General features: G+C 44.8%; 2 protein-coding genes and 1 non-coding gene across 5 annotated transcripts; 1 reads left to right on the top strand and 2 right to left on the bottom strand.

The window, feature by feature from the left end:
* Positions 1 to 53489: 53489 nt before the first annotated feature.
* Positions 53490 to 68238, bottom strand: LOC120910443 (protein ALP1-like). 3 transcript variants are annotated; one of them, XM_040322202.1, is made up of 3 exons: positions 68062 to 68238; positions 62100 to 62492; positions 53490 to 54386 (listed from the first exon to the last, which is right to left on the bottom strand). In XM_040322202.1, exons 2-3 carry the CDS (start codon positions 62432 to 62434, stop codon positions 53510 to 53512), a joined length of 1212 nt encoding a protein of 403 aa, XP_040178136.1. In that variant the 5' UTR covers positions 62435 to 62492; positions 68062 to 68238; the 3' UTR covers positions 53490 to 53509. The 3 variants fall into 3 exon arrangements, with proteins under 3 accessions (XP_040178136.1, XP_040178134.1, XP_040178139.1); XM_040322200.1 differs by having other exon boundaries at positions 68078 to 68238; XM_040322205.1 differs by lacking the exon at positions 68062 to 68238 and adding an exon at positions 62651 to 62671.
* A 99-nt stretch (positions 68239 to 68337) lies between these two features.
* TMEM259 (transmembrane protein 259) lies at positions 68338 to 121315 on the top strand. The gene is made up of 12 exons (XM_040322194.1): positions 68338 to 68521; positions 68674 to 68882; positions 84726 to 84995; positions 95183 to 95294; positions 95978 to 96088; positions 99963 to 100085; positions 100173 to 100273; positions 108320 to 108377; positions 108461 to 108544; positions 108627 to 108759; positions 119655 to 119754; positions 120456 to 121315. Exons 2-12 carry the CDS (start codon positions 68685 to 68687, stop codon positions 121059 to 121061), a joined length of 1896 nt encoding a protein of 631 aa, XP_040178128.1. The 5' UTR covers positions 68338 to 68521; positions 68674 to 68684; the 3' UTR covers positions 121062 to 121315.
* Positions 121316 to 133903: 12588 nt separating this feature from the next.
* On the bottom strand, positions 133904 to 134010 carry LOC120925362. The gene has a single exon (XR_005746644.1). It is a non-coding gene; the product is annotated as a U6 spliceosomal RNA (small nuclear RNA).
* Positions 134011 to 144179: the final 10169 nt, after the last annotated feature.

The raw sequence follows: 144179 nt of genomic DNA, 5'->3' as shown, positions 1-144179 counted from the left end.
GAGTTACGGCGCAGGGGAATTTCCCACCCGGCTTCAGCTCGCAAAGCTGAGCTGTTCAGACTTTTGTTCCCCTCCCCGGCCAGTACAGACAGTGCGGAACAGGTCACTCTGCGGGCCATGGCCGCATCCCTGACGCAAATCCATTCCACCCTCAACTCCCTAGCGGGCTCTTTTCAGGACCTGAGGGCCAGGGTAGAAGTGCTGGAGGCCAGCCCAGTTCCTGCCCCTGTGGTCCCGGCTGTTCCGGAAGTCTTGGTAGTCCCCGAGGCTCCCATGATTCCTGGGCCCCCGCTATCAGGTACTAGTCCCGGTGTCCCTTCTGTCACCCCTGCGCATTTTATCCCGACAGGCATCAGGAAGGACATCCTTGATGGGAAGGACGTCAACCTGGCGTCCTTGTTGATAGCCACCCATGACTTGGCTGACAACAAGTCCTACGCCTGTGGGGACGTTTCTGTGATCATCAAAGCCAGGGATCATAGACTGAACCGGAAGCTTTCCATCCCCGAGTTCGTGCTAGCGTTCAGCTTGTTTAGGGATGTGGTCTGCTCTGCGAACCCCCTCAGAAGAGAAGAGTTGGACCACTATCTCTACGCTGTCGTGGAGTTGGGTCACAAATTCGGAGGCTCGGCGTTCTATGACTACCACCGTTCATTTTCCGCCAAAGCAGCCGCTTTGTGGGCCCAGCACCAGGTGGTGGCAGTTTGGAGCCGTGTGGATACGGAACTGTTCTGCCGCCATTTTGCGGGGTTAAGGTCACCAGTTTGCGCTACCTGCCAGTCGTCTTCCCACACGGCTTATTGGTGCCCCAACTCGGAAGCTTCGGCCCTTCCAGGCACTTCCAGAGCCTTCCCCGGGTCACTCCCAGCACCAGCACAGGCACCCACTGTGGACAAGTTGGGCCGGCCTATTCAGTATTTGGGGAAATCCCCTATTTGCAACAACTTTAACCACGGGGTTTGCAACTACGGTCAGTGCCGGTTGCTACACATCTGTTCAGGATGTTTCAGGGCCCATCCGAAGTCTACCTGTTCTCTGAGGTTGTCAAAAAATCGCTGACTAAGCCACATCAACGTTGGGTTGCTGCAGGACTGGCTGTCCTCCCACCCATCCGCAGAGCTAGGCCCCTTTTTGGTGAAGGGTTTTACTCAGGGCTTTCACACCGGGTTCATTACCTTACCACTGCAGACCTTCGAATGTCCCAATCTCAGGTCATGTTGCGGGGACTTGAGGGCGGTGGACACCTTACTGCAGTCCGAACTGGACAAGGGTTTTGTCATTGGCCCTTTCGCTGTATCTCCTTTCCAGGCTTGGAGGGTCAACCCGTTGGGTCTGGTCAAGGGGAAATTCTCAAATAAACAAAGATTAATTTATGACTTGTCCGCCCCTCATTGCTCCGCTGTTCCCAGCCTCAATTCTTTAATTCCATCAGAGGAGTTTTCCCTCAAGTATGCGTCAATAGATCAGGCCATCCAGCGAGTCATTGAGGTAGGGCCGGGCGCCTCGCTGTCCAAGGCAGACATAGCGGACGCCTTCAAACTCCTCCCGATCACGCCGTCACTTTGGCAGTGGCACGGGATCAAGTGGAGAGAGTTGTATTATTTTGCCACCAGACTCACCTTCCGGTCCAAAAGTAGTCCTTGGCTTTTTGATGTGTTTGCCCAAGCGCTTGAATGGATTCTGGTACACAAGGAGCGATGTCAGGCGGCCATCCATTACCTGGATGACTTCCTCCTCATCGAGAGTCCCCAGCGCACCCCTTTGGATTTGCAGAAACTAGTGGCTGTTTTTTCTGCGCTAAACGTGCCCCTGGCTACCAAAAAACTTGAAGGCCCAGCGTGGACTTTTTGGGGGTCATCTTGGACACTAAAGCCATGCAAGCCAGGCTCCCGGCTGACAAACTCGCCAGGATCAGAGAATGTATTCATACCTTCTCGGTCTCTCGGGTTTGTACCAGGGTGGAGTTGTTGTCTCTTCTGGGCATGTTAAACTTCGCCATGCGCGTCATCCCACAGGGTAGATCTTTCATTTCCAGGTTGTTAGCCTTGCTGCCGTCAGCACCAGATTCAGACTCACGGGTCAAACTAGACGCAGCCGCGTTGGCTGACCTCCGCATGTGGGACGATTTCCTCCGACATTGGAATGGGGTCGCCATGTTTATTCCTGGGGAGTCTTGCTCCTCTCCCCAGGTAGGAACTGACGCGGCGGCCACGGTGGGTTACGCTGCTATTTTTGGCACTCATTGGTTGGCAGGTCCCTGGCCGGAGGAGGTTTTGGCCATTCCGGGGTTCACGGAATCATCTGCCTTGTTTGAGATCTACCCCATAGTGGCCGCAGCCTGGGTGTGGGGCGGTTCGTGGGCAGGGCAGACAGTGGTGTTCTCCACGGACAACCAGGCGGCCGTAGAGATCATCACCAAGGGTAGGTCCCGGTCCTTGGTCATTATGTCCTTGGTACGCAGGTTAATTTGGTTGTCCCTGCGTCACAAGTTCCATTTCCTGTGCAGGTTCATCAGTGGGGCGGAGAATGGTGCGGCTGATGCCCTTTCTCGGCTCAATTTCCCGTCTTTTTTCCTACAGGTCCCGCAGGCCGATGCACAGGCCACACCATCCCCGCGGGCTTCCCTGCTGATGCTGGACTAGACACCCTCTTGCGCGAAGCGGCAGATTTAGTTGGGGCGTCTCTGGCAAGCAACACCAGGAAGGCTTACGCCACGGCCTGGAAGGCCTTCCTGGTCTTTCAGTCTTTGCACCCCTGCGGCAACAGCATCGATGTCAGTTTCTTGTTGGCATTTGTCACTCACTGCCACACTCGGCTGAGGTTGTCTCATGGCACCATCAGGACATACCTCGCCGGGGTGCAGCACCACCTGTCCCTGCAGGATCCCAATCGTACTTCTCCTTTTTCAGCCCACATCATCAAGGCTGCGTTAAGGGGTGTACAGAGGAGGTGCCCTCCAGTTACCACTTGCCGTCTCCCAGTCACAGGGCACATTTTCCGTGGCATGTCCGGGTTGCTGGATGGGCTACCGTTCGGGAGGTTCCTCAGTGGGGTACTTAAAGCGGCCATTTACTTAGCCTTTTTTGGGTTCCTCAGGCCAGGCGAATTTTGCCGTTCCGGTCCTGGTTCCCGAGTCCTCACGATCGGTCAGTTGGCCAGACATCCACACTGTTATAATTTACTTTTGACAGCCTGCAAGACCCAGCAGGTGGGGGCTGGCACCAACGTGACGTACTTCGAGACTGGTGGGTCGTGGTGTCCTGTGATGGTGCTAGATCAGCTCAGGGTGTTGATTGGCAACAAACCCATGGACAGTCCCTTGCTCCCTTTCCCGGTGGCTCCTCTCACGACGGCCCAGTTCACCAGCCATTGCCGCACGTTGTGGGCTAGGTTGGGGTTGAACCCAGCAAACTGGTCGGGTCATTCATTCAGGATTGGGGCAGCCTCGGCAGCATCCCGTCAAGGAATCCCGGCCCACATCATCAGGAAGTTGGGGAGGTGGAATTCGGGTTGCTATGCCAGATATATTCCAGATCCGCAGGTTGAGATGGCTCGGGCCTTTTTGCACCTTACTGATTAGGTTGTCTTTTCATTTGCATTAAACATTTTCATCATGTACCCCTGTGTCCTTTGCTTTTTGGCCCCTTTTAGGCATACTGACCACGTGACCATTCGGCACACTCTCAGGTCTTGTTCAGGTTATCTTTCCATATTCGCATCCTCAGTCCATGTGGAGACTCCAAGTACAAATGGGAAGGCCGGCCGTAGGCGGGCCTGAATTTGTAGGAGGAGTCGGGGGGTTCATAAACCCGCCCTCCTTTCTCCTTCCCCACGGCCGGACCTTCTCGTTTGTCCCCACCCTCCCTTTCCCCTTTTTTCTTTTCATTTATTCATTTCATACTTGGGTATGCCCCCTTTTAGGCATACTGACCACGTGACCATTCGGCACACTCTCAGGTCTTGTTCAGGTTATCTTTCCATATTCGCATCCTCAGTCCATGTGGAGACTCCAAGTACAAACTGCTTGATGCCAAGCCTGCCTGTGAAGTGGACCAATGACTCATCCACGGAAATATTTTGGTCTGGGACAAATAACTGGGGAAATTTCTCTGAGAAAAAGTTTAGAAGTGGCTGAATTTTAAATAATTTGTCCTGTGATGGGTCATTTCGGGGAGGGCACTGGTCGTTGTCATTGTAATGGAGGAAACGCATTATCCTGTGGTATCTGGTTCTTGACATAATGGATGAAAAGACTGGCATGTGGTGGATGGGTTTTTTGGACCAATATGAGTATGATTCATTTTTTTTTGAGAGCCCCATGTTGAACGTTAGGCCTAAAAATAATTTAAATTCCTCCACTGTCAATGCTTTCCATTGATAGGGACGGGCGTAACTTGAATCAGGGTTGTCTCTTATGAATTGCTGTGCATAGAGGTTGCACTGGGCCACGATGGAGGATAATAGGTCTGGGGTAAAAACTAAATTAAAAAAATCAATAGGGGCAAAGTTCTCTGTGTTCACCTGAACACCTGGCTGGGCGGTGAAAGGGGGGATGTTTGCTGCTCCGGAATTGGGGGGAAGCCACGTAGGGTTTTCAAGGGCATAGGGAAGGCTGGCATGGGTCCTAACCCTTTGGGGCTGAGATGACACTCTGCTGGTTATTGGCCTTTGCTGCAGTGGTACTTCATTTCTCCTGTATGGTACTGAGCTGCTAGTTGATGCCACTGTATTTCTGGTGGATGGCTGCGAGCTGCTGGTTGATGCCACAGCGCTACTTGTGGTAGCCTGCTGCCCCATGTCAGAACGCCTTCGTTTCATGGGCACACTTTGCTCTTCCTCTGAATCTGTAGAAGACCCAGTGCTTCCAACCGGTTCATATTCTGAATCAGAATCAGAGAGCTCCCCGCTGCTCTCGTCGGTCAAGCACATATGTTCGTATGCCTGCTGAGTGGTAAAAAACCTTTTTGCCATACTGGTGACTGTGGGCTGTGGTGACAAACTATGGTAGGGAAACTGGAACAGATATGGCTGCACTGATGGGTGCTGATGAGATGAGGCTGGTCTAATGAGTGTGCACTGATGGGTACTGAGGGTGCACTGATGGGAACTGATGAGGGTGCACTGATTATCTGCCACTGATATGCACTGATAAGGCGGCGGTGATGAGGATCCACTGATGAGCACTCACTTATGGGCACTATTGGGCACTCTAGTGGCACTGATGAGCGCTGTAGTGGTGCAGATGAGCACTATAGTGGCGCTGATGTGGTACTGATGGCACTAATGTGGCACTGGGCACTGATGGCACCGATGGGCACTGTAGTGACACTGGGCACGGTAGTGGCACTGACGGAGCACTGGTGGCACTGATGGAGCACTGGTGGCACAAATGGGCACTGTAGTGGCACTGATGGTGCACTGACGGACACTGGTGGCACAGATGAGCACTGGTGTAGCACTGATGAGCACTGACAGACACTGGCGGCACAGATGAGCACTGTAGTGGCACTGATGGAGCACTGACGGCACTGAGCACTGTAGTGGCACTGGTGGTGCACTGATTGGCACTGATGAGTACTGTAGTGGCACTGGGCACTGGTGTGGCACTGATGGATACTGGCAGCACCGATAAGCACTGTAGTGGCACTGGGCACGGTAGTGGCACTGACGGACACTGGCAGCACTGTAGTGGCACTGGTGTGGCACTTATGGACACTAGCAGCACCAATGGGCACTGAAGTGGCAGAGGTGGCACTGAAGTGGCAGAGGTGGCACTGAAGTGGCAGAGGTGGCACTGAAGTGGCAGAGGTGGCACTGGTGGGGACTGTATTGGCACTGGTGGGGACTGTATTGGCACTGGTGGGGACTGAAGTGGCACTGTAGGGGCACAGATGGGTACTGTAAGGGCACAGATGGGTACTGTGTGGCACAGATGGGTACTGTGTGGCACAGATGAGCACTGCTAGGCACTGCTGGTCACTGCTGGGCACAAGAAAAAACGACACTCACTTTTAAAATGTCTTCTCTCCTCACACTCTGTAACAGGGTGAGGAGAGAAGAGAAGGAGACCTTTGAATGACCTGTTATTGTTTACATTTTGATCGCTCCCTCATTGGAGGGAGCGATCAGGTGGTGAAGAGCCGCTTTCATTGGCTCTTCACCGCGATCTGTGTTGCGCCGGGTCTCCTGGACCCGGCAAGCACACACACTCCCGCGAGCACGCCGCAGGACGCGCGCGAATCACGGAGGTGCATGAGGACGTCCCAGGGACGTCCTGTCACAATAACTCGACCGCGCTGTAGCAGTATTTCTGCTATGGCGCGGTCGGCAAAAGGTTAAGGAAAAAAATGTTTAGGAGGGAAGTTTAAGGAAACAAAACTTACAGCTGGATCTCTCCTTCGTCCCTCTGCTAACACCTGGTAGACTCTGGTAGTTCTTTTTTCCTACAGGTCCCGCAGGCCGATGCACAGGCCACACCATCCCCGCGGGCTTCCCTGCTGATGCTGGACTAGACACCCTCTTGCGCGAAGCGGCAGATTTAGTTGGGGCGTCTCTGGCAAGCAACACCAGGAAGGCTTACGCCACGGCCTGGAAGGCCTTCCTGGTCTTTCAGTCTTTGCACCCCTGCGGCAACAGCATCGATGTCAGTTTCTTGTTGGCATTTGTCACTCACTGCCACACTCGGCTGAGGTTGTCTCATGGCACCATCAGGACATACCTCGCCGGGGTGCAGCACCACCTGTCCCTGCAGGATCCCAATCGTACTTCTCCTTTTTCAGCCCACATCATCAAGGCTGCGTTAAGGGGTGTACAGAGGAGGTGCCCTCCAGTTACCACTTGCCGTCTCCCAGTCACAGGGCACATTTTCCGTGGCATGTCCGGGTTGCTGGATGGGCTACCGTTCGGGAGGTTCCTCAGTGGGGTACTTAAAGCGGCCATTTACTTAGCCTTTTTTGGGTTCCTCAGGCCAGGCGAATTTTGCCGTTCCGGTCCTGGTTCCCGAGTCCTCACGATCGGTCAGTTGGCCAGACATCCACACTGTTATAATTTACTTTTGACAGCCTGCAAGACCCAGCAGGTGGGGGCTGGCACCAACGTGACGTACTTCGAGACTGGTGGGTCGTGGTGTCCTGTGATGGTGCTAGATCAGCTCAGGGTGTTGATTGGCAACAAACCCATGGACAGTCCCTTGCTCCCTTTCCCGGTGGCTCCTCTCACGACGGCCCAGTTCACCAGCCATTGCCGCACGTTGTGGGCTAGGTTGGGGTTGAACCCAGCAAACTGGTCGGGTCATTCATTCAGGATTGGGGCAGCCTCGGCAGCATCCCGTCAAGGAATCCCGGCCCACATCATCAGGAAGTTGGGGAGGTGGAATTCGGGTTGCTATGCCAGATATATTCCAGATCCGCAGGTTGAGATGGCTCGGGCCTTTTTGCACCTTACTGATTAGGTTGTCTTTTCATTTGCATTAAACATTTTCATCATGTACCCCTGTGTCCTTTGCTTTTTGGCCCCTTTTAGGCATACTGACCACGTGACCATTCGGCACACTCTCAGGTCTTGTTCAGGTTATCTTTCCATATTCGCATCCTCAGTCCATGTGGAGACTCCAAGTACAAATGGGAAGGCCGGCCGTAGGCGGGCCTGAATTTGTAGGAGGAGTCGGGGGGTTCATAAACCCGCCCTCCTTTCTCCTTCCCCACGGCCGGACCTTCTCGTTTGTCCCCACCCTCCCTTTCCCCTTTTTTCTTTTCATTTATTCATTTCATACTTGGGTATGCCCCCTTTTAGGCATACTGACCACGTGACCATTCGGCACACTCTCAGGTCTTGTTCAGGTTATCTTTCCATATTCGCATCCTCAGTCCATGTGGAGACTCCAAGTACAAACTGCTTGATGCCAAGCCTGCCTGTGAAGTGGACCAATGACTCATCCACGGAAATATTTTGGTCTGGGACAAATAACTGGGGAAATTTCTCTGAGAAAAAGTTTAGAAGTGGCTGAATTTTAAATAATTTGTCCTGTGATGGGTCATTTCGGGGAGGGCACTGGTCGTTGTCATTGTAATGGAGGAAACGCATTATCCTGTGGTATCTGGTTCTTGACATAATGGATGAAAAGACTGGCATGTGGTGGATGGGTTTTTTGGACCAATATGAGTATGATTCATTTTTTTTTGAGAGCCCCATGTTGAACGTTAGGCCTAAAAATAATTTAAATTCCTCCACTGTCAATGCTTTCCATTGATAGGGACGGGCGTAACTTGAATCAGGGTTGTCTCTTATGAATTGCTGTGCATAGAGGTTGCACTGGGCCACGATGGAGGATAATAGGTCTGGGGTAAAAACTAAATTAAAAAAATCAATAGGGGCAAAGTTCTCTGTGTTCACCTGAACACCTGGCTGGGCGGTGAAAGGGGGGATGTTTGCTGCTCCGGAATTGGGGGGAAGCCACGTAGGGTTTTCAAGGGCATAGGGAAGGCTGGCATGGGTCCTAACCCTTTGGGGCTGAGATGACACTCTGCTGGTTATTGGCCTTTGCTGCAGTGGTACTTCATTTCTCCTGTATGGTACTGAGCTGCTAGTTGATGCCACTGTATTTCTGGTGGATGGCTGCGAGCTGCTGGTTGATGCCACAGCGCTACTTGTGGTAGCCTGCTGCCCCATGTCAGAACGCCTTCGTTTCATGGGCACACTTTGCTCTTCCTCTGAATCTGTAGAAGACCCAGTGCTTCCAACCGGTTCATATTCTGAATCAGAATCAGAGAGCTCCCCGCTGCTCTCGTCGGTCAAGCACATATGTTCGTATGCCTGCTGAGTGGTAAAAAACCTTTTTGCCATACTGGTGACTGTGGGCTGTGGTGACAAACTATGGTAGGGAAACTGGAACAGATATGGCTGCACTGATGGGTGCTGATGAGATGAGGCTGGTCTAATGAGTGTGCACTGATGGGTACTGAGGGTGCACTGATGGGAACTGATGAGGGTGCACTGATTATCTGCCACTGATATGCACTGATAAGGCGGCGGTGATGAGGATCCACTGATGAGCACTCACTTATGGGCACTATTGGGCACTCTAGTGGCACTGATGAGCGCTGTAGTGGTGCAGATGAGCACTATAGTGGCGCTGATGTGGTACTGATGGCACTAATGTGGCACTGGGCACTGATGGCACCGATGGGCACTGTAGTGACACTGGGCACGGTAGTGGCACTGACGGAGCACTGGTGGCACTGATGGAGCACTGGTGGCACAAATGGGCACTGTAGTGGCACTGATGGTGCACTGACGGACACTGGTGGCACAGATGAGCACTGGTGTAGCACTGATGAGCACTGACAGACACTGGCGGCACAGATGAGCACTGTAGTGGCACTGATGGAGCACTGACGGCACTGAGCACTGTAGTGGCACTGGTGGTGCACTGATTGGCACTGATGAGTACTGTAGTGGCACTGGGCACTGGTGTGGCACTGATGGACACTGGCAGCACCGATAAGCACTGTAGTGGCACTGGGCACGGTAGTGGCACTGACGGACACTGGCAGCACTGTAGTGGCACTGGTGTGGCACTTATGGACACTAGCAGCACCAATGGGCACTGAAGTGGCAGAGGTGGCACTGAAGTGGCAGAGGTGGCACTGAAGTGGCAGAGGTGGCACTGGTGGGGACTGTATTGGCACTGGTGGGGACTGTATTGGCACTGGTGGGGACTGAAGTGGCACTGTAGGGGCACAGATGGGTACTGTAAGGGCACAGATGGGTACTGTGTGGCACAGATGGGTACTGTGTGGCACAGATGAGCACTGCTAGGCACTGCTGGTCACTGCTGGGCACAAGAAAAAACGACACTCACTTTTAAAATGTCTTCTCTCCTCACTCTCTGTAACAGGGTGAGGAGAGAAGAGAAGGAGACCTTTGAATGACCTGTTATTGTTTACATTTTGATCGCTCCCTCATTGGAGGGAGCGATCAGGTGGTGAAGAGCCGCTTTCATTGGCTCTTCACCGCGATCTGTGTTGCGCCGGGTCTCCTGGACCCGGCAAGCACACACACTCCCGCGAGCACGCCGCAGGACGCGCGCGAATCACGGAGGTGCATGAGGACGTCCCAGGGACGTCCTGTCACAATAACTCGACCGCGCTGTAGCAGTATTTCTGCTATGGCGCGGTCGGCAAAAGGTTAAGGAAAAAAATGTTTAGGAGGGAAGTTTAAGGAAACAAAACTTACAGCTGGATCTCTCCTTCGTCCCTCTGCTAACACCTGGTAGACTCTGGTAGTTCTCAAATGGATGCGGTCAAGAATAAAATTTAAAAAATGGCGCTTGTCACAATCTGGATCATGAGCGGCTCTCACTAGTTCAGCTGCCTAGGGGATTCCTGCTCCTAACGCCGTGAGTCCGGGGATCCCGCTCACCATATTGGACGCCCTCTGAAGACGTGTAAACCAATCACGAAGCGCGTCAGTGCGTCCAATCCAACCTTACGATTATAAATAAGCTGATTGAAGTCTTTTGTTTATGGTCTCTCGTAAACATGTGCACAGAAAAAAAATGTGTTTTTTTTTGTTTCGTTTCGTATCGTTCCGTAGGTTCGTTTCCGTTCGTTTTTCGTAAGACGCCCGTTTTCCTGTTTGTTCCCGTTCGTTTTTCTTACGACGAGATTTTTTCGTATTCCGATTGTTTCGTATTTTCGTTACCGTTTTATTTTCGTACATGCGGGATGGTTCGTTATTCTGTTTAATTCATGTTCGTTACTTGTTAGACAATAATTTTCGTGAATTTTCGTCAATGATTTGCATTCTGTGTTTTGGATTCCTTTTTCTGTTCGTGTTTTCGGTCGTGTGTTCGTGTGACATCGATGACAATTTGTTGTGGATGTCATGTGGGCATGCGACTGAAGATACGAACAGAAAAAGGATTTTCGTCATTTTGTACTTTCGTAAATATATCGCGGGATTCGCGGCACTTTCAACACGCGGCTCATTCATATTAACGATTGTTAAGACTTTTTTAACAACAAACATAAAAACGATCGTTTTCCGTTCGTTCTCAGAAAATTTGTTCGTTTTTAAACTCCATCAGAAAACCATTTTTGGGTTCAAAAGTCTGGCCAACTGATCTCCCTTTAGATGAAAATCCACAGAAAAGTTTATTTGGCTTTACTGTACTACTCAGCACAAAAGAGAAGCTGCTTCACTAACTACACTCACTGCCCATTCAAAAAAATGACATCTGTGGCAAGGGATTTGCATTCTGTGTTTTGGTGTTTTCGGTCGTGTGTTCATGTGACATCTGTGGCAAAAGATTTGCATTCTGTTGAATCCAAAATACGAACAGAAAAAAGAAATTCAAAATACAGGGTGCGGGTCTTTTGTTGTGGATGTCGTGTGAACATACGACTGAGGATACGAGTAGAGAGGGGATTCAAACAGGATACAGAATGCAAATCTTTTGTTATAATGTCATTTTCGTTCTTTTGACGTTTTCGTTTAGTCGTATTTTCGTCAGATCGTTCGTTCGTATTTGCAGTTGTTCGTTATGCGGCTCATTCGTAATCCCGTAGTTTTCGTATTTTGGTGCTTTAATTTTTTCGTATGTACACATTATTCTGCGGGTACGAAAATGAACTTTTTCGTACGAAAATAACATTCGTGCGAATGGGAATGCACATATCTAGTCTCTCGCACTACACCTGGGAACCTACCTACATATGGAAAAAAAGCAAATGACCTAGTGGACCCTTAAATACCACATCCATACCTCCATCCCTGGATATGGAGAAAAAAGGAAAGGGTTTGTGGGACTTTAAATGAGGCAAGGATGTGTGTCTGAAAAGGTCTAGGATGACAAAAAATAATAGGTAGACTGTCACGCTTCCAACTGGGGAATCTCTGTAGCTATGGGAGACTGCTGTGTAATGAATCCACTAAATGAAATACCAATAATGGATATGAAATTATATAGTATGTATCATATTAAATAATACAAGGATCATGCAGACAACGGCATAACACAAATCGTAATAATAACATATTTATTATTCATTTGGGATTTACATGATTAGTAAAGCAATCACAATCAATATATAGCACTACCTCCGAAAGAAGCTGCTGGTTTAGATTTGGGCCTGCCTTTACCCTACTGTTCCATGCACTTGTCTCAGGGGTTCTCCTTGAAGAGTTATCCATAAGAAATGTCTGCACCAACACGAAGTGTCGTTCAAGGGTTTTGGTGAACAACAGTTCTCCAACAGAGGGGTAGAGTGATGGGGAGACTCAGGTACCTTTGCTTTGCGGATCACGAGTACAAACTTAGATTCAGAGGATTAACTTTGTTCTACGCTGTATTCCAGCAACCACCAGATAGGCCTACTCTCACTGGCCTAGCAGCTGGTGCGAAGCTCGCTAAAGTCTCTGTCACAGACTCGATAAGTTTGTCGGGCCGTCCCATAATCTTCTGCCACAAGATCGTGCGACTACTCACGCACTTTGTGGAAAGTTCAGTAGAGTACACGATTTACACTGGTAGAGCGGGGGCGTGGTTAGGATATGGCAGAGTAGGGAGTAACAGGTTCACAGCTCTCCGACCCTCCACTTAGCCGCCCAGCTAGGAATAAAGTTTCCTTAGCTCCTCGAGCCCAGCAAGTGTAAGCCTACCTGGGATTAAGAAAAAGGAGAAAGCGGTGAAAAAAATCGGGTACACAGCCGGAGATTGAACATTACTTCCCCTGCACACGAGCCAAGCTGTCTAGGAAGCTGACGTGGTGTGGCGGCGGGCGGGGAGGAACAACACAGGAGCGGGGGGGCCCATGTGAGCGAAGGGAGAGACACACCTGAAGCATCGGAGGAGTGAGCACATCCACCTCACAAGCGCAGGTGGCTATGGAAGGGGAGATGCAGAGTGTGCTAGGAGGGCAGGAGAGTAGCCGGGAGCAGCAATGAGGGGCTCTGGAGACATTGACCTCAGAGCTCTTATACAAGCGCTGCCAACTAGAGCTGATATAGAATCCATGATATCACGCTTGGAGAAAATACACCGTAGGGAGTGGAAACAGGTTCAAACAGGGGTCAAAGTGCTCTCTGACAGACTGGAGGGAGATGAGGATCGGATTGCTACCCTGGAGAAGCGTGTCCAACACCTGGAACAGGTACAGAACTCGCATATAGCACATGCTAATATTATGCAATTGCAGTTGGAGGAACTTGAGGACCGTAGCCACCGCCAAAATCTACAGTTCAGGGGGATCCCTGAAACTATAGAAAGGGAGGCATTACAGACTGCAGTTCTAGCAATATGTCAGCAGGTAGCCATTCCTGTTCTTCCCCCAAGCACTGGAATTTGAGAGAGTGCACAGAGCTCTGGGCCCCCCTCAGTAAATGTAGACAGACCAAGAGATGTTATATGCCGTTTCCATCGGTATGCACACAAAGCACTAATAAGCCGCAAGGCTTGGGGAAAAAGGTGACATAGAACAAGATGGAGTCAGGGTAAAAATGTTACCAGATCTATCACGTGCCATGCTGCAGCGTAGGGCAATGTTACGCCCACTCTTGGATAAAATCAAAGAACTGGGGGGAACCTATCGGTGGGGGTACCCTATAGCATTGACAGTAAAGAAAAACTCCCTTACATTCACTCTGCAGGACACCCGGGGGAATTACCCGACTTGTTTACCTTTATGGGGGTGGACGCTATAGAGATCCTGAATTGGCTACAAGAAATTCCTGTTCCCCTGAGAAATAAGGCCCCAGATTCACATACAAACGCCTATCTTTAGGCGGGCGTAGCGTATCTCAGATACACTACGCCGCTGTAACTTAGAGCGTCGTGTCCTGTATTCAGAAACAACTTGCGCTCTAAGTTACGGTGGCGTAGTGTATCTGACACGGCGTAAGCCCGCCTAATTCAAACTAGTCTGTTAGGGGGCGTGTTGTATGTAAATGTGTTGTGACCCCACGTAAATGACACTTTTTACGAACGGCGCATTCTCAGTATCACGTCGAATTTTCAGAGTAAATTACGCCCGCTCAATGCTTAGTCTACGTGAACGTAACCTACGCACAGCCCCATTCACGGACGACTTACGCAAACGATGTAAAATACGACGCTGTTCGTACGCTTCCGACATCCATACCTAACATGACTTACCCCTGCTTTATGAGAGGTAACTTTACGCCGGCGTATATCTTGCGTAAACAACGTATCTTGATACGCCGGGCGCACGTACGTTCGTGAATCGGCGTATCTAGCTAATTAGCCTATTCAACGCGGAAATATACGGAAGCGCCACCTAGCGGCCAGTGTAAATATACACCCTAAGATATGACGGCGTAGGAGACTTACGCCGCTCGTATCTAGGCAACTATGAGGACGTATCTGATTCTATGAATCAGGCGCCGAGTTGCGACGGCCCGCACTCAGAGTTACGACGGCGTATCTGAACGCTCCCACAAAAACAGAGATATGGATATTTGTTTTTTAGATGATCACTAATACACTTGAGATGGTTATGGTTGGGATTTTCCCTCCCCCCTCCTTTTTTTTCCCGGGGGGAGCACGGAGGGAGTCCCCCCCCCTTTTTTTTCCCTTGGTTTGGGGGTAAATGGTAGCACATAAAATGGTGAAGGAAATTGTAATATGATGTAATATGATTTTTTTTTATTAGTAATTATATGTACACATGCTGGTCCCCCAGAGTGGAAGGGTATTTTTCCTCTTTCCCCCCCATTTAATAACTCATTACATTTAGAAACTATTGTGTTCTTCTTTTGGGGGAGGGGGGGGGGGGTAGACTGAATAACGTATGACAAAGTGAGGGGCCTATGTGGGAAAGGAAATGATTGTGGACTTGAGGGGGGGGGGGTACGATAATGATGAGGGTGGGTTATAAAATAAGAAGACGTAGATAGAATATAGCTATTTAATAGGGCTCCCTTGAATGAGTGGTATATATTTGAAAGGATAGTGGCCTGAATAAAAGAGAGGAAAGAAATCTCCAAGTGTGTGGGATACCTTCAATATACACTCACCTGGGATAGATTTAGGGATTTATACACATATTATTTAATGAGGGGGAGAGAGAGGTATTGGGTAAGAGGAGAGAATTTAAGAAGAGGGAGTAGAAGGAAGGAAGGAACATGTCTTAAAAGATAAAAAATAATTGGCGGAAGACCTCTTAGGCCTAGTACACACGAGAGGATTTATCCGCGGATACGGTCCACCGGACCGTATCCGCAGATAAATCCTCTCGAGGATTTCCACGGATTTGGATCCGATGGAGTGTACTCACCATCGGATCGAAATCCGCGCCGAAATCCCCTCGCGATGACGTGTCGCGCCGTCGCCGCGATGATGACGCGGCGACGTGCGTGACGCTGTCATAAAAGGAATTCCACGCATGCGTCAAATCATTACGACGCATGCGGGGGATCCCTTCGGACGGATCGATCCGGTGAGTCTGTACAGACCACCGGATCGATCCGCGGGAGCAAATTCAAGCGGATAGATTTGTAGACATGTCTACAAATTTTTATCTGCTGGAATTGGGAAATTTCCGCGGATAAATATCCGCAGGAATGTACACACCATAGAATCTATCCGCTGAAACCGATCCGCTGAGATTTTTCAGCGGATGGATTCTATTGTGTGTACGGGGCCTTAGACTGAATGCCCTCGCATGGAAAAAGATGGGGGTTTGGAAAGAGGAGCTGGGGAGAGGAGAAAGGGAGAGGTGAAATAGGAGGAGCGTCTGGGGTGGAGGGGAGGGGAGTACCTCCTTTGTATCAAACCAAATCCCCAATTAGGCCTGCACCCACGATAACTGTAAGATTAGAGGTTCAGAAGTGGGTGCCTCCCTTGGGGGTGGGGGGTAAGGGGGAGGGGGTTAGGGAAATATTTAGGGGTAAGGGAATTTAAAGGGGGGTTTTTTTCTCGTTTTTTTTCTCTCTCTCCTCTCATTCTCTGTATATCCATCCCAAGATCGGGGGAATAAGGATAACCACTATTAATGCTAAAGGACTCAATGCCCCAGAAAAAAGGAGAAATGCTCTTGAGCGAGCTAAAATGAACTCGCTCGGATGTAGCATTTGTACAGGAGACACATTTTAAGACGGGGGGGGGGGGACTCCCGTATTTGAAGAATAGATTCTATCCATGTTCTTAGCATGCATGTAATCAGACATCAAAGTCAAAAGGGGTGCCCATTTTAATTCCTAATCCAATACCCTGTCATTATTGGACAAACGGGTGGATGTAGATGGCCGTTATATTCTTAAAGGGACATATTGGAGGCGTAAAGGTGACATTGGCCACCGTTTATGTACCAAATACGCACCAAGATGTATTTTTGAGTAAAATTTAGAATACATTGGCGGGGTTTGCAGTGGGGAAGTTGATCTTAGGGGGAGACCTCAATATACCATTGGACCCTAAAGTGGATACATCAACTGGGATCTCCTCTATATCAGGGGGCACCAGGAGAGGTATCTTGCGGAAGTTGCAGGAGATGCAGTTGGTAGATGTGTGGAGGTTATTACACGCAGGAGAAAAAGACTACACATTTTTCTCCAACCCACATCAACTGTACTCCCGCATAGACCGCTTTCTGGTGCCACACTACCTACTGATGGTAGTAAACAATGTAAATATTGGAAGTATAATATGGTCAGACCATGCGCCAGTGATGCTTCATATTGCTTTGCCTGGACCCTCTTCCTCCCCGGAGTGGCGATGGCGTCTGAACGAAAGTTTGCTGCAGATCCCTGAAATTCGGGAAGATGTAGCAAAAGAAATGGTAGCATACTTTCGGACAAACGACATTCCGGGGAGTGACCCTGGCATGATATGGGAAGCGCATAAGTTAGTAATGAGAGGGGTGTTGATCAAGCACGGTTCCCGATTAAAGAAAACATGAGAAGGGCAGATAGCAAATTTGGTAAGATAAATTCAGATATTTCATTGTGTATGCTAATGACACTGTTTTGTGTGAAGATACTATTGATAATAGAAGTGGAATGTGACTTGTCAGCTGTAGTAATTAACTCCTCTAGATTCGGTGCCAGAAAGTCTGATCTTTCAGGGGTAGGGAATTAGCATGTCAATTATGTTTAGTAAAGGAATGTGTTTTGTGTAACAGGTGAGGATAACTTTCGCAGAGCCAGACCGTCTGGGTAATGAGTAGTAATTAACTCACCTGAGCCTAGGTTCACACTGCCGCGATTTTGCCGCGATTTTGCCGCGATTTTGCCGCGATTTCGGCCGCAATTTAATGTAAATCGCGGCCCGAAATCGCAAAAAGTAGTACAGGAACTACTTTTTGAAATCGCAGATGCGGCGTCGCACTGATTAGGACAGTGCCATTGCCGACAATTGCCGCCGATTTGAGATGCGATTTGACATGTCAAATCGCATCTCAAATCGTTCCAAATCGTACCCAGTGTGAACCAGGGCTGAATGTCATTATCTAAAAGAATGTGTAAAGTGGTGGATGGAGTTGAGTCATTGTCCACTCTTAGTTTCAACTGTATATAACAAGGCTGAGTTACCATCAAAGTATTCATTCGTTTGAACCAGAGACAGAGCGTGTGTCTCGTCCTTCTGGGGAATGGAATGGGTCCTGTCTGCTGGATTGTGGATTGTCGGATAAGCTGTCGTGGGTTTGTGGAATGGAATATCGTGAACGGTGTTAACCCCTGACCGTTACAACACCTATATCAGTAGAGGAACTAGAGACAGTGATGAAAACAGTCAAACAAGGGAAGGTCCAGATGGATTCACTATCCAATACTATAAGCATTTTTTCCCATTGTTAGGGGTACATATGACAAAGGCATTCAATGAGATTGGCCGGGCTCCCGCTCTGCCGCCGGATGCACTTATAGCATACATCTCGGTCATCCCGAAAAAAGGGAAGGATCCGGCAGAGTGCGGGAGCTATCGCTCGATCTCATTGTTGAATACAGACTTAAAACTTTTTACTAAATTGCTCGCCTCCCGCCTCCAGCCGCTGTTAAATCAAATGGTACATCGGGACCAGGTAGGGTTTATTCCCACTTAGTGGGTTAGTTAGCGCTTTATGTTTGAGGTACTGAGGCAAATGGGAATGGGAGAGCATATGCGAAGTTGGATAGCGGGGGTGTATGCTGCACCCCAGGCCTTGGTTAAAGTTAATGGTATATATTCAGAGTTGTTTAAAATTTCAAACGGAACGCGTCAGTGGTGTCCACTCTCCCCAATGCTGTTTGCCCTCTCTCTGGAACCCCTACTGAACAGAATTCGACAAAATCCAGATGTTCAGGGACTCCAAATAGGTGACCAGGAGTACAAATCGCCTTGAGGCGATTCAGTTTGCACGTGTAACGATATACAAGTTTTTCACTCACTTACTCACAAGATCTCTGCTTATGCAGCCGATCTGCTGTTCTCCCTATCTTGCCCTCATGTCTCAGGCCCCATACACACGATAGAATCCATCCGCTGAAAAATCCCAGCGAATGGGTTTCAGCGGATAGATCCTATGGTGTGTACACTCCAGTGGATCTGTTTCCGCGGATATTTCTCCCCTGGGATGGATTCCAGCAGATCGAATATTCGCTGACATGCTAAACAAATCTATCTGCTGGAATCCATCCCAACGGATGGATCCGCTGGTCTGTATAGACTCACCGGATCCATCCGTCCGAAGGGATCCCCCGCATGCGTCGTAATGATTCGACGCATGCGTGGAATTCCTTATATGACAGCGTCGCGCACGTCGCCGCGTCATAATCGCGGCGACGGCGCGACACGTCATCGCCAGAGGATTTTGGCGCGGATTTCAATGCGATGGTGAGTGCACTCCATCGCAGAGAAATCCGCTGAAATCCTCGAGAGGATTTATCCGCGGAAACGTTCCGCTGGAACGTATTCGCGGATAAATCCTCTCGTGTGTATGGGGCCTAAGTCCATTACACCTATCGGATCTTCTGCCTATCTATGCGTAACTGATTCTATGAATCAGTCGCATAGATAGAAACAGGGATACGACGGCATATCAGCAGATATGCAGTCGTATCCCTTTTGTGAATCTGGCCCTATGTTCTTTACTTGACAAAAATGGCAATGGATTTCATTCATGGTTTGGTCGCTGTAATACTATCAAAATGAGTATCCTGCCAAAATCTCTGTGCTTATTTCAAGCCGTACCAGTAAAAATCCCTGGTGCCTATTTTCGTCAAGTAAACACACTTTTTACCAAATTCATCTGGGCCAATAGGCCACAAAGGATCAGTAGAAGCCAAATGACCCTCCCCAAGTGCCATGGGGGCTTAGCAGTCCCAGACGTCTCTAAATACCATCAAGCAGTGCACTTGGGGAGGGTCATAGATTGGTGCAATGGCTTGCTAGCTTCGAAACATGTCGCATGTGTGCAATGTCATTGCCGGGCGCCGTGCTGTGATGCTCCTCTAGTCTCACTCTCACTCTGAATACACGGCCGTGTTTACTTTTCAATCTATAGAGACAGAGTGCACACCAAAGCCACAGCGCGGCTTGCCATAACCACTGACTCTTGTCACTCTCCACTACACCTTTTACCTAGAACCCATATTCTTATCAGATGGATTTTTCCTGATAGACTAAGATATGCCCAAACCTGGATCACTGAAGAAAACCACGCTGTGCTTAGCCATCCCACTCCATCCTGCACGGATCTGATGTGGTGCCAGCTTTACAGGACTTGCTGTGACTTGCAGTCCCACTTTCATCCCTTCAGCCCAGCAACCGGATTTGAATGAAACTTACCTGTTCTCCATGTGAGTGGATTTTGTTGTTTATTAACCACTTCCCGACCGCCGCATGTATATGTACGTCCACAGAATGGCACGTACAGGCAAATGGGCGTACATGTACGCCCTTGCCTTCTAGCGGGTGGGGGGTCCGATCGGGACCCCCCCCCCCCGCTACATGCGGCGGTCGGGTTCCCTCGGGGAGCGATCCGGGACGACGGCGCGGCTATTTGTTTATAGCCGCTCCGTCGCGATCGCTCCCTGGAGCTGAAGAACGGGGAGAGCCGTGTGTAAACACAGCTTCCCCGTGCTTCACTGTGGCGGCGTATTGATCGAGTGATCCCTTTTATAAGGGAGACTCGATCGATGACGTTAGTCCTACAGCCACACCCCCCTACAGTTGTAAACACACACTAGATGTACCCTAACTCCTACAGCGCCCCCTGTGGTTAACTCCCAAACTGCAACTGTCATTTTCACAATAAACAATGCAATTTAAATGCATTTGTTGCTGTGAAAATGACAACGGTCCCAAAAATGTGTCAAAATTGTCCGAAGTGTCCGCCATAATGTCGCAGTCATGAAAAAAATCACTGATCGCTGATTAGTAGTAAAAAAAAAATAATAATAAAAAGGCAATAAAACTATCCCCTATTTTGAAAACGCTATAAATTTTGCGCAAACCAATCGATAAACGCTTATTGCGATTTTTTTTTACTAAAAATAGGTCGAAGAATACATATCGGTCTAAACTGAGGAAAACATTTTTTTTTAGATATGTTTTTGGGCGATATTTATTATAACAAAAAGTAAAAAATATTGCATTTTTTTAAAAATTGACGCTCTATTTTTGTTTATAGCGCAAAAAATAAAAACCGCAGAGGTGATCAAATACCACCAAAAGAAAGCTCTGTTTGTGGGGAAAAAAGGACGCCAATTTTGTTTGGGAGCCACGTCGCACGACCGCACAATTGTCTGTTAAAGCGACGCAGTGCCGAATCGCAAAACCTGGCCTGGGCATTTAGCTGCCTAAAGGTCCGGGGCTTAAGTGGTTAAATTATTCTTATGATACATACTCAGAGGCGCCCCTCTTCTTGTTTTTTTTTCCTAGTATACCAGAACCGGCTTTTGGTTTTCTTGGTGGCTGCCCTGACTGATACCCTGCCATATAGTTCTATGTGTGCATATATACTGTATGTGTATATACACACCTTCTTACCTTTGCCCTTGGACTATTGGGTACCACTACTTGAGGTACCTGTGCTTTGAGACTTTTTTACTTGTTTAGTGTCTTATAGATTCAACATTGTCTATAAGCTTTAAAATCTGTCATAATTTGAAATATTCGTCAATGCATTCCCCGTTATACCCAGTACTTGGTAATCCAAGTTTTGAGCCAGGGATGGAGGCGGGGCTTTTCAGAAACTCCGAAAGAGGGGCTACACACAGGTATCACATTTTTTGCAATTAGATACATGGCCCACAATTGTGGACTTGACGCAACTGGGAGGTTGATTTGAAATAAAACATTGGCAGCATTACAACTGCGACACTTCCTTGAGTCACTGGGGCCAGGGAGTAGTTTTAGGCGGAAATTTACTACGTTTGAAACATACTGTGAAGAGAAGGAGCCCCTCACTCGAACAATAGCAAAGATATATAGGTTGCTTAGTGCACCATCAGAGTACTATGAGATTCCAGCAATTTGAAAGTGGGAAAGGGATCTTAATAAGACCTCAATATCAGAAGATAATATATCTTGCGCTAAACTCATCAATATGTACCAGAACTCAGGAATCAAACTATAAATTATTGACTAGGTGGTATTATACGCCATCAAAATTGGGTAGGTTTTTTCCAGAAGTTTCTGATCAGTGCTGGCGATGTAATAGGGAACGGTGAACTTTGTTTCATATATATTGGACATGCCCCAAGATCAGACAGTACTGGTTAGAGGTGCGAAAGATTTCTCAAAAATTCGTATACAATCTGTTATATCCTCTGTGTTGTCTCTTGCCCATATCAGTGCAAGAGCCTCTTTGTCAATGTGTGAGTAATTGCTTTCTGCTTTTGTCAAAGACCTGGAGGCAAATGCCACTGGTTTTTCTGACCCATCTGGTAAGATGTGGGATAGTACCGCCCCCAGATCATAGGGTGAGGCATCACAAGCCAAGGTGAGAGGCTTCTGGAGGTCATAGTGCACGAGCATGCGTGACGCCAACAGCTTTCACTTAGAAACTTCAAAAGCACGTTGGCATGCAGCCGACCAGTCCCATCTGGAGTGTTTCTCCAAAAGCTTGTTCAATGGAAACAAGGTGTGTGCCAGATCTGGCAGGAAATTGTGGTAATAGTTTAGCAAGCCAAGGTATGATCGCAGCTGCTGGACGTTGGTTGGGGCTGGAGCTTTGACTAAAGCATCAACCTTGGCTTCCGTGGTGTGTATACCCTCTGCATCCACAAGGTGGCCACAAAACTCCAATTTAGGCACCATGAATTGGCATTTTGCCAAGTTCACTTTCAGACCCTGTTCTTGGAGTCTCGCCAACACAAGCTCCACATTCTGCTTGTGTTCCAGGTCGGTCCGTCCCGTGATGAGCATGTCATCTAGCAGGCACTGTGTGAAAGGAATGTCTGCCAAAATCTTGTCCAATTTTCGTTGCCAAATGGCTGGGGCAGAGGCTACCCCAAACACCATCCGATTATATTCATACAGTCCCTTGTGGGTGTTGATGGTCAGAAACTTGCGGGAAGAAGGATGGACCTCAAACTGTAAATATGCTTGTTTGAGATCAAGCTTGGTGAACTTTTGACCCCCTGCAAGAGAGGCAAAAATGTAATCTACTCTGGGTAGGGGATACTGGTCTATTTCCAGTTGGGAATTCAGTGCCATGCGGAAATCGCCACAAATGCGCAAGTCCCCATTCGTTTTATTTACCGGTACAACTGGTGATGCCCACTGGCTGGGCTCTACCTTTGAGATGACACCTTGTTCCTCCAGCCGACTTAGTTCTGCTTCCACACCTGCTCGGAGTGCGAAAGGTACTGTCCGAGCTTTGAAGAACTTAGGCTGAGCTTTGGGTTTCAGCTTGAGTCTCACACAGTCATGCTTTATTTTTCCCAACTGGTCATCAAAAATCTTTGGGAACCGCTGGCCTCAGGGACACCACCCATCCCTCATTATCTCCTAATGGAATGGTAACGGTGTTACAGGGACTTATGGCGATGTCTGGCATACCAAAGTGAGCAATCCAGTCTCTCCCAAAGAGAGGGGGTCCCCCATTTTCTAGGATATATAATGGCAGTCTCTTTGTCTGACCCTTGTACAATAACTTTACTTTTGCGTAACCCAGTGGGTGGAGTATCTGCTTTGAGTATGTCTGCAGTTTGATTGGTGTTGGGCGGACAGTTTTTCGGGTCTGAAGTTGTCTCCATTGTTTCTGGGTGATAACTGAAACTGCTGCTCCTGTGTCTACATCCATCTTGAGTTTCTTTCCCTCAACGGTTACATCTACAGTCATTGCGGAGGGTGCTGAATGCATATGATGTATGTCTAATCTGTGGAGCACTTCCTCATCCTCTGACTGAGATGATAATGTATATCTTCCCACCATATATGTCTTTGTCTTGGGGTTCAGAGGTTGTTTATCTCGCACCTTCTTGCTACGGCAAACTCGTTTCAGATGGCCGTCCTACCGCAATTATGACAGGTCTGATCCTTAAATCGGCAGACTTTGTGATCATGGTCTTTATTCCCACAACGGTAGGTCTGTATTTCCAGTTTGCAGTAGTTGGCTTGACTGCTGTTCTGAAAACTTCCTGCTTCACCTCTTCCCTTCTGCTCTGGGGGTTCAATTCCTCTGTATCTTTCACAGCCATTCCCATCACTGAAGCTATCTCAATTGCCTTTGTAAGGGTAAGGACTTTCTCTGTTAACAGTCTCTTTTGGGTCGACTCACAATTCAGTCCAATAACAAACTTATCTCTCAGTGCAGTAGGTAGGTACTCCCCAAAAGAACAGGTAGAGGATAGTTTGCGAAGGGCGAGCACATAAGCTTTAATCTCTTCACCTGTCTGCTGCTGCCTCTGATAGAAGCAAAATCTTTCTGCAATCTCTAATGGTTTTGTCTGGAAGTGATTCTCTAGCAGTGTCAGCAGCTCTGCCAATGTCTAAGGCCCCGTACACACCATCGGATCTATCCACTGAAAACGGTCCGCCGGACCGTTTTCAGCGGACAGATCCGCTCCGTCCGCTGCCGGATTTCTGTCTGATGGTTGTACACACCATCAGACAGAAATCCGCGCGTAAACAATACACGGGGCGTGGCCGCGCCGTTGCCGCGACGATGACGCGGCGACGTGGGCGGCCCTGGAAGGTCAAAGCTTCCACGCATGCGTCGAATCAGTACGACGCATGCGAGGGATGGCGGTCGGTCGGACGTGTCCGGTGAGTCTGTACAGACGACCGAACACGTCCGACGGACAGGTTTCCAGCGAACAGATTTCTTAGCATGCTAAGAAATTTTTATCCGCTGGAAACTGTCCAATCCGCTGGACAATTGGCCGCTCGGGCCTACACACAACCGGATCTGTCCCCTGAAACTGGTCCGTCGGACCAGTTTCAGCGGATAGATCCGGTCGTGTGAACGGGGCCTAAGTTGCTGGTTTTACAGGGGAAAGCAGATTCCTAAGAGTGTCATATGTTTTGGCACCAACCACTGTCACAAATGTTGCTACTTGCCTGTTGTCTGGTATGGCATTTGCACTGAAATACTGTTCCAGTCTCTCAACCCAAACTCACTTAATGTCCCGATTAATGCAATTTTCCTGCTGGTATCTGTGATTGCTTTTATCCAGGTGACAATCCACAATGTCTTTGGCTCTCTCTATCTCTCAGACTGATAGACACTTTGTAAATCCCATTCTCGTCGCCACTGTTATATCCTCTGTGTTGTGAGAGACACAAGACTCTGGTCTGGAACAATGGATGTTTATTTCAGTACAGGCTGTACACTGCAACATGCATCTCAGGACAGTACAGGTTATCTGCTCTCTCTAAGATGGCTACTATGCCCCTTGACCCTTGTCATCACTGCTGGGTGGAGCCAGCCTTAAAGTGCCAGTACATGTGAAACCCTTTAGGTATAACACCATCCAGTGCCGGGGGTTCTTCCTGTTACATCTTTCACACATACCAATAGAGACATACAAAAATTCAGTACTATGCCACCTTAACGAGGCCAAGTCGTGCATAGCTCAATGTTGGAAAAGCCCCAGGCCTCCATCGATTGCAGAATGGCTTAACAGGTTAAGAAATGTGGGGGCTATAGAGGATTTTGTGTTCTCGGCCCAGGACAGAAAAGAGCAATATACTAAAATTTGGTCAATATGGAACACATTTGTATACTCAGAAGAGAAGAAACTGTTGGGGAACACAGTAGGGGATTTTGAATGACAATTGCGCGGTCATACAACACTGAACCCAATTTATATTTTTATCATTTTTTCTCACAAATAGAGCTTTCTTTTGGTGGTATTTGATCACCTCAGCGTTTTTTATTTTTTGCGCTTTAAACAAAAAAAGACAGAAAAATTTGAGAAAAACACATTTTTTTTTACTTTTTGTTATAATAATATCCGATACGTATTCTTCGACATATTTTTGGTAAAAAAAAAATCGCAATAAGCGTATATTGATTGGTTTGCACAAAAGTTATAGCGCCTACAAAATAGGGGATAGATTTATGAATTATTATTTTTTTTACTAGTTATGGCGGCGATCTGCGATTTTTGCCAGGCCTGCGATATTGCAGCGGACACTTTTGACACTATTTTGGGACCATTCACATTTGTACAGCAAACAGTGCTATAAATATGCACTGATACTGTATAAATGTGACTGGCAGGGAAGGGGTTAACACTAGGGGGCGAGGAAGGGGTTAAATGTATTCCCTGTGAGTGATTCTTACTGTGGGGGGAGGGGACTGACTGGGGGAGGTGACCGAGCTGTGTCCCTATGTACAAGGGACACAGCATCGGTCTCCTCTCTCCCTGACAGGACGTGAAGCTCTGTGTTTACACACAGAGCTCCACGTCCTTGCTCTGTCACTGCCGTTCGCGGGGAACCTGGCGGATATCGCGGCCGCCAGGCACGCGCTTCAGCATCACGTGACATGCCGGGCACATCGTTTTTCCCCGCTGCGTGCCCCGCAGCGGCACGCGTGGGGCATGTAAATAACAGGACCTTCAGGGACGTCCAGCAACTTGAGAGCCGCGTTATGGACGTCTTTCGTCTACAGCGTGGGTCTCAGGTGGTTAGTTGATAATACAAAAACTAGGAAAATAGAAAAAAGGACAGAGTAATAGTAAAAGGAAAAGGATGAAGGTAAGAAAGAGAGAAAAGAGTCTTGGGTAAGAAAATTCTCCGGAGCATCTATATCAGTGGTTCTCAACCTTCTAGTGCCGTGACCCCTTAATAAAATTTCCCAAGTTGTGGGGACCCCTAACAGTAAAATCAGGGCTCAAAATCTCAAGTCCTGAGCTACTAGCCAGGCCTCAAAGGTTACTCGCCACCAGTTGCCCCACCCAACCCCTACCACATCCCACCCCTAGACACACCCTCATAAATTATCTCATGAAATGACACTTAAATGTTTTATGCAGAATTAAGTTATAAAAATAAATATTAACAACTTTATCCGTGCCCAAAAATGCAGCCTGCCCATGTCTACCAGTGCAGCTATGTGTCCCCAGTGCAACCACGTGTCCCCAGTGCAGCCTCCCTGTGCTGGGTAAGAGAGAGGAGAGGAGGAGGAGCCGCCGCCACTGCCTGGTTGTTCAAAGCGCGGGGAACATAACAGCTGTCAATTCAATAGCTGTGTTCCCCACCTCGAGCCGTCATATAAAGCCCCTCTCCCCCTTGTCTGGGAAACTTTGATAGACAGATCACTTGTTCAATCCTGGGATGGGTGATCTGTCTATCAAAGTGCCCGGACAAGGGGGAGGGGCTGTATATGACAGCTTGTGGCGGGGAACACAGCTATTGAATTGAAAGCTGTTATGTTCCCCACGCTCTGAACAACCAGGCGGTTGCAATGCTCCTCTCCTCTTTCTTCCCCTAAGATCACTCCTTGCTTGCCCCCCCTGCTCCCAGACAGCCCACACTTGCCAGCCCTCAAAATCCACTCGCAAAATGCGAGCAGGCGAGTGGAAATTTTGAGGGCTGGTAAAATCATTTTCGTAGTGTGGGTTGTCAGCACCCAAGGCAAGACAAGTAATTTGCACCCCTAACCCATGGACGTTTAGCGCTCCCTGAGTCCCTTCCACTCGTACAATATTAAAACCACTTATGGTACAGTTTAGGATGCAACTCTCTCTCTTTGTTCTCCTTTCTTTCCCTTTTATCTCTCTCTATCCTAATTTCTTGTTTTTTTTCCCCCCAATCCCTCTCTCTAGTGTCTACAGTCCCTCTGACCTCTAGTCTCTGCCCCCCACCCATGCTATGAACTGAATGGGCGGCTGTGAAGAGGCTGAGTGGGCGGCCGCGGGCTCCAGGAACAGCCCAGCTGGGCTTCCACAGGCTCCAGGGACAGCCCTGCTGGGCAGCCGCAAAAAGGCTGGGAAAGTGGTTCAGGCTTCAGGAAGAGCCCAGGATTTGAGGACCCCTGGTAAATCGTCATTTGACCCCCACGGGGGTCCCGACCCCTAGGTTGAGAATCACTGATCTATATTGTAAGAATATTATTAAGTTAATACAGAAGATAAATGTACTTGTTTCCACTTATTATATTGTTGTTTAATATTATAGTATTATAGTATATCAAGGTCTTAATAGGGAATTGTCAGGAATCGTAGGAAGAAAATATGTCATCCAAGGATTCCATACTTTTTTCAAAGTTTTGTATAGTATCGTTGGTTATGGCTTCTGATTTGGAAAGGATCATTGCTTGGTTTATTCTGTCTTTAGCTTCAGAGATCATTAATGTATTGGTTTTACAAGCTTTGGCAATGGTTTGCTTTGCGGCTGTGGTGATCTGGAGAAAGAGTCTAAATTGAGTATAAGAGATATGAACTGGTTTTATATTTAAAAGCGCAATAGTCGTGTCTGCAATGATAGCTACCACAAGGAAAATTTCATTCCAGAACTATTTTGCAAGCGGACAATCCCAGAATGTATGTAAGTGCGTTCCCAGACCACCACAGCCACGAAAACAGAATGGGGAGCATTGAGGAGCATATTTTGCAATTTTAACAGGAACCAGTGCATGATTATTTTATAGTTTGTTTCCAAAGAAAATATATTTTGAGAAGACATTTTTGTATTGGTCCAGACTTTATTCCAGTCGGAAATGTCGAATTTAGTTCCAAGCTCTTTTTCCCCATTTTTCCACATATGAAGGTAGCTTTGAGTCAGAAGTAGTGATCAGATGATTATATAACATTGAAATAAGACCTTTGGTATGAGGGTCTTGTTTACATATACGTTCGAATTGCGACATATTACTTAATTGATTAGTATCATGCAAATAAGGCTCAAATTTTTTTTTGATTTGTAAGTAGCGAAAGAGTTCAGTTTCAGAGGACTTACCGAGCCAGCTGCTGTGCTACGTGCATGCGCGGTGGAACTGCGCTTTGGCGCATGCGCGGGCCAGTGAAACGGCGCGCGCTTGCGCACTACTGTTCCAATCGGAGCTCTGGTGCGCCTATATAAAGGCAGTCCAGGTACCCTGACAGGTTTCTGGTTTGTTGTCGGCTTCCTGTTGTACCTTGTTTCCTGTTTACCTGTATCTGAACTTCTGTTGTGACCCGGATCGGCTTGACTACTCTACTGCTCTTCTCTCCTGGACCTGACCCTTGGCTTGTTTTACGGATCTGCCTCTCTACCTGTGTTTGTGATCTGCTACTTATCTCCAGCCCCTGACTTTCTGCCTGCACCTTGGATCTGCTACTTATCTCCAGCCCCTGAACTGCTGCTTGTACTTCTTGGACTTGTTACTTGTTCCTTGTACTAGACCCTCAGCCTGCACCTGCAGCACCGAACCCTCAGTCTGCACCCAGACTCAGTCTGCTGCCTGCTTGCTCTAACCCCTGCTGTGCTCTGGACTTGTGTCTTCAGCTGAAATCTCGCAAAGAACCGCACCTGCCAGGTGTTTGACCCTCAGCTCGCTCTTGGTGACTTACCTTCTGCCTTGCTCTACGGTTCAGCTCTACCAGATCATCTAGCAAGATCTACCCTTCCTGCTGGTAGCCAGTGCCTGTTCGCAACCATCCTCTCCCTGTCTCACCTCCAGGGGGCGGAGTGCGTCAAGTCACAAGGGTGAACCGCTCTCGGCATTTTTGCCTTGGTAAGTACACACCTGACAGTACAAACCAGCCAGATGTCAGAGGCTGAGCGCGTTCCCCTTTTGAGACCCTCTGCCAGCAGGTGTCTGCACTCACTGATGCAGTTCAAAAGTTGCAGGAGGGTTACACCCAGATTGATGGCCGCCCTCAGCAACACACCGGATCACCCGGGCCAACAGCCCCAGCTGCTGCATCGTCTAGTGGGGCTTCCACCTCTCAAACTTCAGCAAGCCCAGCAGTGGTGATGGCTCTTCCCAAACCTAGGGTCCCCACACCTGAGCGATTCTCGGGCGATCGCAAGAAATACCGGTTTTAAGAACGCTTGCTCTTTATACCTTGCTCTCCAGCTTTTTCTTCAGAAGTAGTGAAGGTGGGTTTCATCATATCTCTCCTTACTGATGAGCCACAAGCCTGGGCCCATGGTTTAATGGAACAAAGGAGTCCTGTATTAAATTCTGTTGACACCTTCTTCGAAATCATGGCGCAGTTGTAGGACAACCACCAGCGCACGGCTACGGCTGAGGCCGTCCTTCACAGCTTATCCCAGGGGAGAAGGCCAATCGAGGACTTTACGGCAGAGTTTTGGAAATGGTCAGCCGATACTGGCTGGAACGAGGCGGCTTTAAAATACCAATACCGCCAAGGACTATCTGAAGCTCTCAAAGACAAGCTAGCGAGGGTAGAAACCCCTACTTCTCTGGAAAGTTTAATTCAGTCTGCCACCCAGCTCGACAGGCACCTGCGGAAGCGGCGCTTACAAACTGCTCGCCCTAGTTGGACTCTTCCCAGATCAGCTCCTGCCCATCCGCCTCTCCCAGTTCCTGCAGCTACTTCCATCTCTGAACCCAAGCTCATGCAACTCGGACTTGTCCGGGCTCCTTTCACCTGTCATGGATATGCAATAATAATATCCATGTGTTCATTAGAGGCCTGACTCTCTTCCTGGCTGTCTTTTATCACCTTTCTCCCTGTATGGCTCCACCCCAGGCCATCACAAGAAGCCTATATTAACTGTTGCACTGCAGGTCTGCAGTGCTGTTCAACTTTGTTTGTAGCTTGAGTTCATGTCTGCCGTGTGATACGTTAACCTTTCTGTGTACCGATTTGGCTCATCCCTGACTACTCTTGTTTGCCTGTGACCCTGATCTTTTGGTCTGTCCCGTGGTTACCCTAGTCTGCCTGTTGCCCCGACCTCGGCTTACCCATCACTATCGCTTGTCCTGGTTGCTGCTTCCCCTCTCTCCCTGCGGAGCATGACCTAGGGGATCCCAGGGGTCGCGACCTGGATCCAGCTGCAGCGAAGGCCATTCTCACCACTAGAGGCTCTGGTGAACACAAAGCTGGGTCTTAGACTCCGCGCCCTGGGGAATCTTGGGCTCATGCTTCCTCTCTGATTGCAGCAGTCGGCTATAGGTTTCACTACCCCGTGGTGCATCCCTGACCCCAACGGGGTGCACTTGTCACCTGGCCACAGGTGACCTGACAGTTTGAACAGCCATGAACCCGGCCGACGTGCCGTGCCCCGCAGACGATCCCTTACAGGGCATTGTTCACAGACTCGAGATGCATGAAGTTAATCAGACTCAGGTGATGCGTTTCCTACAGGATCTGGCTTCCCGCTTTGATCAGCTTCAGACCTCTTTGGGAACCCCGGATCAGCAACCCCAAGTACAACCAGCGGCTGCGCCTATGCACCAGTCGCAGAGTCGCATTCACTACAACTGCCAGCTCCGTCCCGTTTCTCTGGGGACTCCAAGTCCTGCAGGGCATTCCTTAGCCAATGCACTATTCATTTTGACCTCCTGCCCCAACACTTTCTGTCTGATCGGGCTAAGATAGCCTATATCATTTTTCTCCTCTCTGGTGAAGCTTTAGCCTGGGCAGCCCCTCTGTGGGAATCAAAGATCCAGTGGTTTCTAGCCTGCCTGTTTTCTTGAAACTTTTTCGGAATATCTTCAAAGAACCGACTTGTGTCACTTCAGCGGCCATCGCCCTTTCACGTCTCCACCAAGAATACCGTTCAGTGGGACAATATGCTCTTCAGTTCCGTATCCTCTCAGCTGAATTGAGCTGGAACAATGAGGCCTTAGTCACAACCTTTTTGCATGGCCTTTCTGATAGAGTGAAGGATGAATTAGCAGGAAGAACCATCCCCACTGATCTGGACGGAGTGATCTCCTTGTGTAACCAGATCGATATTCGCTTTCAGGAAAGGACCCTAGAAAAGCGACGCCAGCATTCCTTGGTCCTTACTCAGCCTGAGCTTCCCTCTCTTCGACCCGTGGAGCATCCCCTGCCAGCTTAGGAACCCATGCAGCTGGGTCAGACCAGGCTATCCCCTGAGGAATGTGCTAGGCGCAGAACTCTAGGCCTGTGTCTCTACTGTGGGGGCAAAGGTCATTTTCGTGACACTTGCTCTCTTTGTCCAGGAAAACGTTCTGGTCCAATACATCTGGAAAGTGGAGTTTTGGACCCAGAAATATCACCTTCACCTTCTCGTCTTCTTCTTGCTGTGTCCCTTCATCTTGCTGCTTCTTCTCATTCGGTCTTGGCATATCTGGATTGCGGAGCCGCTGGCAATTTCATGGACTGGAAAATCGCATCGTCTATGAGACTTACCCTTTTGCCCCTCACCACGCCATTGGTGGTCTTGACGATTGATGGCACTGTTCTTCCGGGGGGTCCTATTCGCTTCCAGACACTCCCTGTTAAGATGTCGGTAGGGACACTTCACCAGGAGTGAATATCCTTCCTTGTCTTACCTAAGGCCTCAACCCCTATTGTTCTGGGACTCCCTTGGTTACGGCTCCATTCTCCACACGTTGACTGGACTACTGGACAGATATAGGAGAACTGGAGAAAGTGCAGAGAAGAGCAACCAAACTGATAAGAGGCATGGAGGAGCTCAGCTATGAGGAAAGATTAGAGGAACTACATTTATTCACTCTTGAGAAGAGGAGAATAAGGGGGGATATGATCAACATGTACAAATATATAAGAGGTCCATACAGTGAACTTGGTGTTGAGTTATTCACTTTACGGTCATCACTGAGGACAAGGGGGCACTCTTTACGTCTAGAGGAAAAGAGATTTCACCTCCAAATACGGAAAGGTTTTTTCACAGTAAGAGCTGTGAAAATGTGGAACAGACTCCCTCCAGAGGTGGTTCTGGCCAGCTCAGTAGATTGCTTTAAGAAAGGTCTGGATTCTTTCCTAAATGTACAGAATATAACTGAGTACTAAGATTTGTAGGTATAGTTGATCCAGGGTAAATCCGATTGCCTCTCGGGGGATCAGGAAGGAATTTTTTCCCCTGCTGTAGCAAATTGGATCATGCTCCGCTGGGGTTTTTTGCCTTCCTCTGGATCAACTGTGGGTATGGAGTTGGGTGTATAGGATTTTACTGTGTTTTTTATTTTGTTTTTTTGTTTTTTGTGGTTGAACTGGATGGACTTGTGTCTTTTTTCAACCTGACTAACTATGTAACTATGTAACTATCCTGGCTTGGGGTTCCTCCTGTTCCTCGTCCTGCCTACCCAAGGGTGCCCCAAAATAGAAACTTCCTGTTGCCACCATCCAAGTATCTTTTGCTCATCCCACTGTATGTAGTGATTTCCAGGATGTGTCCTGCAATAGTCGGGTTGCACTCTCTAGCTCATGTGGCACTCTGGATGAGGAGCCCACCTGTGAACCTGAGCCGATCATTCACTCCAGTTTGCATAACAGGTTACCTTTGTCTGTCCCAAAAATGCACAGCCAAGCTAACTGGTCTGCAAGTTCTGCAGTCGCTACGCCTTGTGATGCGATTCGGTTAGTCGCTACACCTGACTATGCTATTCACTCGGCCTCTGCATCAGTTATGCCAGTCCAGCCCATGCCTAGTGAGCCTCCTACTTTTTCTTATTCAAGACCTTCGGTAACCTTGTCCCACCTTAATACTGTTACGTCCATTCAAACCTATCTAGGGGGTTCAATCCATCCTCATTCTGCTTGTCTTTCAGCTATTCAGCTTGACTCCTGTGACTTGTCACCTACTAACCAACCTGACCTCAGAGTTCCACTGTCCTTTGCCCAGTCTGATGGTCCTGTGCTAGATGACCAGTTCATCTTTAAGGGTCTGGGAGACCCTCCTCAGAATCCTGTTGATCCTCTCATGCCCTTGCTTATTCCTAAAAGGCCTTTGGTCCTCAATAAATCCTCTCTTCCTCTCCATACTTCGGGTTCTGGTCAATGAGGATAATATAAAGTATGAGGTTACTCAAGTTCTGGATTCTTGTCTCTGTAGAGGCATTCTTCAGTATCTTGCACATTGGAGAGGGTTTGGACCTGATGAGGCATCTTGTATTGCTGCATCTGAGGTCCTTGCACCTCGTCTGTTGAGGAGGTTTCATCTGAGATTTCCCATTAAGCCTGGACCCAGATGGGGGAGGGGGAGGGGCTATAAGAGGGAGGGTACTGTCATGGATATGCAATAAAGTCTGGCAGCTTACCTGTCTCCATGTGTTCATTAGAGGCCTGACTCTCTTCCTGGCTGTCTTTTATCATCTTCCTCCCTGTATGGCTCCACCCCAGGCCATCACAGGAAGCCTATATTAATTGTTGCACAGGTCTGCAGTGCTGTTCAACTTTGTTTGTAGCTTGAGTTCCTGTCTGCCGTGTGATACGTTAACCTTTCTGTGTACCGATTTGGCTCGTCCCTGACTACTCTTGTTTGCCTGTGACCTCGACCTTTTGGCCTGTCCCTTCGTTACCCTAGTCTGCCTGTTGCCACGACCTCGGCTTACCCATCACTATCGCTTGTCCTGGTTGCTGCTTCCCCTCTCTCCCTGCGGAGCGTGACCTAGGGGATCCCAGGGGTCGCGACCTGGATCCAGCTGCAGCGAAGGCCATCCTCACCACTAGAGGCTCTGGTGAATACAAAGCTGGGTCTTAGACTCCACGCCCTGGGGAATCTTGGGCTCATGCTTCCTCTCTGATTGCAGCAGTCGGCTATAGGGTTCACTACCCCGTGGTGCATCCCTGACCTCAACGGGGTTCACTTGTCACCTGGCCACAGGTGACCTGACATCACCCCTGAGGAGAAGCAGCGCCAAGCCAACCTATGCCCTTATTGTGAGGGTACTGGTCACTTCCTCCGTAACTGTCTGGTAAGACCCAGTAAGTCCGTTCCCCAGAATGTTTTGAACTATCAAGTTTCTGGTACTCCACAGACTTATGTTATTCTCTTTATCTCCCTACAGCTACTGGAAGGGGTCAACCCGTCTGCCGGCTATTATTGACTCTGGAGCTTGTAGCTGCTTCCTGGACTCCACACTTGCCCAGAAACTGCGATTTCCTCTTCAAACCAAAGACCATTGCCTACAGATACACCTGGCGGATGGATACCTTCCTTGCTCTGGGCTGATCACTCAAGAGACCAAACCCATCCTTGCCACCAATGACTCTGGCCACCAAGAGGTCCTGCTATTTGACCTTATTCCCTCTCCTATGTTTCCCATTATTTTGGGCCTTCCCTGGCTACAAGCACATGAGCCTCTCATAAACTGGGCCAAGAAGGAGGTCAACTTCACTTCTGAATATTGCTCCCAGCACTGTTTCACCCCAGCCTCTGCCAATTGCTCTACTATAGCAGCCGTAACAGTCAACATTCAACATGTTCCCCCTGTATATCTGAAATTCAGGGACGTCTTTGACAAACAGGCTGACCATCTACCACCTCATCGGCTGTATGATTGTCCCATTGACCTCCTGCCCGGCTCAGAAGTACCTTTTGGTATATCCGAAACCGAGTTAAAAGCCCTCAAGGCCTACATGGATGAAAATTTGGAGAAGCAGTTCATTCGCCCATCTTCCTCACCAGCCGGTGCAGGGATCTTTTTTGTGGAAAAGAAAGGTGGATCTCGGAGGCCCTGCATTGACTACAGGGAACTAAATAAAATCACCATCAAAAATAGATACCCGCTACCTCTTATTGTTTCAACGGTTCCGATCCGCCCAAATCTTTTCCAAGCTTGACCTTCGAGGTGCTTACAACCTCATTTGAATCAGGGCTGGAGATGAATGGAAGACCGCTTTTAGATCCAGGTCTACGCTCTGTAACGCCCCAGCCACTTTTCAGCATTTGGTCAACGACATTTTCCGAGAGCATCTCGGCGATTTCCTAGTTGTGTATTTGGACGATATTCTCATCTTCTCTGCCTCTGTTGAATTGCACCAGGTTCATGTTAAAAAGGTCCTCACAATCCTTTGAGAACACAAACTATATCTTAAAGCTGAAAAGTGTGACTTAGATTTATCATTTCCACCAACGGGGTTGCAATGGACCCACAGAAGGTCAAAGCAATCCAGGAATGGCCCGCTCCAGTAGATAAAAAAGGGGTACAACGGTTCATTGGTTTTACCAATTTCTACAGGAGATTCATCGTTGGGTTGTCTTCTATTGTGGCACCTATCACCCAACTGACACGCCAGGGCAATCGCTTTCAGTGGTCGCAGGAGGCCCAGGAAGCTTTCATTAAACTAAAGACCGCATTCACCTCTACACCCGTTTTATAGCATCCAGACCCAGAATTACCATTCATATTAGTTGATGCTTCCGAGACAGCCACTGGGGCCATCCTTTCCCAAAGACAGGGTCTCAAGTCCCTTCTACACCCGGTAGCTTTCACATCCTGGAAACCAAGCCCACCGGAAAGAAATTATGATATCGGAGACAGAGAGTTATTGGCTATTAAATTTGCTCTGGAGGAATGGAGGTACCTGCTGGAGGGTGCATCTCACCCTGTCATGATCTTCACCGACCATAAAAATTTGGAATACTTAAAGGGGAGGTTCACCCTAAAAATGACTTTCTAGTATTACATTGGCCCCCCACATTACAATACAATTATGCCTATTATGTTGGTGATTGACGTGATGACAAAAAACAAGCTCCCCCCGTCGCGTAAGCTGCGTCACGATTAGCGAAAGGAGACGAACGGCGAGTCTGCGCTATACTGCGCCTGCGCACCGCCGTTCGGCTCCTTTAGGCAATCGTGACGGAGCTTACGCGACGGGGGGAGCTCGTTTTTGGTCATCACGTCAATCACCAGCATGTTAGGAACGCCCACTCCCGCGGGACTCGCAACCCGGAAGTCACGGGTGAATTAGTTGTACCAAGGTATGTACAGCATTAAAAAAACATAATAGGCATAATTGTATTGTAATGTGGGGGGCCAATGTAATAATAGAAAGTCGTTTTTAGGGTGAACCTCCCCTTTAAGGACAGCAAAACGTTTAAGACCCAGGCAAGCCTGTTGGGCCGTTTTTTCACCAGATTTAATTTTCACATCTCCTACAAGCCCGGCCCCAAGAATGGAAAGGCAGATGCGCTCTCCAGGATGTTCCCTGAAAACTCTCAGGCAGCTGAACCAATCACCATCTTGTCGTCACAAAATTTTCTTTTGATCTTCCAGACTGATCTGTTGACCTCATTAAAACAGCATCCAGGTATTGCTCTGAACAAGAAACATGATGACCTGCTCTGGTCTCGGGGGAAAATCTTAAGTACCTTGTATGACCATAAGCTAGCAGGTCACTTTGGGACACAGAAAACCACAGAACTAGTCTCTCGTTCTTTCTGGTGGCCAGGCTGGAGACAGGACTGTAAGACCTATGTCGCCTCTTGCACCCGTTGCCAGCGCAATAAGGGACCAAACATTAAAACCTGGGGCCTACTCAAACCCTTACCCATCCCCGAACGGCCATGGGCAGAAGTCTCCATGGACTTCATTGTCAACCTACCTCTCTCTGGAGGATTCACCACTTTTTTGATTGTGATTGGCCGTCTTTCTAAGATGGCACACTTTCTGCCCATGGTGGGTATTCCTTCTGCTGCGGATACAGCCAAAATCTTCTTTAAGGAAATAACTAGGCTCCATGGGGTACCTAAGAACATTGTCTCGGACAGAGGCATCCAATTTACGTCCAAATTCTGGAAGGAATTTTGCAAATCCCAAGAGATCAAAATCTGTCTTACCACCCTCAGAGCAACGGCCAGACAGAGAGGACAAATCAAACCCTGGAGCAATACCTCCGTTGCTTCTGCTTTGCCTCCCAGGACGACTGGTCCTCCCTGCTATCTTATGCCGAATTTGCATACAACAACTCCATCCATTCTGCCACCAGTCAAACCCCCTTTTGGTCCAACTTCGGCTTCCACCCTTCTTTCCTCCCCAACTCCATCCCTGAGATATCCATCCTGGCTGTACAGGATCAGATAGCCTCTGTCCAGTCGAACTTCCAGAAACTTCAGGAAATTATGCAGAATGCCCAGGACAACTACAAGAAATACTACGATAAGGGCAGAAAGGAAAATCCAGCCTTCAAAGTCGGGGAGGAAGTTTGGCTATCAGCCATCAATCTCAAATTACCAGTTCCCTCACGGAAGTTGGGACTAAGGTTCATTGGCCCTTTTAAGATCAGGCGGATGGTCAACCCTGTGGCCTTTGAATTGGCTTTGCCCGACTCCAATAGGATACATCCAGTGTTCCACGCATCTTTGCTGAAACCTGTTGTTCCCAACTCCTTCCCTTGGAGAGAAGAACCACCTCCTCCACCAGTTAAGATAGATGGTGAGAATGAATTTGAGGTAGAGTCTATTCTGGGTTGCAGGAAAAGAGGTAGGCAACTGCAGTATTTGAATAAGAAGACTAAATTGTGGGACTTTTAGATGAAGCACACTGCTAGGTTAAATGAACCAACTATGGTAAACATTGTTAATTAATTACAAAGAGGGCATGACATACACATAATATAAAATTGATAAATATAATGATTATGAGTCTCAACAAATAGAGTCTAGACAATGCAAGATAGTACCTAATTGTCTCAATATAGCATACATGGTAATGTATAATAATCATAGGTCTCACTAAATAAAGTTGAGACAATACATAGTTGTACATATTAGTCTCACAGTAACATAACATAGGAATAAACCTTGGGTATGTGAACCGAATTTGTAATGGTAGCAAATAAATATAATGACAATAGTGGTTGGTCCATTAAAATATTTAAAATGTAGATAGTAGGCATATACTGTGACATGTAGATAAATAGAAAAAGACTGTGAAGTCTGAGACTAGGAGAAAGTGGACTTTGTAGGCACCAGATTTTTAAAAAAAGATATAAATAATTTTAATTTGAACAGTACATTAGCACAAAAAACACTGAACAATTGCTCAATTTGATAATGAGAAAAAGAAAAACAACACAAAATACAATGTGATACACAAATAACTCAATTCCTGTCCCTTTCTGAAAGACACCGCTGATAGCCACAGGGCTAGATGTAAAAATTACACAATAAGCGCTGGGTGGCGTTGTAGACTTCAAGAGATGGTGCAGGATGAGTTTGGATAAAAGTGGGGATCAGCTCATATACTGTGACATATCATTATGAAGAAGCTCTATGCGTTTTGTGGTTTGTACCACTCGTCAGGAGCAGATATACAGATTGGCCCGGATTCAGATAGGAGTTACGACGGCGTATCTCCGGATACGGCGTCGTAACTCTGAGTGTGCAGGGTTGTATCTATGCGACTGATTCGTAGAATCAGTTACGCATAGATTTATTTAAGATCCGACCGGCGTAAGTCTCTTACACCGTCGTATCTTAGGCTGCATATTTACGCTGGCCGCTAGGTGGCGCTTCCGTAGATTTACGCAAGGAATATGCAAATTAGGTAGATACGCCGATTCAGAAACGTACGTCCGCCCGGCGCATTTTTTTATGTCATTTACGTAAGGCTTTTTCCGGCGTAAAGTTACCCCTCATAAAGCAGGGGTAAGTCATGTTAAGTATGGACGTCGGAAACGACCGAACAGCGTTGTATTTTACGTCGTTTGCGCAAGTTGTTCGTGAATAGGGTTGTACGTAAGTTACGTTCACGTCGAAAGCATTGACAGTTTGCGGCGTAATTTGGAGCATGCGCACTTGGAAACGTTCACGGACGGCGCATGCGCCGTTCGTAAAAAACTTCAAATACGTGGGGTCACAAGTAATTTAAATAAAACACGCCCACATCATCCACATTTGAATTAGGCAGGCTTACGCCGACACATTTACACTACGCCGCCGTAACTTAGGGCGCAAGATCTTTCTGAATACGGAACTTTCGCCCTAAGTCACGGCGGCGTAATGTATCTGTATCTGTACGTTACGCCCGCCGATAGATACGTAAATGTATCTGAATCCGAGCCTATGAGGGTATCTATAATAGAATGAAGAAATGCCAAAATGATATAGTAGTAGTAAAAAAGATATAAAACATATATAGAAGAAAGAGGGGGAGCAATGAAGGTCCCAACACTCTCACCTATCAATAGCATAATAATATGGTTGTAGGATGGTATCAATGGTAGGGGGCGGCTATCATCCCCGGGAGCTGAGGCGGTTAACGCCAAAGGCACGGCAACAGCACCAGCAGTCAATGGTGAATAGAAAGGTAAGGTGACCAGTCATCAGCTGGGATATGTGTAATTAATAGTAATTCATTGTACGATCAAATTCCCAGAAGTATCTGTGGAAATGAATAGGTGAAAAATGGGTTGGTGACACAGCTGATAGACTGGGAGGAACATTCCAGGTAGGTGAATAGAAAGATTGTGCAGGGGGTAGAAAACTTATTAACCATAACATAAAAGAACCCCAAAGTGAGGGTGTGAAATTGTTGGAGTGGTGATATAGAGGTAAACCAAGGTACCTGCAAGGGTATGTAGAAGGGAATATTCCACAAGGTGCAAACGTGTCATGGGGATAGAATAACATGGAGTATTGGAGCAGTGCGAAGAGATTGTATATAGTGGTCGTGAACCAATGGCGACCGTCAAGGCCACGCAGCGTCATAAAGAGCCAGCGCCCAAGCAGCATAGCGCGCTCGGCGTTTGGTGCCCAAACTTCCCTCGTGGTGAACGCGGATGGACAATCATGTCAGCATCACAGGTGATGTCACTCGCTAGCCATGTGAGTGTGGCGTCGACCCGCAGCGAGTGCCGGCCCCGCCCCCCGCAATGGGAGGGGGAGGTCCCGATACGGGGCGCAGCTCCCGGGGATAATGGAAACAAGCCTATCCTCAACTGCCAGAACTGTTCCCTGTATAAGGAAGAAAGAAAAATTGGCAATAGAAAGGTCACAGTAGTATTAGGCGTACATATAATAATTAAGCTGTGTGCTTCCATCCCTGATAGTATGAGAACAAATTGCTAAAATAAAGCTAGGTTGGGACTTTGAGTGAGGCAATACCTAGTATATACCTCCATCCCCAATAGGTTGAATAAGAAGATGGGGATGGAGGTATATACTAGGTATTGTCTCACTCAAAGTCTCAACCTAGCTTTATTTTAGCAATTTTTTCTCAACTGCAGTATTTGATTAAATGTAAGGGGTATCCTCCTGAGGACAATTCCTGGGAACCCTCAAAAAACCTACATGCCCCACATCTAATCCGAGCTTTTCACCAAGAACATCCGGAGTTGATGTCCAGCTTGGACGTCTGGAGCCTGCCCCTCGGGGGGCACTGTCAGAGGAATTACCAAGTCACCTGCGCCAGCCGCCGTCCTACACGCATGCACGGTGGAACGCCGCTTCAGCACTAGTGCGCCAATCGGGGCTCTGGCGGGCCTATATAAGGCAGCCCAGGTACCCTGACAGGTTGCTGGTTTGTTGTCAGCTTCCTGTTGTACCTGGTTTCCTGTATCTGAACTTCTGTTGTGACCCGGATCGGCTTCTCTACTCTACTGCTCTTCTCTCCTGGACCTGACCCATTGCTTGTTTGACGGATCTGCCTCTCAACCTGTGTTTGACCCCGGCCTGTGACTCGGATCTGCTACTTATCTCCAGTACCTGACTTTCTGCCTGCACCTCGGATCTGCTACTTATCTCTAGCCCCTGACGTGCTGCTTTTACTTCTCGGACTTGTTACTTGTACTAGACCCTCAGCCTGCACCTGCAGCACGAACCCTCAGTCTGCACCCGGACTCAGTCTGCTGCCTGCTTGCTCAAACCCCTGCTGTGCTCTGGACTGGTGTCTTCAACTGGAATCTGGCAAAGAACCGCACCTACCAGGTGTTTGACCCTCACCCCGCTCTTGGTGACTTACCTTCTGCCTTGCTCTACCAGATCATCTAGCAAGATCTACCCTTCCTGCTGGTAGCCAGTGCCTCTTTGTGCCATCTTCTCCCTGTCTCACCTCCAGGGGGGTGGATTGCGTCAAGTCGCAAGGGTGAACCGCTCTCGGCATCTCGGCCTCGGTAAGAACACACCTGACATTCAGAAGCCGGGAGTTTGTGATGTTCACATATTTCAGGGAATGTTTTGAATGAGGTTAATGTTAAAAAATCAGATAATTGTGTTAGGCCAGCAGAAGTTCATTTTTTTTAAGTATTAGGGTATGTGTGGGCTGGGTAAAATTTGGGGTTTCTGAAAAATTATATTAAAGGTGTATGTGGAGATTGCAAACCTTTGGTTATTTTAAATTTATCCCAAATGGAAATTGTATGTTTTGTTATTTTATTTTCAATTATTTTATGATCAGAAGAGGTAGACCATATTAGATTAGGTATGGATATTGGGTTGCTATCAATTGTTTCAATTGCTACCCAAAGAGGGATTTCATGCTTTGTATGATATTTGGGAATATTCGCTATTTGTGCAGCATGGAAATAGGTGGTAAAATTAGGGAAGCCTAATCCACCTTTCAATTTTGGGAGATATAGAGTGTGTGAGGGTAAGTGGGATTTTAGAGAGTTCCATATAAATGCTTGTGTTTTGCGTTGAAGATTTCTCAAAAAGTATGAGGGTATTGGAATGGGAAAAACACAAAAAAGGTATAATATTTTTGGAAGTATAGTCATTTTTATGACATTTATTTTGCCTACCCATGATATTGGTAGAGTAGACCATTTTTTTCGATAATTGGTGATTTTCTTTAACTGCTTGCCGACCAGCCACCGCAGTTATACGGCGGCAGGTCGGCTCTGCTGGGCGAGAGCACGTAGCTATACATCCCCTCGCCCAGCAGCCAATAGGGGCGCGCTCGCCGTCGGGCACACGCGATCGCTCGTTACAGAGCGAGGACCGGGAGCTGTGTGTGTAAACACACAGCTCCTGGTCCTGTCAGGGAGAGAAATGCTGATCTTCTGTTCATACAATGTATGAACAGAAGATCAGTCATTTCCCCATGTCAGTCCACCCCCCCTACAGTTAGAACACACCCAGGGAACATACTTAACCCCTTCCCCGCCCCCTAGTGTTAACCCCTTCACTGACAGTGGCATTTTTATAGTAATCCAATGGATTTTTATAGCACTGATCGCTATAAAAATGCCAATGGTCCCAAAAATGTGTCAAAAGTGTCCGCCATAACGTCGCAGTACCGAAAAAAAATCGCTGATCGCCGCCATTACTAGTAAAAAAAATATTAATAAAAATGCCATAAAAATACCCCCTATTTTGTAAACGCTATAACTTTTGCGCAAACCAATCAATAAACGCTTATTGCGATTTTTTTTTACGAAAAATATGTAAAAGAATACGTATCGTCCTAAACTGAGGAAAACATTTTTTTTATATATTTTTGGGGGATATTTATTATAGCAAAAAGTTAAAAATATTATTTTTTTTTTTAAATTGTCGCTCTATTTTTGTTTATAGCGCAAAAACTAAAAACCGCAGAGGTGATTAAATACCACCAAAAGAAAGCTCTATTTGTGGGGAAAAAAGGATGCCAATTTTGTTCGGGAGCCACGTCGCACGACCGCGCAATTGTCAGTTAAAGCGATGCAGTGCCGAAGCGCAAAAAGTGCTCTGGTCTTTAACCAGCAATATGGTCCGGGGGTTAAGTGGTTAATAGTGGGTGATAGTTAGCAGAGAATATATCAGTAAGATTAGGAGTGAGAGTAATACCTAGGTAAGCGAGGTGTGTAGATGACCAAGTAAATGTTGCTGTTAGGCCTTGTACACACGACCGGACAGTCCGCTGAAACCGGTCCGCCGGACCGTTTTCAGCGGACATGTCCGGTCTGAGATTTCTGTGTGATGGTTGTACACACCATCAGACAGAAATTAGAGACAATCCGCGCGGACAGACAGTGACGATGACGCGGCGACGTGCGCAACGCAGGAAGGTCAATGCTTCCACGCATGCGTCAAAGTCATTCGACGCATGTGAGGGATGGCGGCCGCTCGGACATGTACGGTAAGTCTGTACAGACGACCGAACATGTCCGACGGACAGGATTCCAGCGGGCATGTTTCTAAACATGTTTAGAAATATTTGCCCGTTCGAAAAAGGCCCGGCGGGCAAATGTACGCTGGAATCCTGTCCGCTCGGCTGTACAGACGACCGAACATGTCTGCTGAAACTGGTCCGCGGACCAGTTTCAGCAGACATGTTCGGTCGTGTGTATGGGGCCTAAATGTATCTGGAGATAAAGAAATATTTAGAGCTGTAGATTTTTGTGAATTTATTTTTGTGACAGACTCAGATTCTCCTATGTCTAGGGTCACCTTATGTCCAATAGGGCCATAGGGTGACTAAGAAATTATATCATAAATTATATCAGATGGGACATTACTGATACTGATAGTTCATATTCCAGGATGTCTTGAGACATAGTACAGGTGATTCCATGTGGACCAGAGTGACTCATTTCTCTGTGTAACAGACTGTTGAAATGTTAATGTCCCATCACCAGCCATCTCTCTATTCTTTGTGCTAATTGCCTCTATTGTGTGTGTGAAGATGTCCTGTGTTTACGCTTAAGAGATTGTGTATTGTACAGCAGATGAATGAAGAGTCGGGGTGTCTAGTCACCTCGTCTGGCTAAATGATTAGATAAATTAGCTCATGTTAATTATTGTTCTGGCCACCTCCTCTTCACTGTATAAAAGATTGTGTTTTGGTTCTATTAAAGATTCCATACTTAGCACACATACAAGTCTCGTCTCGTTGTGTGTTACAAGGCAGCTAAAATATCTGGTATCTATGTCGAGACTATGGGAAGCAGTATCTGACGGAAGCATTCGGTCTGGATGTGGGGACCTTTCCGTGACAATTTTTAAACCTGATATTCAGGCAAATTGGTCTAATTTGTTGATAAGATTAGGGGCAGTAACATGTGGGGAAGTCATAAAAATGATGATGTCATCAGCAAATAAGCAAAGCTTACGTTGATGACCTACCAATTCTATACCTTTTGATTGAGGGATCTGAATGAATGGATTGGGCAAGTGGTTCAATTAATAGGGCAAATAGGAGTGGGGAGAGAGGACATCCCTGGCGTGTACCTCTATCGATATCAAACATGTCAGATTTATATCCTTCATATTTAGCATAAGCTTTGGGTTTATTATATAATGATGAAACCCAGCTCAGAATGTGGGGGCCAAATCGTAATTTTTGTAGAGCGAAATGTAAATATGACCATGATACCGTGTCAAAAGCTTTTTTGATGTCTAGTGATACAAGGCATGTAGGTATTCGTCTAGTTTTAGCTGCTTGAATCAATAGGGCTGTTCTACTGACATTATCTGAAGCTTGGCGCAAGGGGATGAAACCTACCTGATCTTTGTTGATTAGGGAACCAATTATATTATTTAGCCAAAATGCCATAACCTTCGCTAGTAGTTTTATGTCTACATTTAATAAAGATATTGGCCTATAATTTGCACAGGCTGAGTCATCTGACTGAGGTTTAGGGATCATTGTTATTATAGGGTTTCTGATCTAAAAGATTGATTGTTGAGAATGGAGTTGAATGCTTCTGTCAGCATGGGAGTTAATACATGGGAGAATTTTTTGTAGTAGAGGGCTGAGAACCCGTCAGGTCCTGGACGTTTGTTTGGTTTTAGGGATTTGATTGCCAGTACAATTTCACTAGAGGTAATGTTATTTTAAAGACTGTCGTATTGTGTCTGAGATAGAGTTGGGAGACTTAAAGGAGTTGTAATAGAAACATTTTTTTTGCTGAAATTACTGTTTACAGGGTATAGAGACATAATAGTTAACTGATTCCTTTTAAAAATGATTAAAAATAGATAGAAATCAATCATATAATGTACCTTCAGTTTCTAGTTTCGTTTTTGCACGTTGTTTCCTGCTTCTGTGATGTACAGAGCACAGAGCCAATACAGGGCAGTGATGGTTTGGAAAATGAAACTGATTGGTGCGGAGGGGTTTTAGACACACAATAATCACACCTCCTTGAAGTTAGTGACCACAGAGAGAAAGCTCCCAGTACTGTGGTTATCAGGAAACAGACAACCAGGAAGTGTGGAGATCAGAGAAGAATTACAGCAACTTGAGAGCAAAAACAAACAATGAGGACATTAAAACAGCACTGCATTAAGGTAAAGGAAGCTATTAATATTAAAAAAAAAATCCTTTACAAACCCTTTAATTGTGAGAAAAATGATTCTGCATTGGATTGGTCAAAATATCCTTTTTTTTATAGAGAAAGGTGAGATGTTTATGGAAGGTGTGTAAGATTTTTACAGGATTACTTGAGAGATTTTTAGTCTAAGGGCCCTTTCACACGGAGCGGATCAGTAATGATCCGCTCCGTGTGTCCGCAAAGCTCAGCGGGGATCCTCCGTAAAATCCCCGCTGAGCTGGCAGCTGACAGGGCGGTCCCCGCATACTGTGCAGGGACCTCCCTTGTGTTTCCTCCGCTCTCCCCTATGGGGGATCGGACGAACACGGACCGTATGTCCGTTTTCGTCCGATCCGGCAGATGAAAGAAAAATAGGATTTCTTCCGTCCGCAAATGCGGATCTTTGCGGAGGCGGACAAATTACGGGTGTCAGCGGATGTTCATCGGCTGACACCTGTAATCACATAGGGACCCATGTATTCATCCGCAAACGGATGGATGAAAATGCAGACATACGGTCCGTACGTGTGAAAGGGCCCTAATTGGTTTAGAACGGTTATTTTGTTTTTTGAGTGCTCAGGCAAGGAGGGTACCTGGTTTATTTGCTTTAAAATTGTTTAGATTTACGAAGTGTTTTGTCTACTGATGCTGATAAGAAGAGGCCAAGTTTGAAACTAGCTTTATCTAGTTGTGACTTTGTGGTTGGAGTAGGGTTAGATTAAAAAATACTATGGCATTTATTGAACTAATTTTCTAGTTCTCGCTGTCATTTTTGCTTCTCTTTTTAAATATATGATGCTCGGCGTATACAATAACCTCTAAGTACAGGTTTGTGTGCTTCTCATAATGTTATTGGAGATGTGTCTGGAGATTTATTGTTGCCAATGTATTCTTTTATAGCGTTTTCTAATTTAGCGGAATTTGACGGGTGAGACAACAATGAGTCATTAATATGCCAGGTGGGGTAATTTTTGGGGGGATTAGTGAGGTAAAAGTAGATATAATAGCACAATGGTCAGTCCAAGTATACGGTTTAATAGATAATATTGTTGGAGGAGTCTTTGGAAAGATTTGGATTGAGAATTAGTCGTAGCTGGAGTTGGGGATTTATCAGGGTAAGGGTATAGTGTTTGGTTTGAATCTCCACATATCAAGAGTGTACCTTGTTTGTGAGTGTCTATTACTTGAAGTAAATGTAAGAGAAATTATGTCGGTCTCTTATTTGGAGCGTAGTAAGAGACTACATAATTGGGATGTCACATAGATGACCCGTGAGTATAAGGTAACGGCCTTCTGGATCCTTGATTTCTGCTAGGGGGGAAAAGGGTGTGGATCGATGGGAAGCTATTAATACACCTCAGTGTTTGGATTTGGCTGAGGCAGTAAAAACCTGGGGATAACTTGAACCAAAGTATTTAGGTGTTGAAGAATCAGTAAAGTGTGTCTCTTGGAGACACACTATGTGAGCTTTAGGTGAAGACAACGACCTGAACACTTTTGTTCGCTTTTGGGGAATGTTTAGACCTTGTACATTCAATGTAAGTACATTTAAAGGAGCCATATATAAATCCTAAGTAGGTTATAATTAAACATATCAGGTATAGCTTGTACCATCAGATTTACCCCGGAGAAGAACAGAGAGAAAGAATAAAATAGAAACAGAATATGAAAGAAGAAGGAAATAGGAAATGTATATATATAGTCCGCTTGTAGTAATTTAAATATGTGATAAAAAATGTAATGTTGGTGTACCAGGTGTGCATGTCTAGCAGACCTGGAGGCACAAAGTCTGTCTGAGGAGCCCTCCCTCACCACAAGTGAAGTGGAGGAAAGTCCCAAGACAGAAAAATAGGGGGATGCAATGACCGCTTCCCAGGTTCCTTGCGGCAAAAATCTAAAAATATAACAATTTAACTATATTACCAAAAAGGTTGTCTAAGTTTGATATAAACTTATGAGAGCAAAAAATGTATTATTCTCTATTTAATGACTAAAATAATTAAATAAATTAAGTACTACTATTTTAGTTCAGTAATGTGTGTTGTATCGTATACTTTTCAGAAGTATTAGGTTAATTGCCCTAGGGTTATCAGAGGTGGGAAAGGTAGGGTATACTTTTGGAGTCAGATTAGTGAGAGATAGAGTATTCGTTGCAATGTTTCAATTAAGTAGATGGAGCATTTGGAGTATAGTTTAGTTTTGTAGTTTTCAAATTGGGAGGGAGAAGGGGGGGAAAAAGGGTGGGGGGGGGGGTAGGGAAGGAGTAGGAAGGGAAGGGAGGGGGGTTTAGGGAGCTAAATGGGGAGGGGGAGTAAGGGTAAGTAAAGGGGAAAGGGATTAAAGGGGTTGTAAAGGTAAAAAAAATAATCTGACGGTCAAACCTTAAGTATATGGTTAAGTATAAGAGTATAAGTTCACATATCCCTTTATTTATTTCCAATTCCTCCTTCCTTAAAGGGGTTGTATAGGTAAAAAAAAATTCCCCTAAATAGCTTCCTTTACCTTAGTGCAGTCCTCCTTCACTTACCTCATCCTTCGATTTTGCTTTTAAATGTCCTTATTTCTTCTGAGAAATCCTCACTTCCTGTTCTTCTGTCTGTAACTCCACACAGTAATGCAAGGCTTTCTCTCTGGTGTGGACTGTCGTGCTTGCCCCTTGCTGTGTGAGGTGAATTAGACAGCGCCATTACAACAGAGCCTCTAAGCGGTGTAAGATTCGGGTGATCAGACTCCAGCGGTAGATGCGTTTTTGGTGAGTACACCAGTCCAGAACTGAATTTTTAAGGGGCTGGTAGCCCACTTTTATTTAAAAGCACAAAAGGTTCACAAATACATCAGTAGCCTTTGCAGGGGGTTCCACCATTATTGTATCTTGCATACTCAACACTTTAGCCTCCTGGCTTTCATTCTTGCCATCCGGCTGTTTCAGGCCTTTAGCCTAGGCCTAAGTTCTGTTCCTCAGAACAAACAGAGTTTCCTAGAGATAAGCTCACTCCTCGCTTACGGCTGGCCAGTGCCTTGCTGCTCAATCACCAATGACATCTGCCTCCTGCAGACATACATACTCTAGCTGCACCCATGCAGCGTCTCTGACTCCTCTCAGAGAGATGGGGGTTCCACCTGACTCCCAGAAACAGACTTCCTGTCTGTGGGGTGGAGCTCTGAGCCATGTCAGGTCAGAACTAAAAAGCCCAAGACACAGCTGTGCAATTAATGTGTCTTTCTCTCCAAAATATGGCGTAAACCAGCAACCTTTCACGTAGCACATCCCACCATCACAGCGGTTTTTCCTTATGCGTTTTTGCTTTCCTATGGGTCACTCCAAAAACCATATTAATATGTTCCCAGGGCGTTAGGGAAGATTATGGTAGTTTTTTATTATTTACCCTGTCATTCAGGTGTCTGTTGAAGCTGTGAAGACCTAAGAAGAACGGAGCCTCAGCAGGACATGTCTGACGCCGTCAGCTCCGCCTGCTCATTGTTATATAATACGTTTTTTTTATCTTTTCTATGTCTTACCCTTTTATTTATGTTGACCCTACAGGTCTTATCTATTCTAGACTATATAAATTAAGAAAAATTTAAAGAAAAAAGAAGCACAGATCTTTAATTTCCAAAGTTTAAAGTGTATGTCCTGTCACCACTTTTTTTAATTTTGGAAAAAATTAGGAAAGATTAATACCCCTGTCGTGTTTTTACAGCCATCCGTGCGTGGCTCAGCTACAGAGATTTCCCCTCGCTTTGGGCACATTCAGCCCACGCGTGATGTGGTAATCATGCACTTCACCAAAATGTGTGGTAACATGAAGTTTTGCGGTGCTTTAAATGGAAGATTTCTTGCAAAATATTCTCAGATTATAGGACTTATTCCTTTAATACCCACACTGTCAGCTTATGCAATATCACAGCTTAAACTGTGAGCAAATCTTAGATCTGTATTTTTTTTTTTTTAAAGCTGATGCCAGGCAAATAAAAGACATATAGATGAACGCACCTTAGTATTTAGTAATGCTTTAAAATATGCTTTTTATTTTTTCAAATGCAAGCAGTCTGATTTCAACTTGGTATCAGCGCCTTGTAATATAATGTATTAACAAGCTTAGACTGGAAAACGGAGGTGCAACAAAAAGGTGGCAGTTGGTTGTGCTTCAGTGCTCATGTGCCTTCAAGCACCATGCTGATAAAAGATGGAACAGTGAGAGATGAAAGCTCATCTGTGTGCCGTTTTGCAGGCAGGGTCAAGACCTAGTTGTATTACCTAAGCCCACCCCTGGGCAAAACTCGAAAAAATCCATTATATTGCAGCCCACAATAGCACCTCTTTGAGGAGTGAAGACCAGTGATCCATCGCTGCGGTCCAGGCCTGCCATTGACTGGTCTTTGTCGAAATGTCATCACATGCCACTGGAATGTGAGGATAGATCCAGGACAAAGTGACAGTGCCTTTGTAAAGTTACAAAAATAGAAACTGCAGCACCACACTCCTACTAAGAACCACACTACTACTAAGAAGTCCAGGTACAGCTTTACTCCAATAAAAGTCAGGGGGACAAGTCGATAAGCATTTCAGGGGTTCAAAAATGCCCCCTTCATCAGGGTTCTTCCAGTTGGATTACAAGCACAGGCACCCAAACCCGCTGCTGACAAGGCCTGCGCTCGTGATCACACTGGAGGAATCCTGATGAAGGGGGTGTTTTTGGTCTCCTGAAATGCGCTGCATACCTTTTAGGATTGTCCCTCTGACTTTTATTAGAATAAAATTGTAACTTAACCTCTTGGTGCTTCAATTTTAATTGTTGTTACAATACACAATTTAAGGAGACCGTAGGAATCCTCTGAGGTCCATCTGCCAAAGAACAGATTATTTTCATCAACATCAATACTTTAAGATAGCAATACCAATAAAATAACCTTGCGGACACATCGCTATTTTTTCACTTTCCTCAACCTTGTAAAGCCACTTCCATATTCACCTTTCTTTTAACTTCCCACCCTCTCCTTCCTGCATCTCAGCCACCACCAAAACAAAAACGTTTCGTATAGTAATAACACCTCCTACATCATGTAACATTGTCCAGGCCTAGTGATTGGCTACTAGGCTTGAGTACTGCATCATAAAAGGAGGCTACATGCTTTCCCATACCTGAAAGTGCTATCTGTGGTAGAGGAAGGGGAGGTGGGGGGGGATCTAGTTTCTAAAAAGTTTTTTTTTTTAGCATATACAGAGAACCCAACCCAAGTGTTTGATTTTTTTAAATTCTTCTGTATATTAAATGTAGTACTTCGCTTCTCCACACACCAGCGCTGCTCCTTTCAGTCATCCTTTTGCGTTGGTCCACTCCCTGCTCACAGTATAAATTATGCTAAGCATCATACAACTTAAACTGTTGAGAGTGGCCCGGATTCAGGTAGAATTGCGCATTATTTACGGAGGCGCAGGGCAACGTTTTTGCCCTGCACCCCCGCAAATTTGCTCCGCTGCCCTTGATTCACGGAGCAGAAGCTCTGTAAATTGCGGCAAAATGCCCGGCGCAAGAGCACGCAATTTAAATGATCCCATAGGGGGCGGGAATCATTTAAATTAGGCGCGTTCCCGTGCCGATCGTAGAGTGCATGCTCCGTCGGGAAACTTTCCCGACGTGCATTGCGGCAAATGACGTCGCAAGGACGTCATTTGCTTCAAAGTGAACGTGAATGGCGTCCAGCGCCATTCACGATTCACTTACGCAAACTACGTAAAATTCGAATTTCGCGACGCGGGAACGACGGGTATACGTAACATGGGCTGCCCCTGTTAAAAGCAGGGGCAGCCTTGCGCGAAAACCGCCGTACGTAAACAACGTAAATTGCGTACGCAGGGCTCGCGCAACGTTGTGAATCGGTGTTAGTATGCAATTTGCATACTATACATTGAGCACAACGGAAACGCCACCTAGCGGCCACCGCAAGAATGCAGCCTAAGATATGCGGGCATAAGAGCCTTATGCCGCGCAGATCTTAGGCTGCAGTCGGCGTAACGAGGTTCCTGAATCAGGAGCACTCGTTACGCCGGGGCAAGTAAGCAATTGCGCTGTGTAACCTATGGTTACACAGGCGCAATTGCTTCTTGAATCTACCCCACTGTTACTAACACACCCTCTGGATTCAGTGTCATCACACAGTCTGAATTTAAACCATAATGCTACATTGAACAGCCTGCCAAGGTCACACTTTAGCGACATGTGAGCACTGTTCTATACAGTATTAAAAAAAAAAAACAACACTCGTCAGATGATCACATGAAATACACTTAAAATTAGGGCTGGTTCACATCACAATTTCTGTGTTTCAGATTTTCTGCATCGGGTTTCCCGCCGTGCAGCCGGTGCACGCTCACCATTTGGTGGCCGTATAAGAGAAGGACGTTCCCTGGGGATTTTGCCCAGGGGAGCCATTCTGCCACAGTGTATCTGCGTGAGCCGGTTAATCAGGGATACTTGTATACAATATAAAGTAAATATCAATCTGTGCAATCTCGTGAAAATAAAGTGGTGTAAAACATTTTTGAATAATTAATAATAGTGACTATCACCGTTGATGTATTGATTTTTTTTAAATCAGTCACAGATACTATATATGAACTTTCAGCAATATATGTTTATTGATTACCTTTATTTGTTACACCTTTTCTTATTATTGTTGTTTTTTTATAGCGCATTACTGTTATCGAAAGTTTTATTCTGCCAAGTGCTTCAGGATTTTGCCCAATGCATATGTTAAACATACAGGGCCAGATCCACAAAAGGGATACGCCGGCGTATCTACTGATACGCCGTTGTATCCCTGTTTCTATCTATGGAACTGATCCACAGAATTAGTTTCTCATAGATAGGCAGAAGATCCGACATGTGTAAGGGACTTACACTGTCGGATCTTATGCCGCGTACACACCATCACTTTATGTGATGAAAAAAAATGACGTTTTTAAAAACGTCACTTTAATTGACCGTGTGTGGGGGAAAACGTTGTTTTATGTCTTCTAAAAAACGACCAAAAAAAATTGAAGCATGCTTCAATTTTATGTGTCGTTTTTCAAAACGTCAACTTTTACTTCACAGAAATTGACCGTGTGTAGTAAAAAACGTTGTTTAAAACGACGTTTTTTCACCCGCGCATGCCCAGAAGCTACTTATGAAGCAAGCTTCAATGGAAAAAGTGGTGAGAACGTAACCTCGCTTTGCTAGAACATTGTGAGAAAAACGATGGTGTGTAGGCAACTTCGTCTTTGAAAATTGAAGTTTCAAAAACGTCATTTTTTACTTCACAGAAAATGTCGTTTTTTTTCATCACATAAAGTGATGGGGTGTACGCGGCATTAGGATGCAGTACCTCGGCCGCCGCTGGGGGCATTTCTCGTCGAAATGCCGCGTCGGGTATGCAAATTAGCACTTACGGAGATCCACGAAGCGGTTTCCCTTCATGAAGTCTCCGTAAGTTGTTAGTTTGCAAACGCAAAATTAGGGCTGCTTTTACATAGTGTAAAGTTAGTACACCATGTAAAAGTAAACAGTTCTTTCCCGCGATGCTGTCAAAAAATGTTTTAATCTCTTTTTTTTCCCGACGCAACTTTTTTTACCCGGCGCGATTCACAAAACTCGGCGTAACATAATTTCGTGCAATGCACGTCGGGAAAATCGCGTCGGGAGCATGCGCAGTACGTCCGGCGCGGGAGCGCGCCCAATTTAAATGGGACTCGCCCCATTAGATTAGGAACGCCTTGCGCCGGACGGATTTAAGTTACACCGCTCAAAATTTCTAGGTAAGTGCTTTGTGGATCGGGCACTTAGGTAGAGATTTTGCGGTGGTGTAACTTAAATGTCAAAAGTTAAGTTACGGCGGGTTTTTGTGGATCTGGCCCACAGTTTGCACTCATTGTTAAAAAATGGCACAAGTATGCAGTCACATCTGCTACAAAATAAACAGACAAAATGTTCTTTGGAAAAATATAATTTCACTTTTCAATGGAGTTTGGTCCTGAAACCTCTCCGACTGTGCTCATAAAGTAGTCAGAGAACAGGTCCCGGATTCTATGCACATACAAAGGAGCACGCACAGGCTTAAAGTCCACTGGTAGGAGGCTATCTTTCACAATTTCATCATCAGTATGTCCTTCTTTTTGGTGAACATAATTGTGAAGGATACAACAAGCTCGTACGACAGTGGCTGCTGTGTCCACATTTAGTTGCATTGTGCTGTTTAAAACTCGCCATTTATTTGATAGAATATTGAAGGCGCACTCCACCATACGTCTTGCTTTGCCTAATCTGTAACCAAAAACTTTTTTTTTCTTAGTGAGCCCTCTATGGGCGTAAGGACAAAGAAGATTTTCAGAAAGTCCGAACCCTTCACTGGCAACCATCACAAATGGGACAGCTGGCTCAGTCTTTCCCGGCAGAGGTTGCCTTGGTGGAATGTTAAATTTTCCCTCTGACAGTTTTCGTCCCATAGGAGAAGAGCGGAAGGACTTGGTGTCAGTAGAACTCCCAAAGACATCTATGGCTAGAAAATTGTAGGAACTGTCAGCTATGGCACTTAGCACTATTGAAGAATGTCTTTTGTAATTATGTGTCCGTGACTCTGACATTGGGGGCATTAGAATCCGAATCTGTTTCCCATCTAATGCCCCAATACAATTTGGAAATTGTGAAAGCTGCCAGAAAAGGTCTGCATTCTCCAACCACTTCTGTTGTGTAGGCTCAGGCATCATGGAACTCTGTAGCTCTTCCCAGATGGCTAGGCATGTTTCTTTTAAAATCTTCCCTATTGTTGTAGTGCCCATCAGGAAAAGAACACGAAGGGACGCAAACGACTCCCCAGTGGCAAGATATCTAATTTTGAAATGAAAACAAAACATATGAATTTCAGTCTGTGAGACATTATAATCTACATTAGTAGTGTACAGTGAGAAGATTATAAAATGAATGCAGTGATTTTCACTTTTATCTCCGTTTTGTGAATCTTGCCATCATTTATCATAAAAAAAAGGAAGAAAATTGCCAGTGCAGTACATATGGATTACACATACATTCTATACTGCATTTTATTATTTTTAACAGCTGACTTATATCTCAAAGGAAATTACGATGCCCTTTATAAAATTTGTAAAAACAATATTAACTGAAAGGACAGCAGACATCACTTCTTTTACCTACACTGCAGTCCACTAACTTTGAAGGAAGTACAAACACAATAAATAATGTGGGCAGAGAAACACACAATACTTAGCAGACACTACAACAAAATCTGTAAGACCATTAAAGCAGGGCTCGACAAATCCCGGTTGCCAGGTCGCCATGGCGACTAGAAATAGCGTCCTGGCGACTTGGCTTGGAAGGTGGGCAAAAAAAAAAAAAATGTTTTTATTTATTTTTTTGTGAAGTCCCCAGCTCTTCCTTGTGTGAGCTGGTGCCATCTGGTGGTGGCCGTTGGTATTACAAGTTAAGCATTACAAGTTAAACAGCAATTCTAATGTAATTTTTCACTATTTTCACTGCCATCTTCTTCCCTCTAATTAAAACCCCCAAACATTATATATATTTTTTATCCTAACACCCTAGAGAATAAAATGGCAATCGTTGCAATACTTTTTGTCACGCCGTATTTGCGCAGCGGTCTTACAAGCACACTTTTTTGGGGAAAAATTACACTTTTTTTAATTAAAAAATAAGACAACAGTAAAGTTATCCCCATTTTTTTTAATATTATGAAAGATAATTTTACGCTGACTAAATTCATACCCAACATGTCACGCTTCAAAATTGCGTCCACTCGTGAAATGCCGACAAACTTTTACCCTTTAAAATCTTCATAGGCAACGTTTAAAAAAATCTACAGGTTGCATGTTTTGAGTTACAGAGGAGCTCTAGGGCTAGAATTATTGCTCTCGCTCTACCAATCGCGGGATACCTCACATGTGTGGTTTGAACACCGTTTACATATGCGGGCGCTGCTCACGTATGTGTTAGCTTCTGCGCGCAAGCTCGTCGGGACGGGGTGCGTTTTCTGGCTCCTAACTTTTTTAGCTGGCTCCTAGGTTCCAAGCAAATTTGTCAAACCCTGGCCTATACACACGGTCGGTTTGGTCTGATGAAAATGAACTTTGGTTCATTCTCATCGGGCCAAACCGACCGTGTGTACGGGGCCTAAGGTGTCTGCTTTCAGAAAATATATAATGTTTGGGGGTTTTATGTGATTTTGGAAACATCTGCAAAATCAGCTCTGGCTGTGAAAGGGTTAAAGGATCCACCCATAAGATTTGTTAGTTAAAAAAAATGTTTTCTAACTTTTTTAGTTGGCTCCTAGAGTCAAAACAAATTTGTCAAGTGCTTCAATACATGTATATCGGGCTTAAGATTCATAATTTTTTTAACTGCATGAATTATTTTGCTTCATGATCATTTCCTCAAGAAATTTCCAAATCACAAAAAATATTGCACAAATGTGAAAAGTGTGGGCCAGATCCACAAAAGGGATACGCCGGCGTATCTACTGATACGCCGTCATATCCCTGTTTCTATCTATGCGACTGATTCACAGAATCAGTTACGCATAGATATTCCTAAGATCAGGCAGGTGTAATTGTTTTACACTGCCGAATCTTAGGATGCAGTACCGCGGCCGCCGCTGGGGGGAGTTTGCGTCGTAATACAGCGTCGGGTATGCAAATGAGGAGTTACGTCGATCCTCAAAGCTTTTTCGCGTTCGCTACGTCGCCGCTACGTTAGTTTCCCGTCGCTTAGTTACACTTTTGTGAGGCAGCCCTACTTTTACACAGCAGGCGTTCTGCTGTGTAAAGTATGGCCGTCCTTCACGCGTCAAATTTTTTAATTTTACGTTGTTTGCGTAAGCCGCACGGCAATACGGAAATACGCTACGTGCCGCGGCGTTCAAAAAATGACGTCACGTCGCGCAATGCACGTCGGGAGCATGCGCAGTACGTCCGGCGCGGGAGCGCGCCTAATTTAAATGGGACTCGCCCCATTTGAATTGGCCCGCCTTGCGCCGGACGGATTTGAGTTACACCGCCGCAAATTTCCAGGTAAGTGTTTTGTGGATCGGTACATAACTTAGGAAATTTGCGGCAGTGTAACTTAAATCTAAAAAGTTACGTTGCGCTGCCGGGCTGTGGATCTGGCCCTGTGTTTTTTTCTCATCAAATGTAAGCTTAATTACTAAAAGCCTTGATTTCTGAGGAATCTATATTTTCTCTCCACTTTAAAGCTTAAATCCAGGACTTCAGCTTCTTCGTAAAAAGTGAAGGACTTATGCCGCGTACACACGATGATTTTTCGGCATGAAAAAAAAACGACGTTTTTAAAAACGTCATTTAAAATGATCGTGTGTGGGCGTTTTTCGGCTTCTGAAAAAATTTTGTTTTTCGGGTAGTAAAAAATGATCGTGTGTGGGCTAAAACGACGTTTTAAACCCGCGCATGCTCAGAAGCAAGTTATGAGATGAGAGCGCTCGTTCAGGTAAAACTACCGTTCATAATGGAGTAAGCACATTCATCATGCTGTAACAGACAGAAAAGCGCAAATCGTCTTTTACTTACACGGAATCAGCTAAAGCTGCCCAAAGGCGAATAGAACTTCCCCTTTAGAGTGCTGTCGTACGTGTTGTACGTAACCGCGCTTTTTTCATAATTTTTTTTTTAAATGGTGTGTGGGCAACGTCGTTTTTAATAGGGTTGTCCCGATACCGATAGTAGTATCGGGACTGATACCGAGTATTTGCGCTAGTACTTGTACTCGCGCAAATACTCCCGATGCCAGATAGAATACTTTTTTTTTTTCCCCCCGAGTGCGGGTGGAGAGGGGGCGGAGAGCGGAGCAGAGCAGTCCTCGTATGGGGGAGAGGAGAGCTGCTGCCGCCTTAGACAAAGCAAAGTCAATCCCCCCCCGCCGCTGCCGACATCTAGTTACTATGCGCTGGGAGAACACAACAGCTGTCATTTGCATTTGAATAGCTGTGTGTTTCCCCGCCGCGCCGTCATGTATAGCCCCTCCCCCTTGCCCGGGCACTTTGATACGACGGGTGACCTGTCTATTAAAGTTTCTGGGCAAGGGGGTGGGGCTATACATGACGGCACAGCGGGGAAACACACAGCTATTCAAATGACAGCTGTTGTGTAACCCCAGCGCACAGTAACTAGATGTCGGCAGCGGCGGGGGGAGGGGGGGGGGGGGTTTGACTTGGCTTTGTCTTAGGGGACACAAGGCTGCATTAGGGACATGGCTGAATTTAGGGACACAAGGCTGCATTAGGGACATGGCTGAATTTAGGGACACAAGGCTGTATTAGGGACATGGCTGAATTTAGGGACACAAGGCTGCATTAGGGACATGGCTGAATTTAGGGACACAAGGCTGTATTAGGGACATGGCTGAATTTAGGGACACAAGGCTGCATTAGGGACATGGCTGAATTTAGGGACACAAGGCTGCATTAGGGACATGGCTGAATTTAGGGACACAGGGCTGCATTAGGGTCATGGCTGAATTTAGGGACACATGGCTGCATTAGGGACATAAGGCTGCATTAGGGACATGGCTGAATTTAGGGACACAAGGCTGCATTAGGGACAAGGCTGCATTAGGGACATGGCTGAATTAAAGGGACAAGGCTGCATTTGGGGACACAAGGCTGCATTTGGGGACACGTGGCTGCATTTAAAAAAAAGTATCGGTATTCTGTATCGGCGAGTACAAAAAGTATCGGTACTTGTACTCGGTCCTAAAAAAGTGGTATCGGGACAACCCTAGTTTTTAATGATGAAGTTGGAAAAACTGTTTTTTGGACATGCTGAAAAATCATTGTGTGTACGTGGCATATGAATTAAGTCCCACAAGGTTCATGACACCTCCTGCACTTACAGTGCATCCAGAAAGTATTCACAGCACTTCCCCTTTTCCACATTTTGTTATGTTACAGCCTTATTCCAAAATGGATTAAAATTCATAATTTTTCTAAAAATTCTACAAACAATACCCTATAATGACAACGTGAAAGAAGTTTGTTTGAAATCTTTGCAAATTTATTAAAAATAAAAAATCACATGTACATAATCATTCACTGCCTTTGGCTGGGTTCACACTACTACACTACTTTCATCCTACTTTGCTCTATGTTCAATGTTTCCCTATGAGAGCATCTTGTAGCGTCCTACACAAGTCGGTCCGACTTTGAAAATGCTCCCTGTACTACATTTGGTCCTACATTGATCCTACTTCAGGCCCATTGAATATCATTGAAGTCGGACCAAAGTAGTATCCTGTTCATGAAAGTAGGATGGATGTAGGACCAATGTAGGATAAATGTAGGACCAGTGTAGCAGAGCAAAGTAGGATGAAAGTAGTGTAGTAGTGTGAACCCAGCCTTTGCCATGACACTTAAAATTGAGCTCAGGTGCATCCTGTTTCCACTGTTCATCCTTGAGGCCTGGTTCACACTGGTAGGACAAACGCTCATGTCGCATGACATGTGAAAATCAAGGTTTCCCTATAGGAGACGTCTTAACCTACTTTGAAAATGCTCCCTGCACTACTTTGGTCCAACTTTGATCCTACTTCAGCCCATTGAATATCACTGAAATCGGATCAAAGTCGGATCGCCATCTTGCATGATCCGACTTTTGCAATGTGACTTGTGCTCTGATGATCTTGAAGGGGAACTCCACGCTACATTTAAAAAAAAATATATATACACGGCCTGGGTTCCCTCTCCAAGAGCATACCAGGCCCTTATCCAAGCACGCAGCCCAGCAGGTCAGAAAAATGAGTGAGCACCCCCCCGAACCGTACCAGGCGGCATTGGGGCCCATCTGCCCCAAAGCACCCACCTCGCATGTTGAGGGCATGTGGCCTGGTACAGTACAGAAAGAGGGGGGGCGCTTGTTCGTCCCCACCCCCTTTCCTGACTTGCTGGGCTGCATGCTCAGATAAGAGTCTGGTATGGACTTTGGGGGGACCCCCACGCAGTTATTTCGGCGTAGGGGGTTCCCCTTAAAATACATACCAGACCGAATGGCCTGGTATGCTCTTGGAGGGGGAACCCAATGCCGTTTTTTTTTACATTTTGAGTTGAGTTCCCCCTAAAGATTTATACATTACACTGTGCCTGGTATTGTCGGGGATCGAAGTCGGATCCCTGTTCATTGAAGTCGGACGCATGTCGGACTTCAAGTCGCAGAGCAAATTGGGATCCAAAGTAGTACAACTGTCATGTCGTACCAGTGTGAACCCGGCCTGAGATGTTTCTACAACTTGATTGGAGTCCACCTTTAGTAAATTCAGTTGATTGGACATGATTTTGAAAGGCACACACTTGTCAATATAAGGTCCCACAGTTAACAGTGCATGTTAGAACACAAACCAAGCCATGAAGTCCAAGGAATTGTCTGTAGACCTCCGAGACAAGTTGCATTGAGACAGATCTGGAGAAGGGTACAGAAAAATGTCTGCAGCATTGAAGGTCCCCATGATCCGTGAAAGGAAGAAGTTTGGAACCACCAAGACTCTTCCTAGAGTGGACCACCCAGCAAAACAGAGTGATCGGGAGAGAAGGGCCTTAGTCAGGGAGGTGACCAAGAACTCGATGGTCACTCTGACAGGGCTCCAGCGTTTCTCTGTGGAGAGAGGAGAACCTTCCAGAAGCAGAACCATCTCTGCAGCACTCCACCAATCAGGCCTGTATGGTAGAGTGGCCTGATGGGAAGTCAATCCTCAGTAAAAGGCACGTGACAGCCCATCTGGATTTTGCCAAAAGGCACCTGAAGGACTCACAGACCATGAAAAACAAAATTCTCTGATCTGATGAAACAATGATAGAACTCTTTGGCCTGAATGGCCAGCGTCATGTCTTGAGGAAACCAGGCACTGCTCATCATCTGGTCAATACCATCCGTACAGTGAAGCATGGTGGTGGCAGCATCATGCTGTGGGGATGTTTTTCAGAGGAAGGAACTGGGAGACTAGCCAGGATCGAGGTAAAGATCAATGCAGCAATGTACAGAGCCATCCTTGATAAAAACCTGCACCAGAGTGCTCTGGACCTCAGACTAGGGCAAAAGTTATTCTTCTAACAGGACAACAACCCTAGGCATACAGCCAAGATAACAAAGGAGTGGCTACAGAACAATTTTGTGAATGCCCCTGAGTGGTCCAGCCAGAGCCCAGACTTGAGCCTGATTGAACATCGCTGAAGAGATTTGAAAATGGCTGTGCACCAATGCTCCCCATCCAACCTGATGGAAGTCCTGCAAAGACGAATGGGAGAAAGTGGCCAAAAACAGGCGTGCCAAGCTTGTAGCATCATATTCAAAACAGACTTGAGGCTGTCATTGGTGCCAAAGGTGCTTCAACAAAGTATTGAGCAAAGGCTGTGAATGTTTACAGTATTTACATGTGATTTTTTGGGGGTTATTTTCAATAAATTTGCAAAGATTTCAAACAAACTTCTTTCACGTTGTCATTATGGGGTATTGTTTGTAGAATTTAGAAAAAATAATGAATTTAATCCATTTTGGAATAGGGCGTCAAAATGTGGAAAAAGTGAAGCGCTGTGAATAATTTCCGGATGCACTGTATCTCTATTATTTACATCTGACAGGTTTACAACACTCCCAGAAAACAGCGATCGCTGTAGTGTCGGGAGCCTGGTGCTGGACTTTCTGGTCTCTGCATCTTCAACAGTAGAGTCACTGCAACTGTTCCTGCCCAATCACAGAAGCCTTCATATTATGTGAACAGTCACAAAATACAAAGGCTTCTGTGAATTGGCAGCAGAGTTGAGGGGCAGGTATAGCTGCTCTGTGTGCTGCTCTCGATGGGAACATTTGCTTTGATGACAGCTGTCTTGAGAGGAGATTTTCCTCACTTTTGTAGAGTTCTATCAGTTCTATTATGTCTGCATAACATTTTTTTTTCCAGTGACACCACTGACCAGTATAGGCAGAATCAGAACATAAGCACAGGAGAGAAAAATTATAAGGAGAGAAAATGGGTCACAGTGCCTACCCCCATGACACCCTAGTGCTATCAGAGACCCCACACAACCAAGGATATGGCACATACATTTTCGGCCCAGAAGCCACTTTGGAGGCTTGAGCAAAGAACATATATGATGCTGTCCATTGTCTGGGATAAGCTTCTCCACCACCTGGATTCATGGTAAAAAATGCTGGAGCCAGCCATGCCACAGTAGTGCAGTAAGTATGCTTCCTGCACGGCGCTAAGAGAAATTATGAAATTACACTGCCTGCTCCAACCCTCCAAACCGCCTAGATGTGCTCGCACCCGAGACCCACTGCTGCATTCATTGACACAAATTTAGGCTTTACAACCACTTTAAGCTTTGAAAATAAGCGCTAAAAGCTGACTGCACAGCTGCCTCCGATTCTGGCTGCCATAATCTTAGTAAATTCTCCTCAGGGTTTTCTGTACAAAACGAAAGGTTGTCCTGCACACACACAAGATAGATCCTTCATATAATAGAAAGGGTACACGGGTAGAAATAATATTGTTCTCCAAATATAGAGCACATACCTTAGGGTTACAATGAGACGTTCTTCAGGGGTTATGCTCTTTCTCATATTTGTGGTCATCCTCATTAACCTAGGACGCAGTACCTCCAAAAGAGCATCAAAGGTATCAACAGACATCCGGGTGTAGCTAAAAAACTTCTCTGGATCGTTTCGAAGATCTCTGAACAAAATGGAGAAATGTCCTATGGAAAGCCTCTGAGAGATTAGTGGATGAACCCAGAAGCGACGCTGGCGTTTTCTCTTCTGATCCAAGGCTTTCTTTCTTCTCCTTAGTAAGAGCATCATTGTAACCATCTTGCTCATATCTTCGTAAAAATCCATTGTAAGATTTTTCATTTGTCAACGCAGAGTGAAGGAGAGCAGTTTGTGTAAACTTGTGGCAGAATGGGGTCTCCTGGGTTATATAAGAAAAACAATTTTGCAATAGATCAGTTATTAGGGCAAACCCACACACTGCTTTTCGGATTTCCAGTCTGAACTAATCTAAAATACTAATTTATTATTTCAATGACAACTATTGAAACTAGGGGTGCAACGGATCAAAAAACTCACGGATCGGATGGATCCTCGGATCAGGAGTCACGGATCGGATCATTTTCGGATCAGCAAAAAAAAAAAAAGACAAATCTTGTTACACCCACCAGAGTTTTTGATTTCACAGTTCTTCTCAACACAAAACGGAGCTTATGTGCTTAAATACAGTGTTTGGAAATCCGACATGTAGGAAAGTGGTGTCACTAGGGTTGCCACCTCATCCCTTTAAAACAGAACACATATGAATTACACAGGTTCTGTGGCTAATTAAGGTGGTAATTAGACTCATTTGGTGCCTTACCTGCATTAAATCAGCCACAGAACCTGTGTAATTCATATGTGTTCTGTTTTAAAGGGGTGAGGTGGCAACCCTAGGTGTCACGGCGGCGGCAGCGACTCCCCGTGTGGATTCCTCAAGGTGCAGCATGGAGCTCATCGCTGGGCTGTTAGGAGTCAATGACATATTGAGCTCAAGTGCCCACAAACTTCCGAGGAGCAGCCTGCATCCCCCGCGCCGGGTGGACCTCGATGGCCGCCGCTTCGATAGCTAGGCCGAAGCCGCAGCCTTTCCTATGGACCGGGAGGCCCGTGGATCGCCGTGTGTCCCGACCCGAAGGTGCTGATCTGTACGGATCAGTTGCACCCCTAGTGACAATACTTGATGTGTTCCCACTGTCATATGGCATTCTTGTGCCACAGTGCCTACACACCGTCACGGTTTTATCCACTAACCTCTTTCCTTCATCATAATATTAGACAGGGAAGCCAAAATGCTCCCATACAGGGGATTTAAATGACGCGGGGCATTCAAGCCCCTCCGTTCGCCATTACCACGCTGCGTGTGGACTGAACATGCGCAAATTATAATTATTTTTTTTTTTTAGAAAACAATCCTCGGATCACGTGTGTGCGGTTCGGATCAATCTTTTTCGGTTCGGATCACGGATCAATGACGATCCGTTGCACCCCTAATTGAAACAGTGTTTTGTATATGGTCATCATCAGGGTTTGACAAATTTGCTTGGAATCTAGGAGCCAGCTAAAAAAGTAAGGAGCCAGAAAACGCGCCCCGTCCCGCCGAGCTTGCGCGCAGAAGCGAACGCATACGTGAGTAGCGCCCGCATATGTAAACGGTATTCAAACCACACATGTGAGGTATCGCCGCAATTGGTAGAGCGAGAACAATAATTCTAGCCCTAGACCCCCTCTGTAACTCAAAACATGCAACCTGTATAATTTTTTTAAACGTCGCCTATGGAGATTTTAAAGAGTAAAAGTTTGTCGCCATTCCACGAGTGGACACAATTTTTAAGCGTGACATGTTGGGTATCAATTTACTCGGCGTAACATTATATTTCACAATATAAAAAAAAATGTGCTTACTTTACTGTTGTCTTAATTTTTAATTAAAAAATGTGTATTTTTTCCCCCAAAAATGCGCTTGCAAGACCGCTGCGCAAATAAGGTGTGACAGAAAGTATTGCAATGACCGCCATTTTATTCTCTAGGGCGTTAGAATAAAAAATATATATAATGTTTGGGGGCTCTAATTAGAGGGAAGGGGATGGCAGTGAAAACACAGTGAAAAACACATTAGAATTGCTGGTTTACTTGTCATGCCAACGGCCACCAGAAGATGGTGCCAGATCACAGAAGAAAGCTTAGGCCTACAGAAGGCCGCAAAGACGCGGCCTAAATTACCGGCTAGCGCGGGCCCACCGCGATCGCGCGGCGGGGCGCACAGAGACACAGGATGGGGTAGCCTGTGTCTCCGTGCGCCCCCACCTCCCCCGCCGCGCGATTGCGTCGGGCCGCGTCAGACGGTAATAGAGGCCGCGGCTTTGCGCCATTCTGCTGGCCTAAGCTTCACCGGGTGCCAGGTCGCGAATTCTAGTCGCAATTGCGACCGGGCGCCCGAATTTTGTCGAACCCTGGTCATCATTCTCATCAATTCCTGCACCCGCTTGCTTGGTATGCTAGATCAACAGAATTTGCCACCAGCTGTGAACCTGACTTTCTAATTATATGGGAAATTATCCCCATAACCTGTTTTATATCAGAAAGTAAAAAATATATATTTTTTCAAATATGGTCAGTCTTTTTTTGTTTATAGCACTAAAAATAAAAACCGCAGAGGTGATCAAATACCACCAAAAGCAAGCTTGTGGGGGAAAAAAAAGGACATACATTTTATTTGGGAACAGTGTCGCATAACGCAATTGTCGGTTAAAATAATGCAGTGCCGTATCGCAAAAAATGGCCTGGTCAGTAAGGGTGGTAAATAGGGTTGCCACCCTTTCTTAAAGCCAAACCCGAACACTTTAGTAGTGCACAGCAAAAAAAATGTTTTAAGGGGGAACACTGGATTCGCACCTATGCATTTTGCAGATTTGCACTACAGTTCATTTACCATGATTTCCTTTGGAACACGTTCGGTAGAGCAAATCTTCAAAATGAATCCAGCCTAAAGGAGAACTCTAATAGAAAAAGGTTTCTGCTCACCAAACCTCCCATTTACATCAGTTTCCAGCATTCCCCCTTAAATTAGGGTTCCCAAAGCCCCCCTTACATGAAAGTCCACAGGGCACCCCTTACATCTGATTCCCACTTACCTTTGTGTACTCACTAACTCGGAGGCAGGAGAGAGGGGGGAGACTTCAGTCACAGACAGTGGATAGTGAGCTCACTCACCCGAGGATAGAGGCTCAGGTATGACACCTTTCATCCATGATGTATCTGCTGATTCCTGAGCTTCAAATTTCCAACCCTCACATCCCTTTTCTAAGGTACAGAACACCAAGGATTGGAGTATGGGTGAGCAGACAAAGGGGTAGGAGTGGGAGAAGGTGAAGCAGATCAAGCCCTTTCTCCTATCTTGTCCGTGTATGGGGATGGGGCCCATGCACAGCCCTATGCACTATGAGGTTGTGTTACTTGGTGAGCCACAGTCCATTATAAATACTGTGTCTGGGTTTAAAGGGGTTGTAAAGGTTCTGCTATTATTATTATTTTTTAAAACAAACATATCATACTTACCTTCACTGTGCAGTTCGTTTTGCACAGAGTGGCCCCGATCCTCGTCTTCTGGGGTCCCACAGCGGCTCCTTCCCGCAAGAGCTAGCCCCCTCTGGGAAGCTGTCTTCCGAGGGGGTTACCTAGCAGGCATGCTCCCGTGCCATACAATCGGTGTCCATAGCCAATGGCTGCACTGCTATTAATCATCCAATGAAGAGCCGACAAGACCTGGGGGAAAGCAACGCGGGATCACGCCCACGGAGATTCGGGGCTCAGGTAAGTAAAACGGGGGCACGGGGGGGGGAGGGGTGGTGACTGCAAGGTGTTTTTTCACCTTAATGCATAGGAAGCATTAAGGTGAAAAAACACGAAGGTTTACAACCACTTTAACCACTTGCTTACTGGGCACATAAACCCCCTTCGTTCCCAGGTGAAATTTCAGCTTCCGGCACTGCGTCTCTTTAACTGACATTTGCGCGGTCGTGCGACGTGGCTCCCAAACAAAATTGACGTCCTTTTTTCCCCACAAATAGAGCTTTATTTTGGTGGTATTTGATCACCTCTGCGGTTTTTATTTTTTGCGCTATAAACAAAAAAAGAGCGACAATTTAAAAAAAATATATTTTTTTTACTTGTTGCTATAATAAATATCCCATTTTTTTTCAAAAAAACTATTTTTTTTCTCAGTTAAGGCCGATACGTATTTTTCGACGTATTTTTGTAAAAAAAAAAAAAAACGCAATCAGCGACTGGTTTGCGCAAAAGTTATAGCGGTCTACAAAATGGGGAACAGAATTATGATTTTGATTATGATTAGATTTTTTTTTTTATTATTTTTTTTTTTTACTAGTAATGGCGGCGATCTGCGATTTTTATTGGGACTGCGATATTGCGGCAGACGTATCGGACACTTTCGACACAAATTTGGGACCATTCACATTTAGACAGCGATCAGTGCTATAAAATTGCACTAATTACTGTATAAATGTGACTGGCAGGGAAGGGGTTAACACTAGGGGGTGAGGAAGGGGTTAAATGTGTAGCCTGGGTGTGTTCTAACTGTGTGGGGTGACTGGGGGAGGTGACCGATGCTGTGTCCCTATGTACAAGGGACACAGATCGGTCTCCTCTCCTCTGACAGCACGTGGAGCTCTGTGTTTACACACAGAGCTCCACGTCCCTGCTGTTACCTGCTGTGTCACCGCCGATCGCGTGTACCCGGCGGACATCGCGGCCGCCAGGTACACGCATCGGCTCCCCAGCGATGTGCCGGGACAGTGTTTACCCGCTGCGCGCCCCCCAGAGGCGTGCGCGGGTAATGCTTTTAAAAAGACGTCCAAAGACGTGGCACCTGAGAGCCGCGCTGTTGACGTCTTTTGTCAATAGCGCAGGTCTCAAGTGGTTAAAGTGGCTGTAAACCCACTTTTGCAAGTTACACCTACAGGTAAGCCTAGATTAAGGCTTACCTGTAGGTGTTAGCAATATCTCCTAAACCTACACGGTTTAGGAGATATTCGCCGAATGACAGGACCGTTGTCTACAGCGCACTAACAATAGCCGTCTTAAACACGGCAATGTGTTTTACTAGCTCATTATGACTTTATCTTGCAGGGTATTTAAAAAAAAAATAACAAGGGTTTACTTCCTCTTTAAGGCAAAGGTCTGAAACCCAGACTGTCCAGGTGAAACCCAGATAGGTGGCAACCCTAGGGGTAAACCTTCCGGGCCGAATTGGTTGAGCCAAGCCCAAAAACATATAGAAAAATGCACTGTAAACGCAGCACAAAGCGTTTTCAAGCGCATTTCGAATGCATGTAAACATGCAGTCAAAAATGCGGTTTCTGGTGTGAATGAGCCCTAAGGCTCCTTTCACACTTGTGAGACCTGAAAGTCGCGTGACTTGAAGCAATGTCTGTGTCTATGGACCTCAAGTGGCATCAAAGTGCAGGAACTACTTTGAAGTCGCACAGATATGAATGGTACTCATTGGAAATCATGGGGAACGACTTGTCATGCAACTTTGCAGTCCCATTTTGCAGGACAAGTCGCACAAGTGTGAGAGGGGACTACGACGAGATCATGGCATCGCAAACTTGTCCCGTGTTTTGCTGCGATTCCACTACGCTCAGGTGTGAATGGAGCGAATGCCACTTCAGCTCGCTGACAGAACAAGTTTTTATAAAGCGCACGCATTTTAGCATCACACCAGTGTGAACTGAGCCTTATTATACAGTGCACCAGAATACAGAGGTAATATATATATTTACACTGTATATATATAAAATACATTCACCACTAGTACTGGTAGATATCATTGTTATCGTAATAAAAAAAGCCCCAGCTTAGGCCCCGTTCCATATTGAGCAATATATCTTTTCAGACCTCCCGTGCATTCCCAGCAGCAGAGCTCATACTTTCTATATACTTCACCTTCCCGGTAATATCGCTCCTCCTACTGACACAAGTCTGAGCCTCTGTATGCACACCGAGCAGGCAGAGGGGCGGGCCATACCCTACGGCCCCGCCCACTCTCCCACACGGAGGTGGGCTTCGCACTTGCGGTTGGAACGCATCGCGCATGCGCAGTTGGCCGCCACGTGACTTCCGCAGCATTCCACGATAGGCTGCAGAATGTGACAATACACCGGAGCGCGATGCATTGTGGGTATATGCAGATATCTTGACGCTCGCCCCACCCCCGTATCCCATAGTGCTCCGCAGCTTTCAGGGTCACCGTAATGGCTGAGACCAGAGGAAGCGGAAGAGGGACAGGAAGTGGACGTTAGGTAGACCCTGTGTTACCCAGAGATTTGACGGGGTCCCCTCCCCACAGAGCTAGGGGTAGTGGCGCCCCTCCCCCCGGATAGTTTCCAGGTAGACGCATAGGGTGCTTTGTGGGAGGAAGGAGGGCTGTGACACTGCTCCTGGCTGCACGGTTATCACAGCCCTCAGTAAGGTAACATTCTGAAGGTGTAAGTCTTATTTCCCTGTGAAATGATTCTTTCTTTCTTCTTCCACCTCTTAAGGCACGATCAAGATGTCTGAGAATCAGGGAAACATCCCCATCAACAACACCAATGGAAACCGTGTGCGGACCCCCAATCTGAACCAGAACCCCCTCATTAACGTGCGGGATCGGCTTTTCCATGCCCTCTTCTTTAAGATGGCGGTCACGTATGCGCGCCTGTTCCCTGCCTCCTTCCGTAGGATTTTTGAGTTCTTTGTGCTGCTTAAGGTAACTATTTTTTAAAGTTTAAAAATCAAAAATGACATGTAGGCTGCAGGTTGTCATTCGCTGCACTTCAGGAAACCAAAACGTCCACTCTTTCAGCTGCAAGGGTTAACTGTTCCTCTATGCAGGGCTGTGGAGTCAGAGGAAATTTTGGGTACCTGGAGTTGGAGTCAGAGGAAATTTTGGGTACCTGGAGTTGGAGTCGGAGTCAGCAAACAATGCACCGACTGCAACTCCTACTAAATTTAGATTGTCGGAACATTTAGGAGTCGAAACATTTATCTACCGACTCCACAGCCCTGCCTCTATGTCTAGGGGACTTGGTAAATCAGATTTACTTACCCGATCCTCCACTTCTGCAGGTTTCTCCGCTCCGCTAGACCTGTCCCTGCAACCTTCTCTCCCCTGCATTCCAGCAGTCTAAGGTCCTCTGATGGCATCAGGACTGATGTAAGAGCCAAAGGCCTGCATTGGATATAAGGATGTTGGGGAACAGTCTATCGCCAGAGCATGGAGAGTGATGTCTGCTGGGCCAGTGGAGAATCAGGTAAGTTAAAGTGCTTTTCTTTTCCCTAGACGTAAATGAACACTTACACAGTGGGTTTAGTTTTTGGGGTTTCCTGGAGCTGGGCTTCAAAGGCTATGTTCACCTCATTGAGTATGTTGCACCCATACATAAGGTGTAATGTGTTAAAACAATCTCCAGGTCTGCCTCCTGCACCCCCTGATTTCCCCAGCCCCCCCCCCCATGTGACAGCAGGCGGGGGATCCTCTCTGTCACATATTGAACATTGTGCAGGTCCGCCATTTATTTACAGAAATCTGTGAATGAGACCTCTACAAGTCCTGTCTGCCACTACAGCAAATGGCTTGTCCTTAATGGACTATGAATGTGCTGGTCAGCATGCTTGTAGTAAAGATGTACAGGCAACAGAACTGCAGGCATTGTGTGCAGGAGCCTGACATTGAACCCGTGATAAACAGATTGTGATTGCAATGCTCTGCAGGATCCTTTGAAAAAAATAATGTACGTTATATAGTTTAACAAATTTGCTTGGAATCCTAGGAGCCAGCTTGTCATTGGCAAAAGGCAGCACAGGTTGGATGTGTTGGAACAAAACTATGCATTTTGCTGTAGGAGCATAGGGGTGAGGGTGACCATGCTGGTCAAGCAGTGTTATATTCAATAGGGATTGGCTCCAAGCCACATCTGGAACTGAGCGATCGCATCACCACGCTCTGCTGTGCTCCTCCGCAGGGGGGGTGGGTACAGCTTGCTTCAGCTCTTGGCTGAGAGCCAGAGCTGGCTGTCAATCAGGCATCTGGGTGTATCCCGACAATATGATTGGGATCCTTCCAGAGCCTGGAGCAGCTCTGTGATGTCAGCTGACAGCAGGCTTTAGCCCACTGTCAGCCAATTCTGTGTCGCAGGAGTGTAAGTGTAGTGAAAGAAGGGGGTAAAATACCACGCTGCTAAATGAGAACAAGGCAGCTGCTAGCACAAAACATACAGAAAATATGTGAAGAAAGTGAAAGGGTTAAAGTGTGCTGCGCTAGTGAATGGGTGATAACCCGAATAACCCGGGGTATAATGATATTCCAAAAATGAATAATAAAGTGAAGTGCAGGAATTCTTCACGTGAATAGATATATAACAAGTATGGCTGTGAAACCAATTAATGCATAGCTGATAAATCAAAAATAAATAAATGAGAACTAGCATGCATCAAACAAGTCATAAATGGGGGTCCGTATAAATAGTCTCAAAGATAGAAATAACCAATCTTCTCAGGTAGATGGGGGATGGAGCAATAGAGAATCCTGATGGTAAGGAAGGATGTATGTACAGAGCTGAATCAAATAGCTATAAGATGGGTACTCTTACTGTATGACGAGGACCCAGAACCCCTTGGGAATGGGTCAAACAAGCTAAGGTAAGAGTAGCGATGACACAGGCACATCGGATGATGGACACTGGTGCAATCAGGAAATTTCTCCCATCTGTTCACGGATGTATATGGATACTCCAGAAAACAGTCACTGGCTCCCAGCAGCTCAGATGTATAGACAGCAAGGGCAATAATATCCCTCCAGGGTTTTATAGCATCACATGAAAAGGAACAAAAAAAAAAAGCCTCCGCATGGCACAGATCAAAAAAAAAAAACGTACAAAAAAATTAACAAGGTGTTTAAAATATAAAATGTAAAATTCCAGCAAAAATTATAGAGAGGTGATCACTGATAAAAAAGGCGCAGTATAGGTAGCAGGCATGGAACCCTGTGCATTTCATTCTACAGGGGTACACCCATGTGGAGGCTCTTTTTTCTTGTTCCTTTTCATGTGATGCCTTAAAACCCTGGAGGGATATTATTGCCCTTGCTTGTCTATACATCTGAGCTGCTGGGAGTCAGGGACTGCGTTTTGAGCCGCTGTTTTCTGGAGTATCCATATACATCCGTGAACAGATGGGAGAAATTTCCTGAGTAAGTGTAGCCCTGTGACCCAGAAGAGAAATATAGCCCAAAAAAACTTTGGCCATACTTTTTTTTATAGACCATTTTTTTGTCTCGTTTTCTTGTGTGGGTGTTTTTTTTTTTTTTAACAGGAAACATGTATATAAATTGGTAGTAGGGGGTAGTTCAATTTTGATATTGGTTCACACTTGTATAGCAAATATTACTGATCCTGATTTTTATTTTTATTTTTTAATTCACGATTGCTTGGATTCTAAAACTGTGTGATTCTTCACAGATCAGACAGATCATAATGCAAATGTTCAGGGTATCAGAAAGTAAGGAATTCTTAGTTCTCCAGATTAGATCATCATTGTTAATTGTTTCTGGCATGTGAACTTATGCACTAAATGATGGTGGTAATGTCCCTGTATCACCCACCACATTTATTTTATTCAAGCTCCTGGATATTTCTAGGCTGTTGACATTTTAGGCAACTATTTCTTAAAACTGACCAAGATTTTGTGTTTTCTGGGTGTCTGCACAGGTAAAGTAAACCTGCCAAGAAAGAAATCTAAGTGGCTGCCGTTGCTAACTTCCTTCTGAAAATTTTAGTTGCCTGGTTGTTAAAATTGTTCACTACATATTATTATTTTTTTTTTTTTTTTTTTTTTTCAGAGAATATGACCTAAAACAAACAAGCAGTTTAGGAATGTAAGAAGTCCTTATGTGATCAATGAATAGAATCAAAATGGTTGGTTTGACAGATAGGCAGTTAGCATTTTAACCACTTAAGCCCCGGACCTTTAGGCAGCTAAATGCCCAGGCCAGGTTTTGCGATTGGGCACTGCGTCGCTTTAACAGACAATTGCGTGGTCGTGCGACGTGGCTCCCAAACAAAATTGGCGTCCTTTTTTCCCCACAAATAGAGCTTTCTTTTGGTGGTATTTGATCACCTCTGCGGTTTTTATTTTTTGCGCTATAAACAAAAATAGAGCGACAATTTTGAAAAAAATTCAATATTTTTTACTTTTTGCTATAATAAATATCCCCCCCAAAAAAAAAAAAATATATATATATATATATATATATATATATATATATATATATATATATATATATATATATAAAAAAAAAAAAAATATTCCTCAGTTTAGGGCGATACGTATTCTTCTACCTATTTTTGGTAAAAAAAAATCGCAATAAGCGTTTATCGATTGGTTTGCGCAAAATTTATAGCGTTTACAAAATAGGGGATAGTTTTATTGCATTTTTATTAATTATTATTTTTTTACTACTAATGGCAGCGATCAGCGATTTTTTTTTTTATTTTTTTATTTTTTTTATTTTTTCTCGTGACTGCGACATTATGGCGGACACTTCAGACAATTTTGGGACCCTTGTCATTTTCACAGCAAAAAATGCATTTAAATTGCATGGTTTATTGTGAAAATGACAGTTGTAGTTTGGGAGTTAACCACAGGGGGCGCTGTAGGAGATAGTGTTCACCTAGTGTGTGTTTACAACTGTAGGGGGGTGTGGCTGTAGGACTGACGTCATCGATCGAGTCTCCCTATAAAAGGGATGACTCGATCGATGCAGCCGCCACAGTGAAGCACGGGGAAGCCGTGTTTTACATACGGCGATCGCGACGGAGCGGCTATAAACGCCGCGCCGTCGTCCCAGATCGCTCCCCGAGGGAATCCAATCGCCGCATGTACCGGGGGGGTCTCGATCGGACCCGCGGAAAGGCGGGGACGTACCTGTACGCCCATCTGCCTGTACGTGCCATTCTGTGGACGTACATATACATGCGGCGGTCAGGGAAGTGGTTAGGAGGCAGAGGTCCGCACTGGCAGCCTCTGTATTTCATAACGGGTTTCATAGTTGCTCCACTTGTGTGAGGTTACTTGAAGAATATCCTTTTTTTGGCAGGACTTAGAAGGAAGCGCATTAGGGCCGTACATGCGATAAGATTACAAGAAATATTTAGTATGACGAACGATTAGCAGAATATCTGATCATTAGTATAGTGCTTTTGATAGCCGATTCCAACTTTTCGGATGACAAAACCTGAAGGGGCAGGCTAGAAGTGAACACAACGTCCCATTTTCATTTTTAATTAGTACGCACTGCGCATGCTCGGAAAGGGAAACACAATCTATTGCCAAACAATTAAATACATTAAATCGCTTCCCAAGTTGTATCCCGTCGTATGGGATTTTTCAGAAGTTGAGTAACCCTAATGCCGCGTACACACCATCACTTTGTGATGAAAAAAAACTTTAATTGACCATGTGTGGGGGAAAACGTCGTTTTATGTCTTCAATTTTATGTGTCGTTTTTTAAAACGTCAACTTTTACTTCACAGAAATTGACCGTGTGTAGTAAAAAACGTCGTTTAAAACAACGTTTTTTCACCCGCGCATGCCCAGAAGCTACTTATGAAGCGAGCTTCAATGGAAAAAGTGGTGAGAACGTAACCTCGCTTTGCTAGAACATTGTGAGAAAAACGATGGTGTGTAGGCAACTTCGTCTTTGAAAATTGAAGTTTCAAAAACGTCATTTTTTACTTCACAGAAAATGTCGTTTTTTTTCAATCACATAAAGTGATGGTGTGTACGCGGCATTACAATATGAGACTAGCATGCAAAAAATAAAATGGAAGATTAAGTTTCATTATCTCATCGTGTGTACCAGGCTTTCGTACCAGGCCCAGCTTTTGTTACCTTCAGAACTGCTTCTCTACCTGTACAAGTCTGTGGGAATACAGAAGCAAATTGAAAGCGGATAAAATGTTTCTACAATGAATTCTGAATGATCTCAGAAGTGTCAAAAGCATGCTGTGTTTTCAGCACAAATGTCAACATTAATCCCTAGATTTGGCCATAGATGGGTGGGTAGGTGTAGCTCTGAGAATGGCAGCAGAAAAAATAATCTCCTACTTTCTTCAGTTTGTCGTTGCTCTATTGCACATTACAAATGACCCGATGACTGAAAGAAATGCTGGAAACCTAGAGCATTATTTATATGTATAAAACAGATGATGGACTTTGAAGGCGTAATAAGTTGAAAAATTGGATATTTATTAAGAATATACATGAATTAATAGAACAGCATAAATTACATAATTAAAGGGGTTGTAAAGGTAAATTTTTTTTTTTTTTTTTTTTTTTTTTTACCTTAATGCATCCTATGCATTAAGGTAAAAAAACATCTGACAGCACCGAGCCCCCGTTTTACTTACCTCACCGTTTGAAAGTCCCGGGCGCGTGCTTGTCATCTTGTTCGGTTCCCAGCCTGGCCGTTGATTGGCTAGGCTGGGCGGATTGATAGCAGCGCAGCCATTGGCTGGCGCTGCTGTCAATCACAGCGGAGGGGCGGGGCCGAGTGATACGCCGATGTATCACGGGAGCGCGCTCGCAAAAGCTTTCCACCATGCGAGGGAGCTCGCATGAACCTGGAAAGCTTTTGCGAGGAGGAGCCGAGACAGCCGCCGAGGGACCCCAGAAGACACAGATCCGGGTCACTCTGTGCAAAACGACCTGCACAGCGGAGGTAAGTATAACATGTTATTCCATGTTATGGAAGATAACCATATAGGTAGAGGACGTATCAATAATAGTGATCAGAACGAGGCAGACAAAAAGCATAGGAAAATATAGTCCTTCTCTTGCTCCAAATAAAATGAGTTATGCTCATCATATAGACCCAAACTCTGGTAGGGATCCTTGGTTTGGATATTGACGATCAGTTTGAAAGTTTAGGGAGGTAAGTTCAAAACAGAAAGAGAAGGACTATATTTTCCTATGCTTTTTGTCTGCCTTGTTCTGATCATTGATACGTCCTCTGCCTATATTGTTATCTTCCATACTTGGAATAATTAGTTTTACGCTCCTGAAGAAGCGTTTTCTCAACGCACAACATGTCGGGCTGAGCATCGTATAACATTTCACCTTCTGAAAACTTCAAGGGTTTTTGTTTCAACCATAAATGAGAAGTGGTCGCTAGTCTCCCACTCTTATTGAATTTGTGTACTATACCCATATGTAATAGGTGGTCTGTCATGCTAATGGTTCTGTATGTTTTTATATATATACATACCTTCTCATTCAAAGAGTTTTCTTTATTTTCATGACTATGAAAATTGTAGATTCACACTGAAGGCATCAAAACTATAAATGAACACATGTGGAATTATACATAACAAAAAAGTGTGAAACAACTGAAAATATATTTTATATTCTAGGTTCTTCAAAGTAGCCACCTTTTTGCTTTGATTACTGCTTTGCACACTCTTGGCATTCTCAAGAGGTTGTCACCTGGCGCAGCACCCCATCACTCTCCTTCTTGGTCAAATAGCCCTTGCACAGCCTGGAGGTGTGTTTGGGGTCATTGTCCTGTTAAAAAATAAATGATGGTCCAACTAAACGCAAACCGGATGGAATAGCATGCCGCTGCAAGATGCTGTGGTAGCCATGCTGGTTCAGTATGCCTTCAATTTTGAATACATCCCCAACAGTGTCACCAGCAAAGCACCCCCACACCATCACACCTCCTCCTCCATGCTTCACGGTGGGAACCAGGCATGTAGAGTCCATCCGTTCACCTTTTCTGCGTCGCACAAAGACACGGGGGTTGGAACCAAAGATCTCAAGTTTGGACTCATCAGACCAAAGCACAGATTTCCACTGGTCTAATGTCCATTCCTTGTGTTCTTTAGCCCAAACAAGTCTCTTCTGCTTGTTGCCTTTCTTTAGCAGTGGTTTCCTAGCAGATATTCTACCATGAAGGCCTGATTCACACAGTCTCCTCTTACCAGTTCTAGAGATGTGCCTGCTGCAAAAGGTGGCTACTTTGAAGAACCTAGAATATACATTTTCAGTTGTTTCACACTTTTTTGTTATGTATATTTTCACATGTGTTCATAGTTTTGATGCCTTCAGTGGGAATCTACAATTTTCATAGTCATGAAAATAAAGAAAACTCTTTGAATGAGAAGGTGTGTCCAAACTTTTGGTCTGTACTGTATGTGTGCGTGTGTGTGTGTGTGTGTGTGTGTGTGTGTGTATATATACAGCCTTTCCTGATGCTGTGATCGCGGCGGCAATCCGCGGATTGCAGCCACGGTCACAGCATCAGGAAAGGCCGCGGCTTCGGCCTAGCTCCGGAGCCGCGGTGGCCTGTAACAGCCAATCGGCGACTGCCGCTGCCGACATCCTCCACTCTGGGGAAAAAAACGTCCCCTGACGTGCTGCGCGCCCTGCCTCTGCCTACAAACCCCAGAATGCTTTCTGGGGCTTGTAGGCAGGGCGCACAGCAGTCAGGGGACGTTTTCTTTACAGTGGAGGATGTCGGCAGCGGCGGCCGCCGATTGGCTGTTACCGGCCCGCTCTGCATTATGGGGATTGTAGGCAGAGGCGGGGCAGCAGCACGTCAGGGACGAATGGAGTCTTGTGGTGGTGGGCATTGATGAGAATAAATCTTAAACAAAACACATTTTTCTGTCATGTAAATCTCTAAAAAGGAGGTGAAAAAAGTATCGACTGAACAGTACAGAATCCCATCAGATACGGATACGTGGGCTGGTGGGCATTGATGAGTGAATGACATTGGGCTGTACTGGTGGGCACTGGTTGGCACTGATGAGGTGATGCACTGAGGTGATGCACTGGTGATATGCGCTGGTGGGCAATGATGGGATGCACTGGTGCATTGGTGGGCATTGATGAGGTGGCACTGATGGGCTGCACTGGTGGGCACTGATAGACCCCAATGAGGTGGCACTGATGGAGACTGATAGGCTGCACTGGTGGGCACTAATGAGGTGGCACCGATGGGCTGCACTGGTGGGCACTGATGTGGCACTGACAGGCTGCACCCCACCTCTCCACCCTAAACAATTATCTCCTCCCCACCTCTCCACCCTAGGTTTTTTTGAGATGAGGGGGAAAAAAAAAAATCGCCCTAAAATATCGGCCGCAAAAATCAGCAACACATATCGGCCGCCCTGATTTCCAAATATCGGCATCGTCCAGAGAAAAACCCATATCGGTCGACCTCTAATATAATATAATATAATATAATATAATATATATATATATATATATATATATATATAGTATATTTTCAATTCTAGTTATCGGGACGTGGCAGTTTAATATTTTTTCTCATATCCACAGTCCCACTCTGATGATTTGACTCATTATTTCACTAGAGCATTATTTGATTTGTTTTTTTCTCTACAGAATTTCTCTCCTTTTATACTGATCCTTGAGACAGTACTGATTGTCATCAGAACAGCAGATTTTGGACCATCACCTCCTAGGGCCCTTTGCAGAAAGATGCACATCACGAACAAACAAAAGATTTCCAAGCACAGTTGCCTGCCAGCCTGCAAAACAACCAAATTGGCCCTAACAGTTTAAATTAAAAACAGAGGGTTTTGTTTGCAGATATATGCATAAGCTGTAGTGCCCACACCAAGAGACCTCTGTATATACAGCTGTCCTAACTCTAATTTCCAAAACCTTCATAGTAGGAGCACATATATGAATGGATCGATTTAAAGGGGTTGTAAAGGTTAGTTTTTTGTTGTTTCTCTTACCTTTTCCTTTAATTTCCCTTCTAAATGTTTTTTTTTCTTTTGTCGGAATTTCTCACTTCCTGTTCCTCCTCAGTAAGCTGCTCTGGCTGACTAACCCCCAGCCAGAACGGTTCGGATAATGGTGGCAAGCTTACTGAGGAGAAACAGGAAGTGAGAAATTCAGACAAAGAAAAAAAACATTTAGAAGGGAGGAAAAGGTAAGTGAACCAACAATGCACTAGCTTAAAGAAACCTATTTAGAAAATAAACAAACCTTTACAACCCCTTTAAGGACAGGTATGCCAGGAGGGAGCTCACCACTCAAAGGCACAGGGATGCATGTGAGGTCCAGCAAGAGCGCAATGACAGTAAAGACATCTAGTGCGTCCCCATACACAGAAACCACCCCAATCTATAACTGGTCTTTGCAGCAAGGTGCACATGGAAGGACAATGTAAATAACAAACGGACAAAAGATTTCACAGCACCATTGCCAGCCTGCAAAACATTGGCTCAGTTAAATGCCTCTATATGAGAATCTGTACCACTATAGTCAATGTCACTAAAGCTCTAGAAAGAGCACATAACTGCTACCAAAAAAGGTTTGGACCTTTTGGAATGGGGATAAATACTAATCGTAATCCTCTTGCGTATGCCAGAGAAATAAGAAAGGAAAAAAAAAAAAAAACATTTTAAACTAAGTTGCACATCTAGTCAACCAGCTTTAACATGTTTCAAGGAGATGTTGGTAAAGCTGTGTGTGCAATTAGTCTGAAACACAGCTTTACCAACATCTCCTTGAAACATGTTAAACATGTTAAAACTGGTTGACTAGATGTGCAACTTAGTTTTAAATGTTTTTTTTTTTTTTGGGCTTATATTGACCCTTCCTGCACACTTGTTTCTCTAGTCACATGCTTTAGCAATGATGTGAAGGTATTGACTGAAGATTTGTATATAAAAAGGCTGAAAACTGTTAGAATAACAACTGATGTAAGAAAACTTGACATTTTGTACTAAGCCATTTGATAAAATTTAAAGTTAATGGTAAAAAAAAAAAAAAAAAAAACACACCACACAAATAAGCTTGTGTGGTGTGTTTTTATTTTTTATTTTTATTTTTTTACTATTAACTTTAAATTTTATCAAATGGCTTAGTACAAAATGTCAAGTTTTCTTACATCAGTTGTTATTCTAACAGTTTTCAGCCTTTTTATATACAAATCTTCAGTCAATACCTTCACATCATTGCTAAAGCATGTGACTAGAGAAACAAGTGTGCAGGAAGGGTCAATATAAGCCCAAATAAAGACCTTAAAGCAGAGATTGCGTCAGCTATAGTATGTTTTTTTTTTTTTTTTTTTTCACCCGCTGTATTTACCGTTTAATCCTTTAGTTTCGTTTTAGACTCCCGCGGGGAATAGGCGTTCCTATGAAGAGAGGAACATGATTGACGTCCGGCTCTGGCGCGTCACATGTTCCGAAAATAGCCGGAGTAGGACTTGGCTCTTCACGGTGCTATACGGCGCCTGCACACAGACTAGGAGCTGACTGCGCAGGCGCCGTCTATATCCGAGTCCTATTTCGGCTATTTTAGGAACGCGTGACGCGCCATAGCCGGATGTCAATCATGTTCCCCTCTTCATAGGAACGCCTATTTCCCCGCCGGAGTCTGAAACTAAACTAAAGGATTAAACGGTAAATACAGCGAAAAAAAACCATACTATAGCTGACGCTAGTATGCTGTATGGGATGGTAGATAAAGAAAAACATTTTTTTTAGGGTGAACCCCCGCTTTATTTTTTATTTTTTTATAATAATTCATCAGCACCGTACTGCACAGAGCTGTGAAAAGCATACTTTATGCCCTCCAAAAATGTATTTCAGCCTGTTAATTCTTGGACGTGGTGGCTGCATCAGTTTTATTTAAAGTGGATGTAAACCCTCCATACACCCAGTGAAGTGAACAGCCTCAGATGATACACAGAGATAAACCAAACCTCCCTACATAGGTTTTACATGTATAGCTGCTGTCTTCACATTTATATACTGATTAGAAAGTTCAGATTTTGTTAGATTTTCTCTTCCTGGTTAACACAGAATGTGATGTCTGGGCATAAAGCTAAAATTGCTGATTGGAGGAAAGTCACACACCCCCTCTCATCATAGGCAGAGACTCTCAGAGCTGTTTTGTAATATGAGCTGCTCTCTGCTAATCCATTTTTGCAACCTCTTTTGACAAAAGATTCAGACTGCTTTTGTCTGAAAAGTAAAAAAATATGCCAGGAGATAACAGAGGAACCGTTCAGAAGAGAGCTATAAGACTTTGCTCATTGAAAAGAGATAACAACATACTGCAGACATATGTGCCCAGCTCAAATTTAATGAATCGGGTTTACATCCACTTTAAGCAAAACACGTTTTGCACATGTACAGAAAATGACTATTGACCTTGCCAGAAATGCAGGGTCTCTTTTTACTTCTTGCCGACAGCACAGCTATACCTTTTTTTTTTTTTTTTTTTTTTTGTGTGTAAACTGCTAGTCCCATCAATTCAGTGTGTTATAGAAATGAACAAAAAGGCAGACCTCTTTGAAGTCCAGCCTGTGATAACCATTACTTAAATGTTTTATTAGCGAATTACCATTCAAAATAGTCCTGGATTAAGATGGCCAACACAGCAACCACTTGTAAGGACTGCTAAGCTGAAATATATAAAGATGTTGCTTTTGGGATTAGGCTATGCTCCAAGTGGGGGGAAAAAAGGGATAAAGAAACTGACACGGCTGAATGAAGTAGAGCAGGGATCCTCAAACTACGGCCCTCCAGCTGTTGTAGAACTACACATCTCATGAGGCATTGTAACACATTGACATTCACAGACATGACTAGGCATGATGGGAATTGTAGTTCCTGAACAACTGGAGGGCCATAGTTTGAAGACCCATGAAGTAGAGGGTTAGAAATGTTTGACAGAATTTTAAAGCACTCTTGTCCTAAGGGGGGGGGGGGGGGCACATCCATGTGAGACGTGAATTAGTTTTAGAGCACAACAAACTTTCTTTCATACTTCCAAACCCAACTGTGCAACAAAGGTCAAATCGCATGTGGAGCCCCATTACAAAGTATGGACTTTGGTTAACCGTGTATGTGACAAAAGACTACTGTATTCATAGTCAGAAGGATAAAATTTTTCGTTTTCAAATTGGTGAGCCTTCTATTAGTGAAGGGCAGTAATAACCACATGTACGCTTCTATATACCAAAGCTTTCTGATAAGCTAACTGAGGGCTTTGTTTAGCCAGTGTTGTAAAAGCAAGAGGCAAAAGAGGGGGAAAAACACATAAGACAAACATCTTGGTAATGTAGACATAGTAAAAATGTGCATGGTTTTATTCAAAACAGGTGATGGAACCACCAAATGACCACCCCATAAAATGGCATCACCTTCAGCCAGATAAAAAAAAATGTAAGGAAAAATAAGCGCATATGATGCTATTAAGACAGTTGGAAGTGAATAGGTCAAGCAAATGGCCTCATATTCTATACCCCATCTGTCTTTTTTTGCATTATATTATTTTTTTATAAAATCCCCCCCAACCCAGCCAAAAAAAACAAAACACAAGGTTTAGTCTTCTGTTGACTGAGCTTCTTCATCTGATGCTTCTTTTGTCAGATTTCTCTTGGTGAGAGCTTGCAGCTGCCTTCTTCTCTGGTGGTGGTGGTGTCTCTGGTTCCTCCTTTTCTTTTCCTTTTTTTCCTTCCTTCAGTCCTTTTCTTTGGAGAAAAGGCGCATACTACCCCCCCCCCCCCCCATTCGTAGGCAGAGACTGTGCTGTGACAAGTCAAGCTCTCTGCTAATCTATAGCAACCCCCCTCAACATAAATTCTATCTTGGTTTTAGAAGAAGCAGCAGAAACACACAGGACTTGGGTCTTTGGAGACGGGTAAGAAAACACTACAGATATGTGCTGAGGTCAAATTTCATGAATCGGGTTTACATCCACATGTATTCCCTGCATATATCTGCAGTGTTTAATTATCTTTCTTCAAAGCCCCATTGCTTTTTCCTGCTCCGTTCTTCTGTTATCAGCATTATAACTTCTGACAAGTTCTCTGTCAACTGTGATAAAACCAGCCTGAATTTTGTTGTTAGAGTTGGTGCTATAAATTAACAGAGAGATGGTTTATTCATAGCACAGCTCTGAAAGTATCTGCTAGGCTAGGGGTTCACTGACTAGAAATTTTGGCGCTGAAAATTAAAAATACACTAGGCCGAAAACCGATACCGAAAATGACCTGTTTTGAAAAAATATTTTTATATATTTTAACCACTTAAGGACCCGCTCACGTATATATTTACGTCGGCACTTTAAAGATGGATACCTCGGGAACGGCAGAAGCTGCTGCCACAACCGAGATATCCATCTTTCCTGTGAGCGGTCCTGTTAACGATAACTGTGGTCACCGGCGGATTCGCCGCAAGATCACCGTTATCGGTGGCGGGAGAGGGGCCCCCCTCTCGCCGCCTACCGGAGCCGTCGGCAGCGGAGGAGGTGATCTCTGCTGTGTCTGGATACGAGTGAGGGCAAGATGGCCTCCACCCGTCTCCATAGCCTAGCAGGGAGGAAGTGACATCAAAACATCACTTCCGCCCATGCTTCCTAAAGACATATTTTCCTTTTGTCATTTTTTTCAAATGACACTTTTTGTGTTATTGCATTTAAGTCTAAATATGAGATCTGAGGTCTTTTTGACCCCAGATCTCATATTTAAGGACCTGTCATGCTTTTTTCTATTACAAGGTATGTTTACATTTAAACAGTGTAAAAATTTATTGAATTAAAATAAATAAGAAAACCAAAAAATTTTTTTTTTTTTTTTTTAAATCGCCCCGTCCCGACGAGCTCGCGCGCAGAAGCGAACACATACGTGAGTAGCGCCCGCATATGAAAACTGTGTTCAAACCGCACAAATGAGGTATTGCCACGATCGTTGGAGCGAGAGCAATAATTCTAGCCCTAGACCTCCTCTAACTCAAAAGATGCAACCTATAGGATTTTTTAAACGTCGCCTATAGAGATTTTTAAGGTTAAAAGTTTGACGCCATTACATGAGCGGGCGCAATTTTGAAGCGTGACATGTTGGGTATCATTTTACTCGGCATAACATTATCTTTCACAATATAAAAAAAAAATTGGGCTAACTTTATTGTTTTATTTTTTTTTATTCAAAAAAGTGATTTTTTTACAAAAAAAGTGCGCTTGTAAGACCGCTGCGCAAATACGGTGTGGCAAAAAGTATTGCAATGACCGCCATTTTATTCTCTAGGGTGTTGGAAAAAAATATATATAATGTTTGGGGGTTCTAAGTAATTTTCTAGAAAAAAAATCTTGTAAACACAAAGTCTGAAAAACAGGCAAGGTCCTTAAGTGGTTAAGTAAAATGTATTTATGTATTTTAAATAAAATATATACATTTTTATATAACACATTGCTAATAGTATTGGCAAAATTTCCATGTGGTGCACCTCTAGCAGATATGATGCAGGAGATGGTTCGGAGACTGCAGTCATGCTACAGGAGATCAATGCAGCCTGCCTGTGCCCAGCAGCCTACCAATACCGAGCATATGCAGCCTGCTTGTGCCCAGCAGCCTCACCAGTGCCCATCATTTGTAGCTTTCCTGTGCCTCACCAATGCCCAGCAGCCTATCAGTGCCCAGCTTACGCTGATCTGGGCACAGGCAGGCTGCATATCTCCATGTGTCACAGAGCAGATTTGAATTGCCTGGGTCCGTAGTAACAAAATCCCGCCTCCTGTGACACGTCACACTGATTCAATGTCCCGCCATTGGATCAGTGTGCCATCTATCACAGGAGGTGGGACATTGTTACTACGGGCCGGACAATTCAGCTCCGAGACACACGGAGATCGTGGGGGGAGGGGAACAAGAGGAGGGAGTGGAGGACTGGGCGCGCCAGAGGGACACTCCCGCAATGGGCGGCACATAGGGTGGACTACGCCCCCTTTCGGTATTGGCTGTTTTTGTCATTCGGCCGAATGGCAGACAAAATTTTGATGCACCACTAGTATCTGCCTATGTGGAGGGGGCCTTTCCTCAAACAAGCTGTCTCCCAGTGTAAGCAAAGAATCCACACCACTGGTGAATCGGGAACAGAAAATTCGAATAGGATGTGCACTTTCTAAACCGTAATATAAAGCTGAAGACAGCAGACATATATGTAAAACTTATGTAGGAAGATTTGTTTCTTCTGTGTGTCATCTGAGGCTGTTCACTTCACTGGGTATATGTGAGGGTTTACTTTCACCTTTTTAAGGTAAACCTTTTTTAGGCATCAGTATCGCCCCCTCCACCTCCCTTTTTACTTGCCATCTGCAGCAGCTGTCTTCCGCTCCCACAGGATAGACTTAGAGCAGCGGGAGCCATTGCAAAGAATATGACTTAGGAATCCGAGTTAGGGATTAGTTAATTAGCTCATGTTAATTTGTTTCTGTGTATTGTTACAGTAATATGAGCAGGAGGTAGGAACCTCCTCTTTAACTGTATATAAGACTTGTATTCTGGTTCTAATAAACAGTTCATGTTCAGCAATCAAACGAGTATCGTCTTGTTTGTAGTTGTCAGCGGTTGTCTGATATCTATATTCAGACTGGGAGGACGTGGTATACGATGAAAGCACTCAAGCGGAGTGTGGGACGTTTCGTTACTGTATTATACTGTATGTTTTACTAATGAATGATGTTCTGTATATATGTCTAATGTAAGTCATACCTTTTCACCCAGGCTCTCTTGGTACTCTTCATCCTTGCTTACATTCACATTGCATTTTCCCGGTCTCCGATTAACTGCCTGGAGCATGTTCGAGATAAGTGGCCTAGAGATGGGATTCTGCGGGTGGAGATCCAGTTAAATTCAAGCCGTGCACCTATATTTCTACAGTTTTATGACGGTGACACCTTCCCTGGATTAGTGAAGGAATCACTTGCAGAGGAAGATTTGGAAGAAGATGAGGAGGAGATGAGTATGGACATGTATCAGAATAGCTCTATAAAGGTAAATTTCTATTTTATCTTTTACATTCATGGTTTTAATGGTTAAACTTTTGACTGCCTAGTATGTATCGTGTACTTATTGGCTGTAGCCTATCCTAGTTGGACAGTAATGAATATTGTGGCAGTTAGATGTTACACACCGCTACAACTTCTACTGAACATATAGTTGCACCAGGAGTTTTGGGTTTTTAACCACTTGACACCCAGGCCAATTCTGACATTTTCTCTCCTACATGAAAATTTTTATTTATTTTTTATTTTTATTATTGCTAGAAAATTACATAGAATCCCCAAACATTATATATGTTTTTTTTTGTTTTTTTTTTTTGCAGAGATCCCACAGAATACAATGGCTGTCTTGTAACTTTTTATCTTGCACGGTATATTTGCATAGCAATTTTTCAAACGCATTTTTTTTGAGGGAAAAAAAAGTTTCATGCTTAAAAAAACAAACCAAAAAAGGTAGTTGGCCTAATTTTTTTTTGCATAATGTGGAAGATATTGTTACACCGAGTAAATACCCAACATGTCGCGCTCCAATTTGCACACGCTCGTGGAATGGCGCCACACTTTGGTACCTAAAAATCCCCATAGGTGACACTTTAATTTTTTTTTTTTACTGGTTACATGTTTTGAGTTAGAGGAGGTCTAGGGCTTGAATTATTGCTCTTGGTCTAACATTCGCAGCAATACCTTCACATGTGTGGTTTGAACACCGTTTTTATATCTGGGCGAGACTTGCGTATGCGTTCGCTTCTGCGCACGTGCACACATGGACAAAAAAATAAATAAATAAAATAAATTGATTTGTTAATTTTACTTAGAATTTTTTAGTTTTGACACTTTGATCAACATTTTTTTTAATCCTTTTTTTTATTTTTATTACAAGGAATGTAAACATCCCTTGTAATAGGAATATGGCTTTACAGTGAGATATGTGGGTAATAAGACCCCACATCTCACCTCCTAGGCTTGGAAGCCTTAAATCTAAAAAAAATAAAAAACAATCTCGGCTTCCCAGCCGAGGGGGTGACATTTTGTTTGAATGTAGAAGCCGGCCGTGACGTCCTAACATTGCGCCTGGCCTCCGAACGATCAGAGACTCCAGCAGACCAGAAATCTCTATGGTAAACATCCAGGGCCGGTGTGTAGTCACATTCTCCTCCCCATCACAGAATGCTGCGGAAGTCACGTTCCGTCGCCGCCATCTTGCTACACCCCACACTCCTGCACAGTAATGATAGAGTGTGAAGGGGGCAAGCGGACATCTTGTTACACCCATCTGAGTTTTAGATTTCACACTTATTTTCAACACAAAACGGAGCTTATATGCTTAAATACAGTGTTTTTTAAATCCGACGGACTGTTTAGATGTTAAATGTGAAAATTCGGAGGTGTTTTGTCACATGAGCAAACATGTAAGGTCATCAGGTTTGCTGCTGCTTTCAACATTTAACATTTAAACAGTCCGTCGGATTTCCAAATACTGTCTTTAAGCACACAAGCTCCGTTTTGTGTTGAAAAGTCTAAAATCTAAAACTCCGGTGGGTGTAACAAGATGTCTGCGTGCCCCCTTCTCACTCTATCTTTACTGTCCAGGAGTGTGGGGTGTAGCAAAATGGCGGCGAAAAAGACGTCGCTTCCGCAGCATTCTGTGATAGGGAGCAGAATGTGACAACACACCGGCAGATCTGTTCTCCGACTCAGATCTCATCTTTAGGAGGACCTGTCATGCTTTTTTTTCTATTACAAGGTATAACGAATCCTCTGTTCTCAAACAACTTGGCCGCCATCAATGCTTCCTCTGTCCAGAACCAGCACCATCCAAGACTCTCCATCCCCCCCCCCAGTCACCAGACAACACCTCCATGTAGGGTAAAAACCAGCAGAATTTTATTTTCACACATGTTACACAGATATCTCGCTTCACCCCCCACCCTTGGAAAACAGGGCGGGTTAAAATTTCCAATCACAAGAGACACACAGGTCAGGTGTGTTTAAACTTCTCATCAGTAAACACACATCCCATAATAGCTGAGGCAGGCAGTCACACCCCATACCATCACAGCAAAGAGTGCACAACAGCATGAGAGAACGCACAAAAAATAAATAAATATGTTGTCTCATGCTGTTGTGTACTCTTTGCTGTGATGGTTTGGGAGATGTGTGTGTGTGTGTGTGTGTGTCACACACACACACACACACACACACACACACGCACAGATCATAGTGGGGATCTCATCCACCCATATTAGAGACACAGGGTGATTTACACAAGAGGGGGTTGGGGAAGCTGGATGCGGATTTTCCACAGCTCCGCAGGGTAAGCAGAGTTCCACAAACCCCCCACCCAACGTGACCCCTGTCACACAAGGGATGTTTACATTCCTTGTAATAGGAATAAAAGTGACACAATTAAAACTTTTTTTTTTTGTGGGCAGTGCCTGCATATGAAAATGATGTTCAAACCACAACCAACCAGGGGTAAAAGTTTGTCGCCATTGCACGAGTGGGCACAATTTTGAAGCGTGACATATTGAGTATCATTTTTCTCTACATAACATTATCTTTCACAATATAAAAAAAATTGGGCTAACTTTACTGTCTTATTTTTTTAATTAAAAAAGTGTATTTTTCCCCCCCAAAAAGTGTGCTTATAAGACCACTGTGCAAATACGGTGTGACATTAAGTATTGCAACAGCCGCCATTTTATTCTCTAGGGTGTTAGAAAAAACATATATAATGTTTGGGGGTTCTAAGTAATTTTCTAGCAAAAAATATTGTTTTTAACTTGTAAACAAATCTCAGAGGCTCGGTCCTTAAGTGGTTAAAGTGGAGTTCCGGCCACAATTTCACTTTTTAAATATAAATACCCCTGTAATACACAAGCTTAATGTATTCTAGTAAAGTTAGTCTGTAAACTAAGGTCCGTTTTGTTAGGTTGTTACAGCATTTAGATACTTTATAAAATAGAAATTGACTGGGGCCATCTTAAGTGTGGGCATCATGAAGCCAGACAGTATGACTTCCTGGATTTCAGCCTTGCAGATCTTGCACATGCTTAGTGCTGCACAAGCAATGGAATAGGTTTCAGATCAGGTTTCCATAGCAACGGGAGTGTCAGAGGAAGTTTCCACCCCTTATCTATGCAAACCTCCCCTCCTCCTTCCAGGAACCAGTAAATATTAGGGCTGTTACTGATTAAAATTTTCGTGTTCGATTAATCGTTTTTTTTTTTAATCGATTAATCGACTAATTTCGAATTAATTATAACGCACATACAGATCCAACTACTTTTAGCTGATCTGCTTGCATTGCAACTCTGCATTAGTCAGTGGTAAATGTGTTACACACTATATACAATCACCCGACACTAGTTAGTTTCCACAATCCATGACTTAACTTTACAGTTCACACAAATATGTTTTAAATTCAAACTGTATCACTGACGCAAGTAATTTTTTCTTATTAAACTTTAAGAAAAATTTAGAAAGTTAGTTTAACTTTAATTATAAAACTTATCTAGTATATTGACTGTCAGTCACTTTATAGTAGGCATCACTTTAGCAAGACATGATCGCATTTTATTGACAATATTCTGAAGAACTGAACAGTCTTTCACACGGAACATATGTTGCCGATACACAAAGAATTGTCTGCACAAAACTGCTTAGGACAGGAAAACGATGGTTATTTTTGCCCCCTTCCCCTGATGGAACCTGGTGCATCCTCCTGCTCCACAGATGCAAAGGTACCTCAATCCAATGGTTGCAGTTTGCTCGCATCCAGCAGGGTAAGTCTCACTGTCCAGGCTGTCCGGTGACGTCAAGAACTTTGATCAATCAAAATAATTTTGATCGATCAAAAAAATTAAAGATTAATCGAGGAATTAATCTTTAATTTCCCCAGCCCTAGTAAATATACTAAATAATTTGTTCCTGTGCAGATATATCTACATAAAGATTATTATATATGTGTGTGTGTGTGTGTGTGTGTGTGTGTGTGTGTGTGTGTGTGTGTGTGTGTGTGTGTGTGTGTGTGTGTGTATATGTATATGTATATGTATATATATATATATATATATATATATATATATATATATATATATATATATATTATGATATCTTGTTATATATGTAGTGTGTATACATATACTAGACATGTGCACTGTCAAAAAATTCATTTTGTTTAGTTCCGTTTCGCATTAGCCGTTATTTCGTATTTTGTGCCCGAAACTCACTTCGGTTTCGTATGAAATACGAATTTTCATTAGATTTGTTCACTTTTCATAACAATTACCAACATTCGTTATGATGAATTTAAAAATCTGGACGCTTAAAGAGGACTAATAGTATCTGCTGTGCTCATTTTGAGGGGTTCCCACCATCCCTGTGCTGTGCGGACTTCCTGTGGCTGTACCCCTGCTGTGCTCATTATGAGGGGTTCTCGCCATCCCTGTGCTGTGCTGACTTCCTGGGGCTTTAGGGATGGTAGAAACCCCTCATAATGAGCACAGCAGGAGTACAAATCCAGGAACTCGGCACAGCACAGGGATGGTGGGAACCCCTCATAATGGGCACAGCACAGGGATGGTGGGAACCCCTCATAATGGGCACAGCACAGGGATGGTGGGAACCCCTCATAATGAGCACAGCGGGTGTACAAACCCAGGAAGTCAGCACAGCACAGGGATGGTGGGAACCCCTCATGAAGTGTTCCCACCATCCCTGTTCTGTGTGGAGTTCCTGGGGCTGTACTTCTGCTGTGCTCATTATGAGGGGTTCCCACCATCCCTGTGCTGTGCTCATTATGGGGGGCTCCTACCATCCCTGTGCTGTGCTGAGTTCCTGGGTTTGTACACCTGCTGTGCTCATTATGAGGGGTTCCCACCATCCCTGTGCTGTGCTCCTGGGGCTGTACTTCTGCTGTGCTCATTAGGGATGGTGGGAACCCCTCATGTGCTGTGCTCATTATGGGGGGCTCCCACCATCCCTCTGCTGTGCTGAGTTCCTGGGTAAATGGCATTGCCCCCATTGCATTGCCCAAATCGCATCAACCCCAGCACATCTCATCGATCCCCGCTAAATCGCATCGCCACCAGCACATGGATGCATTTGACGGGCACAGTGAGTATGCGTTTGACGGGCACAGCCAATGCGCTTGACGGGCACAGATCACCGGTGCACGGATGCACAGATCACGGGGCACGGATGCGCCTCCGCCCCCTCTGCCTGCTCAAGAGAGTGTTTTCAAGTGCGGCTTGCACTCGCGCATGTGCGGTAAAGCCCTGCGATGCGACGGACCAGTACTGAATCCTGGGATTGATCTCCCAGGCAGTATAGCGGCGGGAGTATCTCAGCCTCCCGCTGCGGCAGGGGCGAATTTTAATCATTAAAAACAGTCAGTTTAAAAAAAAAATGTGCCAAATGTGTTTCAGGTGACTTAAAGAGGGTGGAACTCCGCTTTAATGTTTATTAAATAGAAAACTGTCTCTAGATTTTTATTTTATTTTTTCTCCAAGCATTTTATTAAAATAAAATAAATTTGATTAAAAAAAATCAGATTACATTTTTTTTTTTTTTTTTTTTTTTTAACTGCATGTAGAACTGTGGAAAAGTAATAATTACTTCCTTTTGATTCCCACCTCTACTGTAACACGTGCTTTGCATTTTACATCAAAAACCTAGAGATGGTAAAACTTCCGCAGGGCTGTGGAGTCGGTAGATAAATGTTTTGACTCCTAAATGTTCTGACAATCTAAATTTAGTAGGAGTCGGTGCATTGTTTGCCAACTCCGACTCCCACTCCTGGTACCCAAAATTTCCTCCGACTCCACAGCCCTGGGTAAAAGTATACCTATACTAGGAAAAATAGAGAAGAAGTATACCAAAAGCTTTGCTCTCATCTCTTTTCTCAATGGGTCATCACAGTAGTGACTTATTCCTTATAAAAGAGTGAAGTTTGCAACCCAATTTGTAGAGACCACTGGAGCCTTGTAGCATCTGCTATGCTGTCATTGGCTAACCTACAGTGCTGTGGATATCCTCTGCTAGGTGCTGGACAAAGGCTTTTTGTGTATATAATATTATGTGTATGATATTATGATATAAAACAATGTTTCCAAAACATATAAACTTAAATTACATATTGACCAAATGTATTCCTTTTTATCAGAGCATTTTAGCTCAATAGTTTTAGGCTGGTATAGTGATGTCCTTGAAGGTGCACAAATATGGTGCTGCTGAAACACAGCTTGACATTCCTTGTATCCCAAAAGCATACACTCTATTACCAAAAGTATTGGGGCACCTGCCTTTTTATATGCACATGAATTTTAATGGCATCCCACTCTTAAGCCTCGTACACACAACCGGTTTTCCCGGCAAGAAAACTGCTAGGAGAGCTTTTGGCCGGGAATCCCGGTCGTGTGGATGCTCCCTAGCAGTTTTCCCGACAGGAAAACAGACGGGAAAATGGAGAACCCTGCTCTCTATTTTCTCGTCGGGTTTCCCGGCAGAGTGTTTCCTGCTGAGAAAACCAGTCGTCTGGGTGAAAAACCATGCATGGTCGATAAAACTGATGCATGCGTGGTAGCATACAAGGTTAGTGTGGGGTGTAGCAAGATGGCAGTGACGGCATCAAATGTGACGAGACACCGGCTCGTCATAGTCGATGACCTCACCGCGTTCTTGCCATTCAAAAAACGGTGGGATTTTGTGCGGCCGTGTGTATACACGGCTTTTCACGTCAATCCTGTCGGACTACAGTCCTTTTTTTTTGCCCGACAGGATTCCTGGTCGTGTGTACAGGGCTTTAAGTGTCCGTTTATTAAACCGAGATCATGATGATCACCGCTTATCTCAGAGCATTGCCAGTTTAATAAGCTGAGATAAGGAGCAAAGAACATGTTCTCTGTTTCTCATCACAGCACATGACTGTTTTGTCACAAACGGCCAGTTTATTAAAGTGAGATCTGAACATCTTACAGCCTTTCCACGGAAATATCTCCCTTCCAGATTCACCAGCTCAGAGGTGGAGAATCTGGGAGAGAAGCTGGTGCAATTAGAGGAAGAAGGCTGATTTCTTCCTAATATCAGCACCAGTGGGTTAAAAATGAATATTTAACAACATCACACACACGAATAGGGTTGTCCCGATACTAGTATCGGGACCAATACCGAGAGCGGGTGGAGAGCAGGCAGAGCAGTGTAGTCTTCGGGTATGGAGGAGAGGAGACCTGCTGCTGCCTAGTCCCCAAAGTGAAAGCCAAGCCCCCCCGCCGCTGCCGACATCTAGTTGTTTAGCGCTCGGGGAACATAACGGCTTTCATTTGAATAGCTGTGTGTTCCCCCGCCACGCCTCGTCATGTATAGCCCCTCCCCCTTGTCCGGGCACTTTGATAGACATATCACCTGTCCCAGGATTGGATGGGTGATCTGTCTATCAAAGTGCCCGAGCAAGGAGGGGGAGTCTATACATGACGAGGCGCGGCGGGGAACACACAGCTATTCAAATGAAAGCCGTTATGTTCCCTGAGTGCTAAACAACTAGATGTCGGCAGCGGCGGGGGGGGCTTGGCTTTCACTTTAGGGACAAGGCGGCATTTGGGGACAAAAACAAAAGTATCGGTACTTGTACTCGGTCCTAAAAAAGTGGTATCGGGACAACCCTACACACGAATATATATTTATGTGTTTGTGTATAATATAAATACTGTGTGTGTGTGTGTGTGTGTGTGTGTGTGTATACAGGAGAAATTTTATATATATATATATATATATATATATATATATATATATAATATATTGTGTATGTATGTTATTAAATGTCTGAAAACATGCAATTAGATGTTCATTTAACCACTAGGGTACCGCACGCCGTCAAATGACGGCGGGCGGAATACCCTATTGTTCTGACAGGACGTCATATGACATCCTGTCATTTAAAGCCGATAGGGGGCGCTCGCGTCGTGTCACTGGGAACACAATGCGCGTGCCCGGCGGCCGCGATTGCCCAGTAACTGAGCAGGGACGTGGAGCTCTGTGTGTAAACACAGAACTCCACGTCCTGTCAGGGAGAGGAGACCAATGCTGTGTCCCTTGTACATAGGGACACAAATCGGTCACCCCCCTTCCCCTACAGTTAGAACACTCCAAGGCTACACATTTAACCCCTTCCCCGCCCCCTAGTGGTTAACCCCTTCCCTGCCAGTCACATGTATACAGTAGACATGTGCAATTCGTTTTGTTTCTAATTCGTTTTTTTACGAAAATTCGTTAATTCCGAATTTTCGTATTTACAAATTTTTTTATTTACGAATTTTCGTAATTCTTTTTTTTTTTTTTTTTTACGAAATTCGGATTTTCGGAAATACGAAAATTTTTAGAATTTTTGAATTTTTCAATTATCGAATTTTCGAATTTTTCAAATTTCGATTTCAAAAACTGAAATTCGAAAACCTGAAAAATTCGAAAATTCGTTTTATTCGTTTCATTCGTCTTTTCCGTTTTTTGCTTTTTCAGAAATATGAAAATTTCCCGAATTTACGAAAAAATAAAAAAAACGAATGAAATGGGGAAAAGAATTTTTCGAATTTCCCGAATTTATGAATTTACGAAAAAATAAAAAAAACGAAAATAACAGTACACATGTCTAGTATACAGTAATCGATGCATATTTATAGCACTGTTCACTGTATAAATGTGAATGGTCCTAAAAATTTGTCAAAAATGTCTGATTCCGCTATAATGTCGCAGTCCCGAAAAAAAAATTCGCAGATCGCCGCCATTCCTAGTAAAAAAGAAATAAAATGATGTCCCCTATTTTGTAGGCAATATAACTTTTGCGCAAACCAGTCACTATACGGTTATTGCGATTTTTTTTTTTTTTTTTTTTTTTTTTTTTACCAGAAATATGTAGAAGAATACGTATCGGCCTAAACGGAGATACATTTTTTTTTTTAAATGGGATATTTATTATAGCAAAAAGCAAAAAATATTGTGTTTTTCAAAATTTAGGCTCCTTTTTTTGTTTATAGCCCAAAAAATAAAAACCGCACAGGCGATCAAATACCACCAAAAGAAAGCTCTATTTGTGGGAAAAAAAGGACGTCAATTTTGTTTGGGAGCCACGTCGCACGAGGCAAGTGGTTAAACTTTAGTTTCACTTTTTGAACTTGGCTGCACCGTAATCTCATATCTCACAAGGTTACAGGCAGCCCACCCACTTTTACACTGATCTCTGCTGTTTTCAGAGAAAATACTTCTGTTCTCCCTCTCGGTTTCATAAACCAGCTGCAGAGGAGATCATTTTCCTCTGACAACTGCCGAGAACTGAACTGAGAAAAAACTTTATTAAACGGACACCTAAGTCTGTAGGTTTCAATATTGAATTGGCCCACCCTTTGCAGCGATAACAGCTTCAACTCTTCTGGAAAGGCTGAACACAAGGTTTAGGAGTGCGTCTAAGGGAATGTTTGACCATTCTTCCAGAAGCGCATTTGTGAAGTCGGGTGCTGATGTTGGATGAGAAGGCCTGGCTTGCAGTCGCTGCTCTAATTCATCCCAAATGTGTTCTATTGGGTAGAGGTTAGGACTTTGTGCAGGCCAGTCAAGTTCCTCCACCCCAAACTCACTTATCCATGTCTTTATGGACCTTGCTTTGTGCACTGGTGCCCAGTCATTTTTGAACAGAAAGGGGCCATCCCCAAGATTGGGATGCTATTAAAGTTCATGTGCGTGTAAAGGCAGGCGTCCCAATACTTTTGGTAATGTAGTGTATGTTCTGGGTAGACTGTACAGGGTTTTATAATGGTTTGCTGGTCAGGTATACACTGACTATTAAGACTGAGGACCCACTCAACACCAGATGTAGTTGGATAAATGTTTTAACTGCATTCCTACTGCATAGACAGTCCAACAACCATCTCATCTTATCCTATGGGCATAGTTCACACCATTATAGTGCAGTGCATTAAAAAAAAAATATTGCAAGCTGCTTTTTTTTTTTTTTTTCTCACCACAGCGCATGGTGGTAGATATATAAAAGGAAGGAAGCGACCTCAAATGGCAAACGCTTAGAGGAAAAGATGTTTGGATTGTCCAAAGATGTCTTTATTCACATTGAAGCAGCCTTTAAAATATCACTATGCTTCAATTGCTTTTATATTTAATGTTTCTCTTTTTCAGTTTCAACTTGACATTGAACCAAAAGTGTTCTTAAAACCATCACTTGAAAGTGTGACCCAGACTAATGACAATCAGAGCCAGGCCCTGTCATTCAGTGATGCTGCCAGTAAAGGTAAGTGTCCCTGTAAATTCTGGTTACAGACTATTGAATGGATGGTGGCTTTTTTTTGCATAAAAACTTTATTGGAAGAAGTAATGAGAGAACACAGTGGTGAAGACAAAAAATGGGAAATTCTGAAATCGTATTCACAAATGCATTATAAAAGAAAACTCATTTTGATTGTTTTAGGATATTTTCTTTTTATGCATCTTGGTTATATCACATCAGTGCAGGTTAAAGTAAAACAAAGTAAGGTTTACTTATCCAATCCCCCTCCCCTTTCGAATTTGCTGCACGAAAATAAAAAGACACTGGTCGGGGGGGGGGGGGGGGGGGGAAGGTTAGATAATATATTTACCTTTTCCATGGCTTCAGCCTATAGCGACTAGACGAGAGTGATGTAATTATCCTTCCCCTGCACTATGCTGTAGCATCTTGTAAGATCTCAGGTATTTGGCTTTCCTAGAATCTCAGTGGTAGGGTTGTTAACCCCCTGCAGCAAGAGCACAGCTTAGGCCCCTTTCGTACTTGTGCGTCTTTTCCTGTGACTTTGGACATCAGTCGCATGACAAGTCATACCCCATGTTAACCATTGATATCTGTGCGACTTCAAGGTAGCCCCTGGCATCCCCCACCCCCCATTTTAATTTCAGAGATAATTTACCTATATTTGACCTATATGTTTTGTTTTCTAGTGTGGCCACAAGAAGAATACATAGTGGAATATTCACTAGAATATGGATTTCTCCGTCTCTCTCAAAGCACACGGCAAAGACTCAACATCCCTGTTATGGTGGTGACACTCGGTATGTAAAAAGTTAGAGTAGGCAAAAACACAGTGTCTTGGTGTAAAACCAATTTTTTACTTGTGTCCTAGGAGGATGGCTGTATTTTTTTTAATTTCAGTTCTGCTGTAAAAAAAGACAAAGCTATATTTGTAGCACTTTTTTCTTTTGATTTTTGTTTTCATCAATCAAGACTTTTTTTACACCGCTGCTGGATCTCTCTCTCTGATTGCAACTATACAATGGGACACTTTGGCACCAGAACAGTCGGTACACACCATCTTTGCTTAGAACAATGTGAAAGCACGTACGTGTACTCCAAGCTGTCATAGGCAATGAATAGGATGAAGGGGGGTGATCAACAAAATTGGGGGCATGGTGTCCTTCAAAATACATAGCAACTTTACAGGCGGGTAGCAGAGGACCAAAAGGACAGACTCTATTGGGAGTAGAAGTGATACAGTTAGACTTTTACAAGGAATACTTTTTAAACTTAATTTACCTTTCCCTGGTTGAACTTCCTCTTTAAAGTCCCAAATGGATAAGGAATTGGTAGCCCTTTCTCTACTTTTTTTTTTTTTTTATTGGCAGGTTTTTCCCTTCATCTGATTCTGGCTGTGACCTTACCTTGTCAATGTGTGACTGATCAAAATCCCTTAGACCCCTTTCACACGAGGGTGTATTGCAGGCGCAATAGCGTTAAAAATAGCGCCTGCAATCCGCCCTCAAATGGCTGCTCCATGTCAGGCTTTCACACTGGAGCGTTGCGCTAGCAGGGCGGTAAAAAAAGTCCTGCTAGCCACATCTTTGGAGCAGTGTGTCTACCACCCCTCCACCGCTGCTGCCCATTGTAATCAAGGGGATAGCGTGGCTATACCGCCCGAAATGCACTGCTTCAACAGGCAGTTTTAACCCTTTTTTTTGTCCGCTAGCGGGGGTTAAATGCTCCCTGCTAGCGCCCAAAATGTGCGGCAAATCCGCCCATAGCGTCGGCGGTAAAAATAGCAGCATTTTACCGCCTACGCTATGGGCGACTCAACGTGAAAGGGGGTCTTAAAGCAGAACTAAACCAAACCATTTAACTGTTTCCAAAAATGGTTACGTTAAAGGCCATAAATGATAACTGTCACTGCCTGTTCTCTCAACTGAATTTGTTAACCCGCTTGCCGACCAGCGCACGACGATATACATCGACACAATGGCACAGGCAGGCAAATGGATGTCCCTTTTAGATTTGCAACCCAGCGTGCACGTGCCTACCGCGTGCCTCGTGAGTGCGCCTGTGGGTCCAGGGAACTCTATGTCCCCGGGGGGGGGGGGGGGGGGCCCGGGGTTGCGATCGGCAAAGGCAGACCAGGGGGGATGCCTTTTGTAAATGAGGCATTCCCCTGTTCTGCCTAGTGACACGTCAGTGATCTACTGTTCCCTGTAATCGGGAGCAGTGATCAATAATGTGTGACTGGTAGCTCCTCCCCCTAACACTCCCTAAGACACACTTTATCCCTTCAGCGCCACCAAGTTTTTAACACCTTCACCACCAGTGTAATTCCCACAGTAATCGGTGCATTTTTATAGTACTGATCGCTGTAAAAATTACAACGGTCCCAAAAATGTGTCCAGTGTCCGATGTGTCCGCCATAAAGTCAAAGTCACAATAAAAATCGCAGGTCGCCGCCATTACTAGTAAAAAATTAATAATGCCACAAAAATATACCCTATTTTGTAGACGCTATAACTTTTGCACAAACCAATCTATATACGCTTATCGCTTTTTTTTTTTTTTTTTTTTTTTTTTTTTTTTTTATACCAAAAATATGTAGACTACGTATCGGCCTAAACCGAAAAAAAAAAACCTTAATTTTTTAAGGGTTTTTATTATAGCACAAAGTATACAAAACATTGCTTTTTTTTTTTTTTATTGTCGCTCTATTTTTTGTTTTTATACAGCAAAAAATAAAAACTGCAGAGGTGATCAAATACTAACAAAAGAAATCTCTATTTGTGGGGGAAAAAAGGACGTACATTTTGTCTGGGGAGCCACGACCGCGCAATTGTCCGTTAAAGCGACGCAGTGCCGAATCGTAAAGTGCTCTGGTCTTTGGCCAGTCAAATGGTCGGTGGCTTAAGTGGTTAAACCATAAAACTGTTTGCATGTGCCCCCCTCCATAGCCCAGTGCTCCAGTGAGCGTGGGGGGGCAGAGCAGAGCAGAGAGCCAGTGACTGACAGTCGCCAGCTCATGTAGCTGTGAGAACCAAGTGATCGGCGGTGTTTCCTCGGTTCTCAGTGTTAGAGCCGGCAGGGGACAGATGCAACGTCAGACCGATGCTGCATCCAGCTAGGCAAGTATGTTTAAAAAAAATAAAAAATCCAATGCTTTTTTAAATATTGTAGCTTCTACTCATTTTATAGTAATGAATTTTCTAAAATAGTTCTATTATTAATAAAAGTGAAAATAAAAGCTATAGTTGTAATGTAAATTGTGAGAAAAACAATCAGTGCCACAATACTAATAAATTACTCCTATAATAATTTGAGGGAAAAAAAGCAACAAATATAACCCTCTGAGTGTCTACACAGCTGCTGAACACTTATAGTGATACACCACACCTACTGCAATATAAATTTTGTGAAAATAGCGCAGCGCTGCATATTTATATAATCAAATAATTATACATTCAATAAAACAATTTATGAAAAAATAAATTATAAAAAACAGTTCATATGTAGGTTTCCAAAGCTGTCACCGCTGTGAAAAAATCCTATTAAATGGATCCAATATTCAGTGCACACCACCACCTGCTAAAATGCCTGCTCACCTCAAGGATGAGTATAAAACTCAGACAGATCAATCCACTTTACCAATGGTAGTAATTCCTACAGTCTCCAGACTGCACCTCTGTGTGGGTAATCAACGTTTAAATTGTGTCCAAACACCACCTTCCTCCATTCGCTTTTTAATAATCAATTCCACTTATATATCCAGGGGTTAAGGACATGAAACATAAAACACAAGTACCATAGTGTTCTGCTTTTGAATTTATTAAAAAAGCTTTCCTAAAACGTTACACTTACAAGAAATGACAATAAAAACAGCATGTATCAATTCGCCAGCTCATTCACCGCAGATCTAGACTCACGGTGCTTTTGCCTGACATCACAGATACGACTCCTCCCTTCTAAACGCGTGTCGGCCTCTCATTGGCCTTCATCAGTAGATCTACTGATGAATGAGAGCTGCACGATTCTGGATAACATGAGAATTAAAATGTTTTTATTTATTTTGCTTGGAATAAAGATCATGATTCTCATCATAACATCATCTTCCACCTTAAACCCAACTTTACTAACTTTACTTTTGAAGTGTGTGTTGTGTTTTTTTTGTTTTTTTTAAAGACCGCTGCGCAAATACAGTGTGACCTAAAATATTGCAGCAATCGCCATTTTATTCTCTACAGTCCCTGCCAAAAATGATATATATTAATAGTGTGTGTGCGCGCGCGCGTGTGTGTGTTTGGTGGTTCTAAGCAATTTTCTAGCAAAAAAAAGATCTTTAGTTGTAAGGAACAAGTGTCAAAAAAGGTTTAGTCTTTAAGTGGTTAAACTGCCCCAAAGTGCAACCTTTTTGATCTAAAAGAACCAAGAGATGTATTTTCTCTTTTATCTCAGGGCTGTTGATAAACATTTGCCACAGATTTTTATTTTTTACAGCTATGAGCAGAGAAGGCTCTGTACTGTTTACATAGAATCATGAAAATCATGAGTTGGGTTGAATCGAACAATTTTTTTTTTTTTTTTTTGCAATTTTTATTCGTGCGGTTCTAGGGCTATACAAAGGCTCCCAAACAACACATTGTTAACCTTTTGCTCTCTACTAATGCTAATTGTTCTTCACAGACCCAACACGAGACTTGTGCTTTGGAGACAGGTTTAGTCGTTTTCTGCTAGACGAATTTCTTGGGTATGATGATATTCTTATGTCAAGTGTGAAAGCCTTGGCAGAAAACGAGGAGAACAAAGGTGTGTATTGCAGATATGTGGGCCATTCATATCACTGTGCATTGGCTTGTGGACATTTTAAAATGATGTACCGGTATTTTGTTTTAGGTTTCCTAAGAAATGTGGTGTCAGGAGAACATTATCGATTTGTCAGTATGTGGATGGCTCGCACTTCATATCTTGCTGCCTTTGTCATCATGGTTATATTTGTGAGTTGATTTTCTCATTTATTTCTTCATATTTTATGAGAAACCCAGTTTCAATAAACTGTTACTTCCCCGATAGGGATAATGATAGTTTAAATCCCCCAGTGACTTGTATATCTTTGACATTCAAGTTCTTCCTGAAAATTTCATTTTTCTCTTATCGTCCATGGATGGACACAGCTCCTTAAATCTTGACAAGTGGGTTATGTTCCCTGTTTAGGAGAGGACTAGGCAGAAACATACTTGTTACTTTAACAGCGTTGAACAGCCCCGCCCAGGGGAAGGTCCCACCAGACATAACCCTCCTCCCTGCAGTATGCAGCCTCAGTTTCATTGTGCCTAGCAAAGAAAGACGTATGGCTCCCTTAGGGCCCAGCGCCCTGAGGATTTTTTTTTTTTCTTGAAAGAAGGTTCTTTCAACTGTCGGCTGAGAGACAGGCTGGATATATAAATCCTTGTAGTCTACTCAGTCCGGCCAGCGAGCGTGAGCAAACCTTTGCAAAAGAGGCTGGGTCTGCCACGACATACCCCATGACTCCTGGGGTGGACGGTGAGCTTTGCTCTGAGGTCCACACATGACTGGGCTGTGCTGTTGTCTCACTCACAGTGGACAGGGCCGACAGCTACCTCCATTGCGGTTGTAGGCCTGTCAGGAATGCGTCAGTGAATCCTTGCTTGAACGGGCAAGTACAGTCCCTCCCGCTTCGGTGGGTTGGTATGGCTGGGTATTCCTGGGGTACGGGGGTCCTCCTATCCTCCCTTCCCTGCTCCTTTTCCCTCTGCTGCATTACATTACTGCTGTCGGGGGGGGGGGGGCACCTTACTGAGGGGTAGGGGTGCAACGGATCGTGACCGATCAGCGATCCGTACGGGTCGGCCTGTACAGATCAGCACCGATTGTGATCCGCGCAACGCACCGCGGCCTTTCCTTGGCCTAGCTCCGGAGAGGTCGGCCATCTTGGTACACCTGGCGGCGGCGGTGTGCGCTGACGTCATCACCCCTCTGCTCGTGGATCTTCTATTCTACGAGAGCGCGCAAAGCAGTGCAGTACAGTGAGTTGGATGTTTTTTGGACTGGCTTTTATTATGCCTAAACTATTGGCTAACTAATGGTAATGGCTATTATTACTAATATGTGGGTGCAATGTTATACTAGTACTACTGGCTATTATTACTATTGTCATGTGGGGGCAATGTTAAACTACTGGCTATTATTGCTATTGTCATGTGGGGGCAATGTTAAACTACTGGCTATTATTACTATGTGGGGGCAATGTTGCACTGGAACAGTGATGACGAGTGGGGGGCAATGGTGGACATTGCGTGATGAGTGGGGGGCTGGGGGCAATGGTGCATTGCGGGATGCAGTAATTTCAACACAAAACGGAGCTTATTTGCTTAAATACAGTATTTGTAAATCCGACGGACAGTTTATATGTTAAAATAAAAGTGAAAATCGGAGGTGTTCTGTCACATTAGCAACCATGTGAGGTCAGCAGGTTTGCTGCGGCTTTTAAAAATTAACATTAAACAGTCTGTCAGATTTCCAAATACTGTATTTAAGCACATGAGCTCCGTTTTGTGTTGATCCGATCTGTGACTCCTGATCCGAGGATCGATCCGATCCGTGAGTTTTTTGATTCGTTGCACCCCTACTGAGGGGACTGCGGTACATCTGCCCTGTGTTTCTTTTTACTGCTGGGGTATTTTTCAAAGAGGAGTTTGGACACTGTTTAGCCTCTTTGGGCTTTCACTGTTCAAAATGCTGCATTTTGCCGCGCTGTCGCCCTTTTTTGGGTGATTTTCAGTTACAATTTAAAATCTCATTGGCGGCCATTTTGTTTTAGCCACGCTGTGGCGCAGGTTACTATTGAGGTCGGCCAACTTTGTGAGGCCACTTCAGGCTCTATATGCAGAGTTTAGCGGCCATCTTGGCTGAGTCTTTGACCTCTAGTGCTGGTCCCTACGGTGCGCAGCACAGGTCTCCTCACAGTTTACTTCAAGTTTTTTCCTCCTCTCACACACGCTGTGTACTGAGGGTGGGCAGCGTCGCTTCTCTTGTGATGGGGAGTCCCCTGGGACCCCCCGTTCAGCGCAGAATGAGGGTGGGTTTTCAGTCTAACCTGAATAGGTCCCTTGGAGCTTTTGAAATGGAGTCAGTCTCTTCCCCAAACATGCCTGGGGTGGCAGCTGGTGCTCCTGCACCTGGGATTCCCACAGACACTTTGTCAGTAGTCCTGGAATCCTTTGTTGCCAGGGTGGGAGCGGTGTGAGGGGGGTACAAAGCGCCCCCTCCCCCCGCTATCCCATTGGGGAATGCTCTGTATCAGACCAGGACCTGGCTGCGGCTCAGGTCCCCCGGTTCTATTTTATCTGGAGACGTGGACGGTGGTGTAGTGGTTCACTCCCTCATCTGGCAGCAAGAGAGTCACGGGTTTAAATCTGGACTCCAACACAAACTGCCTGGAGATTGCATGCGCTCTCCCTATGTTTGCGTGTGTTTTCTCCAGTTAATCCGGTTTCCTCCCACAGACACTCCTCTGACGTGTGTAGAGCACGTGTCAGTGTGCTGTCTGTGCCGCAGAGGTTTCCTCTGAGGGCTCGGTCTTTTTTGTGCAAATCAGACCGCTCTGTGAAAGCTTTTCCTTATTTTTTTTTTCTTTGACTAGTTCATTTATAAAGAATGGGAAATGCCGCAGAAGTCTTTAGTTCCTCAGCGCCTGGGGTTTTCCTCTTTTAAGGAGAGTTAAAAAAAAAAAAATTCTCCTTAGGTTGTTGCTCTCCCTATAGAAGGGATCCCTACCTTCAGGGACCTTACTGATAGGAGGCCCGAGGCGCTGAACCACTCCGTTTACCATGCTGGGGTATGCATTGCGACCTGTTGTGGCCGCAACCTTGGTGAAGGTTTTGCACAGACTGTGGAGAAGCACCAGCTCATTCCCTAAATTGTTAGACTGGCCGACCAGTTGGTCCAGGGCCTTCTATGTGTCTGTGATGCCACTCGGGGGCATCCTTAATGTCCAGAGCCTCTGTTTCGGCGGTGGTTTTGCGCCGCCTGATTTGGCTGAATTGCTGTTCTGCTAACCTAGCATCTTAAAATGCCCTGGCTGATTTACCCTTCAGGGTGGGTGGCAGGTTTTTTGGTACCTAGTTGGATGTCATTTTCAAGGATGTCACTGGGGGTGAGAGCACTCTCCTCCCTCAGTCCACCAAGGGAAAGGAGCCATGCCGTGGGCTTGGTAAGCTGCGGGGTAATTTTTACCAGTCCTGCAGGACTAGAGGTTTGAGGGATTCTATCCGAATCTGTTTTCGATCCCAAAGATGAACGGGGTTCGTCCGATTTTGGGCTTCAAGGCCTAAAATGCCTTTGTGAACGATTGGTAGTTCCGCACAGGATCCATACATTCGGTGGTAGCTTCGCTCCATCCGGGGGACTTTCCTTGGACATCAATGACGCAAACATGCATGTCCCATTTTTGCGCAAGTCAGAGATTCTGTGCTTCGCGATTGGGGAGGTCCACTGTCAGTTTGTGGCCCTTCCTTTTGATCTAGCGTCGTCACCAAGAGTTTTCACCAGGGTGCTCGCACTTATCCTAGCTTTGCTGGGACAGCGAGGCTTTGCCATCATGGGCTGCTTAAACGCCCTTTTTCTGAGAGCAGCTTCTGGCTCAGAATTAGTGGAGGATGTGTCTATAGCCATTGCAGACCCTTGGAAAATTCGGGTGGGTGTTAGGCCTCGTACAGACGACCGAACATGTCTGCTGAAACTGGTCCACTGACCAGTTTCAGCAGACATGTTCGGTCGTGTGTACGGCCGACCGGACAGGTTTCCAGTGGATTTGTCCACCAGACCGTTTTCGAGCGGACATATGTTTCTTAGCATGCTAAGAAACATGTCCGCTGGAATCCTGTCCGTCGGACATGTTCGGTCGTCTGTACAGACTCACCGTACATGTCCAAGCGGCCGCCATCCCTCGCATGCGTCGAATCACTTTGACGCATGTGTGGAAGCATTGACCTTCCAGCGTCGCGACGGCGCGGACACGTCACCGCGCTGTCTGTCCGCGCTGATTTCTGTCTGATGGTGTGTACAACCATCGGACAGAAATCTCCGAGGGGACATGTCCGTTAAACGGTCCGGCGGACCGTTTTCAGCGGACTGTCCCCTCGTCTGTACGAGGCCTTAAACATTTTGAAGTCGGTCCTGATTCCGACTCAGCGTTTGGAGTACCTAGGGTTGATCCGGACTCCTCGTGGCGAAGGTTTTGCTTCCCCTGGAGAAATTGCATACTCTTCAGTCTACAGTGAGGGTGTTGGCTTCATGCAATCTGTCATTTCTCTGTCTTGCATGCGAGTCCTGGACCTGTTGGTAGCCTCCTTCGAGGCAGTACCGTATGCCCAGTTCCACACGTGTTTTCTAGTGGGAGATACTGTCCAAGTGGTGCAAATCTCTTTTGTCTCTGGATCATCCGATCTGGTGAGCCACCTACTCATAGTCTCTCTGAATTGGTGGCTGGGATCACTGACTCTTCGGTCCGGGAAGTTGTTCTTCCCGTTCAGTGGATGGTGATTACAACGGTCGCCAGCCTCACAGGTTGAGGGGGCGCCTGGCGGGTCCAGTCGGTCCAGGGTCACTGGACTCTAGTGGACTCCTGTCTACCGATCAATGTCCTAGTACTTTGGGCGATCAGGCTATGCCTCTCCTCTTGGTCGAGGAGGTTGAAGGGTCGCCTGATCTGGATTCAACCGGACAACGCCACGGCCGTGGCTTCGGTCTACCATCAGGTATACTGGCAGGCGGTTTACCGGAGTTGCCAGATGCTGGACCAGAGCGACTGGTCTCCATATTTGGAGGTGTTTCAGCTCCTTTGCAGGAGGTGAGACTCGCAGGGCATGGATCTCCTGGCCGCTTGTCTCAACCACAAGGTGTCGGAGTTCGTGGCCAGGTCTAGTGATCCCTGTACGGACGCGTTGGTGGCCCTGTGGGGTCTGTATCGGCTACTTCAGCCCTCAAAATTTCCACTCGCCTACTAGCATTTGGCGAGTGGATTTAAGCTGGGGGCGAGTGATGCCAGGGCTGCATGAGCAATCTCCCTGCAATCTGTGCCTACACTTAGAGTCCTGATGAGATTGGCGGCCGAAGAGGAAAGGTGCATGCTCAGGAAAAGTAGTCTGGTGAGCCGCGCACAGGCAGAGCAGTACACAGGTGCTCTCCTTACAATTCTCATTAAGCCATGGGACCCAACAGTATGACCTCGCTGAGCCTGCCCCCTCCCCCCAGGCCCCGAACAATGTAGCTGGAGACCAGAAAGTAATGAGTGAGGTGGAGGATTTCAAAAATTACCACTCTGGTGCAGCGCTCACTGAAAGTTGCCCTGACAGAGCGGCAGCCTTCTAGTTTGTGCAGTTTTTTTCTCCTTGTGCTCTATGTAAGTGTCCAACAGTTGAGCCTGAGCACTGTGAACAGACTGGTCTCAATGTGTGCTGTGTCATTGTGCGCTGTGCTATGGTGTCAATGGCTGTGCAGTTGTGTGGATCTCAGTGCTGGATTGTACTTTCTCCCGCTGTGCTGCAGCTCCTCTCCTCTCCTCTCTGCCAGCCTGAATAAAAGGGGGAAGTGGGGACATGCAAGCGTGGAGCCGCACACACAGGCTCCTGATGATGAGATGAATAGGAGAGGGAGAGAGAGGATGGATGGGAGTTGCAGAGGAGACGGCAAGAGAATGGGGAAGAGACCCAGTTCTAGTGCCCTGTCCCTCTGGTCTGCTCCCAGTGCCCTGTCCCTCTGGTCTGCTCCCAGTGCCCTGTCCCTCTGGTCTGCTCCCAGTGCCCTGTCCCTCTGGTCTGCTCCCAGTGCCCTGTCCCTCTGGTCTGCTCCCAGTGCCCTGTCCCTCTGGTCTGCTCCCAGTGCCCTGTCCCTCTGGTCTGCTCCCAGTGCCCTGTCCCTCTGGTCTGCTCCCAGTGCCCTGTCCCTCTGGTCTGCTCCCAGTGCCCTGTCCCATTTTGTTAAAGTTGTTGTTGGTAATATTTAATTTTGTAACTTGATTCTGCATAAAACATTGTCATTCCATGAGATAATCTACGAGGGCGTGTTTACAGGTGCAATTAGGCGCAGGGCAGTGTATGAATTTGGTGGGGCAACTGGGGGCGAGTAACTCTTGAGGCCTGGCTAGTAGCTCAGGACTTGAAATTTTGAGCCTTGGGCTACTTTATGTCTTTCCTCCATTGTAGTTGCTTCCTCGGCTGCTCCACAGAGTGGAGGCCGAGGGAATCCCAATGATTCTAATCGCTCCAGATTGGCCTTGGCGTCCTTGGTACACCGATCTCGGGCGCCTGGTGGCGGATGTACCCTGGCGGTTGCCAGGGCGGGAGGACCTTCTGTCTCAAGGTCCCATACTTCCTCGTGTGGTACAGTCGCTGGCTTGCACGACATGGCTTTTGGAAGCCAGACTTTAAGAGACCGGGGTCTGTCCGACTCGGTCATCTCACCCATGTTTTTTGTCAGTGGCCTTTTGCGGCCCATTCCCTGGTGGGTACCTTTTTGTGCTAGGGGTTTGCATATACTCCCCCCCCCCCCCCCCCCACCCCCCACCTCTTTGTTCACCTCTTCCCCCCCATAGGTTTGGACTCTGGTGCTCTCGGTTATTCAGTCTTCTCTTGACACTATCTCGGAAGGTGGCATTTTTAGTGACCATTACTTCTGTCAGAAGGGTTTCTGAGTTGGCGGTCTTGCCTTGCAAGTCTCCATGCTTGACCCTCCATTAGGATTACGTGGTGGTGCTTCCGAAGGTGGTTTAGGCCTTTCGCCTGAATGAGGACTTTGTTCTTCCATCCTTTTGTCCTCGGCCAGCGCATCCTAAGGAGGTTGCGTTTCCTACTTTAACCACCTCTCGCCGGCCAGACAACTATATACGGCCGCAATGTGGATGTTAATTGCCCGGAGGCCGTCAACCTGACTATGTATATGTCAGACCATGGCTACTGCTGATCAGGAGTTTTTTTTCCAAGAGTCCTGTTTGACAGTTCGTTAGACTTCTGTCAAGCAGGAGCGGCCTCACAGGGATTGAAATTCAGCTGGTCCCTGCTAAACAGCTTTATTTTGATCCATCCTATAGTCTGCTTAAGGCTGCTATACAGTGGTGGAGTTGCTCATGTACTTAAATATATCTGATGAAGATCCATATGTTGGTGAGTAATTATTATCTAAAATAGGATTTTTGAAGACAAACAATAAAAAATAAATTAAAGGTACTGTCTATTTTAACTTTCCTATATGTACATAGGGACGCATAGACACAGAAGTTGGTAGGGTACAGTCTTTTCAACTAAAAGACAGAGCACTGAAAAACCACTTGACTATTTTACTTGCAGCATCTGAGGTTCCCTTTTAGTGCCCCCTAAACGCACTGAAAACCAATTCACGTCTGATTGTCAATATGCGGGTGTGGGAGATTTTGTTTTTCATACTGTATTTCACAATGAGAAGAACAATGTTCTAGCATGCATTGGTAGCAACAGTGTCCATGGCCACATTATCCCAGTGTCAACTAGTGACTGGTTGAAAATAAATAATGTGTTTTTGAACCCAATTTAAACTACAGTGGAACCTCGGATTGCGAGTAACTCGATTAACAAGCTTTTCGCAATACAAGCTTTTTTTTTAATTCAAAATCTGACTCGATTTGCGAGTGTCTCGCAAAATGAGCAGGATTCAAGCCTCTGCGGTGTGCAGTACCGCATTTGGCCTGAGGTGCGGGGGCACCGGTGACACTCAGTTCTGAGTATTTGGGTATCTCTGGCGCCCCCTCACCTCTGGCCACATGCAGTTTTGCATGCACCAGAAGTCAATGCGGTACTAATTATCTTCTATGGGGAAACTTGTTTTGATTTGCGAGTGCTTTGGATTACAAGCATCCTCCTGGAACGGATTATGCTCGTAATCAAGGTTCCACTGTATACAAGATTGTCCAGTTTCATAAAAAAAAAATCCAGTTTGAAATGTTAAATGTATTATTCATTTTAAATTGTGTACTTATTGTCCTCTTTTAGACTCTCTCAGTTTCCATGCTCCTACGGTATTCTCATCATCAAATATTTGTCTTCATTGGTAAGAGTCTATTTCTTTTATCATGGTTACATTTTTTTTCATCTCACCATTGTTATTTACCTGTGCGCACTGTCTCTATACAGTTGACCTTCTGCAGATGTTGGAGATGAATATGAGTATTGCATTCCCAGCAGCTCCGCTGCTCACTGTGATTCTGGCACTTGTAGGCAAGTGGTCTTCTTCATATCCTGATTCTTTTTGATCAATTGTCAGTAAACCTGTACTTATAAATATTATCTTGTCAAACAGGAATGGAAGCCATTATGTCTGAATTTTTCAATGACACAACTACGGCCTTCTACATTATTCTCATTGTGTGGCTTGCTGATCAGTATGATGCTATTTGCTGCCACACCAACACCAGCAAAAGGCACTGGCTCAGGTCAGTTACTTCAATCTAACGCAATAGACTTTTTTTTATTTATTTTTTTATTTTTACCAAGCACTTGGCTTATATGTACCCCTGCATTTTATCTAGTGTTTCAATAATTGTTTAAATATAGAAAACAGTGCAGCGCTGTTGTTGGTGATAAAATGCTTTAATACAATTAAGTAACAAACAGTGTAAACAAAAAAAACTCTTTGATATGAGAGAGTCCAAATAAATTAAATGAAGAAGTGATAAAGAAACAGCAAAGTCCGTTTGAAAACCCAAAATTAAAAAGTGTCTCAATCCGATGTGATTTCATCTATAAAAAATTCCTTAATTAATTAACAAGATGTGATGAGATCTTGATTGCTGTGAAATAGTGTTCACCCATGCAGTTCGTGAAGATAGGATTAACCGCTTACCAGAGGTAAAGACTGTTTTCCACCAGTCTTATAGAGCCTATGGGAAGTCTGGTCTCCCAATACCTTTTCAGCAGTAATAAAACTTGGCATTCGATCCGGGTGTCCTGGGAGTTATGTTCCATTCAAGTTGTTTGCAACAAGCCAGTGGATACAGGTGGCCAGATCCCAAGCTGCAGGGATGCTATTGCATATTGCCAACAAAAGACTTATGAGAATTGCATAGATAATGGAAGCAGCACCTGTATCAGTGTAACTGCTGTGGTAAATACATCTCCTAAGGAAAGATACAAGAAAATAGGAATTACTGGTCAGACAAGGCCAGGGCTTCTGTTCCCATCATCTGATCACAGCTGTGATCAGATGAGGGGAACAGAAGCCCTGGCCTTGTCTGACCAGTAATTCCTATTTTCTTGTATCTTTCCTTAGGAGATGTATTTACCACAGCAGTTACACTGATACAGGTGCTGCTTCCATTATCTATGCAATTCTCATAAGTCTTTTGTTGGCAATATGCAATAGCATCCCTGCAGCTTGGGATCTGGCCACCTGTATCCACTGGCTTGTTGCAAACAACTTGAATGGAACATAACTCCCAGGACACCCGGATCGAATGCCAAGTTTTATTACTGCTGAAAAGGTATTGGGAGACCAGACTTCCCATAGGCTCTATAAGACTGGTGGAAAACAGTCTTTACCTCTGGTAAGCGGTTAATCCTATCTTCACGAACTGCATGGGTGAACACTATTTCACAGCAATCAAGATCTCATCACATCTTGTTAATTAATTAAGGAATTTTTTATAGATGAAATCACATCGGATTGAGACACTTTTTAATTTTGGGTTTTTAAACGGACTTTGCTGTTTCTTTATCACTTCTTCATTTAATTTATTTGGACTCTTTCTCATATCAAAGAGTTTTTTTTGTTTACACTGTTTGTTACTTAATTGTATTTAAGCATTTTATCACCAACAACAGCGCTGCACTGTTTTCTATATTTATGCTTTTTAATTTGTTGTACACATTTTAGTGCTAGCTGCTACTTATCTTTCTTTTTGTTTGTTCACAAACATTACTCATCACTTTTTTATCACTAACTTATTAGCGCAGCGCCAACCTTTGGGTTCTTTTATTTTCAATAATTGTTAGCAGAAATCTGCAATTGCTGGTTTTGAAACTGTATTTAGCTGTATAAATGCTACCAAGGTCTATAGTAATGTGACATTTACCATAACATATGCACCAATCTCCATTTTAGTCAACTGCACTGCATTATGTGTCTAATTATGTGCATATATCTTGACCAGTTCATTGAAGGAAAATGCATTACACTCTAGGGAGAGTAGCCAGATGACTAATACTCTCCTCTTTGCTCCCTATTCATTTAGGACCTCATTACTCTTTTTCAGAGAACGTTTCAAACTGTAATTGTGTATGCAGTTAGTGCCCAACATTTAAAATACAAAGAGCCGAAAAAAGATAGTCAATGTGAATTCCCCCAGGGTTCTGTGCTGGGACCAATCCTATTTAATTCAAACGACCTGGAGGATGGGGTAACAGGAAGTTACTTCAGTTTTTTTACCAGTGTCTAAAATGTGAATGGCACATTTGTTTGAGCTCTCTGAGCTCCAGGTCTCTATTTCCAAAAATTAATCAAGGGATTGACCGATCTGATCCATTTGACACAGGCTTTATAGCTTGGATAAATGGTACCCGAGCCTTGCAAAGAAGAATCAATATCTTGCAAGGTTTTGCCTGTGGCCTCTGGGCGCTGGACCCTGCGAAGTGGAATCCTGGATGCTACAGTGTGAAGGCATTCCTGCAGGGTGCTGTACAGGTCCAAGGGAGTGGACCCCAAATGTGAAAAGGGTACCAGTCCTTGAAGAGCCTCAAGTGACAGGAACCCGCCAGGATGGGTGAAGATTGCCCTGCGCCTGGGCGGAGGAGAAGAAGAAAATATATATATATATATATAATCTTTGATACAGCACTTTGGGAACATCCAACTTCTTTTGTAATTACCTTTTGAGGCTTTCCCTTGTGGAGGGTGGCAATGATGGTTTCTGCACAACTGTCAGGTCAGCAGTCTTTCCCATGATTCCTACTGAACCAGACTGAGACCATTTAAAAGCTCAGGAACCCTTTGCAGGTGTTTATGGCTTAATTGGCTGATTAGAGTGGGACACTTTGAGCCTAGAATATTGCACCTTTTCACAATATTCCAATTTTCTGAGATTGTGGATTTGGGGTTTTCATGAGCTGTAAGCCATAATCGTCACAATTACGACAAATCACAGCTTGAACTATCTTGCTTTGCATGTAATGAGTCTATCTCGTATATTAGTTTCACCTTTAAGTTGCATTAGTTAAATAAATGAACTTTTGCACAATATAACATTTTTTCGAGTATCACTTGTATGCGCAGACTTTTTTGTGTCTTAAGAACTGGCCAGCCTTGTAAGAAATTACTGGCAGGTTTCCCCTTTCATGGGGAGTGTTTGGCGATCATTTGGACAAACCTATCCAGAAAATTTCTGGAGGGAAGAGTTCTCTACTTCCTGTAAAAAGCGCCAAACGTCCCTCGTTTAAAACTGCAGGGACTGCTTCCCAAAATGTCTCGGCACCAAGGCGATTCCCCCGCCAACAGAGTGCTATGGCCAGAGGTATACCAGGGCCAGAAAAGCCCTGGGTCCAAAACTCTTCTAAACCCAGCACAAAGCCCTCCTTTTGAGGAGATGCCCCCACTCTATCGGGTGGGGGGGAAGGCTGCACTTTGCGGACATTTGTAGAACAATAGTTGAGTACAAGTGGGTCACCTCAGTTACAAGCTGGGGTTTACGGGGGGTTCCCCCTCAGAGGTTTTTAAGATCCAACACTCCTTCGGATCCTCCAAAAAGAGACTTATTACTTCAAGAACTATATATCATTTAGTGCATTTAAGGAGTGAATGTAAAGGTTCCTGTACCCGAAAGGGGCACAGGGTTTTACGTGAACCTTTTTTGCGCTTCAAAAACCAAACTGGCACCCAAGGCCCATCTTGGACCCAATATCCCTAAACCAATATCTACTAATCAAGTCCTTTCGGATAGTCTGTTCGCTCAGTAGTAGCTTCACTCCAGATAAGAGACTTTCTAGCTTCCATCAATATAAAGGATGCGTATCTACACGTACCTATCTTTCATCCCCACCAGAGGTTCCTGCAGTTGCAGTATCGTAACGTCACTTTGTGGCGCTACCCTTCGGGCTTGCTACTGCCCCCCGGGTGTTCACAAAGGTCCTAGCATCAGTACTTTAGTGATATAGATGTATAGTGTCCAGTACTCCGGTTAGATAATTGATATCTTAGATGTTAGTATGATGACTTATAAATTATGTTGCGCAGCAACACACCAGGCTCTCCAGAGAACGCAAAATTTAATTAACTTCCAATAACATACAAAGTCAAAATTCCACAGATGATACTAAAGTCCAACAGAATTTAATTCAAATCTCTTCAGAGACCTATATCTCCATACCCATACAGAAAGAATACCGGGGAATACATTCTCTCTGTGACAAGACCGAACTTCCAAGATTTTTATTGTTTGTTGACTGAATAGCTGAGTAATTTGATTGGTCATCTTTGATTTGAAAGACCGGAAATACATCTTGTCTTTTAGAGTGGCAGGTAAATGACTCCAGCCGGAGTCACTAATTAGTATGCATCCTTGCATACTAATAAGCCCCCTCTAATAAGTACTTCCTATCTCTTTATCCATTGACAAAGTCACTAATTAGTATTAGGGAGCTAACTAGTATCCATCCTTGCATACCAATAACCTCCAATAAGTAATAAGATTACCTGTATTTGCCTATTTGACAATAGACAAACCTCTTGTGATGTGTAACATGTAATTACAGGTCTGAAATCTGGCCTGTATATGTTGGACTCATACAATATATATATATATTTATATTACACCCAACATATGACCACCTATACTACAACAAGTACTGGGTCGTTTAAGGGCCCAATGGATTATGGTGCTTGGGTATCTGGATGACCTGCTCAGAGATCACTCGCTACAAGCTCTAGAACAGAGCATAACATGTACAGTGCAGTATTTGGAAAGCTTAGGCTGGATCGTAAATACAGAAAAGTCAAACTTGGGACCAGCTCAAAGTCTAAAGTATCTAGGTCTGATCCTAGATACAGTCCAGACAAGAGTATTCTTGCCACCCGCAAGGATCTGTGCCCTGAAGACTCTCCCAGGTGCGTCGGATGACACGCCAGACAACCCTTCATTCGACTGAGTCTTCTAGGGAGGATAGTATCCTCATTTGAGGCAGTGTCCTATGCCCAGTTCCATTCCAGGCCACTACAACAAAACATCTTGTTGGCTTGGAACAGGAGAGGAAAAGCCCTGGATTATCCAGTGTTCTTATCTCCTCGGGGATGCTTAAAGGGGTTGTAAAGGACATTTTTTATTTTTTTTCATAATAAGCATCCTTTACCTGCAGACATTCCTCTTTTCACTTCCTCATTGTTCGTTTTTGCTCAGAAGTCGCTCTATTTCTTCTCTGTTCTGTTCACTTCCTGCTTGTCTGATTTTACTGACCACCGTGATGGGAGGCTTTACTGCGGTGTCAGTAACGTGCTCACCCCCTCATATGAAATACATCTGTGTGGCAGGACGCTCTCTACATGTTGGAGACTTCAATGAGGTGTGAATTACTGGGCGTGCCGCAATTCATACTGGGAAATGTAGTTCTTGCATGAACAAACGATGCAAACCAGGAAGTGAGTGAGAGAACAGAAACTAGAATGCCGGAGGTGATAATAGATGAAGGAATTTAATAGGTATTTACTAGTTTAACAGAATCATTACACTTTTCTGTTCTGCCTACCTTGCAGACATTAATTTTAGGCAAGAAATGTCTTTCCTTTAGTGACCCTTCAAGCCTATGCTTGTGGTTACAGGATCAGAACCTGGAAAAAGGGAAGATCCTTCCTCCCAGTAACTTGGAGTTTACTGACTACAGATGCCAGTCTCTCAGCCTGGGGAGCGACCCTAGAGGGGCTCACAGCTCAAGGAAAGTGGTCAAGAACAGATCCTGCTCATCAACCTCCTGCAATTATGGGCAGTACGTCTGGCCCTACAGTCCTGGACGATGGAGTTTCAGGACTACCCTATCCGAGTTCAGTTCAACAATGCCACTTCAGTGGCCTATATAAACCACTAAGGCAGTACCAGGAGTTGTTCACCTCTGAAAGAGGCAGTCCATATCCCGGGAATAGAGAACTGCAAGCCAGATTATCTCAGCCGCCAGCAGATCTGCTCAGGGTAATGGTCCCTACACCCAGAGGTGTTCCAGGAAAGTTGCCAACGTTGAGGATGGTCAGAGGTCGACTTGCTGGCATCCCAGGTTCAACAACAAGCAGTTTGTGTCCTGAACAAAGGTTCCTCTGGCAATCAGAGCAGATGCTCTGATAATTCCACGAAGCCAATACTTCCTGGTTTATGCTATCCCTCTCCTTCCACATTTGTTGCGCAGGATTTGGAAAGAGGGAGTTTGTCAATCTGGTGGCACCAGCCTAGCCCAGAAGGTCTTGGTTCCCAAAGATTGTGAGACTAACAATGGACAGGCCATGGACGCTTACAAAGTGCCCCCCATCTACTGTCTCAATGTCCTATATTCCACCCCAATTTACAGTCTCTAATTTTGACGGCATGGCTATTGACCGTGGCATCTTGGGACCAGTAGGTCTACTCGAGTAAATGCTATAAAAGCTGTCACTAGGAAGATCCAACATAAGGTCTGGAAGACTTGTATTGCTTGGTGTGAAGCCAAAAAATGTCATCCTCGGAAATACGTGATTGGGATAATTCTCTTTTCTACAGTCTGCTTTAGAAATCAAATAGGCTTGGAGTACAATCAGAGGTCAAGTTTTGGTCCCATCTGTGTTCTTACAAAGGCCTTTGGCCTCCCATTCGCTGATCCAAAGGACTTGAACTTGGTGTTGTCTGTGTTACAGAAACAACCATTTGAACCTATTAAGGAAATTCCATTAGACTTGCTGTCACGCATGCTAGCCTTCCTGATGGCTATCACCTCAGCTGGGAGGGTGTTGGAGTTGGCGGCCCTGTCACGCAGGGAACCATATTTAATCCTTCACCACGACAGGGACGTTATTTTGCCACCTTTTTTTTTTCTCTGCCTCGTTTAGCAGAAGACGACTGCACTCTTTGGACGTTGTCCGGGCAGTCGAGGTTTATTTGTCTATATCTGCGGAGACCCGTGAATCAGACTTTTAGTTTTAAAAAAAGACACAAAGGGCAGCAGCAGCTTCCATTGGCAATTGGGTCCGTCAATTGGTCATTCAGGCCTACGGTCTGAAACATAAAGCTCCTCCCTTTTGGGCTGAGAGCTCATTCTACCAGGGGTGTAAGAACCTCCTGGGCCTTTCGCCATCAGGTGTCTGGTTCAGATTTGTAAGGCTTCTATCTGGTCTTCAGGGCATATGTTCAACAAATTTATCAAGTAGATGTTCAAGCAGCCAAGGATTTGGCTTTTCGGCAGCAGTGTTCTGCGGGCTGCCATATAAAAACTGATGGCTACTGTTTGGCAGGGTGTCTCCCTCCCCTTAAGGCTATTGCTCTGGGACATCCCAGCAGGTGATTAATATTAGCCTTACTCTGTGTCCCATGATGTATTAAAAAGAAAATAGGATTTTTTTCATCATACTTGCCTGTAAAATAATTTTCTTAAGTACATTGTGGGACACAGATCCCTCCCCTCTTTTTGAGGATTTGGTGCTTGCTACAAAACTGAAGTAACTTTCTGTATGGGAGGGGTTATGTAGGGGGAACACCTCCTGTCTAAAGACCTTTAGTCTACCAGTGTCCATTCACCTGGTGGAGTATAAACCAGCAGGTAATGAATATTAGCCTGACTGTGTCCCGTGATGTATGAAAAAGAAAATGATTTTACCGGTAAGTATGACGAAAAAAAATCCCATTTCTCCCACTCTACAAGATTCTGGTCCAGCTGCACCTAGAGTATACTGTCCAGTTCTGGGCACCAGTCCTCAGGAAGGATGTATTGGAAATGGAGAAGGTACAAAGAAGGGCAACAAATCTAATAAAGGATCTTTTAGGATATTGGTAATGGGGAAAGTTTGCGAGCACTGAACTTATTCTCTCTGGAGAAGAGACGCTTAAGAGAGGATATGATTTTAATGTACAAGTACCCTACTGGTGACCCCACAATAGAGAACTTTTTTGTGGAAGGAAGTTTAACAAGACACGTGACCACTCATTAAAATTGGAAGAAAAGAGATTTAACCTTAAACTCGGCTCTTTACTGTAAGAGCGGCAAGGTTGTGGAATGGCCCTCTGATGATCTTTTCATGGACGCACGGTGCTGTTTTCTGGCCCCTAGATTAGCCATTTAAATTGGGGCTTGGGATGGTTTCAAACAAGGATTAAAGAGGAGCTATAGGTCCTTTAAAAAGGGGGGGGGGTACACATGAAAGAGGTAGTATGTAACCTTTTTAAAGCGGGGGTTCACCCAAAAATAAACGTTCTGACATTAGCTACATCCCTCCAGCATACTGCTAACATCTGCAGTATGCTGTTTTTTTTTTTGTTTTGTTTTTTGTACTTATCGTTATACGAGCCCTTGTTAACCCACTCTGAGCGGGGGATTACTTCCGGGTATAGGCGTTCCTAAGCGAAGAGGAGTTGATTGACGGGCTGCTAAAGCGTGTCACGCCTTCCGAAAATACCCGAAGTGACACTCGGGTGTTTACGGCGCCTGCACAGTCGGCTCTACACGGCAGGCGCAGGCGCCGTAAATGCCCGAGTGTCACTTCGGGTATTTTCGGAAGGCGTGACGCGCCTTAGCAGCCGCCAATCAACTCCTCTTCGCTTAGAAACGCACATTCCCCGCAGGATTCCCCGCTCGGAGCCGGATAACAAGGGCTCATATAACGATAAGTACAAAAAAAAAAAACACAGCATACTGCAGATGTTGGCAGTATGCTGGAGCTAATGTCAAAAAGTGGATTTTTGGGTGAACCTCCGCTTTAAAATCTTTTTTTTTTTTTGTACTGTACATGCATTTCAGAATTTTATATAAAAACAAAAAAGTTTAGAATGGATTAACCTGATTTACATTGAACCCTATGGGAAAATTTGCCTCGGTTCTTGACAAGGGTTGTTTCACGAATCCAGGTTTGTGAACCAAGGTATTGCTGTACTAGTTTAGCCACAACTTTAAAGAGATCCTGTCGGGGTGGCTGTTATTTGTCATAGCTGAAGCTCCCATGCAGCACTGGAGGCTGATATTGCTGCATTCCCAGAAGCCGTGGTAGTTATGAAGAGGTGCACACTTTTGTGGAATTGTACGCCTTAATTGTCCTGCCGCCCAGCTTATCTGTGCTATAGCTTATTGCTGTCTTTGCGGCAATCAATCAGAGCACAGAACCATGTAGTGGCTGCATTTGTTTTTATTTTTTAGATCTTTTTTTTCCCCCTTCGGTTTTGATCTGGCCAGTAACACCTCCTCTATTGGAGTGCCTTTACTTTGCGTGAAGGTGCATAGGAGACACCTTCGGACAGCAGCACGTTGCCCATCTGAAGGTAGGGGAGTTTTGGCTGTAGTAGCAGATTTCAGAGACAAATTTGAAGCCAAGTTCCAGCTCACACTTTTTATAGGCAGTTACCCCGCCCCCCACAAAGATCACTAGGTGAACCAATCTGCCCATTCTCCTCTGACATCAATAAGGCATTTTCATCCACACAACTGCCACTCGCTGGATATTTTCTTTTTCTGGCCATTCTCTGTAACCCTAGAGATAGTTGTGCATGCAAATCCCAGTAGATCACCAGTTTTTGAAATGCTCAGACCAGCCATCTGGTACCAACAACCATATCACGTTCAAAGTCACTTGTATCCCCTTTCTTCTCCACTCTGATGCTCGATTTAAACTTCAAGTTTTCACTATGTCTAGATGCCTAAATATATTGAGTTGCTGCCATGTGATTGGCTGATATAACAATTTGTGTTACCAAGCAATTGAACAGGTTTACCTAATAAAGTGGCTGATGAGTGTATTTATGTGGTATTTACATTTTTTGTATTTGGTTATTGTTGGAGGAGATTTGATACTAATTAGTGCTGGAAAATGCATCACAATAGGAACCCCTGAAGAAGCAATTTCCTGTACCTGCCCCTGCACACGGTAGATTTTCATCTACTTTGGCATACTCGCTTCCTTTATTTGGGGTTATAGATGGCAACCGTTAAGTCCTTTTTTGTTCCTTTCTTTCCTTTTTCTGATTATTGTTAATGGATGTGGTGCCACGTTAATCAAGTTATGTCTCACATTTGATGCTACAGCTTCTAATGTAAGCTTGTCCAATTAAGCTTTGACAATAAATCCTAGTACTCTTTCCCCACTATACACCTCTGCCATCTTGCCTGCAAAAGACCCACATGTAATGCTGTTTTCTGATCCATTCTTACTGCCCATCTACAATGGCTTTGGTCACCTCTGGCCTTCAGATCCTTATTGGCTACCTACTGCCTGAGATCTTGCCTTGCACCATGAACGTATTCCATCACCTCCACTTTGTCTATATCTAGACACAGGGGGACAGTCCCACTCCAACGGGTGACTCTAGCTCATGTTCTCTTAAATCTAAATCCAAACCAAGAACATTTTTCCCTACACTGCAAGGATTAAATGTTTTTGTTTTTTGGTCTTTTTTGGGGTTTAAAAAGGACTTCTAAACTTGAAGAAATACAGCCAAACTCATTTGGCTGTAGTTCTCATGTGGATCACAGGAGTGCAGTTTATTCTGCACTCCTGTGATCCGTTTTCAGCAGACAGTGGGATGAAGTCACAGACCCGGTCCAAGCTCAGGCAAGATCATGACAGTGAAGTCGTGATCCGCCGACACATGCCTGGATGGACACTCACCAGCTCTCTGCGCAGAGCTGTGAGAAACACGTGATTAGCTGTTTGTGTTTGCTCGATTGTCAGTGTTGGAGGTGCCGGGGGACGTATGCAGCATTGGCCAGTTGGGAAAGAATCCTTACTTTTAGCTTCTGCTGCTTCAGTTATAGCAGCAAAGTCATATGTGTGCTAGTAGTCCTTGACTTGCTGTAGCACTTGGGTAATAACCATATTACTCTGGAAAAGTCTTTAAACAGATTTGTATAGGAAGAAGGTATGTGCGTGACTAATTCTCTTGCTAAAAAGGTGATTATTTTTTGTTCTTTGGTGCCTATTGGACTGCACAATCATCTTTAGACTCTGCTACACAATTACTATTACAGTAAAGTAAAGATACGACTATAAAATGGAGTGCAAGGACTCCAATTAAATTTTAAAGTAATGAACCGGTGAAAATGCTTTAATGATGGGAAGAAGTACCGGTATATCCTTTTTTCTGCATAGTTTCTTGTGTGATCTTTCTTATTGCTCTTTTTTCCATAGGTTTTTCTACTTGTATCACTTTGCATTTTATGCCTACCACTACCGCTTCAATGGACAGTACAGCAGCCTGGCACTTGTGACATCCTGGCTTTTCATCCAGGTAATAGATGACATTCTGTTTTCACAGCCACTACACACTTCAAAATACAGTCCTGGCTTGCAATGCTACTTGATAAAGATACAGTCCAGGCAAAAATGAAGATTAATCCATAATAAGGATTCAGGAGGAATAACCTATACCAGTAATAGCGAACCTTGGCACCCCAGATGTTTTGCAACTACTTTTGCCACGATGCTCAACTACACTGCAGAGTGCATGAGCATCATGGGAAATGTTGTTCAAAATCATCTGTGGTGCCAAAGTTCGCCATCACTGACCTATACTGTCTTTTGCCTTGAAGGCATTGCTGTAATACACTGGGCCACCCCAGCTACAAACCTTGCCCTGTTGCTAGTATTCTGGTGTTTTCTGGACACCATTTTGTCTCGTGTTTTAACGTCTAATGGGTGTTCCAGACACTGCCCACTGAAGGCTTCATTGTCTGAGTGGGTCAGTAGATATGGCTTCATGGTAAAGATGTAATCCTTCTAAATTGACATCTGTGCTGCCGAGCAGTCTTGTCTTGCCCACCTACAGTCCCAGCAACAGTTGGAGATCTTTTTAGAACTGTTTTCATAGCATGTGCAATAGTTGCTTCTATAATACAAGTATTTTTGTATAGTAAACTGCTCATATGTTTGGTTTAGTGCAGCTGGAGTAGTTTTTTTGTATGTGTAACTTACTTCTTCTTTACTTTCCAGCATTCAATGATCTATTTTTTCCATCACTATGAACTCCCTGCAATCCTCCAGCAGATTCGAATTCAGGAAATGCTCCTTCAGAACCAGCAGGCAGGTCAGAATCAGACAAGCCTTCAAGATAACCTAAATAACAATACTGCATCTGAGCCATCCATTGTAAACCCCCCACCTGCCCCTGGACTGGCACTTCAACCAACTACATCTAGTTTGGGTGCTGTAGGCGTGATTTTAACTGACGCTAACTCGGGCATGGGCAGTGCCGAAACATCACCTATAGAAGTTGGTACATCTGGTATAGCTCCACCGTCTGAAGAGTCAACTTGGGAAGCTGCTTGCAGTGAATCTCCTGAACAAAGTACTGCAGAGGTGACACAGACTGGGGATCCTCCTCCCAGGTTGCCATCTGATACACCTGGAAACAGCCCCCAGAAACTGATTGAACCCAAAGTGGAGAATGGATCCCTTCCCTCAGACTGTAACCAAGGATTTTTAGATACCAGCGACAATAATTTACAGCAAAGAAATTTCTCATCACGACTGCTAACAGAAGCTAGTGCTCCACAGCCAAATGCGCATGATGCAGAGCATATCGCTGTGGACTCCTGAACAGAGTTTCTTTCCCAAATATTCTTTCCATACAACCTTCATGTGGGGGACTAGGAGAAATGTACTTCCCCCTAGCAAGGAGTGTATGGAAGATTTATTCCTCTGCTATTGGAGTCAGGGGCCTGCTGCACATTCAGTCCAGTGCATGCGTGTGTTGGTGTACACGCACTCAAACTTGACTGCATTTGCTTTAGATCATTTTTATTTTGCTGTTTAAGCTAAATGCCACAAAAAAAGTCTGGGAAAATACAGATGCATAATAGAGCAGGGGCAATGTTTCCCTAACATTTTAATGTAGGGTATATTGTGGGCATACATGTTGTGCACTATCTTCCCTACCTATGAATGTTAAACTGCTCATCTATGATCAGTCATATTTCATAAAATGTATTTCTCTTATCGTCCATGGACGGACACAGCTCCTTAAATCTTGACAAGTGGGTTATGTTCCCTGTTTACAGGAGAGGACTAGGCAGAAACATGTTAAATAGTTAAATACATGTTACATTAACAGAGTTGAACAGCCCCGCCCAGGGGGCGGTCCCTCCAGACATAACCCTCCTCACTGCAGCTTGCAGCCTCAGTTTCGTTCTGCCTAGCAAAGGAGAAGGACGTATGGCTCCCTTTGGGCCCAGCGCCCTGAGGAGAAATTTTATTTTATTTTACTTTACATAATATACATACACACTATGTGTGTGTATTATTTAGGGGCAACCCTCCCAGGCCGTCAAAGGCCCAGCTGGGGGACTAATCTGTCCCTGGGTGCATAAGCCGATCACGCCGGCACCCAAATCCTGCCAATGTATATAGCCTTCCCTCCCTGTCTCTAGGTGGGAGGGGCGGCTTGCAGGTTCACAATTCAGTGAAACCTCCCTGCTCTCCGACTAGTGGACACCTGTAATGGTTTTGCTTTTTATGCTGTATCTGTGACTTGTCCTTAAATAAAACAGCCCTATGAGGCTTTTCCTGTTTAAACACAGGTCCCTGCAAAAGTTACCTCACGGTTCTTTTCCTCACAGGCAGCGCTGTGCAGTCTCCTCCTAGTCCCCTGGTTACACCTGGTCAGCGCAGCAAGTGGGTGAGAGGCCCTGAATAGGGCTCTAGGAGCTTTTGTCTATTTGTATGGACCGTAGTCTTCTTCCGGAGGATCTACCGTCGCACCTCTCTTGGTGCGAAGGGATGGAGTGACGTCCACGGGCGTACTTTCAATGTCCAGGGTCCTGCTGTTTTTAAAGCTTGGATTGGACGTCGGTCTGCCTTGGGCAGTGTGGGATTTGCTAAGCTGCAAGGTAATTTTACCTTTCCTGCAGGACGAGAGTTTTGGGGTTTTCTATGGGCCTCAGGCCCTAAATACCTTTGTGAACGTCGGGTAGTTCCGCATGGAATCCATTTGTATGGTGGGTCCCCTTTTTTTGTGTGCAAGGGGTTTGTCATATACTTTCCCCTCTTGGCCCATCTCTTCCCCCATGAGTTTTGACTCTGGTGCTCTCGGTTCTTCAGGAACCTTCCTTTTGGAAACATCAGAGAGATTTTCTCTTGACACTATCTCAGAAGGTGGCCCCTTTAGTGGCCTTTACCTCTGTTAGAGGGGTTTCTGAGTTGGCGGTCTTGTCTTGCAAGCCGCCATGCTTGATCCCCCATAAGGATTAGGTGATGGTGCGCCCGCGACCTTCCCTTCTTCCGAAGGAGGTTTCGGCCTTTCATACTTTAGGCGTGGTACGCGCTTTGCGGGTATACCAGCCTACTACGGCTCCATTTCGGAGCTTCTGACTCTCTTTTGTGTCGGTGTCTGGTCCACAAAAGGGCCTGGCGGTCTCGTCGACCACCATTTCTCGGTGGATCGGGCAGGCCGTCATACAGGCCTATGCTCCTAAGGGCGGGCCCCCCTTTCCGGTCCCGGCACTTTCGACCAGGGCAATTGGTGCTTCCTGGGTTTTTTTTTTTTTTTCCCGACATCATGCGTCGGTCTCACAGGTGTGCGAGGCGGCGATTTGCTCGTCCGTTCAAGCTTTTTCCAGAATTTACATGGTTGCTGTGAGTGCATCTTATGATGTTTTTTTCAGCCGCTAGTTTTTGCCGGCGGCTGTTTAAAGTTGCACCTCCTCCGTTGAGGAGCTCTGCTTGTTTTGGGGTGAAGTTAAAATTGTTTTTACTGATATATTTCCCACCCCTCGTTTTTTGACACTGCTTGGGGACGTCCCACTTGTCAAGATTTAAGGAGCTGTGTCCGTCCATGGACGATAAGAGAAAATAGGATTTTTTGTACTCACCGTAAAATCCTTTTCTCTGAAGTCCATGGACGGACACAGCTCCCACCCCTCCTTTTTAGGTTTGTACTGCTTGTTACGAACTGAGGCTGCAAGCTGCAGTGAGGAGGGTTATGTCTGGAGGGACCGCCCCCTGGGCGGGGCTGTTCAACTCTGTTAATGTAACATGTATTTAACTATTTAACATGTTTCTGCCTAGTCCTCTCCTGTAAACAGGGAACATAACCCACTTGTCAAGATTTAAGGAGCTGTGTCCGTCCATGGACTTCAGAGAAAAGGATTTTACGGTGAGTACAAAAAATCCTATTATTACCTGATCTGCTGCTGTTTAATTTCTTTATAAGAAGAGAAAATATGAGGTTTGAGATTACCCCACAATAGAAAGGCAAAGCATGGGTGATCTAGTTAGTTTGTTTAGGAATTTTTAAAGATTGGATTCAAAGTCTGATGTTTTTAGATCTACATCCACGTATTTCCTGTTTACAGTTCTATGGAATGTAAGTGTGTAAGCAAGGAGAAGTGTATTTGCAGAGTTCAAATAGGTGGCCCCATGTAGTCTGGAGAGCTGGTTGTAACACTACTTGTGTACAACCTATTTATGTATATGTGCCTTTTTATCTGTGGCTGCAGACTAGGCCTGTGTTTGTATAAGGCCTGCTGTTTAACTGTGAAGCATAGCAAAGTGTCAAGTGTTGGCCAGGACAACAAATCTGATCTTTAATTGTGTAACCACCACCACTGCAAAGATAGCAGAAATTTGGTTAATTTTGGTAACCGTTGCAGTTTGCTTTCTTCCAGTTCCATAAATCATCCTAAATGTGTAACATGTTTTTCTCTTATCTTGCACTTTTTGTATAATTCTATAAATTGCTGTGTATGTTGGTGTATACTTACATGCACTTGTTTATGTGCTATAGAAAAGACTATATAAAACAAACATATTGGCTTGCTGCAGACTATAGCTGTATTCATAATAGCAGATTAGCATTTCTGATAAAATCCGTTTGCAGTTTTGACATGGGGCCAAAATAAATTTGTCTGCCCTCAACACTGCCAATTTGGCAGAACTTTGAACACTAAGAAAACTTTGCGGAGTGTAAAGTCCACCTTCTTTTTCCCTGCAAAAAAGCTGCCATCACAACTGTCAAGGGCACAAAATTGGGAGAGAATTTGACTCTGTCCTATTCATATTAGGAGCTGCTTATAGCAATGGATAGGTTTTCTTCAAAAAACAACTTTAATGAAAGCCTTGATGAGAAATTTTGTAATTAGGACTCAAACGTGACTGTAGTAACACCATTATTTTATTGTCTTCTGATATGTCATTAAATAGTTTAATTGTCTTTAATTTATAATTGGAACACAATGGGCTGTCAACCTTTTTATGTATCTTTTCTAGTCTTAAGATTTCCTGTTTTTTTCTCCCTTTATTGAGGCAGTTTTTTTATTTTTTCTGGCCCAGTGCAATATTGTAATTAAGCCAAAAATAAGGTCCCTAAAAGAAATACTGTATTTAATTTATGCAAATTTGTCACACTGTACTTATGTTGATTTCCTTGCCAAGAGTAATTTGATGTATGATATGTAAACTACAGTACTAAGTACATTTTACTTTGGATTCACAAATATGATTCAAGCCTGGCTCCCTTATTCGACCCCCCAGCCACCACCACCTTATTTTAAGTTCTGGATAGGTCAGTCTTGGGCTGTCCATACATTATACAATTTTACTTCCTTTGACCATGGGTGGTGGAATCCTTTCTGCTGTGCTATTGTATTCTGACAGTGGAAGCTTTCACTGCCATCTGATTACAATGATCACTACTGCTGGCTATAGCTGCAGCAGTGATGGTATGGAAAAAAAACCCATCAGTCTGGTTTTACTGAAGTTGATTAATAGAATCAACTGCATTTCGATACATCTATGGTTGGCCCTTAGAACCTCCAGTTAGGTTTGTGTAACTGCAGAATCTCCTAAAAAGACTCTGCTACAAAAGCAAATAAAGTAGTTTAAACTTAAAAACAAAGTTTTGACCCTAGTTTGAATAAAAACTCCCAACTGGAATAACATTTATTTTTAGACCCATACAGTGGCAAATCCTCACATTTTGTGACCTGGCTGATATTTGATGGATGTTTTGTTATGATTTGTGCTTCTCTGCAAAGGCTTCTGCCGTTTTTGTGCAGAAGCTTTAAAGTTTGGACATGAGAGATATTGCAATTCTCTGCTATTGAAAACCTTTTACCAATACTAGTGAAAGTGCCCTATGCTGAGATGAAATATTGGAAAGGCTAGAATGCTTGCCTTTCCTGGAGGAAATGCTGCTTCGAGCTTCCTCAGTTGTGATTTATGTGACCAATAGCTTAGGAATTTGCTCAACTGATTTCTGCAAAGAGGAGGTTCAGTTTGAATAAAGCTGGCCATAGATGATAATTTGGCTGGCTCAGCAGGGAATGGCCAAATTTCGATTCATGTATTCCGTTTGAGAGGAGCCAATTTTCTGCAGCACTGATTAGTGTATTCTGACAGCGGAGGAGTCCCACCATCTGAATAAAATAGCGCAGCGGGAAGGATTTCCCCATCCACCCAAAATGAGGCAATCTGTTTAAGTTTTTTTTTTTGATCAGCCTGTTTGCTGTTTAAAAACAACTGATCAATGTATGGTCAGCTTTATTCTGCCCCTTTTTTTCGAACTGAAAATGGCATTAGGTCACATGACTGATACAGAAGAAAGGATTGAGCGAAATTTTCCTATAAAAGTTAATTATTTCCCTCCGTTTTACTTTCTGTGACCTGACTGTTTTTGGTAAAGCCACATGAACTTGACCTTCATTTATTGAATCTGTTAAAGGGTAACTCCACTTTTTTTGTGTGGCAAAATAAAAATGGCAAATAAAATATAGCGTATGCAATTGCAACACAAGTCACTGCATCACTGTAATTTTCTGCAAAATGCGATGCAATATGGCTGCCTGGAGTCATTCTGTACACTGCTTGTGAGATTTGGATTACTGATTTTCCAAGAAGTCTGCACAAAGATTCAAATTCTATTTTGAGCATCCCCTGCAACAAAAATTCAATTTTTGGTGAGACACTCCCAAAGGGAAATCCCATAAAAAAGGAATCGGACCCTGCCACTTTCCTTATTAGAGCCCTGCAGGTGCAGCATTTGATAATTGTAAAACCACTTCCATACAGGTTCTTTCTTCAGAACAACAAAAGGTAGGATTCTGCTACAAAGTTTAAAATCCTTGCAACGTACATGTATTTAAATTTTTTTCTCAACAAAAATGGAGTTGCTCTTTTATATGGTTTTGCCAGACCAGCATCAAGGAAAAATCTGCTCCTGGAAAAAGTGACAGTCCTCTAACCTTCTTGACAGTGATGTAATCGAATTCTTTAAAAAAAAATCTTTGGTTTGGGGGGGGTCACTTTTGGTTGTTTGCTTACCCATATGCACATCTAATTAAATAACATGGATAAGATTAAAGTTTTAAAGCATAGATGTGGTTGTTGAGGACCAACTTGCAACTAGTTCACAAGGAAATGTAACCAAAATCAAGTGAAATGTGTAGGTGGGAGAGGGGTCTTATAAGTGTGATCTTTGCTGACCTTGTGACCTGATTGGCATTCTAATGCCGCGTACACACGATCATTTTTCAGCATGAAAACGTTTTTCAAAAACGTCATTTAAAATGATCGTGTGGGGGCTTCACATCATTTTTCAGGTTCTGAAAAACGACAAAACATTTTTTTCGAACATGCTGCATTTTTTAACGTCGTTTTAAACAATGTTGTTTTTCGGGTTGTAAAAAATGATCGTGTGTGGGCTAAAACGATGTAAAAAACCCACGCATGCTCTGAAGCAAGTTATGAGACGGGAGCACTCGTTCTGGTAAAACTACCGTTCATAATGGAGTAAGCACATTCATCACGCTGCAACAGACAAAAAAGCACGCTTTGCTAGATAATTTTTTAAAAACGATGGTGTGTAGGCAACATCGTTTTAATGATGAAGTTGGGAAAAAGTCATTTTTTAGACCTGCTGAAAAACGTTTTTTTCATGCTGAAAAATGATTGTGTGTACGCGGCCTAACATTCTTATTTTGTCTTTTATGATGTATGTCTGCAGAATTAGGTAAGATATGGTTCCTCTTGAGTCTTTGACTCTGATCAGGCTTTGCTAAAAATAGAGGCATATAGTGCCAACTTTGTCTTTGACCCATAGCAGATATATTTTGTCTTTAAGGATGTGGTTGGCAGAGACAAGCCTTGCTGCTGCAGACTGAGTGAATACTGGTAATTGCATAATTGTGGATAATTAAACTTGATGCAGCAACTTCCCCTATGCACAGCCTGGAGTGGGCTTATTGTTTTTAATTTCAGTGGACTGAGTACATACTGGGATAGATTTGTGCACAGCACCCAACATTCAATTTAACTGTACCTCATGAAAGTGATAAATGGTGTATGTATATATGATAATAAATATTCTATCTGAAGCGTGGTGTGCGTTATCTTGCCAGTAGAGGGTTTCCAATACAAACAATCTGTGTGGTTTCATGTTGTTATGGCCATATCCAAATAAATAAAAGATCCGTGATTTCCCTCCTGTCAGAATGGCAATCTGCCTTTTTTTACATGGACAGATTTCAGTTTTGATTCTCTGGCTGATGTCTAGCGGGTGCCCGGTACCCACCCCACCGATTGGCTCCTGCTGTGTGTGATCCCAGCTGGAGAGCGCCAACGGTGGCATGCATTTGCGCCCCCTACCTGAAAATTCAGGATCATTACATTCTTTTCAGTGTAAAGTAGAACAAGGAGTCCTAGAAGTGATAGTTTGGCTCCCACAGAGCCCTGATCTCAACATCATGAAGACTGTCTGGGATTACATGAAAAGACAGAAGGATTTGAGGCAGCCTACATTCACAGACTATCTGTGGTTAGTTCTCCAAGATGGTTGGAACAAACTACCTGCCGAGTGGCTTCAAAAAATGTGTACACAAGCCCTGGGTGTACCTAGAAGAATTGATGCAGTTTTAAAGGCAAAGGGTGGTTAATGTGTACTTCTCTTTCTCACCTCCCTACCTCCCCTCTCTTCTACCCCCCCCTTTTTTTTCCCCAGATTAATTTATAGTGTCCTCTACCCCCATCAAATTGAACGTGTCGAACACGGGATAAAATACCCTATGTACCCATCCAAAGCGCTACCTCATGCCATTAGATATTAAATTATGTTATGCACCCATCACTTCTGCATATACCATAGTATCCCTACCCATTCCTTCCACTTCTCTTCAAACTCTTCCCTATTCTGTCCTTCGCTAAATCTCAGATATTCCATATTGTACATTTTGTCTACTTTGTTGCACCACCCCCTCAATGTGGGACTCTCCAGTTCTTGCCAGTGTAGGGATATTTGGCTCTTTGCAGCATTCAGGAGCTGTAGGAGTAATGTCTTCAGGTAGTGTTTAGTTGGCATTCGAGACTCATGTAACACACATACCCACCGGTCGTCTGGGAGTGAGTTTGTTATTTCTCTCGTGTTTTTTTTGTCTTATCTCCCCCCAGTATTTTCTCATTTTGGTGCAGGTCCACCAAATGTGGGCCATAGTTCCTACTTCATTACAGCCCTTTCTACATAGCTGTGATGTAGTTCCTGAGTATTTATGTACCTTATCCGGGGTAAGGTACCAGCGCACCAGGCATTTATAATTCAATTCCGTTATATTAGTATGTACCCTCTTTTTTAATTGATCTCACACTTTTACATATGAGCCCAATTCCTCCTCCCATTTCTTGATGTATGGCGGGACGCCCTGCAATTTTGACTCATTCAAGATCTTGTATATCTTAGAAATTGTCCCCTTTTCAGCCTTTCAAGTGGCTGTAGATTTACTTCTGATCGAATAGGCTGGGGGAGTCTTTCGAAAAAAAAAGGTATTGTGTGTACCGCCATGCATCAATCAAAATCACTTCCTTTTTTATTTTTTAGTTCCTGAAACGTTAACAGTTTGTTTTGCTCCATTACATCTTTTAATTGTATGTTATCATGAATTATCCATTTACGAACATTTTTCCCTGGATCGTCTTTTAGGACAGCCACCTTGGAGAGATCCCAGCCCCTCCCCTCTCAGGGAACACCGCCTTCAATAGAGTATTTAATCCTCATCTTCCCACTGGCCCTTCAGTTATGGTGTTTCCTCCGGTGGGGAGACACCGCTGTGGAACCAAGAGCCGATGGCTGGGGAAGCTGAGGCAGTGTTTGGGGAACTTGGAGATAGGGATCTCTCTCCCTTTAAACTATTCGTTTAAATTTGGCGCTCAGGTCGGTTACCTGTAGCGCCGTGCGTGCGTCAGGGCGTCTCTTTACAGAAAGAGTAAGCTGGGAGGTCCGTTTTTCTTCTGCCTATGGTGGCGCTGTGGGCTGTCCCAGGTCCCTCCTGCATTGCAGCCAGCGTGGAGCTTGCTGGGCCGGATGACGGGCGACGTCACTTCCGGTTGGGGATGGGCACAGTTACACAAGGCCGTGTCTTCCGGTTCCGGACGTGGCCTAAGTAAGCGGACCAGGCACTTGGCTGGTGCTACCCCCCTTCAGTCTGACGTGTCAGCGTTCGGGGACCACGGACACTATTTCCTCCGAAGCGATGTCTGAGGCAGAGGCCTCAAAGACAGCTCCTTCGAGTGTGAGCACCAGCCAGTCACAGGTAAGTGGAACCCTGGTGTGGTGTTCCCATGCCTGTCCCCCGGTAGCTCCACGGGTGTCGATCCCTTTCTGGTGTCGGGGTGGAGAGGAGTTTCTGGGACCCTGGTGGTGCTTGGTCCTGGGGGGGGCACTCTTTGTGATCCCTGTGTAGAAGCGCTGGTGGGCCCTAGCTAATGCTGCTGCTTGTCTTTCTCACTTCTTTCGGAAAGCCACAAGCAAATCGACCCTTGGCTCTAAGAGGAAGTGCCCTGTGTGCAGAACATTAGGGGAGTCCTGGTCAAAAACACTCTGTAGACGTTGTATTGATGGTCTAATAAGAGAGCAAACAGCAGAACAGGGGGTGGATCTGGCGGTGTCAGTTAAGGAGCTTTCGAGCACTTTCCAGTCTTTTCAAGCTCTGTTTTCCTCTTTTCAGTTGCCCCAGAGCAATCCCCCACCAGCGCAGCAGGGGGTTTCACCTGACTTGACGGATATTCTCCCTAGTAGTGGTGAGAAGCCGGAGGGTCTGGCAGAGGAAATTGAGGAAGAAGCTGGCAGCACCGTTTCAGATTCTCAGGGAGAATCGGATACAGAGGGGGGGCGGGGAGTCCACAAAAACCTCAAGGTACAAACTTTCCCTAGAGGAGGTGGAAAAGCTCTTAGGTGCCATCCACACCACTCTAGGAATCCAGGAGGAAAGGAAGGTGTTGACATTGCATGATCAGATGTACAGGGGCTTTGAGGAACAGAAAACGTTTTTCCAGTCCATGACGTGTTGGTCAATGCCATTAAAAAAAATGGCAGGATCCGGAAAGGAAACCCTTTTTCTCAAATGCGCTGAAGAGAAGATTTCCTTTTGCAGGGGAGGGTAATTTAGTTTGGAATAAAACTCCCAAACTAGATGCAGCCTTTTCTCAGGTATCCAGACATACAGATTTGGCGTTCGAGGATATGGGGGTGCTCTCTGACCCCATGGATAAAAGGATGGATTCTCTTTTGAAAAAGTCCTGGGACTCGTCACAGGGGAACCTTGAGCATGGCGGCCACAGTGGTGGCTCGCAACATGGAGTTCTGGCTCACTCAAAGGCACATATTGAAGCAGGAACAGCGAAGGAGACTATTCTTGCTTCTTTTCCCATGCTACTTAAGGGGGTGGCCTTAAGTAGCCTCTGCAGAATCTGCCTCTGCAGAATCGGTGCGTATGTCGGCGAGGTCTTCAGCTCTGACCAACTCAGCAAGGAGAGCCTTGTGGCTTAAAACGTGGCAGGGGGACAGTGCGTCCAAGATAAAGCTCTGTGGTATACTTCTCACAGGAGACTTATTATTTGGGCCTGGCCCTTCAAGCCGTCCTGGATCGGACGGCCGACAAAAAGAAAGCCTTTCCAATTAAAAGGAAATTTGGGCAACTGGCAAAAAAAGTTTAAATTTCAGAGGAAATCTGAACCCCCTAAGACGGGTCACCAGAAGGTCTGGGGACAAAAGGGGAAAGGGCGAGGAGCTGCAATTTTTTGCCCTCAACAGCCCAAAAAGACCCAATGACGGGGTAACGGTGGAAGGAAGGTTGGGGGCCTTCCTTCCGCAGTGGGAGATGATCACCTCCCAATCAATTTTGTTTTGGGGATCATCAGACGGGGTTACAGGTTGGAGTTTTTTTCAAATCCCCCACCTATCAGGCTCTTGGTCACCAACCTACCTGTGTGTGCGGAAAAAAGAGTCCGCTCTCCTTTCCTCCCTACAGGAGTTGGAAGAACAGGAAGTGATAGTCCAGGTTCCAACTCCAGAGACAGGCAGAGGCTTTTACTCCCACATTTTTGTGGTCCGCAAGCCGTCGGGAAAATTCAGGCTCATCCTGAATCTGAAGCCTCTGAATATCTCCGTCACAGGAGATTCAGAATGGACTCGATCTATTCGGTCAGAGCGCTCCTTCCGCCAAACTGCTTCATGGCATCGATCGATTTAAAAGTTGCATACCTACACATTCCCATAGCAGAGGACCATCAAAAGTTCCTAAGGCTAGCAGTAAGGACTGGGAAAAAGGTACTTCATTTGCAGTTCAGAGCACTCCCTTTCAGTCTATCATCTTCCCCCCTGCATCTTCACCAAGGTGATGGTAGAAGTCCTGGCATTCCTGTGACTCAGGGGACTCAATAGTCACATACCTAGACGATCTTCTCCTGTTTGCACCTTCTGCGGAACAGTAGGTTCGGGACCTTCAGGGTAGCAAGAGACATCCTGGAAAGTTTAGGATGGCTCTTAAACCTGGAGAAGTCCAGTTTAGTCCCATCCCAGAGGGTCACCTTCCTGGGCTATGTGTTGGACTCAACGAACCAAAGGGTCTTTCTTCCCTCGGAGAAGGTCCTAAAGGTAGACAAGGCCATGCTGTTTGCAGGGCAGCTGTCAGGTTTCGGTCAGGGAGGCCATGTCAGGTTTGGGATTACTGACATCCACACTTCCAGCAGTACATTGGGCGGGACTACACTTTCGTCCTCTTCAGCTATTCATTCTGAATGTCTGGGACCGCAGTCAGAGCTCTTTGGATGCCTTGGTCTCCATCCCAAATCAGGTCAAATGTTCCCGTTGGTGGTGGAGGAAGGGAGCAAATCTGTCGCAGGGTCTCGAGTGGATTCTGCCAGTAGCCAAGATGGTCACAACCGATGCCAGCGGTTCAGGTTGGGGAGCCCACTTGGGACCCAGATGGGTAACAGGGTACCTGGAAGAGGCACAAAGGTCCTCCAACTGGAGGGAGCTGAAGACAGTAGATCTAGCACTCGGATCCTTTCAGGGGCAACATGTGCGAGTCCGGTCGGACAACTCCCCTGCGGTAGCTTACATCAACAGGCAGGGGGTTACAAAAAGTTGCTCCCTGTGGCTTCTGGCGGAAGCCATCCTCAGATGGGCCAAGCTCAACGTGCTGTCTCTGTCGGCAACTCACTTGAATGAAGGGGGATCAGAACCAGGCAGCGGACTTCCTCAGCAGAACTGAGGGAAGGCGACTGGGTCTTAAACCAGGAGGTATTCAACATGGTAGTCCAGAGATGGGGGGTGCCATGCGTAGACCTCTTTGCCTCAAAGCAAAATACCAAAGCAGAGCTTTTCTTTTCCCTGAACAGATGGGACGGGGCGCTGGGAATAGATGCACTGGCTCAGACATGGGCATTTTCAAGGTGCTATGCCTTTCCCCCTCCGGTGCTGATCCCTGCAGTGTTGAGGAAGTTTCAAGGGGTGAATATGATCCTCATTTTGATTGCCCCTTATTGGCCAAGGAGACCGTGGTTCTCTATTCTAAAAAAAACCTGGCCATAGAGCCTCCGTGGATTCTTCCGGCCCAGAATAACCTTCTCACTCAAGGGCCAATCTGTTGTCCTCACGTGGACAGGTGGAACCTGGCGGCTTGGCTTCTGAGGAGGCATTGCTGAGGGGCAGGGGCTTTTCTGTTCGTCTAAGACTCTCCTAAACTGTAGGAAAGAGGAGACGCAAACTATCTATTGTAAAGTATGGAAATGTTTTAATAGCTGGTGCTCAGAATGCTCCTTTGACGTACGCAGTTCAGTGGCAGTGCTAGAATTCCTACAGTCGGGAGCAGACAAAGGTTTAGCGCTTAGCACATTGAAAGGAAAGGTTTCAGCTTTGACCGTTTTTTTTTTTTTAAAACAGCTAGCGTTGGACCCATTGATAGTGAGGTTCTTTAAAGGCCTAAGCAGACAGAGGCCAGTTAGAACCTCCTCTCTTCCAGTGTGGGACCTTTCTTTAGTTTTGCAGGCCCTTACAAAGGAACCTTTCGAGCCGTTGGGGTCCTGTACCTTAAAATTAATCACCCTCAAAACGGCATTTTTGGTGGCAATTACTACGGCAAGGCGAGTAAGTGAACTTGAAGCCCTTTTTTTTTTTTTTTTTTATGGAACGCTTCACGAATTTGCGTGTCATCCTTGCGCAGGGGCCATGCTAATCTTCTCTGTATCGTTCCAATTTTAGTATATGTCCTGCCGAAGCGAGGACTCAAACCCCTTTCTATTAGGGCTCCTTATTTTCAAGTTTTTCCGGATCGTGTGATTTTTAAAACAGATCCGGCCTTCTTGCCAAAGGTGGCTTCAAAATTTCATAGAGGCCAAGAAATTATCTTACCTACCTTCTGTTCGAATCCTGTGAGGGAACAGGAACGCACGTTTCATAATTTAGATGTTAGGAGGTGCATCCTTCAGTATTTAGAGTGCACTAGACAATTTAGGAAGTCTGATTCCCTTTTTGTGTTATTTTCGGGGACTAGGAAAGGATCCAGAGCCTCCAGACGAACTATAGCCAGATGGCTTAAATCGGCTATTGTTCAAGCTTATGTGATAGGGAGGTCAGAGCCCCCGGATGGGATCAGGGCACATTCCACTAGAGCAGCGGCGGCTTCACAGGTGAAATGGGCTGGTGCTTCTCCGGAGCAAATTTGTAGGGTTGCAACGTGGTCCAGCTTCAACACGTTTGTCAAGCTCTACAGATTGGACCTGCTGTCAGCCAAAGACCAGGCCTTTGGTCGTAAAGTTCTGCAAGCAGTAGTCCCACCCTAAGGTAAGGTGCTCGCTTATCCTCTCTCTAAGGTGGCTGTCCTGAAAGACGATCCAGGGAAAAATGGAGTTACTTACCGGTAACGTCCTTTTCCAGGAGTCTTTCAGGACAGCACTGGTACCCACCCAGGTATTGGACGTCTGAGCACTCATCACATAAGACCGTCAGGTAAGATTAAATATTTTTTTGTATGACGTGTTCTTGTGTCTCCACAGTTGGCCGGAGGTGCTCGTGAAGAACTGAAGGGCCAGTGGAAGGATGAGGATTAAATACTCTATTGAAGGCGGTGTTTCCTGAGAGGGGAGGAGCCGGGATCTCTCTAAGGTGGCTGTCCTGAAAGACTCCTGGAAAAGGACGTTACCGGTAAGTAACTCCATTTTTTCTACTCCTGGTAAAAATAATTTTGTGTCCGGTTAGAGGTATAAAGGTGAGTTGTAATCCCAATTTTCCTTCTTGTGTATCTTATCCCATAGTTTTAACGCGTGCCTAGTAATGCAGTGCATGCGCTGCATCACTAGGCAAAGGGTGGTTAAACCAAATATTGATTTTATAAAAATAAACTTAGATTTCTGAAAGCATTTTTAATTTCCATAATTTTTTTTCACAGTACTGTACATGCACACAATCTTTGTTTTACATATAAACATATATTGGGTGCATCATTAACCTCTTGACAGCACTGCGTTACTTTAACTGACAAATGTGTGGTAGTGCGACACTCTACCCAAATAATTGATTTTATTATTTATTTATTTTTCTCACAAATGGAGCTTTCTTTTGGTGGTATTTTATCACCTCTGAGGTTTGTGTTTGTTTTTGTTTTTTTTTTGCACTATAGACAAAGTTTGTCCATTTTGAAGCAAAAAAAAAAAAAAATTTTAAAAATCGAATTTCTTCATCAATTTTGGCCAATATTTATTCTGCTACATAGTTTTGGTAAAAAAAAAAAAAAAAAAAAAGTCCCAATAAGCGTATATTGATTTGTGCAAAAGTTATAGCATCTACAAACTTTTTTTTTTTTTATAATTATATTTTTCAGCAACCTATAGCGAGACTGCGATATTGCGGTGGACATACGGACATGAACTGACACTTTTTGGGATACAGGGACACAAATACAGCCATCAGTGACAGTAATACTGTCGCTGTACTAACGACACTGACTGGGAAGGGTTTAACACCAGGGGCAATCAAAGGATAACACGTATGCTCAGAACCAATGCTCACCAAACATGAAATTAGGAGAAGCGGCCCAAAGGGTGGTGCTCAAGCACTGAAATTCCTCGTAGCACGTCAATTGCGTAACGTTAGTATGTAAGGCAAGATCCTGGCACATGCCCTTTTGCCAAAAATCGGATGCTCAGTTGGCCAACAATCGTACCATGTGTACGAGGCTTTAGGATGACGACTTAACAAATTGAAGCTGAACTCCAGCTAACACACAAGCAGTTACAGCAAACCGTTTTTGTCTTTTGGGATAAGTTTTTTACTATAAATAATAAAACTGACCAGTGTAAGCACTTAAGTCATTGTTAAAATAGTTTTGGCTCAACCTTCTTACTGCTACTTTTCCTGGACAGCTTGGTCTGTTAAAGTAAGTTGAAAAATAACAGACCTTTCAGGTAAATCATGTGGTGGGGGGGAAAAAAGGCTAAAAAAGTAAATGCAGCCACCACATCTAAGAATTTAGAATAAATCACAATATAATAATTTTTTGTTTTTGTAATACTTTAAGTGTTACAGTAAGGGAAAAAAATATTTGATTACCCCCTCCCTGATGATTTTTGTACGTTTGCCCACTGACAAATGATTGACTGTTACTGATTGTTTATTGAGTATTTTTGTTAAGCGTTAAATCACATAAGTATCAAAACGCCAGGGTAGGGGGAATATTGCCCCATTTCATCAAGGAATGGGCAGACATTTCCAACAATCCATTTATCCTCCAAATGTTAGAAAGGGGTTACATGTTGGAATTCAAAGCCCCCCTCCCCAGAGATTTTTTTTCTTGCCCATCTGCTGAGAGACAGCAGCCATGGTGAATTTGGTTACTATGTGAAACGGAGAGTTATTTCTCACATTCCGGAAGTTCAAAAATTCTGAGGATTTTATTCTCACGTCTTTCTGTTCAGGAAGGCTTCCGGCGGGTTTTGTATGGTCATCAATTTGAGCATCCAGAACGAATTCATAGTCTACAAATCCGTAGGGAATCTGTTGTTACCAGCGGTGTTCATGGTAACCCTGGATCTTCAGGATGCTTATCTTCATGTATCAATCTTCCGGAGTCATCAAAAGTTCCTCAGATTTTCTGTTCTCATCGAGAACGGTCCAAGTCATTGGCAGTTCAACGCCCTTCATTTTGGTCTCTCGGCAGCACCCAGGATTCTCAAGAAAATCATGGCCGAAGTCATGGCCTATTTTTGGATATAGAGGGTGACGTTCGTTCCATATTTAGACGATTTTCCGAGACAGAGACCCTTGTTCAGGATCTACAGCTGATTTAAAGGAACCTTTCAGAAATTGGTGGAAGATCAACCAGCAAAAGTCTTGCCTGGTGCCCTCCCAGAACATAACCCAAAAAGGGTATGTAATAGACACTGTTGCCCAAAAGATTTTTCTTCCAGAAGAGAAGATTTTAAAGATTCTTCTCTCCGTGCAGAGCTTCAAGTTGCTCCCGCAGGCCTCCCTTCGTTGGATCATGCAGTTATTGGGTTTGATGACTGCGGCCATCCCAGGGGTGCCTTGGGCCCAATTGCACTTCAGGCCCCTTCAGGCGTTTTTCTTTTGTGCCATTTGGATTGCAAAAAAAACTCTGGATAAGCTCATTCAGCTTCCAAGAGGATTTTCTCAATCTGTCCTAGTGGTAGCAGCGGGAACATCTGCATGGAGGGAAGTTCTGGGCGGATGCCAGTCTGTGGGGCTGGGGTGCTCACTCAGAGGACTGGCAGGCCCAGGGAGCCTGGTTGCCGGAGGAAGCTAGCCGCTCCTCAAATTTCAGAGAACTGTTGGTTGTGAGGAAGGCTATAATTGCTCTGGAAGAAAGGGTCTATGCAAAAGACCTGTTGATTTTCTTGGACAATGCCAAAAACGTGTGGTGTTCCTAAACAAGCAAGGTGGCACTTGCTTGGATACTCTTCTAGTGTTAACCCAGCAGATTCTGTCCTGGGTGGAGGACAATGTCACTTCAATCAGGGCGGTGCACATCAGTGGAACAGAGAATGTCCTGGCGGACTATCTGAGCAGGGTGAACATCAGTTCCAGCATTTGGGAACTATATCAAACAACTACATCAAGACACGTTCCAGGAGATCGTGCTGAAGTGGGGTCTTCTCACAGTGGATCTTTTTGCTTCCAGTATCAACAAAAAACTGCCGGCTTTCTTCTCACTGGAAAGAGAGACAAAGTCCTTAGGGACAGATGCTTTCTCCTTCCTGTGGGATTTCACTCTGGCCTATGCGTTTCATCCATTTCCCCTCTTACCGCTAGTAGTTTGGAAAATTATTCATGACCAAGCAGAAGTTATTCTGATTGCCCTTTGTTGGCCCAGGAGGAGTTGGTTCTGCTCCGAGAGCCGTCGTAATAGATGCCCCTGCCGGAACTGAAGGATCTTCTCCATCAGGGGCTGGTTATTCATCCAAACCCTCATGCCTCGTACACACGACCATTTTTCTCGGCAGGAAAAAAAAACTTTTTTCCCAATGTGATTCCTGTCCAGCCTGACTTGCATACACACGTTCATGCAAAAAAAGTCAGACCAAAGCGTGGTGACGTACAACACGTACGACGGGACTATAAAGGGAAAGTTCCTTTCAAATGGCGCCACCCTTTGGCCTGCTTTTGGGCTGCATACTTGATTTTGAGCATGCATGTTTTTTTTTTCCCCTCGGAATAGCATACACAACCGTTTTTCGCGACAAGAAAACTGACAGGAAATGCGACGAGAAAAAAGAGCTGGTTTCAATTTTTTTTTTCGTCGAATACTGCTAGGGAGCATACTCAAGACCAATATAAAAAAATGGCAGTTTTCTCGTCGTGAAAACCGGTTGTGTGTACAAGGCATGAGACCTTCCATTTGACGTTCTGATGGCTGAGCAGGGCATCCTACAGTTAAAATGGTGTTCAGAGCGGGTTATCAGACTATCCTGGACAGCTGTAAGTTAGTCAGAAAGATCTATGGGAAAGTTTGGAAAACTTTCCTTTCCTGGCAAAAGACAGTTATAGATTATTTTTCTACTCCCCTGTAGATTGGATTTCTTACAGAGGGGCGTGGAAAAGGGACTGTCTGCCAGCACCCTTAGAGTTCAGGTTGATTCCCTAACTTTGCAGAAAAAAGACTAGCTGAGAACCCTTTGATCATGAGGTTCCTTTCAGCTAGATCTAGACGTATACCCAGGGCTGTTAAACGGATTCCTCCCTGGGATCTGTCATTGGTGTTAAATGCTCTGACAGGGCTCCTTTTTTGAGCCTTTGCATGCGGCTTTTCTGAAAGAGATTTCTTTAAAGGGGTGTTCCAGCCTTTTTTTAAGTTTATTAAAAGTCCGCAGCTACAAAAAGTGTAGCTTCTGGCTTTTAATAAACAGACACTTACCTGCTCCATGACCCCAGCGACGTGCCGGCCGGGGCTCCACTCCTCGGCGGCCGGCGTCTTCATTCCTGGTGTGAGCACCCGACAGTGACAGCTTTCGGCTTCACGGCCGGGCATCCACTGCGCATGCGCGAGCGGTGCCGTCTGATTGGACAGGCGCTCGCCTACAGGGAGGGGCTGCAATAAGGCGATTAACCAGTTCCCGACCCCCGCATGTACATATACGTCCACAATATGGCACGTACAGGCACATGGGCGTACACGTACGTCCTCGCCTATTAGCGGGTGGGGGGTCCGATCGGGACCCCCCCCGCTACATGCGGAGGTCGGGTCCGCTCGGGGAGCGATCCGGGACCACGGCGCGGCTATTTGTTTATAGCCGCTCCGTCGCGATCGCTCCCCGGAGCTGAAGAACGGGGAGAGCCGTGTGTAAACACGGCTTCCCCGTCCTTCACTATGGCGGCGCATCGATCGCGTCATTCCCTTTATAGGGAAGACACGATCGATGACGTCATTCCTACAGCCACACCCCCAAACAGTTGTAAACACATACTAGGTGCACCCTAACTCCTACAGCGCCACCTGTGGTTAACTCCCAAACTGCAACTGTCATTTTCACAATAAAGAATGCAATTTATACTTACCACATCATTTATAATTATGCTGTATCTTTATATTTTTCCAACTATGTACCGCTCTCTATCTTTTGCAATAAAAGTTTGTAAACAAAAAAATAAAAAAAAAAAAAAAAAAGAATGCAATTTAAATGCATTTTTTGCTGTGAAAATGACAATGGTCCCAAAAATGTGTCAAAATTGTCCGAAGTGTCCGCCATAATGTCGCAGTCACGAAAAAAATTGCTGATCGCCGCCATTAGTAGTAAAAAAAAAAAAATTAATAAAAATGCAATAAAACTATCCCCTATTTTGTAAACACTATAAATTTTGCGCAAACCAATCGATAAACGCTTATTGCGATTTTTTTTTTTACTAAAAATAGGTAGAAGAATACGTATCGGCCTAAACTGAGGAAAAAAATATGTTTTTGGGGGATATTTATTACAGCAAAAAGTAAAAAATATTGCATTTTTTTCAAAATTGTCGCTCTATTTTTGTTTATAGCGCAAAAAATAAAAACCGCAGAGGTGATCAAATACCACCAAAAGAAAGCTCTATTTGTGGGGAAAAAAGGACGCCAGTTTTGTTTGGGAGCCACGTCGCACGACCGCGCAATTGTCTGTTAAATCGACGCAGTCCCGAACTGTAAAAACCCCTTGGGTCTTTAGGCAGCAATATGGTCCGGGGCTTAAGTGGTTAAGCTAATCGCCTTACCAGCCCCTCGGAGGAAGTGGGACAGGAAGTCCCCTTCTCCTAAAGCCCCCACCCCCCCCCCAAAAAAAATTACATCCCAAATGTGGCATGTAAGGGGGCGAGGAGTGGAGCGGAAGTTCCATTTTTAGGTGGAACTCCGCTTTAACCATTTATGCCCCGGACCATTAGCTGGCCAAAGACCAGCACTTTTTGCAATTTCGTAACTTTTTCTTTAACTGGTCATGCGTCGTGGCTCCCACAAATAGAGCTTTTTTTTGGTGGTATTTGATCACCTCTGCAGTTTGTATTTTTTGTGCTATAAACAAAGAGAGCGACAATTTTGAAAAAAAAGCAATATATTTTGTAGTTTTTGCTATATCCCCAATTTATTTATTTATTCAGTTTAGGCAGATACGTATTCTACATATTTTTGGTAAAAAAAAAAAATCACAATTGGCGTATATTGATTGGTTTGCACAAAAGTTATAGCGTCTACAAAATATGGCATTTTTTATTATAAATTTGTAATTTTTCTTTTACTAGTAATGGCTGTGATAATTTTTTTTTTTTATCTTATCGTGACTGCGACTTTATGGAGGACACATTTTTGGGACATTGTCATTTTTACAGCGATCAGTGCTATAAAAATGCACTGATTTACTGTGAAAATGACACTGGCAGTGAAGGGGGTTTAGTGTGTCCTAGGGAGTGATTCTAACTGTTGGGAGGGGGGGGGATACCAGTGACATGTCACTGATTGCTGTTCCCGATCACAGGGAACAGTAGATCACTGACGTGTGTCTCTAGGCAGAACAGGGGAATGCCTTGTTTACAAAGGCATCCCCCTGTTCTGGCTTTGCAGGCTGCCCGGGACCCGCGGGTGCACTCACGAGGCACACGGCGGACTCGCACACCTGCTGTGTGGCAAACTTAAAGGGACGTACATGTGTGCCCATTTGCCCGTGCCATTGTGTCAACGTATATCGTCGTGCACTGGTCGGGAAAGGGTTAAAGATTCCATTTCTTTTGCCCATTTACGTCAGTGAGAAGGCTTTCTGATCTAGAGTCTTTCCTGTAAAGACCCTTCCTGAGGATCTTAAGAGGACAGGGTAGTGATTAAGCCAGATCCTTTGTGTTTACCCAAAGTGTCTTCCAGCTTTCACAGGTTCCAGGAGGTAGTTCTTAGTTTCTGTACCTATCCCAAGAATGCAGAAGAGGAAAGATTTAGTTTTTTTTTTTTTACGTGAAAAGATGTCTTCTGTTTCATCTAGAAAGATCTAGTGAGTTTAGGAGTTCCTCCCAACGCTTGGTGGTGTTCAGTGACCCCAAGAGGACCAAAGTGTCTAGGAGTTCCATTGCCTGGCGTACAAAGGTGGCACCCCTCCTTCCAGAATGGACAGAAAGAGAGGGAGCATCATGGGAAGAAATTTCTAAAGCTGTTGTCTGGTTCTCCTCGTATGCATTTGTCAAACATTATAGAGTTCATGTGCTCTCCAGCCAGGACCTCTCCTTTTGGTAGGTAAGTGCTTCAGGCTGTCATCCCTCTGTAAGGTATAGAATCTTGCTTATCTTAAGTAGCTAATGAAAAAAAATATGTAAGTGCAGCGCAATGAAAGTCCATATAAAAGTAACTGAAGATGACACCCAGTGATACAGCGAAAACTCTTCAAACTAAAGTGATGTAACCTCCACCAACAAGAGAAATGCTTCCTTACCAGATGGAATGGACCATTTGCGTTAACTGGTCAAAACAGATTGGTCTCACCATAGGAGAGAAGACGCGGATGGATCTAGCAGAGTGGTAAGTAATCCGATCAGATGGGATGGGCCATTAGCATTACCAACTAGTCAAAACAGCTTGGTCTCAGCATAGGAGAGAAGGTAAGTAATCCGATCAGATATGAAAAAACAGAAAGCACGATCTCAGTGTAGACTGTATTTATTCCAAGGGTAAAAAAGTTCACTATACAGCAAAGATTCTGGACTGGACAATAGACACAGGGAAATCCATTGGCGGACTACCGTCTGGTATAGGGAATGAGATTAAAACCATAAAGCATGGCATGTAGCCGTGGTGTACAAACGGCAATGGAAAGTATGCGGGTGATGTCACAAAGCTCCTCCCCCGTACGCACGTTACGTCCGATTGGACTTCGTCAGCGGTGGGTGGATCCAAGGCGTCACCCGACTTCTAGATATACAGACACGGTAACCATGGTGAGAGTCCCTGGAAGATGAGGGGGGGGGGAACCCCCGTTAGACTTACCGGTTAACAGTATTTCCATGAATCTTCCAGGACGGCATCTATATTCCCACCCTATTCTTTTATCACTGGTCGCCTTTGTTTACCTGGTGGTGGAGTTTTTATGTGCGTTTCTGTTTTTTCCTCTGCCGAGGAAACTGGAGGTTTTCTTGATCGAACAACTGAGGGTCAAAGGAAAGGGAGGGGCTTTTTAAATTATAGAATGTGAAAGGATAGGAATAGTGGCGCTGCCTAGGTGTATTGCTACACCTAAAGGTCCCGGTGTGGGTCTACCTAGACCAAATGTGGTAAACGTGTGCTCCACTTAGTGCAGTATGGACTGAACTGACTAAGGTCTATGTTGGTAGGAGTCCCACAGAGGGAGCATGAGCTGAATGGCCAACAGCTACACTTAGAGTGCTAGGGAAAGGGTGTAACTGGGTGTAAACCCAACAACTGTGCACTGGAAGTGTGCTGCTGATCAGTGAGATGTCTGGGCTAGTATACCTCTGTATTGTGAACACTAACACAGTATGCAGACATCAGTGAATAAACACACACAGATTGCAATAGGTGCTAATGAACAAAAGCAAATAATGTGAGCCCTATATTGGTCCAGCAAACATTGTATGTGCAAATGAACACTGTAAATAACTAAAAAAAAACACAGTCTAGCAGTAGCCAAAAACAATTGCATAAATAACATGCATAAATGTTGTATAATCAACCAACAACACCGGTCCACCCTGTGGTCTACACAGGACAATGCTGGATGGAAATATATGCGGCTAGCTGGCAGCCTATGTAAGCCAATGTTATACAATGTCTATGAATATCCGAGAGGAGATAATATTAGAATGTGGAGATCTTGATGGAGTCCAATAAAGGGATCTGGATGGTGGAAAAGGGGTGCTCCTATAACACACTCCGACGTGCTCCCGGTGCTCCCCTCCAGGTTCCCCACTCACCAGACAGAGGTCCCCTCTTGGGGTAACAGGCACGTATTTAGACGTTCCTCTGCTCCAATTTTTCTCCTTCCTTCATTTTAGGTTTCAGGCTTCCGGTGTCTCCACTCCTTAGCTGTGTTGATTCCTCAAAGGGAACAAAACCAGGGGCTCCAATGGTATAATAACGTATGGCCAAAAAGTGTTGTCAAAAGTTCAAAAGTATTTATTTAAAATAAACAATAAAACATAACCTGCAGTATATCTGGCTGCTGCAGCGGGTGTACTTAGACCAAAGTCCACATGTGACTCCGATGCCAGAGTGTGCAGGGAAAACACTAAAGGTGTATATAATATGCAGGTTAAAAATATATAAAAGAAAGAAAAACAAAAAAGCGGGGCCGTTGTCTGCAATGTGGCAGCTCAAAGGGCTGCTAATAGCCGGCGTTGGGTACCGTCACCTAGCTATTAAGCACGACAGCGTGTGCTGTCTGAGTGTTTGGCTTGCGTTCCAGCCGAACCACCCGACGTTC

This window comes from Rana temporaria, chromosome 1 (assembly GCF_905171775.1).
Source record: "Rana temporaria chromosome 1, aRanTem1.1, whole genome shotgun sequence".
In the NCBI taxonomy this organism is placed as follows: Eukaryota; Metazoa; Chordata; class Amphibia; order Anura; family Ranidae; genus Rana; species Rana temporaria.
This window is presented reverse-complemented; position numbering and strand designations above follow the sequence as displayed.

Excerpts from the sequence above, each read along its gene's own strand:
- LOC120910443 (XM_040322202.1), bottom strand. The coding sequence starts at position 62,434 with ATGAAAAATCTTACAATGGATTTTTACGAAGATATGAGCAAGATGGTT. Across the intron at positions 54,387-62,099 it reads CGTCTCATTGTAACCCTAAG|ATATCTTGCCACTGGGGAGT; the intron begins GTATGTGCTCTA and ends TTTCAAAATTAG.
- TMEM259 (XM_040322194.1), top strand. The coding sequence starts at position 68,685 with ATGTCTGAGAATCAGGGAAACATCCCCATCAACAACACCAATGGAAAC. Across the intron at positions 84,996-95,182 it reads ATCAGAATAGCTCTATAAAG|TTTCAACTTGACATTGAACC; the intron begins GTAAATTTCTAT and ends TCTCTTTTTCAG. Across the intron at positions 96,089-99,962 it reads TGTTATGGTGGTGACACTCG|ACCCAACACGAGACTTGTGC; the intron begins GTATGTAAAAAG and ends TGTTCTTCACAG.